Raw genomic sequence first — 121,896 nt, forward strand, 5'->3', positions numbered from 1 at the left:
CTAGCAGAAAGCATCAGATCACATAGCGAAGCACATTATCATACTCCTTCAGAAAAGACAAGGAAAGCTTTTAGATTGTGGTTTCTGCACACATCATAGTAAGAAGCAGCCCAAAAGTTTCACATTGCAGCTACCAGAAAATAGGACACAACTAACAAGATTGTCCTTCCCTCAGTTCACCCCCCCACTCCCAATGCAAGCTATCTGGGTATTGAGAAGGAGCTGGTTTACCAGGGTCCATAAAGATGCTTAATGCATGTAGAGGAGGTGGGGATTGAGATGCGTAAGGGAATGAGTGAATGTATATAATCAAGCAGACTTTAAGATCCTACTGGTCCCTTCTGGTCTGAGAAAAGGAAGCCTGAATAAGGAGATCTGGATTTTATTCCCAACTCTGCCAACCTGTTACTCTCAATCTCCAGCAAGTCACTTACTATCTCCATTTGACAGATGGGAAAAATGTGAGTACAGCGGGGGTGAGTTTTACTCTCTACTGTAAAGAGCTTTGAGATGTACAGGTAAAATGCACTGATTATCCAACTTAAAAAGGGCCATCCCAACATATACATACTTTGGCAGCTAATATTAAACTAAGGAAACCCTGCTTGTTCCCAGTATCAATACCCACACAGCTCTAGTAGTATTCAATTATTTCAAACACAGTGGAAGTAACTTTCTATTAAAAACCCACACATTTTTTGACAAAGCAATAAACTGAAATATTTTCTACCTATACATTTCTCTTCCACTCTAGGAGTCATGGGGGGGGGGGGAGGAAGAACCAAATAGAAATATTCAATCTATTTCTAACATCTGAAATGAGTGAAACAATTCTAAATAGTGTTCACATTCACTGAACCACATTCACACTGGAACTTATTCCAATCACGACCATTTACTAACTGGTTGATTTCATTGCTTTTTACCTCTAAGCTAGTATTTCTCAAAGTGTGGGATTCACAGAACTAGGGGGTGGGGGTACGGACAGACCACCACTGTTCCAGAGTCTCAGTTCTCATTAAAAACAAGAAAAGACCATATTATGAAGATCCGCACTATCAGAGTGACAGCTTGTAGCAGTGCGGCTGCTTATTGCCTCTCCAGTGGCCCCTTATGGACAGAGATTGCTCTACAGCACCCTGCTTCTCTGGTCATCCAGTCTCTTCAGGGGCCCTATAAGAAGTCAGCTCACAAATCACTTCATACAATCCCCAGAAGGGATCCCATTTATTGAGCCTTCTGGTGCATGCTGGTCCTCCAGGTCCCAAACCCAGTTCAGTTGCCCTCTCCTAGTAGTCAAACACTCTCTCTCAAAGGAATGGGTTACCTAGGGAGATGGTGGAATCGCCATCCTTAGAGGTTTTTAAGGACCGATTTGACAAAGCCCTGGCTGGGATGATTTAGTTGGGGTTGGTCCTGCTTTGAGCAGAGGGCTGGACTAGATGACCTCCTGAGGTCTCTTCCAACCCTAATATTCTCTGATTCTCCTATAAACCCCCATCCCCTGCAGCTTCCTTCTGCCTTTTAGCCTGGGATCACTTGATTCCCCTCAGGTGCAGCTCATTATGTAATCAGGATTGTCTTGGCTCCAGGCTCTCTAGCCCAAGGGCAAACAACTCCTGTTACACTCCTGAACAAGACCATACATCCCACCAACCAATCTCAGAGCTCCCTTTGAGATGTTCTATTAAGAAGAAAAGAATATGTTGCCACTTTGCAAGATTAAAATCATTGTTAGGTAACACTATTATGAAACTCTAAAACTAATGTTTTATTTCTGTTTTAAATAATACAAATAACTTGTGCGCAAACATTTTCCAACACCTAATATTGAATATACATCATTTCATACAATAAGAATGTAAGGATGTTGTAGAATACAATTTAAATTCTAAAACATGGGTAGCCTTCTAACAAATGGAGCTACAGTGGGCACCAGTGATTTCATTTTCTCCAAGCGGGGAGGTTCATCTTTTAAACTTTTGGACAACGCCACTCTAAACCATGAGTTACTGTTTCTCCATTGGTTAGACAATGAGGGGAAGCTCAAAGGTAAGTGGCTCATCGTTTTTGTGATGACCAATGGTTTTTCTCTAGGTCAGGATGTGTGGGTCTAAAGCTCCTTTTAAGACAGGATAACCTACCTTGATAAACAGCACAATGCACAAGAGAGAGTCCACTATGGGAAAATGTTTCTTTTCATTTTACTGTCATCTAAGTGTTGTAAAGTGACCCCATTCTCATTTATTCTTGTGCAGATTTTCATTCAGAGAAGCAAAAATCAAAATTGAGAAAATTTTTTCATAGTCCTGAATGCTTTCAATCAGACTCTATGAAGAAGGGTTAACTGGGTTTCAAAATGACAGCATATTCTCTTACAGTGAAGGTATGCTGGTTCCGAGTTTGGCTTTATGCATCTAGAAATGCAGCCAATGGATTCACCATCAAGAATGTGAGGCGATCTGAAGACTGAGACATCTTTGTCACTTTCTGGAGTTGTAGAACTTGATACGGCATTTATCCCTGCATGTCAGCTTTTCCTCCATGTTTAAGAAAGCCATGCATAAATCAATGTACTGATATTGTGGTACATGATACCTTCCTGTATAAAAGTCATGTTGCGTCTTGGATTAGAACGTTCTTATCCCTCTCCACTCAAATTGTAATGTGTAGAGCTATAGCAGGGCTGCTTTAAAGTGACTATACAATAGGTATTGAGGGTTCAATATTCTGTCCTACTAATTTCCATATGAAGTTTGTGCAGTTTGCACGTACAAATGAATTTTTAAATTGCCAACCCTGCAAGTTGGCTCTGGGATCTTTCTGGGATCATACATCCCTTCCAGTGACTGAAGTTTAGAAAGTCAAATGACATCCTCAGGTACACCTGTGCTTCCCCACTATCTCCAGATTATTTCCTCAGCAAGTCCTGAGGTGTCTAGTTGTCGCTGAGAACATAATTTGATCCACGACAACTATTAATGGTGGCGATGCACAAGATAGAAAGAACACAGCCTGACTTGGAAACCAGGATAAGTTTGCTGTGCTGGCAACTAGAGGAAAGCTTTTACTTGAAAATTAATAAAGTCTGATATAGAAATTAGACACACAATGAATATGGAACCCAGTGCAATAAATTGATTAAAAATAGTAACCATATAGGACAAAAGTTAACTGTTCAAAACAAAATCTGTGAAAGGTAGGAGAAATATCAGAAGGATTTAATATATTTCATCAACATGACAATGTCATGATTTTATGCAGAATTTTCCAAAAAAGATAGAATTTTATTTCATTACTAAACTCAAATATAGTCTCAGACTATTACTTCAATTTCATTCTCATCGTGTTTTTTCACATGGAAGGGATCGGTCCAAACAAACGAATTAAAAAAAAAAAATCACACAGCCATCATCTCTCACTATAATAGAGATATAAGCTTTCCCCTATGGACTTGATTTGTGAGTTTTGGGTGCTTTGCGAGGGAGTGCTCCAGGTGAAGGAGGAGCAACTACATGGCCCCTGGGATGAGTTTCTCATTGTTTGTTGTGTGCTTGCTTATTGTGTGTCTGCTTGGTTGAAGTGTACAGTGTGATTTTTTGAGGGGGGGGGGTTGTGTGTTCAGAGCCTAGAGGCCTGCTAGGCAAGACTGAGTGCTTCCTAACAAGAATCTGGCCTGCCATCCTTCAGCCCCTAATCCCTTTAGGATCCCTTGATAAGGGATCGGGGCTAACCCAGGAAGAAGAGGGGGTTTAAAAAGCCAGTTTGTAAGTGACCAGAGGAGGAGCAAGCAGGGGAGTTTTGTGAGGGACTTTAGAGAGGAAGTGCGAGTCTGATACACCTAACGTTCTCTAAACTTAGGCCAATAAACTGCCTCTCACCCCCCAAAAAATCCACAAAACAAAACCCTGCAGGAGTAAAAAGAATGCAAGCAGAAGTTCAGCAGCAGAGTTGGGGCTATCCAGTTTATTGCACTGAACACAGCATGTATGATTACGTGTCTTGTGGGCAGGTAGCATATATGTTCATTCACTGCAAATAGCTCATGGCCCTCAGAGAGTACGGGCTCTTCAGACTAGAGTGGTTGAACTGAAGGAGCTAAGAGAGATAGGAAGATACATAGGTAAGACTCTCAGAGACCCAGTAGAGCAGTCTCATCCTCAGTCTGACAGCCTCTGTGCTGTTGAGAAGGATGAAAGTCTCAGGGAAGGAGAACATCAAGCTGGAGCGAGATTCCATAGTTGGGATCCTCCTTCCAGATGATGTCATGGTATCCTCTCACATTGAGGATACCAAGGGAGCCCGGTTATTAGGAAGAGACAGATAATAGTAAGAGGGATTCAATTATTAGAAATATAGCTAGTTGGTTTGTGATGAGTGGGAGAACTGCACAATGAATTGTCTGCTGGGTGGAAAGATTGCAGACCTCTCAAGACATCTAACCATACTTATGTGCAGTGCTGGGGAGGAGCTGGTGGTCATGGTACATGTAGGTACCAATGACATAGGGAAAGGTAGGAGGGGTCATGGGAGGTCAAATTTAGGTTGCTAGGTAATAGATTAAAGTTCACGACCTCCATGGTAGCATTCTCTGAAATGCTCCCTGTTCCATGTCAGGGCCACCTAGACAGGCAGAACTGCAGGGTCTCAATGTGTGGATGAGAGGATGGTATTCAGAGAAGAGATTTAGGTTTATTAGGAACTAGGGACCTTTTGGGAAGGAAGGAGCCTATACAGGAAGGATGGGCTCCACCTAAACCAAACCAAATTGCTGGCATGGAAAATTAAAAAGGTCATAGAGGATACAAGCCAGCAGGAGAAAGGTGACAAGTGTGGAGGAGCACATGGTTAGGACAGATACATTCCATAGGTGGGGATTTATTAAAGGGGATACTCTATGTCCTAATAAAGAGGAGAGGATAGAAGTTGATAAAGTACAGGTGGGAAGTGAAGAGAAAGTCAAACAAAAAAGAGTCCCATTCAATTACATCACATGAAGGCAGATGCGTAAATATTGACACATTTTAATAAGTGCTTGTATACAAACCCTAGAAGTCTAAATACTAAAATGGGTGAATTAGAGTGCTTGGTAGTAAATAAAGATATTGATATAACAGGCATCACAGAAACTTGGTGAAATGATGATAGTCAATGGGACATAGTAATACTCAGGTACAAAATATACAGGAATGACAGAGTAGGTCGTGCTGGTGGGGGAGTAGCACTGTATGTGAAAGAAAACACAGTCAAACATAGTAACAATCTTAAATGAAACAAGTTGTACCATAGCATTTCTATGGATAGAAATTCCATGCTTGAATAATAGAAGTGTAGCAGTAGAAATGGAGTACCGATCACCTGACCAGGATGGTGATGGTGATTGTGAAGTGAAGTGTTCACAGATTTTAGAGAGGGTACAAAAACAGAAATCCAACAAAAATGGGGGTCGGACCAGTGCTGTTCAACATATTTAGAAGTGAGCTGGGAAAAAGGGGTAAACAGTGAGGTGGCAAAGTTTGCAGATGATACAAAATTATTCAACATAATTAAGTCCAAAGCAGAATGCAAAGAGTTATGAAGATCTCACAAAACTGAATGACTTGGCAAGAAAGAGGCAGATGAAATTCAATGTTGATAAGTGCAAAGTAATGGACATTGGAAAACATAATCCTGACCACACATACAAAATTATGCGTACCATTCAAGAAACAGATTTTGGAATCATTGCAGATAGTTCTCTGAAAACGTCTGCTCAATGGGCAGCAGCAGGCAAAAAAGCTAACAGAATGTTAGGAACCATTAGGAAAGGGATAGATAAGACAAAGTACCATAATGCCACTATACAGCTCCATGGTACACCCACACCTTGAATACTGGGTGCAGTTCTGGTTTCCCCATCTCAAAAAAGTTGTATTAGAATTGGAAAAAGTACCGAGAAGGGCAATACAAATGATTGGGGTATGGTTCAGCTTCCATATGAGAAGAGATTAAAAAGACTGTTCAGCTTGGAAAAGAGAACCGAGGGGGGATATGAATGGTGTGGAAAAAAAGTGTTATTTATCCCTTCCCATATCATATTAACCAGGGGTCACCCAATGAAATTAGTAAACTGCAGGATTAACGCAAACAAAAGGAAGTATTTCTTCACACAACACACAGTCAACCTGTGGAACTTGTTACCAGAGGATGTTGTGAAGGCCAAAAGTATAACTGCGTTCAAAAAAAAAATTTAGTAAGTTCATGGAGGATAGGTCCATCAATGACTATTAACCAAGATGGTCAGGGACGAAACCCTGTGTTCTGGTTATCCCTACATCTCTAACTGCTAGAAACTGGGACTGGATGCCAGGGAATTGATCACTCAATAAATTGCCCTGTTCTGTTCACTCTGAAGCATCTGGCATCAGGCACTGTCAGAAGACATGATACTGGGCTAGATGGCCCATTGGTCTGACCCAGTATGGTCATTCTTATGATTCATGGATAAATTGCATAGATATCTAAATCATTCTTGAAGCAGATTTGTGGTGAACATATGAAGAGATTACTTACAAAAACTGGGATATGGATATAGATGTGTACCAATGATGCAATTCTATAAGATGCAAAGCACCCTGAACCCCCACTGGCACCTTCTAGAAGATGCTCAGCACTTTGATCAGTGGGACCATAAAAATTATGCAGGGATTGATTTTGCGCAACATAGAACATTTTTTTGTAAACCAAAGGAACAAATAAAATACATAACTGCAAGAAGAGACCTCTAGGACTGTTGCATAATAAAAATATCTCCTTGGAATAGGTTTTCATTTTGATTAAGGGCAAACGACAAGCGCTTTAGTACGAGAACTGTTCAAGTAAGTTTTAATAGAGTGCACCAGTGAAAGTGAATCAAGATGACTTGCATCAAAATTTGTTTGAATAAACACCAGGTAAAAAGGGGCTACAGTTGTTTCTTTCCAAACACCACCCTTTTTCTAAGGCAACAATACACGTTCATTTCAGAATATAACTGTTACAGAAAGCTACATCACAGTATAGTACAGCATGTAAAATCCACCTCTGTCAAGAAGCCATTATTGAATGGCATATTAGCTACACTTACAGCCTTCTAATTTAGAGTTACAGTTTACCACAGCTTTAAATTTTTTTTTAAAGTGACAGATTTTGAATTAACTTTCTATTCTCCACAAGAGTGTGCATATGGGGGGGATATTACAGTAATTACGACATTAAATAACATTGCACAACCAACCTCTATGGTTAATTCAGTACAAAAGAACAAGTATTAAAAGGTACCATTACTAGTGGTTTTACATAGTTTATATTACTAATTATGGAAGGAAATTTTTTTTCCATAGGCAAATGCCTAAATTACAAAGCTGCACATTACAGGCATAATGATGTGGTATAAATACAAGAAATCTGGTAAAATATTAAACACAAACAAGTTACATGGGAACAAATTGTACAATCACATAAGATAAATCAACCATTATTGTTTAGTAGTAAAGTATCATAAGGAATTGCATGTTGTCTTTGGGGGCAAATATTCCAAAAGCCATTTAAATTCCTGAGGTGGTATAATTAACTCATACAATTGGTCAACACTTCAAATTATTTTGTGCTATGAAACAGTCCCAACATTAATATATTTCCACACACTAGAATTTGCAATATATTGAAGGCAGCAAACAAGTGATATTTTACATCATATTATTTAAATGAAATAATTTACTCTTCTCCATTTTGATGCTACATTTTCAATGGGCCATGAGAGTAAGCATTATAATTTGCACACAAAACATTACCTAGATGGGATTTCTGTTCCCCAGCAGCTCTCAGCCAGCCCAAGGCAAAATAATCTTTTTAAATCTGTAAGTGCCAACACTGTAAACATGTTTGTATTTTTCAGCTAAATACTGTCCAATACCAAGGATAAGAACCAAACATAAGTAGGAACAGTTTTGTGTACCACAAAAGCCGATTTATCGACTTCTGATTCAAATTCACATATGATTTTTAAATAACTAAAAATGGTCATGCTACAGTTCTGAAAACTATTTTTTGTGCATTTTGACTCTGGACACAGTTTTAAAAAATGCATGATAGAAGAATTATTAAAACCACCAAAAATGTAAATAGTGATAGGGAAGAACTTTTTCAACTCAAAGCATCAAACATACACTTTTGTGCAGAAATCTAGACAACTATACAAGATCTGTATTTAAGCAATCATCTTTTTTATTATACAACTCTATGAACATAAAATGAACAGAATGCTCTATATACTTACCTGTACATGTGAACATAACTTCTTTAGCTACAGTTATTTAGTATAGGTCATACTGAATTTAATTTTACAATTCAGAATAACTATGTATAACCTTATTGCAATAGGGACAATTTCTACATGGGGAGTTTCACAGGCCAATCACACTAGGCGTAACCAGTACATTCAAAACCTAAGTGTAGTTCACATATGAATTTTCCCTGATCCCATATATTTAGTTTCTTGTTACAGCTTAAGCTCATTTGCAATTTTGGATGCAATGTTCTTAAATGCAATAGAAGTCCCAGATATTCTCTTGAAGCGGACTCCATTGAGTGACAATCGTGGCAATTTGCAGACTTCCATCTCCCATTGAACAAGACTATCCTGTCGTGCATCACCATGAACACAGAAGAGCAAAAACCTCTCTTTTTGTTCATAGTCACAGTTATTAGCATCTAACACTTTTCGAATCTCTCTCATCATATCATTTGGGTCCATGGAACTAGTGGTCTTCATACTCCATGTGAATCGCAAAGAACGTGGTTTGGAATCTTTGCTATCCTCCTTTTCTCGGTCTTTTGGTTCCCCAGAAGCACTCCTAGAGAGAGAAACATGTTGCACGCTCAAAAATAAAATCCATACAATAGATAAGTGCTAGAAGGTAATAAAGTTTAAGAAAATCCTAACTATAACACAGTAAAGCTGTGTTATCCGGCACTTTACCAACCAGAAAGCTCTAGAAACTGGCATTTCAGGAGGGGCTTGGGGGCGTGGGCTCAGGGAGAGAGTTTGGATGCGGGAGGGAGCTTAGGGCAGAGGTTTGGGGCACAGGAGGTGTTTTGGGATGCCAGATCCAGACGGCGCTCACCTCAGGCGGCTCCCCGCAGGCAGTGACATGTCCCTGCTGTTCCTAGGCAGAGGATCGGGGCCAATGGGACCATGGCCAATGGGAGCTGTGGGGACAGCGCCTGCAGGTGGAGGCAGCGTGCAGAGCTGCCTGCCTGCACCTCTGCCTAGCAGCAAAAGGGACATATCGCCACTTGCGGGGAGCTGCCAGAGGTGAGTGCCGCCCGGACATAGCACCCCGCAACCCGTCCCATGCCCCAACCCCCTGCCCCAAGCCCCCTCCTGCACCCAAACTCCCTCCCAGAGCCTGCACCCCAACCCCCAGCCTTGAGTTCCCTCCCACACCCAAACTCCCTCCCTTTTAGTTAATCAGAATTTTTGACTTGCCCTCACCCTCCATTCCCCCAACATGCCGGATAACAAAGCTTTTTTTTGCATATGCAATGGAAACTACAGATACACATCCCTCTGCTCTGCTGTAGCAGGAGACAGTGGAATCTACATTTTAAAAAGTATCTTTTGATTTCTATTGAGCTCATCATTTGGAGCATACATCAACAAAAGGTATTAATTTGTGGGACACATGGTCTGGATGTATAAACATGCTGTAAAAGCAGCAAAGGAAGGAAACCCACCCTGCATTCCACACAAAGTTTTTGCTTTCATGCTTGTGCATGAAGAGAAACTCATTTCCTATATTTACAAATTGTGGAGCATTATGCTCACAATTAACCCAATTTGTTTTTACAGATTCTTTAGGGACTTTTGACCCTTCTTTCTCCTCCTTTTTAAAGTGACCTTATATTTTCGCAACATCCTATTTTAACTGATGCAGTAGAATTTTATATTAAATTACTCAACTGGGTGGGCAAACAGCTTCTATGTCTCTCATAACAATACAAAGCCAGAAGACACATAACAGAATAGTGAGAAAGAGAGACAAAAATGTCATTTTAGATGATAAAATGACAGATAAAATCCCAAGTAATTATCTTCTAATGAACACAAACAGTGGGACTATAAAGCTTCTTTACCCATCAGATCACTCAACATAGGTAAGTTTGAAACACAGTTTTGTAAAATAGTACTCATTTTAAATTTAAAAGGAGTTCCAGAGTCTGCTGTTTCTTTTCCCAGATGCCCAAGAGCTGCTGATGCTACCACCCACTATTGAGGAGGGGGTGTTTCCTAGGCAGGATCTGTTAAACGAAGAGCGGAAGTCAATTTCAGACCAGATTTTCCTCACCCTCGTTCTCCCCATTTCCTTTCCTTGCATCCCTACTATTCTCCTTTCATTTCCCACCTCCTGCCCACTTGTACTTCTTGGGCAGGAAACTTCGTTCCCAAAACACTGCCTAACTCAATTACGCTAAGGCCACTACGGCTGGGCAAAGCCCTTTACGACAGCCATTACTGGTATTATTTTTACTTAAAACGTGCCAGTTGTTCTACAAACACAGGAAAACAGTCTCTTCCCCCTATATTTAAAGTGCTATTCTCAACAACGAGGTCCCCCCTCTCCCCCCCCCGAAACAAAGATTACCTGCCACTTCATTTAATAAACTTTTCACTATTCAGAGCAGAACCACTCTAAATAGCTGTAAAAAAAGCATGCTTTTTAAACATTAAAAACTGATGGTTTATTTTCATTGCTGCCACCACAGAACCACATCAGTATTAGAAGACTTGGCACAGCAGCATAGTCGAGGTTTGGACTCAGGTAGCATTTCAGGATGTGGCCTGATGCCCAAAATATACTAGGCTGGAGGATAACCAGGAAGCAGCAGCAGGGACCGTTAGAGACCAGGAATGAGTGGTGAAATCCACTGCCATGCTTAATTAACTTAACAGACTTGACTATACTATAGTGTCAGCAGCACAGCAGCTTAAGGACATAGGAGGAAAAAAAATGCTGAAACAGGTAATTCAAAACCATACACAGTATATTAGTTATACTAAGCAACATATACTGTTTAAAGAGCTGCTGCTCTTTTAAATACAGATGCTTATTAAATGTTTTCTCTTAGAAAATAGCCATTCTTTTTTGTAATTAACCATTTTAGAGTATAACAACTGCAGTGTGTGTTCATTGTTTATTCATTCATTAGATGCTTCATGAATGTACACCTGCTTTACCAAACACATTAAAAAGGCAGAGTCAACATGCTGAGACGTGCTAGAAGAGAACATATACTGAGAGGTGAACACTTGTACAGTATGTTATTGCTTATGTTACAGCTACAGTTTTGTTTGTGTGTGTAGTGATTGCCACACAAAGTCAATATTTACAATTACCACCCAACAATATCTGAATACCACTGTTATTTTTAAAGTGTAAAGAACCATGGATACCTCAGACATTGCAGGGTGATAACTGTTGGCGAACGGTGACTTTTAAATGATGAATACAATATGTGACTATATTAAATATTTTTACACTACATGTACACATTAAGTATTAACCTACATATTTGCTACTTAAATCTAAATTATATTAAATAATATTAAACATAAGAAGATAGGTTTAAAGAAGAGCCTTATGATTTGGTTTAATCTTGTAGCTGGGATTGCTTTCATAGTAGTGTGTTAACTTATCAAGTTTGCTTCTTTACAAAATGTACAATACAAAACACAGTTTTGAACATATATCTACAAGTATTTAAAAATCAAAAAGTGAATTTCTAGGGAATTAAGAGGGATGAGCAGGGGCCCACCGCAAAACAGAACATTTTAAAAATACAAGTTATTTAGGCACTATTCTATTTTAAATCCTGGTTAAAAATCTTTCAGAAATCACTTTAACTTTTAACACAAAGGACCTAGCAGCGAAGTATTAATTGTGGCTCCTCACCTTGAGGTGTCAGTTCTGCCACTGGCTTCGCCTTCACTTGGATCCCTCAAAACAAAGTTAAGGTTGAGATTCAATGATAAAGACGAAAAATAAAAGTCAAGAGAACCCATATCTATAACAGAGTTAAAGTAACTACCGAACAAAGATTCAGCATAAAAATGTTGTATTTACTAATTTTTGTTAAGTACTATTTTTCAGCTGCAAGTTTGACTTCCCTTTATGATGCCTCAATTTATTGCAACCCTGATATGTAATTTTTTTTTAAACTCTTGGTAAGGTTAGCATAAGTTACAGAGTTTTGGCCTAATACAGACTGAAAAATGGCCATATATGATTCCAATAAGTATAGTTATAGCACTTTAGTCAACGAGGACCTGAACCAGAGAGGTGCTATGTGCCCTCAACTACGCCTGAAGCCAAATATAGGCTGCAAGTGCTCAGCTCCTCTCTGGTTCAGGCCCTTGGGCTCTGATCCTGGAAACATTAGGCATCTGCTTAGCTCTAAGCATGGTTACATATTTAGAGCTAAGCATATGCCCATGAGTTTCTTGGATCAACCCGAGACCCTAATTCAAAAGGTTACATATGCATCTGTTTAACTTTAAGCAAACAAATTATCCCATTGAATTCAACAGCACTACTGATGGGCTTTAAGTTAGGCAGGTGCTTAGGTACCTTGCTGAATTGGTGTCATGATTTGTAAAATAATTACTTAACAATATGCTTTAATAGCCTCTGGCTATTTGAAAAAAAAAAAAGATATGTACAATGCATATTATGTAAGCCAAGGTATCAAAATCTGGTAAGTGGGTACATTCCCAGTGCTGCAGTACAAGCATTTTAGTAAATATTTTATAAGATTTATTTTTAATCCAGCACAACACCCTTCAAAATTATTCTATATGAACGCCTAGGTAACTGACTGTCTAGGGAGTATCATTTGGCACAAATTGTTAATACACATTTCAACAAAATGCCTCAATACTCTGTACCCTAAGAAAGCTGCATTTTAAGTAATGTCTAAAAGCATTTACTGCATATAAATACCTTACATGCTTACCAGAAAAACACATACAATTGCCAGAAAATAAAATAAAATAAAAACAATACTTCTGGACACCTTTGTAAACAATATACATATAAAACTATTGCTCACTAGGGTAATGTTTCATGTTATTCAAAGATATTAAGAAATAAATTATCAACATCAAGACTGAGACAATCCAAACACAGTCAAAACAGTTAATTTAAGATTGGTAGAATATAACAAAATATCTTTGAGGCAAGCACCCCCATTAATGATCTGAGAGGCAGGGAATGTCAAGCTTTTGGTTTGATGAAATGATTAACACTACTGAGAAAATTCTAACCACCTGTTTTTGGACTGTGTGTTGTTTTAAAAAAGGGTGAACAGCAAAATGTTTGAGGTTTGAAATTTAGGATTTGTAGTCACTGACAAGAAAACACCAGAAGGTAGCTTTTTCTTAGAATTTTAGCACTATAATTAATAATCAGATCTAAAACAAAAACAAATCCTCCATCATGCATAGAAGTAATTTTTTGTTAAAGTTTGATTTAATTAGGAGACACAACACTGTCAGTGTGTCCTATATAAATCTACTGTTAACTGCATATGATTAAAAAGTCTAAAACTGGCTATTAAAAAAAAATCACCATTCTTCACAACAGCAGCCGTGTTAGTCTGTATTCGCAAAAAGAAAAGGAGTACTTGTGGCACCTTAGAGACTAACAAATTTATTTGAGCATAAGCTTTCGTGAGCTATAGCTCACTTCATCGGATGCATCTGATGAAGTGAGCTGTAGCTCACGAAAGCTTATGCTCAAATAAATTTGTTAGTCTCTAAGGTGCCACAAGTACTCCTTTTCTTCACAACATTACCTGCATACCATTTTATTTAATATAGTCTCAGAATGACATTTATAATGACAAACAAGTAATGTATACTCCTGAAATGATTAATTACTTAGTGGAAAATGCACTTCACCCCATTTGGAATTTTGTTGTCCAGATGGAATGACAGAGCACTTCGAAGTGGGTTGTAATGTTGAGAAAGGGAACAGAAAAGGTTTCTCATATACACACACACACACACACACTATATATACACATATATATACACACACACACACACACACACACACACACACACACACACAGAGCTTATGCCATTAATGTAGGTTCAGATTTCTGCATCCTCAAGTTTGGAAAAAATTCTGGCAAAGGTAGATTATAATACATCTTATTTAGACAATTAACCACACACTGTCAGCACCTTAGATTCATCTTATTTTAAGAGGATCAGACTGATATTTATTTTGAACCTATCATGCTATTTAATTCGATCTCCCCCGTCACATTTTGTTCATGAGATCAGCGTGTACAGTGCAAGAAACTATTCTTGTCATCTTGTAACTATTCTTATATTAAAATGGCAAGTTTCACTTATGAAGTGATTTAAGACTAGAAAGCATATCTGGAATTTAATATAGGATATTATGATTCTTCAAAGAAAGCAAAGATCTGTGGGATTTAATTATGTTGTGAAATTGACAGTTGTGCAGTAGAGTGCTATTTGTAACCTCTGTAACTTGCCTACTACTTCCTGAAAACTGTAGGTTAAATCCCTGCAGGTGTTTCAAACTAAAATCAATTGATCCAGACATAAGTGAAATGTGAAAATTAAATTTTCTTGTAAGAAAGCTTTAAAAGGTAATCAGGTAAATAGTCACTTAGGATAAAATAATTTATCTATATATCTTATGCTTTTCTACAGCATCCATCATGGTTATATGTAAACATTGAAGTGCTTCCTTGACTTTCAGATTCTTTATCAACTGCTTCAAAAATAAATTTAAATGAAAGAAAAAAAGATTACTTAATGTTGACACAAATGAGGATTTCCAGATGCTAGCGGTCAGTGTACACTTTTACATGTCATTTTTACTGTCCTCAATGAGAAACCAAAATTCTCTACAATAACCTGTGAATAGGGAAAACACTGATTTTGTCTGAATAGAGAGGAGTTCTCCAGTGATTAATAATCTTGCTATTGTAGGAATGGTCTTTGTAATTAATTACACCTATATCACTTGATTACAATTCATCATTAAAATGTAAATGTTCTCTTTAATGTTACATGATAATTTGTTTAATCAGAGCATATCAATTTTGCAGATGGAGAGATTTTTCATGTATAAATCAAACTATCCTTTCAGTTGTTCAAACCGAACCCCATTTTTATTATTTTTCTTATAGTGATATAAATAGGAAAACACTGTAGTTACTGCATGAAATATGTGACTATTTTGTTTATGGCTGTCGATTAATCGCAGTTAACTCAGGCGATTACCTCAAAAAATTGAATTGCGATTAAAAATATTAACTGTGATTAATCGCACTTTTAAACAATATAATACCAATTCAAATTTATTAAATATTTTTGGATGTTTTTCTACATTTTCAATATTGATTTCTATTACAACACAGGAACTCAAAGTGTACAGTGCTCACTTTATATTATTTTTGATTACAAATATTTGTACTGTAAAAACGATAAACAAAAATAGTACTTTTCAATTCACCTCATAAAAGTAGGGTAGTGCAATCTCTTTATCATGAAAGTATAACTTACAAATGTAGATTTTTTTTGTTACATAACAGCGCTCAAAAACAAAACCATGTAAAACTTTACAGCCTATAAGTCCATTCAGTCCTACTTCTTGTTCAGCCAATCGCTAAGAAAAACAAGTTTGTTTACATGTATGGGAGATACTGCTGCCTGCTTCTTATTTACAATGTCACCTGAAAGTGAGAACAGGCATTCAGATGGCACTTTTGTAGCCCGTGTTGCAAGGTATTTGTGGGCCAGATATGCTAAACATTCATATTCCCTTTCATGCTTTGGCCCCCATTCCAGAGAACATACTTCCACGCTCGTCAAAAAAAATAATGCGTTAATTAAATTTGTGACTGAACTCCTTGGGGGATAATTGTATGTCTCCTTTTCTGTTTTACCCGCATTCTGCCATATATTTCATGTTATAGCAGTCTTGGATTATGACCTAGCACATGTTCGTTTTAAAAACCACTTTCACAGCAGATTTGACAAAACGCAAAGAAGGTACCAATGTGAGATTTCTAAAAATAGTTAGAGCACTTGACCGAAGGTTTAAGAATCTGAAGTGCATTCCAAAATCTGAGAGGGATGAGGTGTGAAGCATGCTTTGAGAAGTCTTAAAAGAGCAACACTCCAATGCGGAAACTACAGAACACGAACCACCAAAAGAGAAAATCAACCTTCTGCTGGTGGCATCTGACTTGGATGATGAAAATGAACATGCATCAGCACGCACTGTTTTGGATTGTTATCGAGCAGAACCACTCATCGGCATGGACAAATGTCCTCGGGAGTAGTGGTTGAAGCATGAAGGGACATGTAAATCTTTAGTGCATCTGGCATGTAAATACCTTGTGACACCGGCTACAACAGTGCCACATGAACGCCTGTTCTCACTTTCAGGTGACATTGTAAACAAAAAGCGGGCAGTGTTATCTCCTGCAAATTTTAACCAAACTTGTTTGTCTGAGCAATTGGCTGAAGAAGTAGAACTGAGTGGACTTGTAGGCTCTAAAGTTTTACATTGTTTTACTTTTGAATGCAGGGGTTTTTTGTCCAAAATTCTACATTTGTGAGTTCAACTTTCATGATAAAGAGATTGCACTACAGTACTTGTATTAGGTGAACTGAAAAATTTCCATTTCTTTTGTTTGTTTTTTTACAGGGCAAACATTTGTAAATCCAAAATATATATAAAGTGAGTACTGTACACTTTGTATTCTGTGTTGTAATTGAAATCAATGTATTTGAAAATGTAGAAAACATCCAAAAATATTTAAATAAATGGTATTCTATTATTGTTAATCACGAGATTAATTTTTTTAATCGCTTGACAGCCCTAATTTTGTTCTTTTAAGATAAAGAAGCAAGAGAATGGCTAGCCAAATCTGGATGGATATAATACAGAAAAAAGCAAAGCTAAGCGGGTTCTGAAAGGGTAAAACAAAACAAAAAGATAATCCTATTCTAATTAAATTTACATTTATGCTAGATTGTCATACTGGAAATCCTCTAAAAGAATTAAGAATTTGAAAAATAAATTTCATTTATTATCTTAGAGGAAGTGAAAAATATACAGGAAATAAAGAAAACACAAAAATGTTCACAGAAAAGTCTGGTACTAACCTGCGAACAAACTTGGAAGTTATCTTGCTTATAATACCAGTTGAAGTGCCCCTTCTAGCATGTGCAAATGCACCAGTTTCATGTGAAGGTGAGGCAGGTGGTCCATTGTAAGTGGCATTACGCCGCTCCCGCAGCTGCTCACCGTGGAAAGTGCTTCGACTTGAACTCCCACGAGGAAAGCGGGTTCGGTCTGGAGTAGTAGTGCTAATACTATGAGCTGATGGGGAAGCAGCAGGCACTCTCTGAGTTGCACTGCTGGGAAAACAGAAGAATGCTTAACACAGGACAACTTCCCATATATATAAATAACTTCTCTTAACATTTGGTTTCAGAGTAGCAGCTGTTGTTAGTCTGTATTCGCAAAAAGAAAAGCATTTGGGAGACTGTTCACTCCTCCTATGAAAAAAAAAAATGCTGACCGATTCCAAAACTCTAATACACACAAGTCAGGTGGTCAGAGCTGAAATCTTTCCAGCATTCTCCTTGAGGGAACACAGTTGAAAAAAAGCCACATACCACCTCACAAAATATATATATTATGATACCAGTTTTAACCTTGACACTAAAGAGGTCAAGCACTTTTATAGTGCTTTTCCTGACACCAATAGGTGCGAAGTAATCTTCAGTGCTAACAGATTTAAAATTTATAATTCAGTTTAAATATGTCAGCATATCTACTCTATGAATTGAGTCTGTATCAGATAAACATGTAGCTATTGCTGTTTTCCAGGAATTACCTGATGACTGAGATCTAATTCAGAGACATGAATTTATTGTGTGATATGAGCAAAATATGATGCGTCATGGACAAAACTGAACCTAAACAATATGTAGCATTGTTACTCAAATGAATACAATTTTAAAACTATACTGGAGTACTGTATGATGTAATATATTAAGAGTATATACACTATATTAATATATTTATGTTTACAATAGTTGGTACAGAATTTTGAAGATGTAAAACACTATGCAAATGCTAAGTATTACATTACCTCGGTCGATAAGCTTCAGTGCCATCTTTGATGGTTGGCAGCGTCACTTTTATAGGATGACCAGAGGCAGACATAGATTTCTGGTGTCGAGGTCGTGTTGATACAGCAGAAGCAACAGCAGAGCCTGCAGAAGATGTGCTACTCGCAGACATTTCTGTTAGGCTTTTGTCACAAGAAAGGCAGGAGGGCCACAACAATAAGAAAAAACATGTTAGATGTGCTTAAAAGGCAATTCCAACAGAAAAGTTTATGTCAAACCCTGAAACTAGATAAACACTCTTCAATAAAAGTACAAAACAAAACAAAACCAAACTTACAATGGTCAGTCACAAAAACAATGTTATTCTTGGTAAAAATGCATGTTTTTGTAATCACTTTCTATGGAAAAAAAATCTCATTCAAGGATGCTGCAGGATGGCTTTTTATTGCTTACATTCATATAGATAAGACTATTTTCCTTTACATATACAAGAAGCTAAACAATAACTTTTTTCAGTAAGATTACCAGCATATTTTCCTTTATAACTTTCCCTAACTTTAACTGTTTGGGCTTAAATGCTAGGTGTCTAGCCTCAGTCTGATTTTTTTGTATGGGAAAAACTTCAGCCAGAACAGTTTGGTTGTTTCTCAGAATGACACGAGCAAAAAATACCTTTTCCCATTGAGTCTGCCATTTTTTTTTAAATGAAAAAACTCTTGTACCCTCATGCTTTCCAGCAAGCACTTGAAATTGGTCAGAGATGTGCTTTCTACAGTTCTTGTGAAAATCTGCCCAAATTTGGCCAAGTTAACAGCCTTTCAAATATCTCAGTTCACACACACTCATTGGAGACATGTTAGATTTTAGCATCTAAAATTTCCAAAGATAGTATGTGATCATGTAATTAAAGACTGTATCATAATGTATGTGCACAGAGGGGCCAAATTAAGGCCGTTCAGACAACTCTAATTCTTGCATTGCCTAACTTTTCAGTGCTTGATGTTGCATCTTATATGCTCTTTTAATGTAGTCTCTCTCTCATACACACACTAACACACTCACACTTACTTTCACATACCGAGTATTTCCATCAGAAGCTGATCATCCTGAGAACGTGCCTCATGTATCACATTACTGCCTCAACCTTGCACCTCTGGAGCCATAGGCTCAAATAGTTATTGCTTTTTTAGTCACTAGTGGACATTTATTCACCTGTCAAAGTGACCACTCAATTTTTCATAATTCATAGTCTCTGCTTAGTTTGTCACAGGACTGAAATAAGCAAAACCACTGCAAGTCAGGACTAGAGTACAGGGTATTGGGCAGAGGTGTACGGAAAAGATGATCCTATACTGCTTGCAACAGTTACCAAAGATAAAGGACATCAGAATTGACTTACTTTTATGCACCCAGTTGAAACACTAAATACAAACTGAACATCAAATATGTGTAGCTAGTAATTGTAATTTCCCTAAGTCAACCACTTCTTATAAGCAATGACAATCTACATTAACAGTTAGGAAATACTCACTTTTTATATTGCAGATTCCTAAATTAATAGATAGTAACCAACTCATAAAAAAACTCTGATGTTAACAAAAGCACAAGGATTTTAGCTTTTGGATCAGATAGATTATCCTACAAAGAAGCTCATAGGAGCAGACTGCAGTAAGTTAAAAACCTCAATCGAATTCTCCTCGTGAAGTTTTTCAGAAATCTCCCCCTTTAGTCGAAAGAGTTTTGAAGGTCTCAGAGTACATAAAGGCAAGGCCTCCTAACCCTACAGATCCAAGGTATCCACCAGAAGACAGCCAGATAATCATAAGGCAGGGGCCATCACGAATGGATAGCAGTCCCTCTGCATAAATGAGATGGCACTCCTGGCAACGTTGCTCATGTAGCGTGGACCCCTGCAACTATACCCACAGAAGAGACTCCACATAAGCAGCTGGTATTCCACACAAATTCAGGAGTAACCAGGGGACCAGTATTCCCCAAATACTGGCAGGTTCCCCAAAACTCTTTAGAGGAAAGCACCATGGAACATCAGCAGAGGGATTCCTTGGAAGGGCAAAAGGTAATTTCACAAAGGAAGCACCTTTGTGCATAGTTGAAGAGTGGGGATCTTATGAAGCGTGTCTCTATTTGCATAAACCGAGTGGACAGTCCACTAAATAAAACTGAGGAAACTAAATTATAAAATGGGTGGGGGGGAGGGAATTAAACACTTCAGAGGTGGAATATACTGGTGTACAATAACTAATCAAGCATGCTGATTCAAAAACTATTGTTAACGTTTTAAATAAATCCTTCTCCAATTATTTTGAATTGTAGAGAAAAGAGCAATGAGTCACGGTAACCTACAGAAAAATCAACTACAGTCAAACTCAGAGCTTTCACACAGTAAATATTTAGCAAGTGGAGACCTCCCCATTTCTATATTTCCCCCAGATTTAAATTTCTTAATTAAATATTTTAACAATATGGTTTTCCTTCTTGCTGCCTCTCAGTTTGAATGTTTCACACTGATGTAGTGCATATTGTGCAATATAGCAAGCAGAATTATTCCCAAGAAAATGAAATGCCTTCACAGTAATCTATCTTCCAAAAAGAGATCAAATGTTAAAACACAGCTTGGAATTCTGACAGATTTGGAAGAAAGTTGACTACATAAATACTGTGCTTATTCAGAAAAATGTAGTGACAATAATACTTAAAAAGCTACTTAAAACAGATTGCAAGAAGTGCTATTTATGGACCCACTATCTGTCCACATAATTGCATTTCACAGATAACCAAAAGGACTAGTGGACTGAGTTCAGAGTAGTAGAGAAAACTTAGTTCTCTTGTCCCTATTGTACTTTGATAACTACAACCATGTCACCGATACTACTCCACAAGCTTATCATTTAGTAATTGTTGCTATATAAATAGGTTTCTTCCATGTTTCCTGAGATCTAGACCCTATACAAGTTATTCAGGCTCCAACTGCTCAAGAAAGACTTCCAGTCAAAAAGCTGTTTGACAGAAAATTGGGTTTTTAATAAAACAAAGATTTTGGGGAAAGTGTTTGCTTTTTGCAGAAAATTTAGAATTGTCAAAAAAACCCCAAACACCTAAATATTGCCTTGATGGTGATATAGTTAGACCAAGGACTGTGGTTTGTAGAGGAGAAGGGGAATTTAAGGCACCCATATTAAAACTTCAGTGAGGTAATGCAACAGCATTTCAAAATGGAAATGTTTCTGTATTTGGCCAAAATTTGTTGATATTCAAATTTCCACTAAAAGTCAAAATTTTCTACAGTAAGAAGAAACATTTTTGACTACTTCTAATTAAATTTTCCAAATATCAACTAGTTAGCTTTGTTGCCTAAAAAAAAAAAAGTTAAGTCTACCTGAAAGAAGAAATGGAAATTGCAAAACATAAGTAGTCTTATGATGTTTACCATATTTTGGATTTGAATTTTTGAATACTTGGGTATTTCTAAGGCCACTATCACAATGCTGTCTAAGCACCCTGCAAAGTACTTCAACCGTCTTGCTACACAATGCTTTACTGAAACCCTTAAACACCACAAAGTTATATATTAGTTCTTTAAAAAAAGCCCATTTTCACTATGCAAAGCATATGACAAGAGGGAAGAAAGCACTGTAGTTTTAAGAGGCATTCTATTACTTGAAAAATACCACAGCATCAGAACTCCTGGCTGCCATGCTGCATAGACTCCATGAGATGAAGTCCCTGTAGGAAAATTTTACAACTTAAAAAAAAAATTTTTTTTTGATTGAATAAAAGAATTTTCAAATGAGCTTTGAAACTGAAAAAAGCTCTAAGAGCTATAAAAGCAAGCCAGAGCGAATTACTTCTCAGACATAATGAGTCTAATATCGCAGACGGGGTTTCAAAGTCTTCACATGACCTCCACAAGAACTAGGGTCCTTCCCAGGAGGCCACAGTACTTAAAATGATGACACTGTACATTCAACAAGAGAACATTCTTTCTCCAACTTCCTAGAACAGACACAGTGGTGGTTTTGCCCTCAGGACAGCTGGGGCACCACTCCATTCTTTTTTCTTTTTTTTTTAATTAGAGAAATAAAGTTTCCTTTATATCTCTTCCATACATCATTTATAGCTGTTCAGTTAAACACACCCCTTCATGATATATTCATGCATGGGAATCTGTGCTAGTGCTTTAGTGCCTTCTGTACACACTAAGCAGACTGAAGCAGCAGCAGGACTTCACTGAATAGTCTGTCAGCCACATTGAAGGGCACCAGGAGTCACTTATAAAACTCTCCTACATATGTGCATCTAATGTAAATTATAATGTTGCCCCAAAAATTTAGGCTCAGCGGGTGTGTCTGGATGGAGAACTACAGTGTTATGAATTTTGTAAACCAAATTCAAGTTGTCAAAACTGAACTACTACTTTGCGTCCCCTTTTTTAGACCCTTAACATAAAATGTTTAGCTTCACCAAAGCATGAATGAAATCCATCAAAAATTCAGAATAGTCCCAAAGCTAACTTACACCAGATAGAAATTGTTATAATATACTGTGTTGTAGAAAAGCCAAAGAACATAAACACATGAAACTGTAGCTGAACAAGATTTTTTCCTTTCACCTTTCAAAATGCAGTTTCATAAGAAACCAAGCACATGACAAAAAGCCAGCCTTCTCTCAAAAAGAAAAATCACAGAAAATTAATAATAAATTGTAAAAAATTATAAGTTGCCCAGGGTGGTCTGCCTACCAAATGGATTCCCTCTACAGGGAAGTAATGTGGATCCTGGGGAAGCAAACACTCCCAGTGGCTGCATTTGGGGATGGGGAAGCCAAGAGAGAATTGATTCAAGCAGTCTGGGCAGTTGCTTCTGAAATTGTTTCTGCAGCACTACATGGCTTAGAAGGGGTAATGGGTCACCCAGAACCAGGATATTTAACCGAACAGATGGCAGGACAGGAGAGCAACGCAGCTGGCAGGGACAAGTGTGACCATAGCTATGAGAGAAGTTCTATAAATTTTGTGCAATTTCAGGAGCAGGGAGGGTCTGTCACCAATATGGCCCAGTATGGAGGAACAGGTGCTGCAGCATACGGTGCTGTTAGCAACTGGGCTAGTGATATCATCAACAATTTCCACCCGCCTATCAGCCCTTACATTTGTCATTATGCTGAATAGTTACCAAGATCGTTGTAGCCGGTTTTTAGTTTGGAGGTTTCTAGCAGGGTGGTCTCAAAGCACTTGCCTTGGAGGATACATATTGTCCCAACACTGTTAATAAGCTTAGGGATCTGGTGCAGATCCTGGAGCCCATGCATCATTGTGGACAAGAGGCAGCCTCGTTCAGGGCGGCATTTATGGTAGCATTTTCTGCGACTTTTAGGATCAGCGAACTAGTACCTGGGTCCTGCAGGGACTCTTGTAGAAGAGCTCTGGCACTGAGGGATAAACATTGGGAGGGGGAGTCTGGGATATTAACTATGGTCAAAAATGGGTCAAGAAGGCCAACATAAATCCAGTATCTCTTCACAATCGTGGGCAAGAATAAATCGTAAAAAATAATAAGTTGCCTATATACTGTACTATATAGTTAAATAATCTATTTAAAAGAAAACATCAATATTTTGTGCAATCAGAAAATTATGATCTATTAGATATTTTAAACTTAAAACTATTTTACCCTATTTTAAACAACCACTTGTTCTAATATGCAGCAAGGAAGCCCATCAGTAACCAAAATATAATCCTTACCATGGAAAGGATGGATGTCTAGTCCTCTATAGATTCAGATGGAAAAATGGATCAACCGGTTACATTATTATATCCCAAGAGCTTAAAAACTTATTTTTAACCCATCCTTCTGTGCTAATTATATAGTAGTGTTAGAATGTTTTAAGTGTCATCAAAAATAGTTTAAAAAAATCACTTTTCCTCGCCTTTCATATGTTATATGATCCTTTATATATGCAAATTAACAACCCTATCCTTCGAGAATTCAGAGAAAAATACTGCCTGTGCAGTAAAATTGATCAATATGAAACTTCCAACACTAGTGAAACCATAAGAGTGGATAATGGAAACATAGTTTGTTTACTAGCTTTACTTTGATGGGGCTTTTCCACCCTTTCCAACTTTACGGTTTTACATTTAAGTATAGCACTCAGATGCACGTAGGTTAGTGTTTTAAAAATACAAAAGAATTTGTTTGATCCTTCAAATAAATCTCAGTATAAATTTTAGAGAGATACTTTGCACTTAAGTCAGATGCTGTAAAATTACAACTCCTATAGGTATTTTATGAATATAATTTAAGACAAAAGTAATTTTAATGGTCTGTATCCATTAATGTGCAAGATGTTTTGTTAAAAAAATTAAAAATATTTAACACACAGTATTCACCCCAACTACCAGATACAGTAAAAGGGCAGAGTCAATTACAGAAGTATTTTTTCTGACAAATGAGATAAGCAAGACTCACAAAGCTCTTTTATGTCAATTAAATAGTTACATCTTATTCAGCAGTTATTAGGGAACTTTAAAAAACAAAACAAAAAAAACCCCTTTCTTATAGTGTAAGAAAGAGCCATCCTCTAGATCTTCCAGAATATTTTATTTCTGAATTGTTTTGTCTATTTAGATTGCAAACTCTTCAGTCTCTCTCTTGTACTCTTTGTACAGTGATAGAGACAACTCCTGACAATATTATTGCTTGGAGATGATTAAAAGCAGAATCACAATATTTGTCTAACTTTATCATAATCTGTCTACATATGACAAATATTCAGGCACAAACTTTTCTACAAGATAAAACAAACGTGTAAAGTTTAACTTGCTCCACACCACAGCATATTTCATAAGTATATTGGCTAAATGTTTGTTTTAACTCCTGTGACATACCTCAGCACAAACTCTCAGATTTTTGGCTAAGTCAACTGAGTACCTGTTATCTTTCCCATTCTGTATCGCAGAATAGCGATCTGAAGACCGCTCACAAACATATGTGTTCCTTCTGGTCATTCCACCAACAGGAAAAACATTGTTCTAGAAGGAGAATAAAAATGAGTAAAGACAGATACAGTTAATTAATATTTACACAATTTAAATTAAGCTATCCAGAAAAAACAAATCAGCATATTAGAATATATTTGATTTAAAAATGTGGCATCTAAATTCCAGACCAGTGGTTTTCGACCTTTTTTCATTCGCAGATCTCTAAAAGATTTCGAATGGAGGTGTGGTTCCCTTTGGAAATCTTAGACAGTCTGTGGACCCCCACAGGTCCACAGATCACAGGTTGAAAACCACTGCTCTATGGTAACAATCTTTCATGGACCCCTTAGACATAGTCTGCGGACCCCCAGGGACTTTGGACCACAAGTTGAAAACCACTGTTCTAGCCTGTGTGAGAGAAGACATTAAATGTATAGAACAACTTAATTAAATCTGTTGACACGAAGTACTTATTTGATCATCTATCCATTTCTAATGCTCCCATCACCATACTGTGTAGGCTCCACTGGAATTCACCGAATAAAAGCAAGGAAAAGTGTAATTAAGGGGAAAACTTGCTTTATTAACATCCAATTCCTGCACACAATAAAGAAGTCCTATAGGCCTTGATAATCCAATGCGACTGGGACAGCCACACAGAAGTCACACTGAAGTCAACAGAACTCCATGCAAGTTTAAGGGCTTGCCTGTGTAGATTTAGTTGCCCTCAGAGCTTCAATCCTACAATTTGTTGCCCTTTGTTGAGAATGACAAAAATCTTTCAATATGCACTGCAGTATTCAATGTCAGTATTCAGCTGAAGTCAGGAATTAACAAGAACTGAGGAGGATTTTGTCCTTAGCCACCACAGTGACGGGTGCCAAATAAATATGTGTAATATTAATAGTAAGAAAAAAATTCTCATTTTTTTGCTAGTTAAATGTGCTCTCCTACCTAAAACCTATTTTTAAAATGTTTCTGGCAGCTAATTATCTCTTAAAGAGCTATTTATAGTATAAAAATTTCAAGTAAAATTTTCAATTTTTAGATAGGATTAATAGAATTTCGATTTTTCAAAATGTTTGTGTAGTCAGACAGGTTAACATGAATTCATAATTACATGTTAAAATAATTAGTGTACTATAAGATAGAATGAAGTTCGTAAACATGCAGTACATCTTGTAAAGTGTTCTAGAAAATATACTACACTAATACAGATTATATTTCAGCATGGCTGATTAAAACACCCCACAATCTATGTAAACGCAGGAAAGCATGAAGAATAGACTGTTATTAACTCATAAGACAGTTACTTCAGCAAGGACAAGGCACACGAACACTTAGATCCATACTTTCATCCATTCTAAAATTATAAAAAAAAAAAATCTCATACACAATGGGAAATCTGGGATAGCTGCTATGAATTTTAAATATTGTGTGTAGTAGAATCATAAAATCGTATGACTGGAAGGGACCTTGAGAGGTCTTCTAGCCCAGTCCCCTGCACTCAAGGCAGGGCTAAGTATTATCTAGACCATCCATGACAGGTGTTTGTCCAACCTGCTCTTAAAAATCTCCAAGTACTACTGTTATGCCTATCGACAGGTTTCAGAGTAGCAGCCGTGTTAGTCTGTATTCGCAAAAAGAAAAGGAGTACTTGTGGCACCTTAGAGACTAACAAATTTATTAGAGCATAAGCTTTCGTGAGCTACAGCTCACTTCATCGGATGCATTTGGTGGAAAAAAGTGAGCTGTAGCTCACGAAAGCTTATGCTCTAATAAATTTGTTAGTCTCTAAGGTGCCCCAAGTACTCCTTTTCTTTTTGTTATACGTATGTATCAATGTTAAAGGCCCAAAAACAGGCATATTTATTTGTACAGTGCCATGGCATGCATAGTTCTTTACAGCCAAGAAGAGAGCAGGTTCTTCTCTCTTGAAAGTTTCATAGGTTTTGTTGTATTCTTTTAAACATGCTTTCCGACTTACGTATTTTTTACTCTTTTAATGATATATTTGAAATGTGCTTTTTTTTTTTAAATTTACAAACAAGGGGGCCTTTGGACCCAGATAATCTTGAAGTATGAATTGTTGCACAGGAGTTTGCATTTTCAAGTCAATCTACTGCATTTTTTGATGCTCTTTTAAAAGTAAGCTGAAGCTGCTCTTGAAAGAAACTGAAGTTATGCTGTTTTGAATACAGTACAACTGTCTCCTTTATCCCCCCTCACACCATAGGCAAAAACAGCAAAGAACTATTGAGTAATCTTTACCATTTCCTCATATAATGCTATTCTATAATATAGGTTAACCAACCACAAGACTTGGTTTTAAACTAAACTGTTACATACTAGGAGTCAGGTTTCAGAGTAGCAGCCGCGTTAGTCTGTGTTCGCAAAAAGAAAAGGAGTACTTGTGGCACCTTAGAGACTAACAAATTTATTAGAGCATAAGCTTTCGTGAGCTACAGCTCAATTCATCGGATGCATAGGAGTCAAAGTGTGTGTTAGGGACGATAAACATTTTCTAACAAATTTAGTCTTTCCCACCACCACGTTAGTCTTAAAATGATTCAGAAATGGGTGAATTTTTTTCAACCCATCCCTCTTTGGCAAATTACAGTTAAAAATTAATTTTTTACAAACAAGTTATATAGAAAGAGGGAATTTATAAAGGAAATGGTTGTTCAACCTTAACTACAGCTGTAATATCAGATGTCACTACAACTTAATCTCACTCATCATGAAATCTCTTTCACAAGTGCTCTAAAATAGTAACAGATTTACAATGAACAATCACTGTAGTGATTAGCAGCAAGTAAATCAATTTCTCACTCTATCACTAGGATACTTTATTTAATTAGTTCACTGTAAGCAAAGAAATGCTTTTGACATATCAGTTTACAACACACATCAGCATAATCAGTTTTTGGGAGATACAGTTTTGGGAAAGCATGGAAGATTTAAAATCCAATGAAATCTAATCTCACAGGACAAAAAGTTCCAGTACATGTTCCACACAGCCACCACTTTGAGTCCCCCCCAGGGATAGATTTTTAAAAATAAAACAAAAGGTTTAAAAGCAGCTATGTGACGTATTGCAGACACTGTCTGTGAGAGGAACGAATCCTTATAATTTAGCAGATTTAAAAGCTGATTTTGTCTGAAGAGAGAATTTCTTCAGCAGTGGCATGGATTCCATCCTTGGAATCCAACATGGAGGTCACAGTGTACTAAATCCCAATGGAAAAAGCAAATTCTTACAATCTATCACATGGATACTTTTTGCCTGACCGCACTGTACAAGCACTTCTATCTTGATACTTAACCAGTTTTTGTCTTCTCTTGAAAAAAACAGCACAGGTTTGATTCGTATTACAAAATCTGAGACTTTTGTACTACAAGTAATTTTCTTATTCTGAGTTCATGTTTTTAAATGAGGTATTAGGAATTCCTGTAAAGGTAACAAGCAAAAAAATTTTGACTGTATGCCCTGAAGATCCATTATACTGCACAAGCCTGCCAAACATTTTAGGTTAGAATATTAAAGAATAAGAAAATATGCTTCCAATAACTAGTCCAACGGCTGTCTGGAAGCTTTTATTTTGTTTATTTTATTCACCCCAAAAGGAGATTCATCATTCCCGGAGACATCGCAACAACAGGTCAATGCCTGGGGTGAACAGAGCAAGCTCCTATTCCAGCGCCCTGTTTGAAAAATCAATTTAATATACCATCCTCAAATAAAGGACATATCAGATATTAAACTGAAAAGAACAGATATAACTTAGAAGATCAATTATTTTATTTTTAAAAAGCATATACAGCATAGCTTCTTATTAGTATACAGGAATGAGCTACCAAAATACACAGTTAACAGAATATTCACTAACTAATATAAGGCTAATGCCTATATAAGATGCCAAGTATACAGCAGATATTGCCCCAGCTGATTTAAAAAACACACTCACACTTGGAATTGCAGGCGCTTTCTTTCTTTCTGGACCTACAAGTGGACTTGCCGCCATTTCTCCTTTGGATCCAACTGTAGTGCTGCTAAGTTTACGCGACACATCTTTGTCCCATTCCTCTTTCTGTTCACTTTCCACACTATTTGCCTGAGCTCTTTTTGTGTATGATACAGCAGGAGGAATTGATGGACCAACTGTCAAATAAAAACAAAATTATACTATCTAAAAACAATCATTGCTTCTCCCTCAGTCATATGTTCTCTGAAGTATGATTCTCTACACGTGGGGAAAAAAAACCTTTGGAATGATTGTAAGACTGCAAGATTGGTGTATATGCTACCTCCCAGAATACTGGACAATCCAACACATTTGGGAATGGTGTGGGCCCATTCCCACCTGTATGACCCCATCTCCATCAGTGTGACCTTGCAATCACCATCTGTGCGAGGTCATGTTCAGGATCCCCGTACGCATTAGGGCAAAAGGGGCGGAGTCACACAGACAAGACCAGAGCAGCACACTCTTCAAAATGGTGTCCTCCATGCGCGATACTAGATAACGCCACATCTGGTTTTACATTAGTGTCAGATGGGACAAACTGGACAAAAGCAAGACTGCTTAGCTTAAAACTGGACATATGGCCTGCCTATCCTATCCTCACTCTCCTCAGCCCATGAGCAAAGCTTTTGTCCACAGAATAAATTAAAACTATTTTAATTTACTTTATGCTTATGTTGGGGGAATCCAAGGTCCCCCCCAGTTCTTTCTGGGCAGATCCTCAGCTGGTATAAAACAGAAAACTCCCTTTATTTCAATGGAGTTTGACAGTTTGCACTAGCTGAGGATCTGCCCCAATGTATTATTTACTTCTGTGAAAACCCCCAAGATTGACCTGTACAGGAAGAACAGGATTGGCGAGAGGCGGAAGTCAAAATAATAGGAGGAGGAAAGGGTCAAGAGTTTCTCAATAAAAAAGTTTTAGCATTTGACTGCCTGGTTTTTTTTTTTTTAAAAAAACCTTTTCATATTTAAAATGTGAATATTTACTCCATTTTGTATACTTACTACCACCTGAAGATGCTTCCCAATAACTTTGTAAAATGATGATCCCTGGCTAACCTGACAATTTGGCCTTCAGTCTCAGAATGTATTTACTATAAAACATAATAGCCTGCAGTCTTGGAGTTTATTCAGATCAGGAGTTAACGATCTCTCCCACAAACTGATGAACTGTGAATTTGCAATATACTGTTTTAGATTCAAAACTATAAGTTTTTTTTAAAACAGAAAAATTAGAACTGGTATTTAAATTCCATACAGAATTTAGAAGAAGGTGATAGCTACACCAAAGTAACAAACCCCAAAGGATCAGTTCTATTAAGCTGGCCCACATTTACCACAGAAGCGCTCGTACAGATAAGAAGCATCATGGTGTGGTGTGATGAGGCACACAGGAAATGCACAGAGAGGTGGAGTGCCAGGCTCACAAAACACTGCACGCTCAGATTTAAATTGCGTATGTTACTTTACTTGTTTGAACGTCATCCCCACCATGATCACTGAACCGTCGTTGTTTCTGATTGGTCGATATACTCCGCTGGACTTTCAGGTGAGCAGGAGACTGCATAGAGCTGTTGTTGAGGTCACTGCTGGGTCGAGACCTTTGACTCAGGTTACTACTGGACAGGGATTCACTTCCTTCAAACTACAAGCATAAGAAAGCATTTTAAATATTTTTGAAATGTAGACAAATTAACATTATCAGCACTACCATATCATCATATAGTGAAGGATTTCTATATAAAAAGCCCTTGATTTGGTCGTTAAGGCTTTTAAATTAAATAACCTAAAATAAAAAATTGCCTATTTTAAAATTTAATTTTCTTCAAGACTGGACACTCAACTTCTGCTATCCTGCCCAAGCTTATCCTGCCCATGCTGAATTGTGAAAATCAATAATACCCCTACAAATATGCTCAAGTTACATCTGCCTAAACATGAATGAACTTGTTTTAAAATGTACAATTAGAGCTCAGAACGATGAGCGTTATTTAAAAGAAGAAAAACCAGGAGAACCTCAATATTTTATCTAGTTTTAAGGCTTTTTTTTTGTGTTGATAACATTTTTAATATCAGAACAAATTCAAAACATTTCAAACAAACTTGGAATAAAAGTTTAAGTCCAGAAATTAGGTTAGGAAAGCAAGTAGTAATGACTGAAGGATGTTTCAGTGCCTTTAACACATTTTTTGGGCCTAGGTAATTCCGGCCTTTGGCTTCACAGACTCTAACAAGCACTATAAAGAAAACTGTTACTAATAGCAGTGTGATTGTCTAAATTTAAATGCTGACATTTCTTAGATGGAAAGAGTTGTCAGATTCCTACTCTGTACCAAAGTACAAGAGTTCTGGAGTGGGCAATGGCTAGTGAGGGAATGCACTGGAGGATGAGTTTATTAAAGCCATGCTGTCAAAGAGATGAAGAAGTGCTAGGAGGCAGTGTGGAAACAAAGTTCCTCCATGAGCAAGGTCCCAGCCTGTGGCTGGATCTATTGAGATCACTGAAGATCTCAAGTTATCATCAGATTTCTGCTAGTTCCACAAGAGTTGGAGAGTATTTCCAGTCCCAGTACAGGATTAACTCACGAAAGGATGAAATGGCTCATAATTCTTTAAGAATACAATAAGATAAATACACACTTGTTCAGTTAAAATATTTAACAAAATAGTGTACCCAAACTCAGTATTTTGTAAGAATTACTGCTATCGTGAAATATTACATTTTCTGTTTTTCTATTTGTATTTCACAGTTAATATATATTGCACTTAAGTTTAAATGTAACATTTTTTCCTGTCACTTAACACCATTTGTGCATAATAAAAGCTAGTAGTTTATAAACAATATATTTACAGAAACCAATTCAAACCTCAGACCATCTAGACTTGCATGTGTCAATGAATGAGATAACCGTAATAATTTAATCCTTAGAACAGAGTACTCATCTCAAAGTACTTGTCACTTAGAATTCTACACTAAGGGACAACAGCAGACTGTGCAGGAAGATTAATTGCGATTAAGTCCCTCCTAAAATTTCCAAGTCAAATTGCACACCCAGTAACTAGAAACACTTCCTGCTCCCTGGCTTAGCACTCTTCAGTGGCATCGCAAACTGCTAAGAAACTGGCCAGGTCCCAGTGCATTTATCACATAGGATTAGCCAACCTCTCAAGGTCTGAATAGTCATCTCCTGCTCATTAATTCTTGGTGTGGCTGAGGCAGTACTGCAGAAGAGTGTTATTCAGTCTCTTTCATCCTAAATTGCCTTTAGGAGGCCAAGAGAAGCCAAGGGGAGATGACGCCGATTTACAATTAACCAGACTGCACAGGATTCATCACTTTGCCCAGTGAATATTTCATAAACAATTTTATTTGTAATGATTTTTTTTTTTAACTGATGTCTGTTATTTCCATAAGACACTTAGGACCAGATCCAAAACCCACTGAAGTCTATAGAAAGATGCTTGGGAACTTAACAGGTTTTGGATCAGGACCTCAGTAAGTCCCTTCACTTTGAGTAGTGGATTTCTCACCTCTCTCCAATTCCATAATTTTAAGGGACCCAACGGACAACAATGAATAGAGCTAAATTTCCAAGTGTTGTGTAATTTTCCATATAAACCACCACCACTGCCAAAGAAACTCAATCCTGATCATTAATGCCATGGTTGTTATGTTCTTAGACCTCTCCTGAATATCATCAAATCACGTACAATGACTAACTGTCTTGAAACGTAAAATATGGGGACAATTACATTTTATTTGTTTGTTAAAACACACTTAATCCAAGTCTGCGAAGCAAAGTCAGAGCATAAATGAACTGTCACCCAACCCAAGCTAAACTAGCTTCTGAAAGTCTTATACAAGGTGATTATAAAATGAAAACAACAAATAGGGCATGTTCAGTACAACTAGATTTAAAACTCAAACTGGCAGATGTAAGTTAGATAAAACTTACTTCAGGTGGTTTTCTGCCTAGAAGCAGGTAAGTAGCCATGACTTCATCATACTTTTGCTTTACTAAAGACTCATGGATCTCCTCTCTTGAAAAACCCATAGTGACCATTATGTCTATAAATAAAATAAAATAAATAAATAAATAGCCAGCCAGCCAGCCAGCCATTCTTAGCAGGACAAGTGCCCTAGAGATTCTTGACAATGTATCTACACCGAAAATGGAAAACATAACATTAGATAACTGATGATTCTATAATTCAAATGCATCTACATTGTATTTATTGTTCAGGAATGAAAAGACTAAAGCTCCATTGGGACAGGTTTCAGAGTAGCAGCCATGTTATTCTGTATTTGCAAAAAGAAAAGGAGTACTTGTGGCACTTTAGAGATTAACAAATTTATTTGAGCATAAGCTTTGGTGAGCTGAACGAAAGCTTATGCTCAAATAAATTTGTTAGTCTCTAAGATGCCACAAGTACCCCTTTTCTTATAGCTCCATTGTTTTCAATGTTACTACTTTCTTGAAAACTTTGTACCTATGCTACTTAAATGAATAAACTAAACTATACCTAATCTGGCAAAAGCACAAAGTAGCTCTAGAAAGAGCACTGAGACTAAGTTGAAGTTTCTCATTTAAATAAATAGCAAATACATTTTACTTTTGTAATAAACCAATTCCTTTTGTGGCACTTGCTATCAAATTGTTTTACTTGCAATAAAACATTTATCTATTTCCACATAAAATGAAAATCCTTACCTATTCTTTTGGTGTCATTAAAATCTGGTTCTGGCTCAGTATATGGCTTTAATTCTTCCTCTTCATGGCCAACATTCATCCACCGATCCTTCATAATTTGCTAGGAAATTGAACAAATCTCAGCTAAAGCATTACACTGTTTATTCAATTAGGGCTTAAAAGTAAACTGAAAGTCTCCCATTGATTTTAATAGGAATTGAATCAACCCCTGTAAGCTCTGGTTTAGAAAACAAGACGTTTCTTAGTTCCAGCATCAACAAATATATACCTATGTGAATGACAACAAAACTGCTTGGCCAATTAACTAACCACGAATAGAACCTTTATAAACGGAGATCTTGTATCATAGCAGTGCTCAAAAGCTACCATTATCTGCATGATGAAAAGACGGACATAAGTTGCCCTTTTATATAGCTACCATAATAATAAACCAGTGATTGCTATTAGGACAGACGTTTAAGGGAATTTTTAGGGAATTATCTGCAACTTATACCTTGAGATGGAGCCCTGCTAGCTTAATAGGCTCTTTCTATCGCTATAATTTTCTACAAGGATTTTCAAAGAAAAAAATGAAATTACAGTATTATGCTCTGTTATTATCTCATAAGAATATTCTATTACTGTACATCTTTACACGCACAGGTTACAGTCTGACATGCATGTCATATTTGTCTAAGGCAAAAAGGGTCAAGCAGCAGCATCTAATGAAGGCTCAGTGGCTGCAATTACCCTGCTCAGGAGCAAAGAAGGACTCCCTTCAGTGTGCACAGCTGGAGCTGCATTAGTGTATCTCTGGTGATGCTGGACTGATGCTTCCAGTTTATACTCTGGGCATTATGTTGTTTTCTGATGAGCTGTTTATTCTGACCTCCTCTCACACTCTTCTTAACTGTCCCTCCACTCCTTGTACCCTCAATACTCTTCTATTTCCTTTGCTCCCCCATCTCTTCTTCCATGTCCTTGTCTTCTACACTCCTTTGTTCCAATACATTCATCCCCCCCTTACTTTCTCCCTTACCCCTTAAAATATTTAACATGTATTAAAACAAATAAATAACCCTCCCAATCAGATTATAAAAAAAAAAAATCGTATAACAGTACATTTACTAATCATCATTATGATTGGATGTTGAATCCCTGTCTCTGCCTCCCGTATCTGTCTCTCTCATATTCTCTGCTTGGACATTACCTAGTACAACGGGACCCTGAGTTTGGTTGAGACTTCTATGTGCTACTGCAAAACAAAAATTGTTTTGAAATAAATTATAACTACAATTTCTTCAAATAATTTAAGAGCCTTTGTAGAAATGCCACTATGTTCCCAAGTGACTGTTGTCCTTTGCCAGAAAGGGCAATAAACATTGGCTATGACCATTCATCTTTTCCTGCGGATTGTCTCGTTTCAAAACATATTCACAGTTCATCTCAAGAACAAACTTTTCATTTAACTATTTCCATGCCATGCAACCATCTTTAATTTTATTAGACTATATCTATGCATTTTTGGGAGATTTCTTCCTGATACACCTTGCCATTCCTGAAGAATTATTCAGAGGGAATCCCAAAGCTCCACCAAATTTGCTCCTTCAACATACCTACCTCCTGCTGAATAGCTAGAAACAATGCTTTTCCTTCAGCTACAATGACAGGTAGCAAAGCCTCTTTAAAGATCGACACAAAATGCCGCTCTCCAGATTGCCAAAAAAGATGTGACCACCAATCTACCCTCCCCCCCTCCAAAAATGTCACCTCCACAAAACACATCAGTTGAATCCCACTAAGAGAAAGGCTCAATTTTCCTAGGATGTAACATGGTGTCTTGCACTACTACATGGCTGCCAAACTAAAGTCCCATATTTGTCTTACTACTATTAATAGTACAAAGAACAAAATCTTAAAAACAGCTATTCAGATATTAGCTTATTGTTATTATTATTCACTTATTAGCCAACTGATGTTTTGCTGACTGTAAGATCACCAGATATATGATTAAAATTCTGCCTCAGAAATAAATTTTCATAATAATTTTTGCTAATGGACACAAACTGCTGCTGTCTTCCGGCCACAGAGTCAAATGATTATTTACAAGGAGTCTTATCACATGGTTGTCGCCAGAACTATTACTATCTGACTGCAAAGTTCACAACAGACAGAAGATGTTGGAATCCTTCAGTTTTTTAGTAGTATCCTCAGCAAATGGAGCAGGAATGCAAATCCTCACTGTTTCTACAATGATATTTTTGGCCAAGAGGAACCACCCTTCTGAGAAGTATCCCATTCCTCCCCTCCATCCCCACTAGACCTTCCAGCAACATGACTGAACCAATACCATTTCTGATGCAGTGCCCTTAGTTTTGTCCCTCTCCTTGCTATTCAGATCTTTGGTTCAAAGCTTCTCTAATCTAGTCCTCCATCTTTTAAAGATGGGTATGTTTTTAAGCTAAAATTCACTAATTTTTGTCAATTAAGTATATTACTTTAGAGGTATTATCTAGTTACTGTTCAATATCCAAAAAAGCCCACTTGCAATAAAGCACTTTTAAAGCGTGTGGAGATGATCTAGCCTCAAAAGGATCAATATTACATTTTTAGGGAGTTCAGTCTGGCTTTTGGTCAGCTAATTGTACAGCAACGGCCTTAGTCAGGATATTTTAAAATCGGATTACCAACCCAAACTGTATTTCAACTGACTAGATGCTGTGCAGTGCACTTTGCCTGAAGTCTTAGGGAACACGATCTAGTAATGTTCTGGCTTGGTTTGAGATTTGCTAGTCTCAGAAACATTCATTTTGTTATTCTTTGTAACTGTAAATCTGCCCTGTGGCAATTTCCCTACCTCTTTTTTTCTTTTAGAGAAATTGGAATCTTGTCAATTTAAAAAAGTTCCAAGTACTTTCTGGTATTGTACCCGCCCCTAAATCAGGGGTTCTCAGAGTGCGGCGTGCTCTCACACTTTTTCCTAAAATACTTGATTAGCTTTAGGAAAACCAAATAAATATGAACATATACATGTCCAAATCATTGTAATTTATTTATTGCTAGCTAATATGTCTGTTGTGAAAAGTGATATTTACAAACTACAAGCATCACTTTTCACAGCAGACTTACTCAGCCCTGGCAAGCCTGGGGACAAATTAAGCCCTGGATAGAGGGTTGGGGGAGGCAGTGGGGGCCGGGGGAGATGGGGAGGCAGTGGGGGGTGGGGGCGGGCTAGAGCCTGAAGCCCTGCGGCAAGAGCCCGAAGGCCCCCAACTGGAGCCCAGGGCCTGCCACTGCATAGCTAGAGCCCAGGGCTGGAGCCCAAAGCCCCGTCGTAGCCAGAGCCTGCTGCCCCGCCACCTCAGGGCTGAAGCCCAAATCCTGAGCCCCACCACAAATGGGAAGGTGGGGAACTCACTGGCTGTCTGCTCCTCCAGCGTTGGGCCCCAGGTGTCTCCAGAGGGGGGCAGGACCCAACCCCTGCTGCTGAACCCAGCGTCCAGGAGCAACAGAGAGAGGGAGGGGACTCTACTTTGCCTTCCCCCCCACCACAGCCTAGGAGGCTATGGCTGCAAGACAAGCCCCTGGTGGCCACATTTGAGAAATGCTGCCCTAAATATCCCATCAACATTTGTGATCGTAAAACAACATTTTCCTACTTTTAAAATATGCTTCCCTGTTCGTATGGAAAAGGCCTACACAAACAAGGTTTATAATATTTACATAGCACATACCAGCCCAACGGCTAAGCCTACTACTTGGGGCGCTGTTTCTTCCGTTCCAATTTTACGGCTGCTGTTAATGGTAAACACCCTCTTGGGGAAAAAACACACACCAGATCTCTTACCAGAGCACTATGAGAGTGTAATGCTAGTGCATGGCTCAGAAACAACAAATGACATTAACAAAAGAGTAACGCTGACTAAACAAAATACTGTCAAAACACACAAACTAAAAAGAGAAAAATATTCTCATATCTTTTCCAGTTCCAATAACCATATATATTAATTGTAACAGTAATAAGTGCAGCATTTTCTGATGGAAATGTGAGCCGATTTTGTCCCTATAAGTAACATGCTGAAGAGGACTAGAAGCAGCACTCAGGCAGATATATAAATTTCTTTCCAAGCCATGTACCCTAAACTTTTCACCCCAAATAATACTTCATATCTCATTAATAAAATGCATTTTTGTGATGGTGCTCTCCTTCAAATTAAAGGATGGATTCTTGCCCAATGTTTCATTTCAAGAATGCCTCAGATAGTTTATTCACTCCCTTTTCGCAGATATTTGGCAGTAACCCATTTTCTACCCCAAAAAAGCAGGCTCCTGTATGGCTGCCATCAGCAGCACTCTACAGGGACAATGATGGGTTTCAAAGAATAGGAGTATATGACTGTCATACTCAAACACTGAGGAGCCAAGTTATGCCTACAGGGTTTCCAAGAATCTTTAGTCTCAAGTGCTAGACCTGAATCTCTTTACAAGAAGAAACTTATAAATGGATGGCTGGAAGAAGCCAATCATTCTGAAGTCAGCCTTTCAGTTTCTTGCAGTGACTAAGCTCTTATCAATGTATTCTCTAGGCAGGAATATAATGTAATTTATGACAATCCGCCAATCAGAAGATGCCATTACCCAACTTCCATCCAACTGCTGAACACAGCAGTTATTCTGAAATGAAAAATGCTTGTGACAAATCACAAAGTAAGCCCAGCTTGAAAGAAAAAGCAGTATACAAGCATAGCTCACTATGAATATGCTTCCTAGACAGGCATGCAAGAAAGCTCAAATCACTACACTGGAAAGAAAAAACTACTTAAATGGGATGAATTCTCTGGAACATCATCCTCTGCTAGGAAAGCAAATACGTGAAGATGAAATAAAGGTCACTAGTGACTAATGCACATTGTACCTCAAAACATTTTATCATTTGTTGTACTTTTTATTTCTGATACTGGATGGGCATCATCAAATAATAAATCTTTCTTTGCCACAGATCTCCAAAAGCAATATAAAACAGCAATTAGATTTGTGGTCTGAATCTATACACAAATAAAATATTTGGCTTCAGAGATGATGTAGGATATTACACCAATCAGCAAATATATGCTGTCACAGGAAACAGCATTTTAATTGAACTACCTGACTAAATTGTACATTTTGAAGCACCTTACAAAACTGTTAAATAACTGCTTAAAACCAGATTCCCTCACTCCTGGTAAATCTGGCATACATTTTTACAGACCAAACAGCATGACTCAGTTCAGTGTGGATTCTCATGAAATAGATTTGTAGCTGAAGGACAGGACAGAACCAATAGTATTATTTCTTTGTTACCAGGAAATAAAATTATTAATGCCCAGGAAATTAGGAGAGGAAACAAGATTAAGCAAAACTAGCTAACAACTATCAAGTTTACCATTGTAATGGCTTTTAATATTTGTGTTTTTGATACCAAACAAATGAAAACTCATTTCCCATTCTAGTCAGAGCTATTCAACTTGCCTCTACCCTCCAGGCAGTAGGCTAGCAATTTTAAGTCATGGCAAGAAGTTTTGGGGCATTGCTTCGTATTGCTTTTTGTTTTTCCTCAACCAAAAAATGTTCCCCAAACCAGGCATCTACAACTCCATTCTCCTTTCCACATTTTTTTGAACTAGGTCCATGTTTGATCATTTGCAAGAAGCAAATGGAAGCAGTTTGCACTTTGTAATGCTCTTAAAGTGACAGTCCTTTGATCAGCCAAAAGTTAAGAAAGGGAAAAGACTCCACGGCCTCGCCTCATATTCAAACTGCGCTGCCCTCTGCAATGCTTCCTGACAATCCTAGGCAATGCAGACCTCTACAACAGAAATAAAGTGGGCTCTCGCTTTCAAAAACAATGTCCTATCTGGTTATTGGAGTAAGTAGTTCATTCTTGCTGTGAAGATAATTTCAGAAAGAAATTACTTACTTCTAAGCTCCCTCGTTTTATTGGATTCAGTACCAATAGTTTTTTCAGTAGATTTTCACAGTCTGTGGACATATAGAATGGAATACGGTACTTCCCCCGCAATACTCGCTCCCTCAGTTCCTAGACAGAAAAGAAAATATATTCTTGACACTGAAAAGTTAGCAAATTGAAATTGAGATGTCAAATTTCAACTGTACCTTTAAATTCTGACCATCGAATGGCAAGGAGCCACTGACTAGTGTGTAAAGAATAACTCCAAGACTCCATACATCTACCTCTGGGCCATCATATTTCTTTCCTTGAAAAAGTTCAGGAGCAGCATAGGGTGGGCTTCCACAAAAAGTGTCTAGTTTGTTACCAATTGTAAATTCATTACTAAAACCAAAATCTGCAATTTTAATGTTCATGTCTGCATCAAGTAGAAGGTTTTCTGCCTAAGAGAAAAATATTGAAAGAAAAAGACCAAATTTATACATCACAATGAAGATCAACATATAAATGTGCATCATTTGTTGATAAGAAAAGTTACATTTTCCAAAATATATAGTTTGACTGTTTGACATTAGAGAACAAAGGAAACAAACCCTGTGAATGCACTACTTAGAGTATTGCTATTTAAAATATTCGGAGTCCAATTTTGAGGTGCAGATAAAGTTAAATTCAAAGGATTTATTGTTCAGACAATAATTTTCAGTGCATAAAGCTAGATAGCAGTTAAAACTAGTTGACTGTGAATTCAAAAGCAATCTAGTGGTTCTAAATTGAAAGCTTTGGCCTAGAAGGCTTAACCGGTTTGCTTCCAAAGGATATAAATGGAGTCCCAGGCATGTTGCCATGAGTATGGATAGGGTGTGGAAAGAAAAGGGGTTGATTCTCATTGATTAGTAAAGCATGTTGATTTGCAATTAAGTATAGCTTTTACACTAAACTTGGTACATTTTGCTAACTCGGAGGATACACTACATCTATATCCATTTATTTAAGCAGTTACGTAGATTAAGATATTTATTCTTATTTTTTACATTTTTTATTGTGTTAGAAAATAGTGAATGATGCATTTCTTATTTACTAGATGATTAATTATTTACTTGTGATTTATGTCACGCTGCATTTGGATGAAACTGGAATTCAAGTAACTGCACGAAAATAGCATTATAATATTGTTTTTATCAGTTAAATAGAACTACCTTAAACATGCTGCATACGTAAGAAGAAAAGTTGATCAAAACAAGTTTTGCATGCAAAACTAACTGATTTATTAGACAAAGGAGGTATCTTTAGTTAGTAAATTTAACTGATTGTTTCTGGTCACCATGTCCTTCTAGATTTTTAGATCTAGCTGATCATCCTCTCATACCTCATTTTTATTTAAAGACTGGAAGAGGAAAACAAGTTTTCCTTGTTTTTTCAACTCTCAGTCAGATTAGTCTTTGAACTATATTACTTGGATAAACTGAAATGAAGAAAATATTCTCTGCACTAGGAGAAGAGGTTACTGCTATCAAAAGCTGATTTGGCACTTCAACAAATGGTTCCGGGTGCCTAGCCAGTGACTTCCATAGTTCAGTGGTTTGACTTTCTTTAAAAACTTCTGCAACAAATATGTATTGCTTAAATTACTTAAATTTAATTATAGTAAGTTTAAGCCTTACTTAATTTTTAAACAGGTTTATTTTTTAAAAGAAAAATAATTTAAATAATGTTTTATTTTAAATAAATAAATCCATCTTAAATTTTAAAAACTTCCATTTTTTTCTACCCTCATTTAGGACTTTAAAACACAAGTGTCTGCTTGGACAATAGATATTTCATTGTACTTTTTGTATTTTATTTCAGCATCCTTCACCTTTCCCCTCCTCCATCATTACTCAGCATGTTTTAATAGCAGCAGCAGCAGCCAGGCAAATCTCGGAAACATTTGCACTTCAGTAATGTGCTGTGTGTATTTACAAAGGTGGACTATAGGATAGTTACTATAAAAGTTTTGTCAGCTTGAGTTTGTGGCAGTCACATTACTCAGGAGTAGTGAAGCCACAATGAGTTATGCAGGTCAACACAAACAAGTGCTAAAGAAAATCTTCATACCACAGCATTCCCTCATCATTTGGATACGCCATGTATTAAGGAGAAAACTGTTTTAAAAACCTGTAAAATGTTCCTAAGCAGTTTGATTTTGATTATTTCTAGTATCCCACTCCCTGCAAAGCCAGGAACCTTAGTTACCATGAGTACAACTGTATATGCCTCAGAGGGAGAGAAATTCAGAATTAATATAAAACACACCTCTATAAATAATCAAAAATAGAAAACATCCAATGTCTCATGACTTTATGGAATTAAAGTAAGTGCTGGGTCCCATTGGGAAGCCAGGAACCTCCCGTTTCCAAATGGCATAAAGTTCTCAAGTCTAACCCTGGAATAGCTCAAGACATTAGACTTTAAGGCTGTCACATTTTAATATCTACAGCCACTGTTAGTATCCCAGCATTGAATCCTGCCATACCTGGTCACACACAGGTGCAACTTTGGAGGAAATGGCACAGCTGAGTGGAGGAGGAAATACTTTTCTGCAAGGTTGATTATTTAAATCATCTCAGGGATTTGGAATGTTAGATTAGGCCCGGGCTTATTAGAGAGCAGAGGACAGGGAAATTTATCAAAAATGTATAAGTACAATTAACATGTCTCTAATTTCTCACAAGGCAATCCTGTATGTGTGTATTATACAGTATAGATATAGATGCAGATAAAATATTTTGTCACATTCAAATTTAGCAAAGATAAACTGCTAAAACAACAAATGGGTGAGATATTATGGTGAAGATAGCTATAGAAATGCTAATAATTTTTTGGTGAAATGGAATGTCTCAGCCACAATGCAGGGTTACTCTTCAGTTAACTGAAACAGCACTAATTTTGATAGTTGTATAGTTTCTTGTAATATGCCAGTTCTGGAAGTGTGATTTGCCTAATTACTATATTGTTATTTCTCAGTATCTGCACAGTGTGAAAATGCCTGTATTCCAATCAAATGATCGCCATAAGCAGACTAAAGGATTTGCATAATTGCTGAACAGCAAGTTCTCAATAATTTTACAGTGATTATGCAAGTTACTCTGATTGGATAGAATCCCTTTACGACGACTGGCTGTACTCAGAATTGAACCTGTATGTCCACGAAGACACCACTAAACCTTCTCTCCCACTCCAGATGAAACTGAAAAAAATATTTACTCAGAAAACAAGAATATGTGGCTAACAAACTGCTAAAAGGTGAACCGGTTATTGGGGGTTTTTTCATGTTAATCCCACCCCTTTGACTCATTTTGTTCTCCAGATCCTCAGTATTCCTTGCACTGAACCCCATGGAGTTCTTTTAAAATCAAAGTGAACCAAAAATGGCCTTCCTCAACATTCCTTCCATCTACAGTCCAGCAAAGCTCTTGGCACACAATCGGTGTCTATTTGCCTTTACATTATTCACAGTGAGAGAATCCCTGACTCTCCCTTCTAATTTGTTTTGAAACCATTTAAAAATAATACCGAGTTATTTTGGAGAGAATCATAGAATATCAGGGTTGGAAGGGACCTCAGGAGATCATCTAGTCCAACCCCCTGCTCAGAGCAGGACCAATCCCCAATTTTTGCCCCAGATCCCTAAACGGCCCCCTCAAGGATTGAACTCAGAAGAACCTTTGCTAACCTGTGGGAAGTAATTAGGTGGATTGAAGAAAGATAATGAAAAGCAGGAGCGGGGGGGAAGGAAATACACAAGGAGAGAAGAAATTCTTGCTTATGTTAGTTTTTAAAAACTATCTTTAAACAATTTGATAGACCATTTTTGTAGCCTTAAACCTGGACTTTTCAAACAATTTCATTACAACTTGAGGATGCTTCCTGTTAACTTTAACCAACATATCCTCAGCTATACAGAATCTTTGTTCTCTGAGTTTGTTCACCTCAGGCTATGACCATTATATGTTAAAAGACAATATCCTCAAGTTATCTTTCTCTTTATTAGTTAATCCTTTACTGCTGATTCTTTTAGTTTTTTTGTTTTTGTTTGTTTGTTTTTTGCGCATGCAAAAAACACCCCTAAAACCAATGACAGACACATTGCGGTCCTATATGGCAGCACACTGCCATCATGACTATCCATGTTCACATATGTGGAGATGATGTGCAGCAGATTTATTACCTAGCTCAAGGCTTCTCTTTCTTCCCCCTTCAATAGCTCTTGGTAAATACAGAAACAACAAGAGGAGGGCATGTCTCCGGATGATTTTTCTCTGGCTCGTAAAGTTTCAATTCCCATGTCATAGAAGTACAGTACAATTTGCAACAGGAGTCAAGTTTCAGAAACACACATTCAAACTACAAATTTGTCATAAATTGTAGTCTAATATTACATCCAAGAGAAAGAATGATTCTGCTCTTTCTTAACAGAGAGTTACCATCTGAAAAGTGTGGCTGATTTACTCATACTGTAGCTGGATGCACCCTGAGGGACCTGTTTTGTAACAAAGGGCTGCTATAGTCTGTTTTCCATTCCTCAGACTTTTTATATTTCAGCAGAATCAGGTACTCCTAATAAAAAGCCAATATACTGCTATTTGCTTTACTCTGCTTAGTTCCACTATGCAAAGCAATAACATACTTTATGTAGCAGTTCAAAGCAAAGAAAAATTTCCGGAAATGCTTCAGGAAACCACAATATAGCAATACACTTTGATATTTGCTGTCCTCCTACTAGGCCAAAAACTGTAGTTTGTTGATCAACAATCAGAAAGAAAACGGGTATAAGAGTAGCAAAAGACAAGGAGGGACATTAGAGAGAGATCAGATGCTTAGAGACCCTTGATCAAGACGACCTCTCAAGCAGAATTTTTGACATTTCTTGTGTGACATCACTAACAGATCTGTAGGCTGCTGATTCCAATTGACAAATAGTTTTGAATGTGAAGTTCTTCACAGATTATTCAAGATTGCTTGCAGGTTTTCTCCTAAGGCAATTGGAGAGCACATTCTGTAGGCCGAGAAGGTGGAGCGCCACTAAAATTATGTTGCAAGTATAAATTCCCAAAGGCCTGAGCAGTGCATGAGAATATTTTCAAAGACGAAGGCCTCATCAGTCTTTGTATTTAACTCTCATCCTTCAAAAGGCCATTCTTCTCTGGTAACCTGTACCTCCCTAGGAACACCAGACACTTGCAGCTAGGATGGACTGTCTCATGCCAGCTGAGGTTGCCATAGACCTAGCTGCCACATCCAAAGCATCAAGCTCTGCTTGGAGGGCAAGCCATGTAACATGCTGTCCTTCAGTAATCAACTCTTTAAATTCCTCTCTACAGTCTTGCGGGATTTTGCCAGTGAATGCTGCAATGTTTTCATAATTCAGAAAGTTATTTTGCCAACAGTTGATGATTCTCATCTGCAAGCTTGCCGATGAGTACTTTTTCCATCCAAAAAGATTAATTTTCTGGACTCCTGTCCCAGGGGATAACTTTCTAAGGGCCCTCATGTCCACCTTTTGTAGACTGCAGATACCATCAGGGCTCCTAGACTAGAATGTGAATAAAGCAGCTCAAATCCAGAAGACAGGACCTGGTATCAATGCTCTGCACTTTTTCATGTAGGAACTCTCAAGGCTGGTGTTTGCCAGAGCAGTTTAACAGGATCCAAAAGGCCTTCAATTAAAGGCATTCATTAGACAACTTGGCAAAAGGATGTGCAGCATGTCCAGGAGCCTGTGAGACCTCTCCTGGACCACTTCTATCAGTACCTCCGGCATGTTTGTCTCCATTCTGAACAGTTCTTGGAAGGATTTGTACTCATCAAATTTGGGGCTGATTATGGCAGAACCACCTCATCAGGAGATGGTACATTAAGATCCTCAGTCTGAAGCTCTACATCAGAGCCATGATGCAGATGCTCACCAGTAATGAAGGTTCTTGAATAGTTTTGGGTGCTACTCTCTGTAACAGCAGAGATGGAGCTTTAGATCTGGCCATGACGCAAATGCTGCTCCCCTTGTAGACTGAAAATCCCATGTGTCCAGTACTATCAAAGGTGCTGGTAAGCATAAAGACGAGGGGGAGCCATGGTGGAGGACACCAGGAATTAGGATCCCTATGTCTTTTGGAGATAAGGTAACAATAATAAACCCTGGATTCCTTTTCAAAGATATAAGTCATTGATCATGACCCTAGTGAACAAGAAAGCTCTTTACTGTCATCAGAAGCCGAGGGCTACTACTCCTGAAGTAGTGGAGCTGAAGCAAGATTCGTAGTAGGCAACTCTCGTCACTTGTTCTAGTCAGTACCAGTCTGTGAAGTACTTGGTACCAGAGGAGGAAAACCCAGTATTAGCTAACAGTGGTGAGTTGGTACAGAGAAGACAAATCTCCTAGTACCACAAAATTCCTCGGTACTGAGAACTCAGGAGCCAAGAGGAGGAATCGACAACACTGGTACCAGGGTGGCTGGTACCAAAGATGCCAATACTGTGTGCTTCAGTGCTGCACAAGTAGTACCTGGTGAAGTTTTTCAGTCTGAGGAGACCAGTACTGGGGCTCAGTGACCGGAGTTCAAATGGGTCACAAAGGGACCTGGCAGACAAATGCAAAAGACTTATGCTTCTTAGAGCTAGCTTCCATTATAGGAGAACTAGATCTCCTTCCTTTAACATCAGAATGCCTCTCTGCCCCCTTGTCATTAGAGGTGAGAAAGAATACTGTTCACATCAAAGGAGCAGGCTGATGAGGAAGTGACAGCACCACTTTCAGATGACAACTGATCAAGATTTTCTGCCCCAGGAATCCTGGGGTCTTAGGATGGATACATGCATTTTTCCATTAAGAACATTTTTAGATATGTATCACTAGCTTTCTGCATCCTCACCGAGAATGATTTACAAATTGATCACCTGTCAATAACATGCCCTTCCCCAAACATGAAACACATTTGGTGTGTCCAAAGTTAAGATGCATTACTGCCTCGCTGGAAGGGCAATTCTGAAACCGCGGCAATTTCTGCTTCACCATAGCAAGCAAGATGCTGTGCTGGGTAGATCCAGAGAAAAACAAAGTTCCCTACAGCAGGTACAGAAAATAAAGAGGGAGGACAAAAAGAGGAAACACTACTCTAATCACTAACGTAACTATCCTCGCTGACAATAACAATTTACAAAGAGCAATAAAGGCTGCACAGTGAGCGAAAGCCATCAGACACTGCAGTACTCCAACTCTGAACCACCAGATACTTATAGAGTGGAGAAGAACAGATGAAAAAACCCACATTTCTTACAGATTTTTAAAAGACGTGATCAGTTTAAGTATTTTACTATAAATTGTCTTAATCTTGAAACCATGATAGCTGGCAGCATTTATGAATATAATAAATATGCATTAAAATGAGCTTTTTCATTTTCAATTTGCGGATATTTATATATCATTAGTATGGGTCATGATTCTGTCACAGGTATTTTGAGTAAAAATCCCTGACTTTTACTAAAAATACCTGGGGGGAAGGGAGAGGGGGAGAAGAGAGGAAGGGGAGGACAAGCAGAGCAATCAGCTGCTACTTTGGCAGTCATGGGGCTGCTCCGGCCATGCCCCAGAAGTTACAGAGGTCCCAGAAAAGTCCTCCATGACAGAATCCTATCCTTAATCATTAGCTATAATTTTTGGTCTTCTGGTTAAGGCACTAAACAGGGACTCTGGAGACTTAGGTTCTTTTCGTGTCTCTGTCACAGGCCTCCTTGTGATGTTGGGCAAGCCACTTAATATCTATATACCTCGATTCGCCAAGTATGGAATGAAAGCAATAGTACTTCCTACCTCCGAGGGGGTGTTGTAAAGCTAAATTCATTAATGTTTGAAGTTTGAAACACTCATACTACAGCAATGGCAGCTATGTGGAAGGAGAGATAGGTGAACTTGCTCTAATACTGTCAATTAGTTACGTTAAAAAAAAAAAAAAAAAAGCAGAAACCTACCTTGAGATCACGATGAACAATGCACTTTTGATGACAGTATTGCACAGCAGACACAATCTGAAACACCAACATTTTCAATAAGAATTCATTTGAATCCCTATATAATTAGGGTTTTTCATAGCGTATACTTAATTTTGCCTCCTACTATGCATTAGTGGAGAATTAAGTATTTTTACATACAGGGAGTGTAAAAATCCTTACAGTAACTGATGTTCTCTTGTTTATACATCCCCAATGCCAGAGATCGGGATTTTTTTTTTTTTTTTTTTTTTTTTGACTATCAGTGCTTACCAGCCTGAGCCTGTTCTCCAGCGCCCTTGTGCCCCCTTCAGGGGTATAAAAAGAGTTATAATGATGGAGTCTTCTACCCCCTCTGACGTTTTTGGAGCTACAGCCTTTGCCAAAGGCATAGGAGAGACAGAACTTTAACACCCTGAGCTCTTTTTAGTAGAGAAGGAGGTCTGCTCACAAAGAGAAGGATCCTGGGAGCCCAGATCTGAGACAGGCCTCAAGCATTTATGGAGAAAATACATTTTCAGCCTGGCCTCTCTGAACTTCTGTATTCACTTTCAAAACGCACAGCAAATTGAGCATTTGCTAAATATACGCCCTTCCCCTAAGCAAAATAAAACAAAACATTCAGTAGTGGGATGGCAATACCACATAAAGGGCAATATTTAAAACCGGGCTATTTTGGCTTAGCAATGAAGACTGAGAACCCAGTATTAGGCAACCAAGAAATTAAGAACAAAGTTACCCAAATGAAACCTATACTAAATATAATTCCTAAATTATACATAAATATTTACTAACTAATCCTATGCAAGACACACAGAAAAAATGGACAGGCACTAGTCATTTCATCTCAGCCTACACCACAGTTAGAAGTTACTGAGAGGTGGCTAGCCCACACTGACTCTTTTCTACCCTTGGGCGGGGGTTGTACAAGGGCTCTGAGCTGCAAGCACAAGCGAACAAGTACTGCTAGTCCAAAAAGATCCAAATCTCCTGTATTGGGAGTGCACAAACACCCTAAAATGGAATACTTATAGACAATCACTCAAAGAAGAAACGTATATTTAAAAACTTGTCCACTGTGTTCTTATTTTAGTGAACGATATGTCATAACTTTTATATCCTATGCTATTCAGCTACCTATGCTATTCAGCAAATCCGCCGTTCACTCAAATTACTAATTTGTTGATATTAATCTTTTAACCCAGAGGACACACTCCATAAACAGTAAAAGGTATTTTTATGTTACTTAACCTTCTAGGGTTAAGCATCCAAAACTTCAGGGTAAAAGATTTCATTACATAAAACAGTCCCAAAGTAACAGATATTTGCAACATATGAAGGGAATCACTTTAAATTAATTTAGCCCATTGAATGTGGCATCATTCTAGTCAAATTACTTTATTCAATACAGTACTAGCAAATGCTGTTAGAATGACTATATCTCACAAACTGATGTAATGAAGATTTTCAAAATTTTAATAAATAGAGAAATTCCCTCTTTCAGATTCTCTCCTCATACACTCTCCTGTTACTCAAAATGACTGAATGGACTTTGATCAGTTTCCAAAAAATATCACTTCTAAGAAGAGAAAAAGCATGTAGTTTCAGACCAAATGGAGAATTTTAGAGGAAGTTGTGAACATGTGACAAAAAATAAGGCTAAAACATAACTAAGTTTAATTTTCTCTATTACAGAAACTATAATGAAATGAAGAGATTGGTATGAGGAGACTTCAGCAAATAAGTTAATTTGATATTAAATTAGTTTCTTTATATGGTTATTTTGCATCTTAAGTTTGAAAAAATGAAACACCAAGTTATATAAATAGCTTATTATATCTAAATAAACGAAAGTGCACAAGTAAAACCTGCCCCTAATCCTCTTGGCAGTAACCATACGTGAAGATTAGTACTCAGGAAAGAAGTGATGATGTCAGAATATTTTAAAGAGTACCCCTAATAAAATACATGATATATTATAAATGAGTAAATTAAATGTTTATATCACCATATAACAACCTCACTGAAGAACATACGATTATTTCAGGATACTCAGAGTTAATAAAATCTGAAATGAGTCATAACAAAAGAAATTTGGTTTCTCAAGAATATCTATTAACAAGAGCTTAAACAGTCTTACTATTTTTAAATTATGCTCAGGAAATAGGTATTTGCCTCTTGAGGGATTTTTCCATTCTAGCTTTAGAATCACTACAATTATGAACTTTCACTTTTTTTAAAAAAATGTGCAAATACTTTTGAGTTCAAGTTCATTAAAAATACTGTAAACAGAAACAATTTCATACCTGCCTAAATTTTGCACGGGCCTCCTTTTCTTTCATTCTTCCATGTGCAACTAAGTAGTCAAACACCTCTCCTGAACCAGAGAAAGATGAAGCATAAGTTATACTGCTCAGATTTTATTATTTATACCAGACTATCAAGAAGAAAAATACCCACATACCATGAATTTGGGCCAGATGCTCAGCTAGTGTTAACAGTTGTAGCTCCATCAACTTCAATAGAGGATATGACCCTCTATGTACAAAAAACCTCAACATATATATTGTGACAAAGTTCCTCCTCTGCCTTGGTGGGTCCTGCGCTTATTGGCGGATTTTCTCACCTCAGAGGTTCACGGCAGCCCTCGGTTTGGCCACTTTCGTGGCTCAAATCCGCCGTCCACTCAGTTAGCCTCATCACTGGCCAGCATGGGGAAAAGGAAGAAGAAGAATCCCCGCAGTCTCTACTGATCCACCTAGTGGATCGGGGAACAGGCCAGAGACCTTCTCCTCTGGTGTAACCCACAGTGCAGTTCAACTCCTCCGATATCAAGTAAGGAGTTGGGGGGATAGAGGAATGGGGGGAACCTGGGCCTGCCCTCTACTCCGGGTTCCAGTCCAGGGCCCTGTGGATTGCAGCCGTCTACAGTGGCTCCTGTAACTCCCTGGGCTACTTCCCCATGGCCTCCTCCCAACACCTTCTTTATTCTCACCACAGGACCTTCCTCCTGATGTCTGATAATGCTTGTACTTCTCAGTCTTCCAGTAGTACGCCTTCTCACTCTCAGCTTCTTGCGCCTCTGGCTCCCAGCTCCACGTGCGCACGCACACCATAAACTGAAGTGAGCTCCTTTTTAAACCCAGGTGCCCTGATTAGCTTGCCTGTCTTAATTGATTCTGGAAGCTTCTTGATTGGCTGCAGGTGTTCTAATCAGCCTGTCTGCTTTAATTGTTTCCAGAAAGTTCCTGATTGTTCTGGAACCTTCCCTGTTACCTTACCCAGGGAAAAGGGACCTACTTAACCTGGGGCTAATATATCTGCCTTCTATCACTCTCCTGTAGCCATCTGGCCTGACCCTGTCACAATGTGTGTAAAAATCCACCCATGCATGTTACCGACTGGTCTTATCAAGGAAAAAAAACACTGTCTGCAGGTTTCAGAAAACTAACCAGTCTGTTTATTAAAACCATTTCAAACATGCCCACAGTCCTGAGGAGGAGAGAGCAGGAAGCAGTCAGGAAAGATTCCTTTTTACTGCTTGTATTTGTTTTCACCGTTCAGCAACATAGTTACTGCAGACCTATAAGAACAGATTCCTTCCTAGTAAAACTTCAGTTTTTTAAAATTCTTATATTAAAATGGGCATTAAAGACCAATTTAAAATGCAGTTAGAGTAATAAAGAATAACACTGTAAAAGGGATAAGGTTCTAGGTGTAAGGGGTGGCACCTTATACACAAGACTTGCACTGCATGTCTTCACATCAGTTTTATTTTGTGAGAAGTTTAAGGCCAAAAAGCTCTTCACAAATGGCTCTCAGATTCTCATTACTAGTGGTCCCTCTCCCCGATGGTATATGACAAACAGCCATCTCCAGTTGGTAGAAGCTCTACACCGTTTCTAAACAGCCATTTCCCCATCAAAATGATTACCAATTGTGTTCCCAAAATCCACCTGGCTTTCTTTTCAATCTGCCTGACCAGCTGTCTCATGTTCTTATCCCCAACTCCCAGACCTTCTTGCCTCTGTTACACTGCTCTGACACAAGGTCAAGACGAGAGGCAGGTGCTCTCTCTATTGGTGATCTAAGTATAAGGATGGGAGAGACACAAGGCCTGAGCCTCTGCTAGAATGAAAGTCAGATTATCTCCTGGTATATCAAAAACAACAACTACACAAACATCTGTAAAATAAAGTAATCTATTGTGCATAACACTGTTAATTGACAGCAGAACTGTATCTTAAACTTCTGGTTAGGGACTCTGTCATAAAGGGTAGCATAAAATCCCTCCGGGGCAGTTGTACTGAATCGCTTTACCAGTAAGGGGTTAAGAAGCTCAATAACCTAGTTGGCACTTGACCAGAAGGACCAATGAGAAAAGAAGATACTTTCAAATCTGGTGGGGGGAGGATTTATTTGTGGCTCTTTTGTTTTGTTCCCTCTCCGGATGGAGACAGGGACCAGGCAGGTACATCATCTCCTGAAAACATACCTGAAATGAACCATCTAAAATTACAAAAATTGTAAGTAAGGCAAGAAAATGCATTAGGTTATCCTTTGTTTTGGCTTGTGAATTTTCCCTATGCTAAAGAGGTAGTTTAATTCCTGTTTTGTAACTGAGAAGCTGAGTCAGAGGGGAATCCTTTGTGTTTTAAATCTTTTTCATTTACCCTGTAAAGTTACCTTCCATCCTGATTTTGCAGGTGTGATTCTTTTACTTTTTTTAAAAAAATAAATAAATAAATAACATTCTTCTTTTAAGAACCTGATTGATTTTCAGTGTCCTAAAAACCAAAGGGTTTGGTCTGTGCTCACATTGTTAACCAATTGGTTGGTATATTATTCTCAAACCTCCCCAGGAAGGGAGGTGAAGGGGTTTGGGGGGGATAGAGACTCCAAGTTACCCTTTCCTGAATTTTTGTGTAAATCACTTGGTGGTGGCAGCAATACCATTCAAGGACAAGGAAAGGAATTTTTGCCTTGGGGAAGTTTTTAACCTAAGCTGGTAGAATATAAGCTTAGGGGGTCTTTCATGCGGGTCCCCACATCTGTACCCCAGAGTTCAGAGTGGGGAAGTAACACTGACAAACTCCAGGAGGCAGACAGACAACATGCAATACACAAGACATAACACAACCTCAGATGTCAAGATTGGTTTCAGTTGGGTATCTGTGCATGAAAATTTACTTTCCACTTTTCAGTTTACCCACAAAACTGGAGTTCAACAACTACTTACCGCCACTGGCATATTCCATTACCAAATACAGTGTCTTTTCTGTTTCAATAACTTCAAATAATTTTACTGAAATAAAAAGGAATGAAAGCTTGCATCAAGCAGCAAAAAATTCATCAACATTTTTAAAACACAGCCCAAACACTTATTCTTTAAATTAATAAAATTTATTAACCAGTGACACCACCAAGCCAGAAGATTTAAACAGTTTTGAAAAAAGGAGAATTAAGTTGTAAGAACATCATGAATATATAAATTCTACAACTTTCTCAGGAGTATTTCACAAACACTATACAAAAATGAAATTCATGCTGAAATTAGTGTTTAGTTCCACACAGGAATTCTTACCAAAAAGACACACAAAAATCCCAAGTAAATTACTTCTCTATTACAACCGCTCCAGGTTAGAGAAGTTGTGGAGTTTTGATCAACTTAAAAAGACACAAAGTTTAGGTGCCAAACTGAGCAGATATTCTAACTGAAAGACTTTCCCAATCAGAATATAATACTAATAAAACTACCACTGTCACAGGTGGGACGGAGGGGGACCAGTAGGAGCTTAAAATGCTGGAAATGCAGCACACTCAGCTCTAAGAATGGAGACAAGGGAGTACCTAGTATGTAATAACTTGTATACCTTGTCCATACCTTGTATGCAACAAGCCCTCTGGCCGATTCAGGAACATTAACTGTCTCTGGAACAAGACTGTCCAGCCCTCCTCAGCCAGAAGAATTGTCATCACAAAGTAGGGCTCTGAAGGTGGGGGGGAACTAAAGCAGAAAGGGAAAATTACATACTTTGTAACTTGGTTTCTCTGAAGATAGCACTTAGCAGGTTTCTTGGTCCTAGGTCCTAGTTTCTTAGTGAGAGTGGCAGAACACATTAGCTCTAAGGCTTTTTAGCCCATCTGAACAACAGTAAGAGTACAAGCCAGATCCCTTACTGGCCATCAGACACCACCTCCTTGCTGAGTGTTAGCCCTTTCCTCTGATTGAGCAAGTTATCCTTTACGAGACAAATTTCTGCTTGCCTTACTCATATAAGTAGTCCACTGAAGTAAACAGGACAAGAGCAGGATTTGGCCCTGAGTATACATAGTTCATCCATCTTAAAGATTTAATGGATAAATAAAAACAAATATCTAACATATATTCAAACAACATAGATAAGAGTATAATATTAAAGTCACCAGAAAAACAAATCCAATTCCTACCTATACTGGGATGATTCAATATCTTCATTATTCGTACTTCTCGAAACAACTGTTAAGAAAACAAAGCAGCTTTATTCAAACTATGTTTACTGGGGAAGAGCTACTTCAGACATGCTACTTTATACGGGGAATGGAAGGTGAAAGGCAATTTAAGTAGATATTAACAGCCTTTTATGTTATAATCCAGTACTAGACACAATTACATTATTCACTGTACTAGACATCAGACTCATTTTGTGGACAACACTGTATTACATTTTTATTATAACATTTGGCTGGGTCTAAAATCTAGGGCCATATACTACCTTCAATGCACAACAAAACTGCACTTGTTTCAAAACAAGGTATGCAAAAAGATATGTAGGCCTGAGCAGAAATACAAGAAAGCCTCACACAGCTTTGGCAAACTGTCCGACTGTCTCAGCGACTATGAATGCTACATACTGTCCCTTCTTTGACAAAAGCTGGCTAAATCCACAAGTGAGGTTCAAGAGCAAAGACAGCAGTAACCCCTGGACACCTCTGGGGACTTGGGACTGAGGGAAATTTCCAAAAGAATGAGTATTGCTAACCGAGAGGAATACTGCTAACCCTCCCAAAAAGATTAACTGCCCTTTTTGTATTCTGCAAATAGCACAATCTAAAAATAGCAACAATCACAATTATTTTCCTTAGACTAGATTGAACATTTTGTACTCAGTGCACATCCTTTAGTTTCTTAAGTCTTATTAAAGATAATGGCATTTGCACAAGTAGTATAACTCCATAATTCTGCTTTCATTTGGTGCTCCCTTCTTCTTAACTACAATTGATATGATTTTGAAAATTAAGCTTTTGATCAAACAGAAGTCTCACAAGTAGATATTTACACTAGTTAAATGTTTCTAGTAGGACACTATCCTTTCTCCTTATATAACTGTTCAACAACTGCCTTCAAAGAAGTAAAAAAGAATGCATGCGTGAGTCTGTCTGGAGGATGGGGGGGGGGAAAAAAACCAAATGAAAGGCAACATCCTACAGTTTGCATTAGTTAATCTGGATCTAAAAATAGGGCTGTCTGGTAAATAATATTGTGCTAGTATGTGTGTTACAAAGTGTTTTTGCTTTTCCATTAACTCAATTATTCCATTACAAATATGTCAGATAGACTCTGTTTTGTATTTTGGTATTTTGATTTTGTACATTACATCTTAATTGTTCACAATTTTTAAAAGCAATCTAATTAAACAAATTTGTCTGAAATGAGCAGATGCAAGATAACAAATCTAAAGCATCAACCTGTAGAGCATGAAAATTTCTGAAGAACTTCTAGGCAGATATCTAAAAAAACTGCAATATTCATTCACAGGAAGACAACAAAGACAGGCTGCACTACATAATAGTATTAATGTCTAAATATAAGTTACTTTTAATGAACTCATGTCTGCCAAAGCAGGATTAAAACATTACACTTCTATAAATAAAAGGATTTAGAATCTGGAAGAAAAATCCTCAAGAAATACAATTTTACACATAATCTGAAGTATGTAGTAATGGCCAATATTATGCACATTATTCTGTTAAAAAATTGCAAAGGGATTAAAAGTTTACTAATTAGTTTAAGACTCAAATTGATTTCACAGTGACTGATAATTTACATCATATGCAAATATACAACACGAAAAAGGCAAATTAAAAAGCAGACCAAAAAATCTGCTTTCCGAAAGCCAGGTCATGAGGGACTAGAGCCATAAATGGATTTAGGCACCTCACTGCTGCTTTAGAAACATAAATCCAAAACTGAACTTCTCAAAAACCCTGCAGGCACTTATATTCTCTAGGTGCCTAAATTTCAGCCAGAGGTCATGCACAAAATTGCCTCAATCCTGATGCCTGGCCCTTAGCTCATACCTAAGCCCCAAAAGGATCCTCAAACTATGCATTTCTCTGCCTCTCTCACCTGTGAGGTTGAGCTGGTAGGCACGTTATGACGAGTACACACCAGCAGCAGGTGATAGGATTGGGCCAAAAGAAATCCGATGAGGTTCAACAAGGACAAGTGCAGAGTCCTGCACTTAGGACGGAAGAATCCCATGCTCCACTACAGACTAGGGACCGAATGGATAGGCAGCAGTTCTGCAGAAAAGGACCTAGGGGTTACAGTGGACGAGAAGCTGAATATGAGTCAACAGTGTGCCCTTTTTGCCAAGAAGGACAATGGCATTTCGGGATGTATAAGTAGGGGTATTGGCAGTAGATCGAGGGACGTGATTGTTCCCCTCTATTCGACATTGGTGAGGCCTCATCTGGAGTACTGTGTCCAGTTTTGGGCCCCACACGACAAGAAGGATGTGGAAAAATTGGAAAACATCCAAATGAGGGCAACAAAAATGATTAGGGGACTGGAACACATGACTTATGAGGAGAGGCTGAGGGAACTGGGATTGTTTAGTCTGTAGAAGAGAAGAATGAGGGGGGGATGTGATAGCTGCTTTCAACTACCTGAAAGAGGGTTCCAAAGAGGATGCATCTAGACTGTTCTCAGTGGTAGCAGATGACAGAACAAGAAGTAACGGTCTCAAGTTGCAGTGGATCGAGGGACGTGATTGTTCCCCTCTATTCGACATTGGTGAGGCCTCATCTGGAGTACTGTGTCCAGTTTTGGGCCCCACACGACAAGAAGGATGTGGAAAAATTGGAAAACATCCAAATGAGGGCAACAAAAATGATTAGGGGACTGGAACACATGACTTATGAGGAGAGGCTGAGGGAACTGGGATTGTTTAGTCTGTAGAAGAGAAGAATGAGGGGGGGATATGATAGCTGCTTTCAACTACCTGAAAGAGGGTTCCAAAGAGGATGCATCTAGACTGTTCTCAGTGGTAGCAGATGACAGAACAAGAAGTAACGGTCTCAAGTTGCAGTGGGGTAGGTTTAGGTTGGATATTAGGAAAATCTTTTTCACTAGGAGGGTTGTGAAGCACTGGAATGCGTTACCTAGGGAGGTGGTGGAATCTCCTTCCTTAGAAGTTTTTAAGGTCAGGCTTGATAGAGCCCTGGCTGGGATGATTTAGTTGGGAATTGGTCCTGCTTTGAGCAGGGGGTTGGACCAGATGACCTCCTGAGGTCCCTTCCAACTCTGATATTCTATGATTTTATGATAGTGATACTTCCCCTTTTTACCCTATAGCCTAGTGGTCAGGGGACTCACCCAGAATGTGGGACACTTGGATTCAAATCCCTGTTCAGCCTAACGTGGGGCAGGAATTTGAAGCCATGCCTTCCAGATCCCAGTTGAGTTCCTTATCCACTGGGCTATAGGGTATTCCGGGATGGGTCTCTCTCAATCTCTCCTGCTGAAGCTGTTCTACTTCCTATGAAATACTCAGAGTCATTGGAGCAGGGACTGGAACCTAGGTCTTCCGAGTGCATGCCCCAACCAGAGAACTATAGCCATTTTCATTCTCTCAGACCCACTAAGTATTTTATACAAAGTGGAACAGCTTCAACAGAAGCAATTGAGAGATCCACTCCACAATATCCTAGAACCCAGTGGTTAGGGGATTCACCTGGGATATAGGATACCTGGGTTCAAATCCCCTGCTCTGCCTGATTTGGAGCAGGGAACAGAAACCAGGTATTAGACTCTCCTATACTCCAATGTTAATCAGGTGTGATGTGGTGGTACACTGCATACAGTGAACATCTGAAGCTGCATACCACTTTTTATTACAGAAACTTTTCAAACACCAAGTTCCAAACTCTAAAATCTGGAGCTACACATTAAGGTGTCTTGGCCTTGGCAACATGGTTATTCAGTCTCTTCCCTAAAAAACTCCTCTCCTTACAACTGCCTGTTCATTACTGAAACTACCCAGTATAGGACCAACCTGTTATAGAAACTGTCCCAGGCATACTTTTCTGACAGCTTGTAAGCCTGCAGTTGCTTGTCTCTGCCACATTTCAAGTGGCCTTTTAGCTGGTACCTTGCTCCGTCCCAGCCTGTAGGCATTCCTAGTATGTTTTCTCTTACTATGGAAATTCAGTTTCAAACCTAACTATCAACAGTTAAGTTATATAGACACACCAGGCATATGTACCAAAATATTGTTATGATGGGGACTGGGCAATCACATCACCTCATTGACACTATTGGGCTTGACCATTTGCCTTCCATTTTGGCTAAATAAGGGAACAATTAAATGCCCTTTTGTTTAATGATAGCTGAAACAATGGAAAGTCACTGCCCAAGGAATAGATAGCATGCAAAAGTGGGCATGGCTGGGCCATGCGGTCCTAGGAGGTTGTCAGGGGTTTGATAACAAATGCAGGGGATTGATTTGATTGCACTGTGTGTTCACAAGAGAAAAAGAAACACAAAGGCCAAAGCAGCACACAAGAAATGCAGCAAGGAAGACCAGCAGACCACCAGAGAAACACTTGTAGACCCTGAGAAAAAGCTAAGAGAGCTTTTGGGTAGCACTTTGGCTCGAAAGAGGCTTGGAACTGTGAGCAAACAAGCTATCTCCTGCTGTTTGACTCTACTGCGTTCAGGGAAACACCACTATGTCCATTCTTTATAAATACACAGGTTTGCATCAAATAATTTGATCATTATTTCATCATTAATGTCTCTCCCCATCCGAAGCAATCCATATGACCCCGAATATTGGCTAACAATATTAAGACATGGTGAACAAGTTGAAAAAAGGAATTCAAGATGCATTTTTTATTCTGTAGAACAATTCAATAATACAGACAATGCAACAGAGAGAGAGAGACTATGTCTATACTACAAGCTAAGGGTGTGGATTCCAATGCTTGTGTGCACATCCACATGCAAATACAAATAGCAAATGTAGCCACAGTAGCAGCAGTGGAGGCACTGCGGAGTTGTGTTGAGTACATGCCCACCGGTTTCAGGCAGGTTTGTATTCTGCAAGGCTTAGTCCTGCTGTGCTATTGCAGCTACGCTGCTACTTACACTAACTCGAGCTCAATGAGAGGGAGCAGGACTATGTGAACACAAGCAGGGGAATCGCATCCCTCATTCATAGCATAGACCCAGCCTGAGAGAGGGATGGAGAACATATTTAGGGTTAATGGCCAAGACGACCACTACGTAATTGTATAATTTATGCCGCAGGTATCAATATCAAAAAGGTGTATGTAAGCTATAGCCACTTGAGTCTATCATGTAACTCTTAGGCACACCACCATATATATATTTTTAAGAAGCATATTTAATCAACAGATCATATTTAGTTTTTTTCAAAAAGCAAATTAACCACATTGAAATTTGGCCAGAATATTGGGGCTAATACCCCTTTTCTTGTAAGAAAGGCTATAAAATCTCTAAGAATTACTAGTTCAGAATCCGAGTTTTCAATTTTGTCTGTCCCCCCCAAAATGACACCTTCACCATCACAGTATCACCATATCGTTCTCAGATATTTGGTTCACCACTGATCCAAAGAGAAAAGTGCTCTCTACTAAATCACCAACACTATTTCCTGCAGTGCTCAACCTTGCTTACTGTAGCTTGTGAGACCTGATGAGATCACAAGATAGTAGGTTTGCAAGCTACTGGCAGCACATGGAGACCACTGATACATTAAAGGCTATACAAAACCAGTAATTAAAGCAAATTTTATTCAATACTAATTACATGAATATTAATAATGGCATTTACAGCAGAATAAAGGTTCTCTAATTATGGGAAGATTCCATGGTGTGCTTAAAAGCACACCGGAAGTGGGGAAAGAATGTGATCAGCTACCCAAAAATCAGGTCTCTAAGCCTAATGATTTCAAGCATTCAGATCAAATCACACCAATTAGTTCTGGCCAAGAGTTCCAGTAAAGGTAAAACTACTGAGACACGGGTGAGTTTCTAACTAAATTCCCAAGCCAATACAGTTTAAACATAAGAGAAAAATATTTTAAGTATGAACATTACTAACCTAATTCATAAATTCTATTTAGGAAAATTGACTTAAACTACAGGTTGTCATAACCAAAACGCATGGTGTATTTCTCTCTTCTCTTTTGGCATAAACACAAAACAGAAGGTTAATGTCTTCTTGAAGATAAACAGCATTCACTTAAATTTAAACTATGAGTAGTCACTTTTGATGACCTAATTCAAAACAATCTGAGCTAACAAACAAAATAATTATTTTAACAGTCTCTCTGCCTTCCACGTTGCCCTCTCCAGTCTACCCAAAAAATGTGCTGCCAAGGTCATCCTTCTCAAACATCAGTATGACAGTATCATTCATCCTTAAATCCTACCTTGGAACCCCCTCCTCTACCACACCAAATTCAAGCTTCTTGTCATTTGTTCAAGGCCCTGCATAAAACATAGACCACCCTTATTATCTGCCCTTATCTGTTTTCACACTGTCCCTTCTTCCAGCACTTCTACTCCAAAAATCAGGCTATTATTGCCTGCTTGTTTATCAGATTCTCACAAACATCTTCTTCCATACCAACCCTAATGAGTCGTACGTCCTTCCTTAGCTTATTTGGTAAGTCACTGCTCCCTCTGCATTTAAATACCCCTCCCCGGAATACTCACTTGTGTTGTGACTTCACTAAGAAGCTAGCAGATTACACTAAGGAAGATACAGATACTCGGAGATATTTTAGGCAGAGCTGGTAGTGCTAGTATACTTAAGGTTGGCCCAGACACTTGCCAATAAAAAGCCCTGGTTAGCTGTTTTTAAGAATGAGAGAGATTTAAAAATCAGTAGTAAAAAATATATGAGCAAAACAATGCCGTTCTCCTTTGTTCTTGGAAACACTGGAACTGATTTAGCCAAAATTATTATTATTTTGTAAAAACATCGCACACCCTGAGGCAGCTACACGGCATGGAAAATTTCCATCCCAACAGTCTGGCAAAGTTACAAGCATCCAATAATAGAACTGTATAATGGATAGCATTTGGCAGTCCAACTATAGACTTCACTACCAGCTCCACTGCTGCTAATAATAAAAAATGGAACGCCACCTACTTAAAAGTAAAACATTGCAATGAACCATCTTTATCATTTCCCATTTGTCTGTTTCTCTAACAGCTTTTAAGCGTTTTTGCTCTGTCCACACTGGAGAAAATGTTCCCTACAATTCAGTTTTAAAATCAGTTGGGAGCCACAATGTGGAGAAACCTCAAGTAGCCAGAACCATTTGTATATCCTGTCTAGCTACACTTATTGTCAGAAGCCTTAACTTCACCTATCTTCAGAGGCCTTAACTACACTGGTTATAAAGACAGCTTCAGCTGCTAGAATCTGGTTTTTACTCGGGCTCCAATTGGTTTTAAAAGCAGCTTGAATTTTTGGGTAAATTTCTCCATTGCAGGTAAAGGGGGGTGTGTGTGTGTGTGTGTGTGTGTGTGTGTGTGTGTGTGTGTGTGTGTGTGTGTGTGTGTGTGTGTGTGTGTGTGTGTGTGTGTGTGTGTGTGTGTGTGTGTGTGTGTGTGTGTGTGTGGAAAGCACATAATACACTGTGGGCATAACCTAAAAACAGGAACAACAACATATTGAAAGTTTCTTACATTTTGAATAGGTTTGAAAAGTTCTAGAGAAAACATTCTATCAATTGTCAGACCACCTAACAGGAAACACACATGCAGAAATATATAAGTATGCCAATATGAAAGAGTGAAATATGTAGGTTAGTCCAAATTATTTTTTAAAAGCACAAAATATATGGGGTCCTAATTTGCATACAAGTTTAAAATATGTAGCTTTCAATGAGGTATTTTCGCCATTTACTCCAAAAACAAAAAAGTAGATTGAAAAATGAGATTCTCTCAGGTGTAATCATCCTAAACTTCTGATGTTCAGAAAGTAGTAAAACAATCCTAAAGCACATCACAAAAAGTCAAGCATTCTTCCACAAACACCAGCAGCTTCATAGCTGCTTGACTGAAAAAGTCATTGCAATTCAGGAATATTATGTCCATATTTTCAACTTCTTGAAACCTGCATTGAGCATAAGGATGACTGATTAAAACACAGTACACATTTTACTACACAGGACTCTAGAGGGAGCTTACAAAAGAAATTGTAAATAGTTTTGGAGGTTCTTGAGATAATATAGGTTACTACTGTTGGAAGCTCAGTTGAAATCTTCCTTCATCTAATTAACACAGAGTTGGAAGCACACAAGAAAAAAACTGAAAAGTGGTTTGGAGAAGTTATGGAACCTTTCCATTACTTAGCTAATAATATGACACAGTTTTTTCTCTCTCACAATTAATACTGAAAATTCAAATTTCTAACACAATTATTTTTTTACATCAAAATGCTGAAAATTTGTGGATGTAAAATTACAGAAGATGGGACAGCTGAATTCAGAAATCTGTCAATTTTTTAAAAACATACACTCCTGTCCATCCAGCTCAGTTCTGATCGAGCCATAGCTCCACCACATTCAGACTGGGTATATCCAAAGCTCTGAAATAGTGCAAGTGCTGAAAAAATAAATAAGCTGCCAAACCTGTATTGATATCTCAGGGCGGACAGAAATGCTAACTAAGGGTACGTCTACACTGCAATTAAAAATCTGCGGCTGGCCTGGGCCAGCTGACTTGGGCTCACGAGGCTCAGCTAAGGAGCCTTTTAATTGGGTGTAGACATTTGGGCTCGGGTTGGAGACCAGGCTCTAGGACCCTGCGAGGTAGGATGGTTCCAAAGCCCGGGTTCCAGACAGAGCCCGAACTTCTACACCACAATTAAGCGGCCCCTTAGTCTATGAGTCAGAGTCAGCTAGCACGGGCCAGCTGCGGGAATCTAATTGCAGTGTAGACATACCCTCAATTAGTCAAGAGACTAATGTTGTGTTAGTGTGTTTTCCCTACAGAACTACAAGTTTTTCATTTTGGACAACATGTCTTTATGTCTGAAGAATAAATATGCTTGTGAAGTTAATCTCTCAGTATGTATTTTATGTTTCATTTTATAAAAATTGGAGTTTGTTCCTCCCCACCTCCGAGCACCAAAAAAAAGTAATGTTTTGTTTTGTTTTTTACAAGGAGGGTAAACACAACCCATGAACTAAGATCTGAGCCACAGGAAGTTTATTAGCTTCCAGTGCTGACACTTAAATACTGAGTATGACTGGTCAAACAGGATTTTAAAGAGTAATTGCATTCAAGTAGGTCAGCAGCTAATACACTTCTGGGAGAGACAATTTTCCCCAAGCAAAATAATCAAGTTTGTTAGTCATCTGCAAACAAGTCAGATAAACAGTTCTCACATTTGAAGCATAGGAATTAAGAATAAAAAAAAAACAAAAAAAAAAAACAAGTTCTCTCAGACATCCTAATTTTTTGTACCAGGATTTCCTATGTACACCTACTGTATGTTAATACGTAATTCTTAAGAAAGCCATTTCGCAACACTATCATAAATCCAGAATCCCCCAGTACCAAATCTGAATGTCAGAATAATTTTTATTAATCAAACCGCTTTCCTAATCTTCCTCAGGACATAGTAAGAGTTTTATTGGGAAACAGGCATTGGTAAATATCTGAAGTTTGACCTTTAGACCTTCTTTTAACTTCTCCATCAGGTCTTACTGTACCAGTTGGCCTTACTAAGCGAAAAAGCAACAGAAGTGAAACCTTCTAAGGGCTTGATTCTGCAAAGTGCTGAGCACCCTCAACTCCCACAGATTTCAATGGGACCCAGAGTAAGTAAGTAAGTAAATAATATTTGGGGGAGCAAACAGCTGTGCATCTCTATCAGTGTTATAGAGGACGGACAATTTATGAGTTTACCCTGTATAAGCTTTATACAGGGTAAAACAGTTTTATTTGGCATTTGGATCCAATTGGGAGTTGGGTGTCTGGGCGCTGGAGACAGGAGCACTTCTTAAGCTGGTTTCAGTTAAGTCTGCAGCTTTGGGGTTCAGACCCTGGGTCTGTGCGTGGTTCAGACCCTGGGTCTGTGCGTGGTTCAGACCCTGGGTCTGTGCGTGGTTCAGACCCTGGGTCTGTGCGTGGTTCAGACTGGTGTGTCTGGCTCAACAAGCCAGTGTTCTGGAAGCCCAAACTGGCATGAAAAACAGGCTCAGAGGTAGTCTCAGCACATCAGGTGACAGTCCCAAGGGGGTCTCTGTGACCTAACCTGTCACACTGGGCTCTCAGCTCCACGTAGTTCCCCGTCACCGAGAGCCCAACTGGGCTCTGGAGTCCCCGCCACCTGGAATGGGAAGCCTCTGGGTAGCAGCCGGGCTGGGAGTGGGGTAGGAGCCAGGAGGGCTGGGAACCGTGCAGGACCAGTCAGACTGGGTTCAGGGAGCCCAGAAGCCCCACCAGCCCCAGTGACAGCGCAGCTTTCTTGTCAATTTCATGGCTCCAGCACAGAGACATGAAATTGACAAGAATGACAGCAACAACGGATGTAAACGTGACGCAGTGTCTATATAGATACAGCGTCACATTAACTACACCGACATAAGCCCTACGTCTCTTGTGGAGGTGGAGTTATAATGTCAGTGTAGTATGGCACTTATATCAGTGGCAGCAAGGCTATAGTGTGTATGCTACCATAATGAGGTGGACCTAAGATGCCTTATCACAACCTAACATTGTAGTGTAGACCAAATTTTAAGCCTCTTCCATCCCAAAAAATACCACTCTTGATCCCACATGGACCACTTCACCCCCCTTTCATCTTGAATTTCATTGAACATGCTGTCTAAAACCGCCATCTGAAGTTTCTCCAAGACAATTTCATTTTAGACGCTCTCCAAACCATCTTCCACCCCTTGCGCTCTAGCTATCGAAGTATTTAACAACTTCTTCCCAGCCAAAATCCAGAACAAGTACTCTATCTGCATCTTTCTTGACCTCTTGCTTGCATCTGATGTCAACCACTATATTGTTCTTTTTAACATCTTGTCCTCCCTCTGCTTTAGTTACAGTCCTCTCCTGCCAGCATACATCACTTAAAACTTTAGTGTGGCATTCGGAGAGGGTCTTGCTCATTACCCCCTTCAACTTTGTGGGGCTCTCACAGGGCTCCTTCCCTAGTCTCCTCTTCTTCTTCTACACATTATCTCTGGGCAATCTCATCCACAAACACAAATTCAGCTTTCATGTCTATACTGACTGGTAAATTAACTCTCCACTCCGGACCTGTCTCTGCCAGCCCCAACTAAAAAAATCAGCCTTCCTGCCACCTCCTCATGGATGTCCTGCTGTCAGTTTAAAGTAATCATGACTAAAACAGAGTTCTTAAATTCTTAATCTTTTCTCCATAAGCCCTTCCCCATTCTTCCTTTCTCACTCACTGTGGACAACACCAACTTCTCTGTCACTCGGACGTATAAACTAGGTTTCCCTCAACTCAGCCCTTTCTAGTTCTTCACATTCAGGTACTGTATAAATCATATCACTTTGTCCTGCATAATATCTTGAAGACTGAGTATTTTCTCTGTCCACACAGCTAAAATCCACAAACTACAGTCTAACCCCCATTTTCCAACAAGCACCTTTGCATATTCTCTGATGCTGCCCCAATGAATATCCACGCAGCCACCTCACTGTTCTCCTTCAAATCCTTCCTTTAAACTCTTCTTGATGTGATGACTTTAAAAAAAAAAAAGTCTCAAAAATGTACAGGCAGCTGGTTTGTTGAGACCACTGTTTCATGCTGACCAGTATCATTTCATTGTTTCCTTGTGCTTCTCTGGTCTATTTTATCTACCTGCTGTCTGCAGTCTTACACTTAGATTGTGATTTCTTCAGGGCATGGACTATCTGTTATATGGTTTTACAATGACTAGCAAAATGGGGCCCTAGCCTCTAGGCACTAGCATAATGGAAAAACAACTGTGGCAACAACCAACAGTTTCAAATTAAAACATCACCTTGTCACTCAAACCAGTTAGAGGTCAACCTCACATAAACAAACTGCATAGATTTTCATTATTTGTGTGCATGTCTCATCTATGTTAATATTAACATTAGACAGATTATTTACAGCTCTTCACTATCTCTAGAAACCAAATAGCAGTTCCTGGAGTCTTTCGGCTATAGCGTTAGATAAATTATTTGTTTACCAAGTATCTAGCAGGTCAAGAGCTGCTAAGCAGCCTTGTCTGATGATGGAATTATGGAGGCAAGGGTTACCACCCTGATCTTGAGGAAACTAAATGCCTTCATTCATCGCTTCAAGTCCAGGTGCCATCCCCCTTTTTTCCCTTTTGTCTGAAAATTTTTGGCTATATATGAATAGAAAAGTGCAATCTTGAAAAGTAGAACTAAGGTGAAGAACACAAATATTTCCTGCAAAATGACTGTTCAACAATTAGTTAGTCAAAAAGGGTACCCTGTGCAAATGCTGTCATTTCAGAATGTAACAACAAACAAGCCATTGGGAAAATTTTCACATGCCTCAGCCACAAATTCTATTTAAAATGACAGAAACTAGAAAAAATTTTGAATAGGCTGGCATTTTTACAAAACACTAGCTAATCAGCATAAGTGTTTTCAGAGTGCATCTCTTGCTTTCTACTAATTTTTTATCCCTTCTTCTCACTAAATTCATCCATCCCAACACAAAGGCTAAATAACTAAGCTTTATATAAGGAACTGAACAAGGATGAGAGAGCTGAATTCAGCCCAGCAACAGGCAGTGAGGTGCACCCCAAATGGTCCCTTCTTAGCTAGCCTAAGTGGCATTAGCATGAAGAGTACCTTTGTGGGGTATAGAAGCTCCCCATATGGTTGTTTCAATCTACTATGGAACTTAATTAGGAAGGATAGAGGGCTTTTGTATGGATTTTCCATATTTGGATGAACTTAAACCTTTAAGAAACACTGGAAAACGGTCAACATTTATGACAAATGATCTCTCATGCACATACTTTAAAAAAAAAAAAAATCAACTCTTCACTGAAAATCAGAAGCTCTGAGTTGGCCCATCATGGGCAAATACAGTTAACAATATGGATGACCTGTCTATAAGGGGTTTATGAATAGTTTGTACTAACCAGAGAAATAGGAAGCCAGACAAACAAACCAGCAGTTTCTGTAACCACTTAAGGAATTTCTGTGAGATTGTATATAAGCAAAGTAATTGACAAGAATCCCTTGAGTAACAAATATTTTTAATAAAATTGAAATATACACAAACAGAACTTCATGTCAATTAAGCCTTACTAACTTTGACTCTTCAAAATGTGTTTCATTATTATGGAAAATCTAACAGGACAAGTTAAATTAGGGAAAACTACTGCTCCCTAGATTTTAAGTGAGGAGATAGACATTTTTATATAGAATTATCCTATGTTTGATTGGTAGCAAAAACTTTAAATGACAGTTTTCAGACCCAGCAAAACAAAACCCACCGGGGAGGGAAGGGGAGGGGAAGAGGGAGATGAGGGGAGAAGAGAAAAACATTCAACTAAGAACCATGTACAAAACTATTGTCAGCACAATTAGGACTCCAGATACAGCTAGGTATGTGAGGTAGCAGGATACCACTTTATGCCTGAGCAGCATACACGCAATACGTGCAACAGCACAACCAAAGATTTCTGATTTTTGATATAAAGGGTCAAAAAATCATCTTTACTTTCCTTGGCAGCATAGTTTAATTGTTTACAAAATTACGAAGGTTCAATACTTACCTTTTGTAGACTGGTAGGATTTAGCTGGGTTTTATCTATTATTTTCACAGCAACCTAGGGGAAAAACAAGTATTACTAAACTTGTGAAAAGCTCTGACAACAATGTGCATGTTAGTAGCTAAACACACTGTGTATCTAATGTGCATACACATAGCTATAAAAGTGTGCGTACAATGAGCACATTTGCCAATCTATCTTCCACATCATCCAGCAGAATTTCTTAATAAGAATCCAACTGTGCTTTATCACTTTCCATTGCAGCTTCAGTAGCATACAGTCAGTTTTACACTCCTTCCAGAACTGTGGAAAATGCAACATTGCACAGAAACACTGGTGAGATCCCAACAACAAGATATTTTTGCTTTCTTTTGGAGGTGCTTGAATTTTTTTCAACCGGGGGGGGGGGGGGGGGGGAGGAAGGGGAAGGGAGAGGGAGAGGCTGGGAGCGAGGAGGGAAGAGAAAAGGACAGAAAGAAAAATTTTTCCTGAAAGGAACAAATAATAATCAAAAACAACCTAACACCTGACTTAAAACTATACGGCCTCTCCAAAAAAAAAAAAAAAAAAAAAAAAAAAGTTTTCAGAAAAGAGTTTTCAGTACAGAAATGAAAATTCTATCTTCACACATACAGCGACTGGTTCTATTTTCTTTGCATTACATTTTGCAATATTAAACAAGTCTTTCAATAATCAAGGATGCAGCTGGAAACAATATTAGGAACATTTATTAGAAGACTACACATGAAGGCAATACAAAATACTTCACTAGCCATACTCAAAAAGCTTACTTCTCTTCCAGTAAGAACATGTCTTGCCAGCTTCACTTTGGCAAAATTTCCCTTTCCTATTGTTTTTAGTAAGCGATAATTTCCTATGTGAGGGTGTTCTTCATTTGTAGATGTAATTGAGTTTCTACATCTGGGGATGTTTTGTCTGCTACTCGATTTGGTGGGCTGAACATGTGGTTCAGCGTATCCTTCCACAGAGGTATGCTATAAGGAAACAAAACAAAATCACACAGGTTTTAAACAGTTACAAAATATTTAAGAGTAAAAATCTGAGTCTGCAATTTTTAAAAAACTTGATCAATAATTTTCAACTGTAGCTTAAGCAGATTTGTTGCCACTAGTGAAGTTTGATTTATGCATCAAGAAAGAAATTCAGAGGCGCACTAGAGCTGCTTCTAAAGGTAAGCAAGAGTGATATTTAGACTCATCAAAAACCATTAAAGCATATATAGTTTTTTCTTCAAATATGAAAGTGTGCTATTAAACCAGAACAAATTGTGATATAGTGTGTATTTGTTAATGATCAAATCTAGATGTAAGCATCTTTGAGCCCTTAAAAAATACAAAAGAACTTTCATCTTTAAACAGTCACCCTTATTTTCCTGGAAGTTATGAATAAAAAGTATATTTTTGCAAATTGCAAGAAAGATGGATTTATCATTTGTCTGAAAATGTTTCCATTAAATAGTACTTGAGATGAAGGAGAATAAAATCTTAAAAGACAGCTTTGCTCCAAGAATATTTTTACTTTCATAACTTGTACTTCCACACTTTCTCAAAAAAAAAATTCTGAAGCTATTAGCACCCTAGTTTTAATAAAATGGACTGTTTTCTATCAAAAAATATTCCCACATCTATTAAGTCCATTGCTAATAAGTCACCAAAACAAAGACATAAAAAGGCTGTGCTGACCACCAGTAACAGTATCACAGTTCTACTGTGAAAGTCAGTAGCGTGATCCTACAGTGCCTCCATATCTCAGCCTTCAGATGGCTACCTCGTCTTCCTGGGATTGCACATACGACATCACTTCCTCCCTCCTCAAAGCGCAACAACCTGTCCCCCCCCAAAAACAAACAAGCAAACAAGCAAACAAGCAAACAAACGTTTATATCTGCACGAATTACATCTGGTCTGAGGGGACCCCAGCTTGAAAATATGGTCCCTTATGCCTTTTGTATTCCCTTCTTGTGTTTAAGCCCGAGTGCTAGCAAGCAGTGAACTGGCACTTTACATAGAGGTATATAAAATGCATAGTACACCGGACCTTCGCTAGAACACACATCTATAGAGCATTAATTTGCATATAACACGGTCGTGGCCATAAATCCCAAATTTAATTGCTTTAATTGGAATTCATTTTAAAGCGGTCCCCACATTAACGCGGTACCGCGCATGGATCCCAAATCCCGTGTTCTAGCAAGGGTCTGGTGTACTTGTATCATTTTACTTTCCTTCCTTCCTAGTCATTGTTAAACTCTTCCCACCTCCACCCGCACACAAATTGTCCAACACCGATGGCAGCTGTACATATGTACTGGAAAGCAGAACTGGAAGACCTTTAGTCCTTTCCTTCACATTGTAGGGAAGCACCTGCTTCCTTCAAGAGCATCCAAATTTACATTTGTACATTTAAGATGAGGACAAAGCTGAATGCAGTGTTCGAGGTAAGGAACACCATTACATTATTTCTATAGTCTCTGCCCGTGTAGTAAGTTTCACCCAGAACGTGGGCCTGGATTCTGTAAAGCAGAGATTGAAGAGGACCTACAGGTCACGGTGGAACCAACTGAAATGAGCTCACACTGTGATAGGTGAGTAACAGGGACAACAAGATCCTTGGATGTATGTGGGACAGATGTGAGACCTTGGAAGCATGGAAACTTCAAAAGACAGTTATGCACAAGACAATATGGTCTGTAGGCTTATTCATCAACTTGTGCATCTGTAAATATTACATATGTTTACATTTGTAATACTAGGGATTATATTCTAGCTGTATGGGGGAGGATTACCAAGCTCCCTCCCAAGCTAAAATCAGTGGGAACAGTAAACAACTGCAGAGAAGTACCACCTCCTGGGCAGAATTGCATATAATGGTTTCGACCAGGTTCAAGAGGCCCAACAGACAAAAAAAGGCTTTTGGTAAAAAGAGTCAATGTAAACGGATGCAGATTCTGTGTTATGAACCAAAAACGGACATGAAATTGTAACCAAAAGGGCAAAATCTGCTGGAAGGATCTGAACGACCGGAAACTGCCAGGATCTCCATGTGGAAGATGGGTGACACTTGGTAAGTTTAACTGGCAGGCAGACTGTTTTATTATGTTTTCTCTGTAACCATTTTGTCCTCAAAATGTACTATGTTTTGTGAAAGCTGGCTGGTCAACAGTAAAAACACTATCAATTGTCCTTCGAGAGAGCACAAGCTGCAGATGCTGGACTAAGGTCAGATCTGCTGGGAGAGTCAAAAAGAACTGAAGGGGGACTTCAAGACTACATCCATCAGTGTGGAGGGAGAGGGATGTGGGTCTCTGCTCTAACTCTGGTAGTGAAGACAAACCCTAAGTCAACCTAAGTTACACTATGTAGCTTAGTTCGACTTACCCCAGTGTCTTTACTACGCTGCATCAACAGGTGACGTTCTCCAGTCAACTTGCCTTAATCTTCTCAGAGAGCTGGAGTACTGGAGTTGACCGGAGATTGCTCTGCTGTCTATTTAGCAAGTCTTCACTAGAGCTGCTAAATCGACACCTGCGGCATAGATTGTAGTGGCATCCATCTCCCAGGTAATGCAGACAAGCCCTTACAAAGGTGACAACTGGAGACCTCAGACCTAACTGGGCGCTCTTGGGGAAACTAACAGAGGGGGCAGAGGTGCTGTTAATCCCAGAGAGGACAAGTCTGAACAAGGGAACACTAAGTGAAAGTAGGAAGTTGGTATTACTTCTGTATACTGCATTAGAGAGACTACTAGTGGAAACCTGTGTCCAGTTCTGCCGTCCACACTTTAAAACGGACTTTGAAAAATCTGAAATGACTAAAAAAAGACCTAAAAAAAGATCATTCAAATTCCGGAAAAGATGCCTTACAACAAGGGACTTTAAGAAGCTCAATCTGTGATTTGATCACAGTCCAAGTCCCTACACAGGAAGAAAGGTATCTGATAGCAATGGGCTCTTTAATCTAGCAAACAAAAGCATAACAAAAACCAATGGCTGGAAGTTGACAAATTCAAAGTGAAAATAATGTGCACATTTTTAACAGTAAGAATAACTAACCATGGAGCAATTTACCAAGGAAAGCAGCAGATTATCCATCATTAAATCTAAATCCTAGTTTCAACCAGAAGTTACTGTGCTTGATGGAAAAATTAAAGCAAGACCTTCTAAGGTGTATGTTATGGAAGAGAACAAAGCAGATCATAACATTCCCTTCTGGCCTTAAAATCTATGAAGGGTGAAAGTGCTGCATAATTTGCATTATTTAAAATCTGCTTTTTGCGTAGTACTTCAAGACCTTCATTAGTATAAGTAAACTGCAAGGAGCCTAATTGTGTGTGCTCCTCAGTCCCCTTGAAAAAGGAAAAGGACGCTGCCAGATCAATCAGTTAAAAGAAAAATAACTTTTGTCACTACCACCACCATAAATTAGTAAAAATGATTGTGGATGTAGCTTTAGAAGTACATCATTTAATTTTTGCACTGACCTGCATAGTGAAAATACACTAATTTCTTTCACTTTGTTTAGTTCAAAGTCAATATTACTTTCAAATTCTTATACGTCAACACAATTCTGTAATGTTTAGGTTGCATATACAACACAGAAGATGTTCATTTGTCTAATAAAATGATAGGATGGTATGTGTATTTTAAGAACATGTAATTAAATAAAAATGTTTCCATTAGACTTGGAAATAGACTCTCACATTAGGCCAAAAACTTCAAAACGTTTCTTCTAGCACAGGAAGGTAAGCAGGTCTTTCTTCATGTTTTTACATACAGTTAAAAAAGAGCCTAAGTAAAAATTATGCACACATCATGAAAAGGCTGCAGAAAGAGCATTTTAAGATTCTTCCTTATTATATTACAGTTGTATCCAAGTGCTAGATGCTGTACAAGCAATTTTTCAACTTTTCTGGGCTGGAATCATCTCTTAGTAGATGCAAGTATAAACAGAGACTGGGGGAGAAATGAAGAGCGTTAACAACGATTTTAATGTACGGTTACATTCTACATTTACCATCTACAACTAGATGTTGTCAGATAAAAGTTTGTTATAGCTGTAATGTATAAACAGCCGTCAGAAATATGGAGAGGCCATCTAACTAGACATTACGAGTTAATTTCCTAGGCATCATGGGATAAGTGCACCTTGAGTAGGGATTTAAAGACACCTGCTGGAGTAGTAGATGAACAGACAATATGCAGAGTGGAGAGATCTTCATGGGACATGTCATTTCATCCACATTTTGCAGGGAAAACAGTTATTAATCTTACATCAGCATCATACAAATGATGTAGGACCACAGTCTAAAACAGACAACACACCTCCCAAGAAGGGTAATTCTAGGAACTTTCAAGGTGTGAAAGATAGATAGTGGGGTTTTTTTTGGTTGTTTAATCCGGTTATTAGGGTTTCCATATTTAAATAAAATCAGACTACCTTCCCGGATTACAGCTGTTTTAGTCTCTCTTTTGCTTTCCTTTGTGGGAGACTTTGCAACAAAGTTTGAACACGAAACCTGAAGTGTTCACTAACCTCCTCTAAATGAACAGTATTTAAACAAGTACAGATAAGAAAATCAGGATATGCCTAAAAAGTTAGTCAGTCAAGTTAGATCCAAGTAAACGCTTAGACAGTGTAAGCATTACATATGCATTACTTGGAATTGCTGCATCTGAATCTGAATTTGGCATTCTGCAGGAGTTTGTCGTCTCTGTGCTTGTTATTTATGGTTCATTGTACATCAACTAGTTGTGTGATAATTAAAAAGTGTCATTTCAGGGGCACTAAATACATTTGCAAGCTCTAAATTCTAAAAGCTTGGTCAACCAACCAGGAAGGAAAGAGAAAAAAAGGCCAAGAAGTTACTTTCTGAGGACATTTCAAAACCTTCAGCAGTTTAACAGCACAATTTCTTGATTTTTAGAAGCCACATGATTCCTTCCCTGCACCCCTGTCAAGGCATCACTACAGGCCAGAGTTAAGCTCGTCAGGTGCCTTATTTGCATTTTTTACCTTAATATGTTTGGATTTCTTTTGAAATGTAACTTTAGCTCCAAACCAGCATTCTAAAATTCAGGAAACTTAAGAGTTAATTACAAACAGCCTTTGGAATTATTTTAAACCTTTAACGTTACTGATATATACTCCCACTCTTTACTGCATTTTAATGTTGCTTTGTTTCTGGGAATTTCCTTACTTTTTAAAAAGTGTGTAAAATGTCATACACAAATACTAAAGACACCCAAAGAGAATCCTACTATGCAATATTCCTAATTATTTGAAGATAGGCATTGTATTAACATTTATGCTAGTCAGATCTTATGAAAAGAAAGATTTGATATGCAAAACTCTTTAAAAGATTCAGCAGGCAATGCACATTACGGGCACCATAAGGGAAAGCTGATGGCAGAAGAACAAGAAGCAGAAAAAGGAGGAGATCTTGGATGAATACAATACAATACCTTGGGTGGATCAGAAGGATTGTTTATTCACAAAGTGATTAGCAGGGGATTGTACAAAATGGGCTACCATGGTTGCAAACCTCCAGTAATGGAAATGCCACATAAGAAGAATGTGCCGAGTTTTTAAAATGAATTAAGGTTAAGGGCAGACAGAAAGGTTACTTACATTACGGTAACTGGAGTTCTTTGAGATGTGTGGGCCCTATATTTGTTCCACCATGTGCCCGGAACTGGAAATTTTTTACTAGCAGTGTCTGTCTGTCCATGACTGCTCCTCGTGCCTCCTCATGCACTCAACCAAGGGCATAAGTGGAAGCGCAGATCAACCACCTCTGCAGTTTATTCTCTACCACAAATCACCTTAAGAAATTATCTGAAGCACAGCAAGTAGTGAAATACATATCCGGACTGCATATCTCAAAGAACTCCAATTAAGTAACCTTTCTTTCTTTTCCAAGTGATGGTCCCTATGCATATTTCCACTGTAGTCCTAATCAGTATTCATTGAGGAAGTGGGTGCAGTGAACCAAGCTGCACCACCAACTGCAGGATCGCTGTGCCAATGGATGCTTCTGCTAAAGAAGCTTGTACCAGGATATAATGCCTAGTAAAGATATGCATAGAGCCCCAATGTTGCCGCTCTACAGAGCTCCAGCAGGTGGAATACCCTGAAAAGAAGCCATTCAGTCAGGCTGGGTTCTGGTCAAGTGGGTCCTCATACTTTGAAGTGAAAGAGTCTCCAAGATCTCACAGCAAAGCATAATGCAACCTGAAATCCATTCAGAAAGTCTGTGGGGAGACTGCTTGCTTCCCCTTTCCTCCATTCAGCAACAGAAACTAAGTCTCAGAGAGCTCCTGAAGGGTCTCATCCTTTTCAGATAGAAAGCTACGGCCTGACAGACATTCATAGAATGGAGGCTCCTGTCTTCTCTGGTGGCATGAGGCTTTGGGTAGGTGTATGATCTGATTTAGGAGGAATTCAAAGGGAACCGCTGGAATTCATTTGGAGTACAGTATAACCTCAAAGAAACCTTCTCCTTATGGAAGGCCAGGTAGGGAGGGTCCAGCAAAAGGGCCCCGAATTCAATTAGTCTTCTGGCAAAGGTGACTACAACCAGGAAAATCACCTTCAGGACGAATGAGAAGGAAGCAGGGGGGCCAAGAGTTCAAAGGAGGATTCATGAGCTCTGACAAAACTAAATTTGAGTCCCAAGTTGGTGTCTATTTCCATTCCAAGGAAAAGGTTCTGGTAGGGCCTTTCAGAAACCTTACAATCTCAGGGTGAGTGAAGACTGAACAGTTCTCTGCTGGGGGAAGGAAGGTGCTGGTCACTGCCAAATGCACACACTGTGAACTGAGAAGTGGCTTGAATTCTTTAGGGAGAGAAGTTAGTCAAAGATGGTAGGGCTCTCCGAATCCTCTGGTAGGTACGAGACGATGTTGACACTACCTAGGAAAATCTCAGATTTTCCTAAATGGAAAAGATTTTCTAATATTATTGAGGATGGATTTTCCCTTCTCTGAACATGACCTCTCTAAGCTCATCATCCATCCAAATACCAGAATGTCAGATGGCAGAGTGCTGAGTTGGGATGTTTGGTCTTACCTTAGTCCCATGTCAACGGGTTCAGAAATGGCAGGATTTGTATGCATGGTTGTGCTAACATCTGTAAGAAGCTGGGAACCAAAACTACCTTGACCAGCAGGGCACCATTAGAACAACAGACACACTGTCTTGCTTGATTTTTGTCAGGATTTTGGGTAAAAGATGGATGGGTGGGAAGTGATACATTACCAGCTCCTGCCACTGAACTAGGACCGCATCCCCATTGGAATCATGACTCCAAGGTGCTCGGAACAGTAGACTTAATTTGTCATCTTAGGACACAAAGAAGTCCCACAATGGGAAACCGCTAGAGAATCTTCTATACCACTGAGTTACACAGTTCCACTTGTGGTCTCTGTCAAAGTCCCTTCTGAAGCTGTCTGACAAGGTGTTCATTATTCCCAGGCAGTGCAATGCCAAGAGGGGGAATCTGGTGACAGATGCACCAATTCCAGAGCTTAATAGGTCTCCCTCCTCTTTGTGCAGAAGCTAACTGTGACACAGAGACCCCTTGGCAAGGAGTTCTCACCTTGGATCAGACAAACTCATCACACCAAATACACATCTTACAGGGTATTTATCCATGGGTGAGGTCCCAGAGGACTGAAGAAGGGCAGACATAGTACCTATCTTCAAAAAGGGGAACAAAGAGTACCCAGGAAATTATAAATCAGTCAGCCTAACTTCAATTCCTGGAAAGATACTGGTACAAATTATTTAAGAAGCAATTCATAAAGCACCTAGAGGATAATAGGATTATAAGGACTAGCCAGCACAGATTTGTCATGAACAAATCATGTCAAACCAACCCAATTTCTTTCTTCGACAAGGTTACCGGATCAGTGGATAGGGAGAACGTGCAGACATTGTCAAAAGTCTTACTAAAAAATGTACACATGACATTCTCTAAGAAAACTAATGAAATGCAATGTAGATGAATTTACTAGAAGGCCAGTGCAAAACTAGTTGAGAGAGTAGTTATCAATAGTTCATTGTCAAACGGGGAGGGTGTATCTACTGAGGTCCTTCAGGGGTCAGTCCTGGGTCCAATGCTATTCCGTATCTTCATTAAATGATCTGGATAATGGAGTCAAGAGTATATTTATAAAATTTGTAGATGACACCAAGCTGGGATGGGCTGCAAAAACTTTGGAGGACAAGATTAGAATTCAAAAGGACCTTGACAAATTAGAGAACTGGTCTGAATTCAACAAGATGTATTTCAATAAAGACAAATACAAAGTACTTCACTTATGAAGGAAAAATCAAATGCACAGCTACAATATGGGGGATAATTGGTAGCAGTACTGCTGAAAAGAATGTGGTGGTATTCTTGAATCACAAATTGAATACGAGTCAACAATGTGATGCAGCTGTGAAAATGGCTATCATCATTCTGGGGTGTACTAATAGGAGTGTTACGTGCAAGACAAACGGGGCAATTGTTCCACTCTACTTGGCACTGGTGAAGCCTCAGCTGTAGTACTGTGTCCAATTCTGGGCACCACACTTTAGGGATGATGTGGACAAATTGGAGAGAATCCAGAGGAAATCAACAAAAATGAAATATGGTTTAGAAAACCTGACCTATGATGAAATGTTGGGGGCAAAAAACTGGGCATGTTTAGTCTTCAGAAAGACGACTGAACGGGGACCTGATAACAGTCTTCAAATATGTCAAAGGCTGTTTTAAAAAGGACTGTGATCAACTGTTCTCCATGTTCACTGGTGGCAGGACAAGTAGTAATGAATTAATCTGCAGCAAGGGATGTTTAGGTTATTTATTTGGAAAAGCTTTCTAACTATAAGGATAGTTAAGCTCTGGAATAGACTTCCAAGGGAGTTGTGGAACTCGCAACACTAGCGGTTTTTAATAAAAGGTTGGTCTGCGATGGTCTAGGTTTACCTGGTCCCCCTCAGTATGGGGGGAGTGGATTGGACTTTGTGAGGTCCTTTCCAATCGTACATTTCTATGATTCTATAAAGGTGTCATGTAAAGTTTCCACAGAGAGCGTGTAACTTGTCAAGACTCAATCACTGCAACATGTATGGGTAACATTTAAGGATTAATATATTTATATTTAAAGTAAGCTTTATGGACTTGGAATAAAAAGTAAATGATTAGTTACCAGGATATTTTAGTAATGGCCCACTAGGGTATGAGGAAGTTGCCACCACACCTCTTCTAGCCAGTGACGCAATGCAAGGTTAAATTGCTTAGCCTTGCACACTAGTAAGACTTAGAACAATAACAAGCAGAGGCCATGACAGAGTTGAAACCACTTAAACATAAAAAGGAAACTCTAAAACATGACAAGGTTTCACCCTGTCTGTGAATAGAAACAGACTGTTTTTAGTATGATCGAGTGTGTGGAAAGACACTCTGCAACTGTTCACTGAGGAAACTCCTTAAGAAGCAGGCTGGGCATTCCATGAACCCTTGGATTCTGGTTTGTCTGCAACCAGCCAGTTCTGCAAAAAATTGAACTTGTGGGGGAAATCAATCACTTTATAATATAGCAAAGGTAACTATTAATAAATGTAGACCCATGTTTTATGCTTTTTTTATTGTAACCACTTGTTTCCACCATGGTCTTATCTCCAGTTATATCTTTATTACTACTTCTACTTTATCATAAGTGCTCAAAAGTGCTATGTGATTTCCAGGAGCAGCAGTTTAAGGTAAAACTGATAAGATTTCCTTTGGGTGCAGAAGATTTGGAAATTCTGTGAGTAGCCAGTGTCAGGGGCTAGATATCATAAGAGAGCAATTCAAGTATGATTGGGGTGCACCAACTGGCATAGTGAGAGAAGAGTACCTGAGTGGTTGAAAGGCTGGTGGTGCTAAGGAGCTGACACCCAACTACCAGAAGAAAGACTCCCTCTCGCTGATGCAGGGAGCTAACAGGGTGACTCAGAGTTCGGGGGACCCAAGAACCATCATACTCACTCTTCCCTGTTTATGTAAAGAAGTGTGGTCATACTGTTGAACATGACCAGAACATTCTGAGTATGAATGAAGGTCAGAATTATTTTGCAATTTTGTGAACTGCGGTTTGAGGAGGTTGGTGCGCAGCTTGGACTCATGTTAGCACCGTGAGGCTTGATCCACATGATCATCTAGGTGTGCTTCTCAACCCAGTAGGGAGGCATACCTGTGAGGCCAGGGCAGCCCAATATTTCCTCACCTCACCTCTTCATGGGTGGGTGGATAGGTGGAAGAATGAAGGGAACCCCTATACATGGGAGTCTTTGTTCTTCCATCAGATGTATGAAGCCAGGAAACTGGGCAGGAACAAGATTCATTTGTCCAGTTTGTTTCTGCTCAGAGTATAGACTGTCCATAACCATGCCTGGAGGCACCTGAAATGAAGTTTTGAAAAATGTACTGCATAGGTGCATGGGGCCATGTGGCCTAGAAAGACCATGTTGGATCGACCAGTCATTTGAGGGCTCATTTTAAAACGGAGGTCCCTCAGAGCATGGAATCTGTCTTCGGGTAGATATGTACTAATTGAAATCAAGTTTGGAGTCACTCCAAAAAAGTCTGTAATTCGCATTGGTACTAAAGTGCATTTTTCTAGGTTCACTTAAGTCCTAGGGCTTGGAGGAGGCTGTGAATTATATCGTGAGCAGCCCATCATAAAGGTAAGGAAATACTGGGCTGCCCTGGCAACACAGGTATGCTGATACCAGGGACAGCACCTTTGTGAAAGCTCTGGAGGCCACGGATAGACCAAAGGGAATTACTCTGTACTGATAATGATCTAGGTCCACCATAAAGCACAGGAGTCTCCTGTGCGCTGGATGAATGTCTATATGGAAAACAGGCATCCAATCAAGAGCTACAACCAGTCACCTTCATTTCGGAGGAAATCATGAAGACCAGGGTGGTCGTCCTGAATCTCAAATGCTGTGTGAAGACTTTTAGTTGTCTGAGATCCAAGATGGGTCTTTCAAGACCTCCTTCTTTTTGGGAATGAGGAAATACCTTGAGTAAAAACCCTTCTCCTGTGTTGGTGGCATAGCATTGGTTTAGAGCATGAGGTGGCACACGTGCAGACCAACAGATACCACTAGTAGAAATTCTCCATGCTCAGGTGCTTGGGGCACATGTTCACCCATCCTGGAAGAAACATGAACCACTGATGCCCCAAAGTATCAGCCCAAGCACACGATCTAGATCAGTTAGCAACTGTCTTGTATCACCAGAGTAGCACAAAACAAGTCAAGTGTGCTGGTGAATCTGGACTTTAATTTGCAATTGACCTATTAAGTTTAGAGGCCCAAGTTAGTTACTATGATTACGAGAAAGGGAGAGGAGAAAGCAGAGTCTCTGAGTCTCAATTTATTTGTGCTTTAAGGGCTTCCCTGCACTCCTACTTCAATTCTATTGACAATGCTGCCATGGGGAGCCTTTCAAGCACCGATGCCAAAGCCAGCATGCAGCCACTTAATATGTAATTAGCAGTGACAATTGAGCCAAGTAATTTACCAATGAGAATTTGACATGTGTCTAGTCTCCGGTACGCTATTGAATCATTACAACCAACAGAAGTGATGCATGCAAATTAGCTGTAGAGAGAAGATGGTGATTGGTTGATTTATTTCTGATGTCACAGGAACCCCACTTGTGATTTACTGAGCTGATGATCTGAGCCTTGAAAAACCTAAATCATAACAATTAAATATAAAAGAATTATTAATAACTGATTCATTGCAATCTACTTACTTTAATTATAGCCTACACATAAGATTTCAATTTTAACTATATGTAAAGTTTAAAGTGTCTGTTATTCCATTAAGACAATTCATGACAAGGAAAAGTTCTAAATTTCTTAAAGGAAAGAATTTAATTAATTTTAACTCAAATTAACTGGTTTAATTGTGAATTCTTAGAAAATTTATTCTGTATTCAAAAGAGTAAGTGTTGTAAGTTTGGGGAGGATAAACTGTATAGTTCCATAAAAAAAAAAAAAAAGGTTGAAATCTTGTTTTAAATTCAAAAGGTTGAGTTCTGTTACAGAGTCTCAACCAGTGCCTCCATAACAAAGAAAACAGCAGCTGACACTGTTCTAATGCAGGGGACCTAAATTCTGGAATATGTTTTTTATCCCCGATACACCAGAGCCCATATTTGTTAACCTTCCATGAACGCTGCAAAGACTGCCTTTTCTCATGCATTCAGAGAGACCAAAGTTCATAGGAAGAGAGGCTGAAGGAGGACAAAAACACTGGCAGGTGGGAAGAGGAGAAGAATTCTGTTTAGGTTTATTATTATTATTATTATTATTTGAATGTACAAATTATTAACCAACCTACTGGAAATATTGATGATGAACTAACATTTTGTATTGAAGAGTTTGAGTTTGTGTTTGTAATTGGGTATTTAAAATTTTAGGCGGTGTGTAGTCTACTGGATATGTGCCAGAGTTTTTCAAATATTAAACTGGGTTGATATGGCAGGTGGGATAAAGAGGATGACTATACATATACAACTATCCTCCTGATTTGCTGAAACAATCACACATTTGGGAAGGTTTCTCAAGCTGAATGGTTACAATTCCCCCTACACCAGCCACCTTCATGCTACCCTAAGCTTTGGTCACCTTGAAGGTGTGTCCTGATCCGAACCCTTTTTGGATGCAAGAGTGAGTCACAAGCAACTGGTACTTCTGACTAAAACATTCACTGACTTATTCAGTGGTGGAATTTCCCTTTTCTTCTTCAGAACACAGAACAATGTGACCAACCTTGAAGAAACCTACACTAGATGCATGGACTGCAGCCAGTTCCTGCTCAGTTTCAAACCGTTCATTTCTGACCTAGCTTACAGAAGCTAGCCAAAGGATACCTACAAGCTCATTTAGTCAAAGCCAATAATCCTAGATTCAGCACAGTTTGGTTTTAAGCCAAAACATGTAATAGAAACAGCATTAGTAGTCCTATTGGATCATCACCCCACTATTATTTGATGGGGGAGACATCCATTCTCACTCCGCTGGTCTTCTCTACATCATTTGACAGTCTATCATGAGATTCAGTGTCTTGCTTGAGGGAGATAATGATTTAAAATTGTCTGAGTCCTTGCTGAAGGTACACAGAATGGTGATGAGAAACTACACTTCTGCTACCAAACTCCTCATGAAGCCACTTGGAGAACTGGTGAGATATGGACTTAGTGCCAACAGTATGTAATGACATACAGCACCACATACGAGAATACTGTGATGCTGGCAGACCATTTGCCAGCTCATGCCAAGGTCCCCCATGTCTCAGCTGGACACTGACAGACCCATAGCTGGAATCTGTCTGGCTCACTTGTGGGTTAATATTGATAAAATAGGTATGACAATTATAAGTGTTTACTCTACTGAATTCTTGAAAGTTGCTGCATGCGTTAATCTTAATTGTAATATCTATGTTCCATATTACAATGTAATATTGGAGTGATTATTATTGTGAGCCTCTGTGACTGAATGAATTGCCATTCTGGACAAGGATGTTAATTAGTGCGAACAGATCCCGAAGAGGAGACCCACCGATATCAGACAGGCTACGGGTTGATCATATAGCTGGACACTCTACATCTGGACTGAGGAAATGTCAACAAAAGGGTTAAAGACTTATTGTTGTTCTGCTCTCCTCCCCATGAAGTTGAATCATGCGAGTGGACTGCTCCCATCAGCTGAGTTTGCAGATCAGAGCACATGGCAGGAGGGGAATAAAAACCCCAAACAGAAGGAACGAGCTATCTCTATGCTGTCTGGACTCTGGGAGAGCAAGGTGGCACAAACAAGAGATCTTCAGCTGCTTAGCCTGGGGAGCCCTAAAGGACAAATCGGGCTTGCTGATTATATCACCTTTTGAAACCAAAAACTAACTCATTCATCTGCGTCTATGTTTGCTTGCTTTAATCTGGTAAATAACTTTCTAATTTCCTTTTCCTTTTCAAGAAATCTTCATATAGTTTACTGTAGCATTGGTTACAAGTGTTGTTTTTGGTATGAAGCCTGAAGTGCAACTGACCTGGGGTAAGTGACTGGTCCTTTGCGGAATACTGCTGGGATTCTTGGTGTAAGGGCCCAACTATCACAGAGATACACTCACCTGGATAACAAGACAAAATGGAGTACCCAAGGGAACTGTCTATGACAGCGTTAAGGCTGTTAAAGTGCCTGAGGAGTTTGCACTTGGTGCAGTTGGAGTTTGTGCTTTTTCTGGGGGGTGGGGGGTTGTTTTGTTTTTTAAACAGAGGTTCATACACACAGTCTTGAGTCACCGTTGGGAGCATTACAAATACCACAATCACCAAGCTTCCCCAAAGGCTTGGACGAAATCAGCTCACAGATGTAGAGTAACTGGTTGAAACTGAACCCAGGCAAGAGGGAGGTTATGCTAGCCAATGGAGAAAAAACACTTGGAGACTATGCAGTCACTCTGAAGTCTTCTTCCACCCATAAGTGATCATACCGATTTGTAGTTTAGAATTGCTCCTGGAATATTCACTAGCGATAAACTGTCACATAGCAATGTCTGCAAACAATGTATTCTATCACAGCTGATTAGGAGACAATACCCAATCCTGACAACTCGAGCCTGAGTTATACATGCCTTTTTGCACTTCTTGGCTGGAATACAGCAATATTATCTACCTGTGCATGAAGCCATCAGCTTCCACCAACTCCAACTAGCACAGAACATGGCTGCACATCCCCTCAGCAACATGGGCTATCGTGAGCGCATTGAACCTATCCTCCATTCATTATGCTGGCTTTCCATATATTATTTAAAAATTCTTGGTCATAGTCCTTATCTTCAAGACGCTCAATAGTCTCAAAGATGTCTCTCAGAGGCTACATCTACACCACACTTCTTGTGGCAGTGTGAAGAGTCTGTGTAGCTACACACTGCAGTGTCCACACAACAGCGTATAGTCACACATGTCAGTGAAAGACTCTTGCAGAGGGGAGGGGAGGGCAGCAGGGAAAGGTTCCAGCAGAGCTGGACAGTAGGAAACTACACTGCTAAAAGTAGCAGTGTAGACAGGGGAGGTGCTGGTTGGGTGTGTAGAGAGATGTATAGGTAGAGCTCTATCAATTTCAGGGCCGTGAAAAATGTGTCACAGACCTTGAAATAAGCCCTTCCCCGTGAAATCTGATCTCCCCTTTGCTGCTGGGAGCGCCCCAGCCAGGGGGCTCCTCTAATGGCATATTAACGCCTAGGCCAACGAATCTGCAGGGGGTGGCAAATTTATAATAGCAGCCAGAGGCCGCTTCCCCCGGCGCCAGTTCGTGCCCTCTGCCCCAATTCCACCCCTTCCCCACCCCCATTCTCCGCCCCCTCCTTGCCCCTATTGGTCCCCTTCCCCAAATCCCTGCCCCGGCCCCACCTCCTCTCTTGAGCACACCACGTTCCCCCCCTTTGCAAAGCTGTTTCAAGCACAAACACTGGCAGGGAGCGGGGAGAAGACGGAACCGGCAGCGCGCTCAGGGGAGGAGGCGGAGGTGAGCTGGGGCGGGGGCGGAGGCGCCAATTATTTCAGGGCCTAGGGGCGGCAAAATCTTTAATCCACCACTGGGCTCCTAGCTGCAAGTCCCCACTGGGCTGGTAAGGGAAAGGACTTGTCCTTCCCTTGCATGGCCACTCTTACTCTCAGGCAGAGATCAGACCCACCTCTGAGTGCCTCCCCCTGCTGCAGGAAACACTGGGAGGTTCCTGCATCTGAAGGAGACGTGTGGAGGTGGGTCCAATCTCCCCCGGCTCCTGGAAGTGCTCCAGTCAGGGGGCTCCTAACTGCAAGTCTCTGCTGGGCTGGGGAGGGACAGGACTTATTCTTCCCTCGAATAGCAACTTTGGGGGGAGATGAGACCCACTTCAGACACCTTTTGGGTTGGGACCCCCCCAGTTACAATACTGTGAAATTTCAGATGTAAACAACTGAAAACGTGAAACTGACCAATTTTAAAACCCTCTGGCCATGAAACTGATCAAAATGGACTGTGAATTTGGTAGGACCCTATGTATAGAGTACATTCCCACAGGGTTCAGGCATATCCTTACTCACCATCTACTACACTGTTATTTATACCCGTTCTAGGGAGGCCTGTGATGTATATATTCTACACAACACCAAGAGAGGCATGCAACGTAGCTGTATGTGGAGAAAGAATGAACCCACATGCAACAGAAATTAAATCATGTAGTTTAATGCACTTCTGGGAAGCGCTCTGATAACAGTAAAGGGGGTAGTACAAGCTGAACAGAATTTAAAGTATTGAAATCAATCATAATATTACAGAAAGGCTAAGAAGATACAACAACAAAAGAACAGGTGAATGTGTATATAACCATTCCTAGTTTCTCTGCTTTGATGTGACTAAAACATTGCAAATTTGTTAATTTTGCTTTGGTCTTCCTTTCATCTTTAACCCTTATATTGTGACAGTTAATTAAGAAATTTGATTCCACAGTACATATATTTATGTATAGCTTGCACAAAGCACTATCTTGAAACGTTAACAGGTTCGGTTTGTCTGATGAGCTATATGGACAATAGTTAACGTGGTCCACTTACGGCTATTATAATATCATCTTATGTAAACTATGCCTTGAGCCAAAAAAGCGGGTTTTGACCAAAACATTCTACAAGAATACGTATAATTTATTCTATTTAAAGATGAAACATTTCTGATAAACCACGTACTTCTCCCTGAACACATTCCTGGAAACATAGAAATTATTTTGCCTACTGCTTATTTCTTTCCTATATTGTATTTTCAAATAGAGTTGTCTTTATTTTCCAGTTCCTTCAGCAAGAAAAGAATGGGTTAAAAGATCAAGAAAAAAATTCTGTTATCCTGGGGTTTCATTCCATAAATTGTCCTCAGGTGTGACTCACGAACTCTAATACCCTTTGTCAACAGCTACAATGAAAGAGATTTAATTGAGTATTACTTGTCTCTTATACGACAAATGTCAGTATGCATATTTATATATACTTTGACACAAAATAAGCAGCAAAGCAGATTTAGTATTAGGTGTTTTATAACAAGAGAAAGAAAATAGGTTACATCTGTCATAAAGGATTGTGGTTTGTTTTTATCATCACTGGTAGCCTCCCGAGTGTCTTGTTCTTTGTTCTCCTATTTTAGTATATTTTGTATAACTGTTTCTTTGGTGCTAGTGAAGTTACTGTCAGCCATACAAACAAAGATTTTTCTTTCACCAAGCTAAAAATAAAACTGAAGCTAGCAGAGCAAAAGTTTAGAAGGGTCTTCATGATGCTCAGTCTAGAAATCAACAGCTGTGCCAATGCAACTCCATGAATCATCCACCTGGAGATGCTTGGGGCTCAAAGCCATCATGTGCTTCAAATGTCAGTACACCTCCATGTCACCAAACCCCAGTCCTTTCTTACTAAATGGATATTGTAGAATACTGTACCATTTACATGGGACCACAACAGACTTCAGTGAAAGCAAAGCAAAGCAATAGTCGTTTCCCCCCTCCTTCCCACTATTTTTCACATTCACACTTGCACTTTTATTTGTAGGACTTTTTAATACAGTACTTTTGAGGCTGATATTTTAAAAATGTCTGGTGCCTGATTCTTTTCATAAGTCTTTGGCTACAACTAACTGTATATGGGGAACAGAACCTCAAGACTATTAGAGACTCAATAAATATTAAATGAAATGTTTCCTTATTCAGAACAACCAGCTCACTCAACTAAATTTGATCGAAATACTGAACTCAGTCCTCAAAAGCAGCAAAAGGACTAGCACATCTTAAATATGACACCACACTGCTTGGGTCTAGGGTATCCTCAAATACTGAAGATTTTCATTTCTAGTTTGACTACAGACTTAGGATTGTTCAAGTAACTGTTTTCTATAAGTCAGTCAGTCATATAGGCACAAGCTTTATGTTGACATAATAGGTAAGCGCTTCAAGCTCCATCAAAAGATCATGACTTGAATTATCAGCAACAAAAATTATTCTGAGAACAGCAAATCTGATGCATGACTGAAAATACAAGGAGAGACTATATCATTAACTGAGGCTTAAGCATTTAAACAGCATAATTTATTAACTACAGAAGGATGAAGGAAAATTTAAATAAATATTGAGTCCATATGTATTGGCCAGTTGGAGATTAACAAATAACCCTTCTACCTAACCTCTTTTGTACAGCCTTCTTTCCGTGTCATGACGGGTATGAGATTTTATTATAAATGATGTTTCTGAAGAAAAAAAAACACATTTCTGCTTCTAGACACAGTACAATCCATATTTTATATATTATACAATACAATTATACAATAATTCTTCCCCAGAAGAATTCATATATGTTGGAGATAAGTCATTGCTCAAACACTCAATGATAAGTTTTTATCCTGCACTTGTTAATATGGTATCTAAGCTCCTCAAATTTCTAACATTTTTCATACTTTTCACAGGGCAATGCCCAGCATTTCCAGATCCCTGCAATTAACAGAATTGCTTTTCTAATCACAAGCTATTCAAGACAAAAGACATGTTTACAACTCAGTCCTAGGCACTCTGAGACAGAAGGCTGAATGTATCTTGTACACATCAATTATATTATAATATCAGGTCATCTGAACTGCATTAAAGCATTTATACATTTGAAACATAAAAACAAAAGTTATTTAGGACTGTGATTTTAATTTAAAGATATTAACTTAATACAGAATGAGAGCCTTTTAATTTACATTTTAAGTTATGCTCAATTTCTTTTATCTTGACTGAATGGGATAACACACGACCGTGCCGTTCCACACTCTGACTTCCCATTGATTCAAAAGGAATTGTGACACAGACTACAGGATCAGTGCCTACAAGATTTTGGCTTTGCAGCATCATAACCACATGACAGAAACCCAGAATGGATTAGTCCTGTTAAAAAACAGTGTCTCTCTTTCTTAGAGCTGGAAAAAAAAGAATAAAACTGCTCTTACTACAGCATCACTGAAACATTTCAAAAATCCTTCCTCTGCAGAGCTGTGGGTGGGTTGGTTGGTTGGTGTTTTTTAAATACTCCATACCAACAATTGATCATCTCTTCTCTGTCAGTTAGCAATTTAACCCAGTGAGTTTTGTCTGAATTAGTTTAATTCAAGAGAACTTTAAACATGTAGATAAAGAGTACCAAGTTGAACACTAAGAGATAAACACAGTAAGAATACCGGAGCTGCTGAGTTCTTGAAAACATGATTTGCAACTGCTATGCAATCAAAATTTGCAAAGAGAAAGAATTAAAAATAAATTCCTCTTAAACCAAAAATGTGTGTTAAGAGCAAGCTGAACCAGACAAAAGTAGGGAAGGCTGAAACTCAGGAAAAACATACCACACAAAGGAAATCAGCAGTAATTATTACTACCAGAGATAGCTACAGAAAAATAAATGTTTTTCACCTCAAACTGCATTTAAAAATAAATTAAAGCGTTTCCAAAAATTCATTGGTAAGATTCGGGCAGATGAAGAGTCCCTGAGAGCTGACATTGGAAAGCCAATTCCAACAGGAAACACAGCCTGATGATGCCATCATAACAGGCAGATCAGAGGGCTAGCAGACATATGAAACAGCTGGCATTTCCTACACTTTTTAGAAAAGTTCACTATCTCTGTGCATGTATGTGTGTTGTGTATATTTTATTCTCACTATGCAGTATATTTCTTTTCATGTCTACTACTACTAGAAGAGCATAGATTGCCTCCAAAATCTGGGCCCCCTCTAGTTCTGCAAGCCAGTGACAAAAAGCATGTTTGGGACTAGAAACAAGCAGCTGTACAGTAATTGCCACCGTCACCTCCTCTCAAATGGAGAAACACTTCCCTTTGGGTTTTAGAGATAGACAACGACACAACCAACCTTTGATCAAAAGGTCATCTTCCCACAGTATACACATCCTGACAATACCTCTGGGTTTTCCCAGACTTCTTCCAAGGTGCTGGCCTCCTACATCCGCCCTTGACAGCTCTCCACCACCCTAAACTCTCTGGTTTCCCCACAATCCTCATCTCTCCCCTCACAAACACTGACCTTCCGTGGCTTCACCCCAATTTACACTACTCAACTACTTGCTCCTTCAGCTGGGTTGCAAATAAAAGGACTTCAAAATAGTCAAGCAACATTCAATATAACTTTCACGACAATTGAACTGCCTGAGCTCGTGATGGCAGAGTTCCTTGCCTCTAATTTTGTAAGTAGCTATTGTTTAAAAATTAGCATAGTTTTGAATGAAACCAACATTTCAGGATGGGCAGTGGTGTGATGGCTCCATTACTGAAGGTGAAAAGGGATTCTGGACAGCTCACTTCTCCTCTGGTCTGATGAAAAGGTGGAGGGTGGGAGAGACAAAAAGGAATTAAGAAATAGCCTTTGCAAACTACTGAAAAGATCCATACATCTGACATAATCCTGAACCAGGAGTGCAAAACTCAGAAATTCTAATTCTCAGACTTCAACGAGGGGGGGGGGGGGGGAAAAGGTAAGAACTTTACCTTTACTGTAAGGTAAGACTTAAAGTTTGTATTTTAAAAAGGACTGCTGTTATAACTTGACTGGAGACCAACATATGGAAAAAGTTAGGCTTGCCCCTATGGAATAAAGATGGTAATGAAGATGACTACTTACTCACAGGAGTGCCTTGCTGGTGAAAGGACTTCATTCTAATCTTAAGATTTTGGAGAGAAAGAATATCCCCATACAGTCTCAGGTTCCCGAAAGGACAGGATAAGGAGCATGAGAAGTTTTGATTATCTGTAGGACCCTACCAAATTCACGGTCCATGTTGGTCAATTTCACAGTCATAGGATTTTTAAAACTGTCAAATTTCATGATTTCAGCTATTTGCATCTGAAATTTCACAGTGTTATAATTATGGGGGTCCTGACCCAAATGAGGGTTATGTGTGTATGGGGGGGAGGAAAGAGACATAGTGTCAGAAGGTTATTGTAGGAGGTTGTGATATTGCCACCTGTATTTCTGCACTGCTGTGACAACGGCACTGCCTTCAGAGCTGGGGAGCCAGATAGTAGCGGGCAGCACAAACATGAAGCTCAGATGATATGGGGGGGGAGGGAGGGTGGGAAGAGTCATCACTTTTTGGGAGGGAAGGGCCAGTCTTACAGGTAGGCGACCACCCAGGGCCCTGTGGTTCCCCCACACACATACACAGCCAGCCCAAGGCGCCTTTAGTTCCCGAGTGCCAGGCCCGGAGCCAGGGAGGGGTAGAGCTGAAGGCCAAGGGCACAGGAACCTTCGTAGAAGTGGGGAGCCACTGGTGCCAGAACCAGGGGTGCTGGGGGCCATGCCCCCCCACTTTTTAACATGGGCATAGTTTGGGAATGGGGCAGTGTTGACCTCCCCCCCCCCCCAACTGCAAGTCTCTGCAGCTACTCCTTGTGTACTGACCCGTCCCCACAAGCTGGAAGGAATGGGGGCAGGAAGTAGGCAGGAGTGTGGCACTTCCTGCAGCCGAAGGAGGTTCCCAGTGGTGGGACTGACCCCGTCCTGGGAGTGGCCTCTCCCCAGCCCTCCCAAGACTAGCAGCTGGAACCGGGCGAATAGTAGGAGCCCCGGCTGGGGCACCCCCAGCCCTGCCCCTCTTTGGCAGATTTCATAGTCCAGGATGCATTTCTCATGGTGAATTTGGTAGGGCCCTAATTATGTGTCTTCTCCCACAAGAATGAAGACAAAAGGCATGGTGACTAGAACGAAAAAGTGACCTGAACTTTGGCTTCTAGACAAAATGGATCCTAATTTATATCATTTATGCTGTGCACTTCCAGGAGACTTCTGGAAAGACACACACATACCAGTTTTAGGAATCTGGCACAGAGAGTCCTGTCTAAGCTTCAGTTAGCCTTAGTGTGGCTACTCTAAAAGAATATGTGTAGATGGCTATAGCTGAATATTCATTAGTTGAAATATCCACATTACCGAACCCTCCATCTTCCAGTCAATGGGTCCCTGCATAGCGACAGCATTTCAGGAAAGGCCAGATTGTTTCTGGTGACCTATTTAATGTACTTTGGATTGTCACAGTTACAGATCTTGGAAAGCTACAATGAGTTTTTACACAGAAATCTGTACAGAATCTAATGTAGAAGATGTGTACGGAAAAGAGCAGATCACCTGCAGCTTCCGAGAGACAGATGATAGGAATAAACACCAAGGAGTCCCCTTGCATTAAAAAAAAAAAAGAGGCTTTATATCCTCTTCTTGGGCTCCTGCTAAATTATAATCTTAAGGGTCCCAGATATGAGACCAAATGGGCCCAGCTTTTCAGGAGCAATTTTCTAGGGTTTTCTACATAGCACATATGTACTAGGGAAGGAGAACATATGGTTGATATCAGAGAGGACTAAGAATCCATTCCCTCTTCCTTGTGTATCTGTGAAGTAGAACTTTCTTTTTGCATGCCAGAGACCCAAACAAAACAACACAGATGACAATGGACCCTGTGCTTAGACGACTTTTTGGAGAATTCAGAGGCAAAGGGAGCAAACAGCAAAACCTCAACCACCAGACTCTTGCTCCCTTCCTGTAAGAAGACAGGAAATAACCGTGGAGCAAAGCCAGGAGGACTGGGCTCCAAAATTCTACCTTATCTGGACTGGCTCCCTGGCTGAATGACAAAAGGAGAAGGAACATGCAATGTATGTACAGGAAGAAGCTACAGCTCAGAAATGTATTACGTGACTAGATAATTGTCTTAGCCATTAGCATTAGCCCTGCACAAAGGATACTTCAGTTGTTCAACAGGCAAACTAGAAAGTTTGCTGAAAGTCTTTTCAAGACTAAGGGATGAATCACCATTTAAGTTTGCATATACAGTAACTCCTCGCTTAACATTGTAGTTATGTTCCTGAAAAATGTGACTTTAAGCAAAACGATGTCAAGCGAATCCCATTTCCCGGTAAGAATTAATGTAAATGGGGGGGATTAGGTTCCAGGGAAATGTTTTTCACCAGACAAAAGACTATATTATACACACACACGCGCACACACACACACAATAAGTTTTAAACAAACCATTTAATACTGTACACAACGATGATGATTGTGAAGCCTGGCTGAGGTGGTGAAGTCAGAGGGTGGGATATTTCCCAGGGAATGTCTTACTGCGAAATGATGAACTAGCAATCAGCTGAGCCCTCAAGGATTAACCCATTGTTGTTAATGAAGCCTCACACTCTACAAGGCAGCACGAATGGAGGGAGGAGAGCAAGCATGGCAGACAGAGAGAGAGAGAGAGATGTGCATTGCCCCTTTAAGTACGCTGACCCCACTCTAAGTACACTGCCTTTTAAAGTAGATCAGCAAGCTGAGACAAGCTGCTGCCAGGAAGATCCCTCCATCCTGAGCCCTGTCGTATGTCGCCCCCCTCCCCCTCGCTCTATGGAAATGGGGTAAGCAGGGTGCAGGAGCAGGGGGACACCCTGACACTAGTCCCCCCACCTTCCTCCTCCTCCCCTGCACAGCAAGCAGGAGGCTCCAGGGAGCAGCTCCAAGGCAGAGGGCAGGAGCAGCACATGGCAGTGGGGGAAGGGACAGCTGAACTGCTGGCAATTGATAGCCTGCATGGCAGCTGCCGCACAGGAACTTAGGGGGGCTGCCGGTCCACCCTCGTTCCAAGGCCCCACCAGCTAGCTCCAACAGGCTACTCTTTCTGCAAGCAGTGAACAAAGCAAGCGGCTGCCAAACGACGTTATAAGGGAGCATTGCACAACTTTAAACGAGCATGTTCTCTAACTGATCAGCAATGTAATAATGAAACAATGTTAACCAGGACGACTTTAAGTGAGGAGTTACTGTATTACTGTGCATCAAGATTTGATTACACTCTGAAATAGATTCATAGATACTAAGGTCAGAAGGGACCATTCTGATATTCAACATATGAAAAAACACTGTGCAAAAAACCCTGAAACATATTAAATGAGACTATAGAGTAAGAGGCCTACATAGTGTATATCTACTTTAACTCAAACATGCACTTTAATTACTAAGAAATAGTTTATTTCTTAGCAGGTCAAATATTTCAATTGCTGAACATTATACAACAGAGCAGCAGTAGGGGTTAACTGAAGAATATTGTCTAGCAACAGCCTGCAGAGGACAGCGTTCCCTTTACTGGAGACAAACTAAAGGCCAAGAACTGGTTAGTCTCATATGTCAGGACAGGTCTTTACTATTTTGTCTCTATCTTCTCATTGGGAAAAACTATAATGCAAACATCTGGATTGGTATAGATCTATTTGCACAATCAGGTCTTTTAATCTTAACACTGAATTAGTGTAAGATGCATGTGTCACGGAAAAAAGGATCAATAAAAAACAGCAGTATTCCCTCATTTAAGAGTCGTTCTGTCCTTTTGACATGTACAAAGTTAATATAAATTAAATTCAAAAGATCATTACAAGGTACTGAATATTAAGATTAAGTCATTTTGATCTAATTTCTCATTTTTAGTGCCCAAAATAAAATGAAGTTATTTAAGACAAAGTTAAATTCTCTCTCCATTATTTTCAAAACTCAATTTATATCAAACCTTCAATAGCATCTACAGTACTTTGATGGGTTACGGTATCCTGACCCAGCAATAAAAAAAAAATGTATTTCATAATCATAACCACCATTGTGAAACTGCATGACGTGCAAGGCTTATAGGCTAAAACTTGTCTCTAATATTGCCCCAAGTATGACTATGAGGAAACCCCACACTGACACTATTCCACCACAATGGACCATTGCAGCAGAACAATCAAAAGGATTTAAAAGCATTTTAACTTGTGCTCAAAGTTATTACAATCAGATTATAAATTATCCAAACTTCCCATAAATTTCAGTGTCTACGTGTAAGTGAAATACAGTACTATGAATTTAAAAGAAACAAGACAGCTGAGAAACATAATTAGCACTTAAGAACATAATAAAACAGATCATTCACCATGGCAATGAACAACTCTAAATCTTAGAATTCCTTATTTTATTCTCCTATTCTCTCATCCACAACAAAAAATCACTTAGAATTTCCGAATTTGGTAAACCTATGACTCAGAAGTTTTCAGTGTATAAACTTCAATTGCTATTGCCAATTCCCATCACACTAATACAGGACGAAATGTTTTTACTGCTTTCTTTATTTATAGAAAAAGTTCCACATATTAAAGGGGCGTGGGGGGCGGAGGGGGAAGGAGTTTTAAATGGGATCTCCCATTCACCAAGGGTAAAATACCAAAATTATGGGAGAATTATGTCATCTGAAGAAAACACATATATTTGTATTCATTTTCATATTAAAGTTCACTGTTTGTGTATTGAGTAACTGCTACACTGAAATCATAATAGGTAGAAAACAGGAACAGAAGCAGTCAGCAGGAGATCTCATCAAGGTTTTAAAAGACTGAGGTTTCCTTGTTTCTTACTTAAAGACTTAATGCTTATTAAATTTTATTTCTCTCTCCAACCAGGACCCACATGAAAAACTTTAGTCTTAAACTGATGCTTGACTTTGCAGGATTTAAATAGTCTTTAACTAAAACACAAAAACTGTTTATATTTCATGAGATAAACGAATGCTTTGGCTGACTATTTTATCTAGCATACTTTTATCTATTACTAATTTATTTTTGCTGTGCCTGTTAGACTACTCTCTAAAGGCTTCAAAGTGCATACAAACATTGTGTCTGACAAGTTGAGCAAGTACTATAAAACAACAACAGTTTATACTGTCAAATTTTAGTACTGACCTACAGTAATTCATAGCTATAAACCTGGAGTTACACAGGATGCATGATAGAGCAAGTTTCTTGTAGCTCTAGCTCCAGCTCCAATTATCCCTCCCACATAATCTGTTTTTGCTTGGCATTAGAGTGCACAATTTGCTCTCTTTAAACCTTTTGCTGGTGAAGTAACTGGTCAGTGCCCAATATTTGGGCCAACAGTAGTAGTACAATGCAGAAGACTCCAAAATAAATGAAATAAGGTTTAATAAATAAATTGTGCCAAAAGGCCTAGACGCTGCTGGAGATTAACTGCTTAATTTACAGATGGCCAGGGGAACTATAGCAGAAGTTCTTAATCTTACAAAATTTATCAAAAGGTGGAGAGAGAGTGGGAAGAGGAGTACATGTTCCAGACCCAGAACAAAATTACAGAGATACCAGGCCCTATAGTGCCCTTCCAGAGACACACTAGTTGAGAGAAGTAAAGCAGCAGATCTTAAGGGAATAGGAGTGCACCCTCAGAGCCCCCTGGACAATGATGATATCAGACTGACTTCTTCAATTCTAACTCTGGACATTACTTTCTGCTTGCTGATGCTCATTTGCACCAAGCTCTCTCTTGCTTATTAGCAAGTGCACCTGTCTTGAGATGCAACAGAACATTTATAGGACACCTTCTATCAAGCAGAGTAGTACTGAGATCTAAACAAAATAAGGATTTATAGGATCCAGGGACTCACAGACTTATCTCTAATAAATATAGATATTAAGATTCTGACTTAAATACAGTACAGACATCCAGATAAGAGACAGTAATGCCTAAATTGGTGCCCTAAAACCAAATGGGCCTTATGAAAAGGAAGAAGCCCTTACGTAAAATGAGAAAACCTCCACACATCATACAACACTCAGCTCTCTAGATGCAGAAAAGGCTTTTGATTTGGCAGAATGCCAATTTTTATCTATATGTGGTTTGGGGGGATACTTTTAGAAGTCGATTAAAATAATCCATAAAAATTCTGCATGATGCATCTAGGGAACAAATCAGACTAGTTTCTGGAATGAGTCTCTATTGGAAAGAGTCCATCATGCATACAGACAGAACCGAGACAGTCAAGACAGTCACATTACAAAATTGTGTGCTAGACACATATTCCAAAATTCTGGCATCCATAAAACATCCTGTTACTTAAACGTGCTCTAACTGAACATATGTGAGGCACCTGATCAAGCCAAAAGAGCAGATTTTGGTGATATATGAAATAAATAATGGTGCTTTCACATTCTGGCTGAAGAAGAATATATTCACATGTCGAGGGAAATATAACTGGAAAAAAAGAGTTGTTCATCCCTGAAATTAAAACAAATTCATGTAGACAAGAGAAAAAAGCACAATATGAGTTATACAGATTGAGTCTTTTCTTTTATGGAAGTTTTTTTTTTTTTTTAATAAAAGCAAAGCAAAGTATCTGAATTAGAAATTTTTATACAAGGGGTTGAAGTTTCAGCAATCAAGCTTGTCTAGAATAGTTTCATTACTATGATTTAAAAAGACAAACTAGATTAAGCTATTAAGTTATGGAGTACAGACTGTAAATATTAAGCAACAGCAAAAGAACAGAATAATACAGACAATAATTATTGGGTTGTAATGCTAATCAGATAGTACTACACCTGCATTGTGTGGTTCACAGAATGTATGTTTCTCCACCTCTATCTATAATATGTAATATTGTCCCACATGACAGTATAAAATGTAAGACAGCCAGATCCTCTTTCATACACATGATATGAAAATGCTGGATAGTAAAAATATTTTGGAAGTCTATCCTGAAATAAAAAAGAAAAAAAAAATACTTGAGCTAGAACTCAAACAGGACTTAATGACATGTATTGGGAGCTGGTCTATAAAAAGGATTTAAAGAGGGAACAAGGAAACCACTCTTTTTCTTGCCCTTTAGATCAAAAGAAGAAACCCTCTACCCATGGACCCAAGGCAACAGGAATAAACTATTAGTAGAATATCTACTAATGAAAAATTTATGAGAACAGGGAGAGACAAGCTCACAAAAGATGGATAAAAGTAATATTACAACTTTCACAAAAAACAATAGAGAAATTGAAATCATTGGGACACTTAAATATGGACACAATCTTGTACTTACAGTACAGATAGTCAAGAAGAGCCTACGTAGACAACAATCAAATTACATCCTTTTTTCCTTTAACTTTCTCTACTTATCTTCCGAGACTTTCTCTCCCACCCCTAGAAAACCGTCAGCTTCCCAATAAAAGACTAGTTTAAAAGTTGATATATGTATATTAAACTATTAATATTAAGGTATGGTTGTGTTTAAATAATTTTTAAAAAGGAAAAGGCTAATGAAATAACAAATGTACAATTAAATACCGTTAATTTTGTAACAAAATAGGTACTCGTGTCATGGCACCAACTGAAATGTTTTATTGTAAACTACCTGAAACATCAATAAAATGTTCTTCGCTTAGGTTTTTTATTATCTTCTGCCCCTCTCCGTCTCAGGCCCCGCACTGTGTTTCAAGCCTTGTACTCCCTTATTCTGCTTGCTCCTGTCTATCCTTTCTTTTCTCTCTTCACTCATTTTCCCATTTTTCTTTTTTTTTTTCTTCTCCCCATCCTTCCAACTTGGCAGAAAAAGCAAGAATACAAGGGGTCAGAAGACTGGCCATACTGGGTCAGACCAAAGGTCCATCCAGCCCAGTATCCTGTCTACCGACAGTGGCCAATGCCAGGTGCCCCAGAGGGAGTGAACCTAACAGGTAATGATCAAGTGATCTCTCTCCTGCCATCCATCTCCACCCTCTGACAAACAGAGGCCAGGGACACCATTCCTTACCCATCCTGGCTAATAGCCATTAATCGACTTAACCTCCATGAATTTATCCAGTTCTCTTTTAAACTCTGTTATAGTCCTAGCCTTCACACCCTCCTCAGGCAAGGAGTTCCACAGGTTGACTGTGCGCTGAGTGAAGAAGAACTTCCTTTTATTTGCTTTAAACCTGCTGCCCATTAATTTCATTTGAGACTCCTAGGTCTTATATTATGGGAACAAAAATAATTTTTCCTTATTCACTTTCTCCACACCACTCATGATTTTATATACCTCTATCATATCTCCCCTTAGTCTCCTCTTTTCAAAGCTGAGAAGTCCTAGCCTCTCTAATCTCTCCTCATATGGGACCCGTTCCAAATCCCTAATCATTTTAGTTGCCCTTTTCTGAACCTTTTCTAATGCCAGTATATCTTTTTTGAGATGGGGGGACCACATCTGTACACAGTATTCAAGATGCGGGCGTACTATGGATTTATATAAGGGCAATAAGATATTCTCCATCTTATTCTCTATCCCATTTTAAATGATTTCTAACATCCCATTTGCTTTTTTGACTGCTGCTGTACACTGCGTGGACATCTTCAGAGAACTATCCACGATGACTCCAAACTGGATAGCCTCTTTCTCCTCTTCATCTCATCCCCACAGAGGAAAAAAGTGAAACAGACATTGTCCGGGGAATACCATCTGACAATATAGGGGAACACCACTCTACCATGTCTCCCCACTCCCAACCAATGAACACACAGGGCTGCAGCCAGTGCCCTGAGTGCGTGGGGGGACTAAACCAGTAAAAGGAGGCAAGAGGTAGCAACAGTGGGAATGCATACATGGAGTGCCTCGGGAACCCAATAACATCACCAACCACTAACTGCATGTCTTTTTTCTGGGCTTGACAATTAACTTCAGATGAAATGTTATCAACATTATCAAGGAAAAAAAAGTGATTGGGGTAACTACAGGCCAGTTAGTTTGACATCTGTAGTATGCAAGGTCCTGGAAAAAATTTTGAAGGAGAAATTAGTTAAGGACATTGAAGTCAATGGTAAATGGGACAAAATACAACATGGTTTTACAAAAGGTAGATCGTGCCAAACAAACCTAATCTCCTTTTTTGAAAAAGTAACAGATTTTTTAGATAAAGGAAATGCAGTGGATCTAATTTACCTAGATTTCAGTAAGGCATTTAATACCATGCCACCTGGGGAATTATTAGTTAAATTGGAGAAGATGGGGATCAATATGAACATCAAAAGGTGGATAAGGAATTGGTTAAAGGGGAGACTGCAACGGGTCCTACTGAAAGGCGAACTGTCAGGTTGGAGGGAGGTTACCAGTGGAGTTCCTCAGGGATCGGTTTTGGGACCAATCTTATTTAATCTTTTTATTACTGACCTTGGCACAAAAAGTGGGAGTGTGCTAATAAAGTTTGCAGATGATACAAAGCTGGGAGGTATTGCCAATTCGGAGAAGGATCGGGATATTATACAGGAGGATCTGGATGATCTTGTAAACTGGAGTAATAGGATGAAATTTAATAGTGAGAAGTGTAAGGTTATGCATTTAGGGATTAATAACAAGAATTTTAGTTATAAGTTGGGGACGCATCAATTAGAAGTAACGGAAGAGGAGAAGGACCTTGGAGTATTGGTTGATCATAGGATGACTATGAGCTGCCAATGTGATATGGCTGTGAAAAAAGCTAATGCGGTTTTGGGATGCATCAGGAGAGGCATTTCCAGTAGGGATAAGGAGGTTTTAGTACCGTTATACAAGGCACTGGTGAGACCTCACCTAGAATACTGTGTGCAGTTCTGGTCTCCCATGTTTAAAAAAGGATGAATTCAAACTGGAGCAGGTACAGAGAAGGGCTACTAGGATGATCCGAGGAATGGAAAACTTGTCTTATGAAAGGAGACTTAAGGAGCTTGGCTTGTTTAGCCTAACTAAAAGAAGGTTGAGGGGAGATATGATTGCTCTCTATAAATATATCAGAGGGATAAATACAGGGAGAGGAATTATTTCAGCTCAGCATCAATGTGGACGCAAGAACAAATGGGTATAAACTGGCCACCAGGAAGTTTAGACTTGAAATTAGATGAAGGTTTCTAACCATCAGAGGAGTGAAGTTTTGGAATAGCCTTCCAAGGGAAGCAGTGGGGGCAAAAGATCTATCTGGTTTTAAGATTCTACTCGATAAGTTTATGGAGGAGATGGTATGATGGGATTTTGGTAAGTAATTGATCTTTAAATATTCAGGGTAAATAGGCCAAATCCCCTGAGATGGGATATTAGATGGATGGGATCTGAGTTACTATAGAAAATGCTTTCCTGGGTATCTGGCTGGTGAATCTTGCCCACATGCTCAGGGTTTAGCTGATCGCCATATTTGGGGTCGGGAAGGAATTTTCCTCCAGGGCAGATTGGAGAGGCCCTGGAGGTTTTTCGCCTTCCTCTGTAGCATGGGGCATGGGCGACTGGAGGGAGGCTTCTCTGCTCCTTGAAGTCTTTAAACCATGATTTAAGGACTTCAATAGCTCAGACATAGGTGAGGTTTTTGTAGGAGTGGGTGGGTGAGATTCTGTGGCCTGCGCTGTGCAGGAGGTCAGACTAGATGATCAGAATGGTCCCTTCTGACCTTAGTATCTATGAAACTGGGCATGGGCAGAGTCATATTGTTATTTCAATTGCAGGTTTTTGTTTAATTTGAAAACTATAAAAACTCCTCTTTCCTTATTATGTTTTGTACAGATTATATGAAATCTCTCTTATTTCTATTTTAACCCAGGATAACTAGAAATTTGGAGAAGCAGAGAGTTTAAACACCGGCAGAGAATAACTATTTAAAATATTTTTATAGAAATAAAATTAAACTTGTCTTAAAATTAAGATTGTAAACTCTTTGGGGTAAGGTCCATGTCTTACTATATATCTGTAAAATACTTAGCACAAGGGGGCTGCAATCCTCACAGAGCATTTAGACTTTATTGTACTGTAATGTAACCACCAACAACATAGATGAGATGAGCATTACAATAGCTCTTTCAGAAATGGAAGGACAAAGCTCTAAGTGGACAGTGAATTAATACCTATGGAAGAAATAGAGCTAATAAAGCAATTGGTTGACAAATTGGAAAACATTGAGACAAAATTAATGCAGAAAGTAACGTCTAAGAACGTGTTTACTTCCACAAGGCATTGAAGAAACAATTTTGAACAATTTGAACAATTGATTCCTTGTGGGCAGAGACAAACAGATCACCATCTCTGGAAAGAACAAATGACAGAGAACACGAGACACCATATTACCACCAAAGAATCCAACGCTACCCACACACAAAAAAACCTACCAAAGATTTAAAGAGAAGGAAACAATAGCTAACATTCCATCTGTGTTCAGTGAAAGTAGGAGGAATTCATGGAAGTCAGGAACATATTAAAACAATTAAGTTTGGTTTCTCATATGTAGTAGCTAAAAATGTTACACAACTTCTATATGTCCATCTTCACATCCCCAGAAGCAGCAAAGCATTTTCTCAGCAGACTCTTCAGATTCAGAATCAATTTGAACTTTGCAGTTAATCTAAAATAAAAATTATATACTACTCACACTGTACATTACAGCTTTCCTGTACAGAACATTTGAACCAGCTACCTTCACAATAGGGATTTGAATATCACAAACATCAGTTTTAACAAATGAGAACTTGACTCAAAGTAAGTAAATGGATCCAAAGGTATCTATTCTCAGCCTACCAACACTCATCAAATCACTGTTAGTAAATTCCCCCCCACATCAATAATCAGCAGTTAAGTTATGATAATCATAAAACAGAATTAATTGTTCTAGGACAGTAAGAGAGAGAAGTATTTTTTAAAGTCATATTTATAGGCAATAAGCCCTTATTCCAGAAAAACTAACCTTATAATGAAATGCTGGTCAATATACTACTATATTTGATGCTAGCATGTCATAGCTTGAAATTTTAAAACTGAAGAAAACCAAGATATTTTTGAAGTAGAATTACTAGAATCTCCAGAAGTTACACTGTTATCTTAAAATCTGAATTATACACAATCTGTCAAACAACTGTGCTATGACTAAAACATGACACACACTGAAAACCCTTTTTAAAAAGTTTTTTTGGAGAAAGAGGTACAGCCAGAGACAGGGCTGCTCTTAAACTGTAGTTAGCTCAATGTAAGCACGAGATGTATTTTTCTACTGAATTCACTTTTCCAAAAGGTGGTTGGTTGTAGAGTGGGGCAGACAACTGGGTGAATGATGTGGTAGAAAATTTAACTTTGGTAGTAACCAACTGAACTCTCCACATGAAGGCAGTCTGAGGGTGGGGCAGAGAGAACACTGGTGAATTCTATTCAACACACAAACCACCAGCTGTAAGCATTAGATCTTAATACATACCATTGGGCCATCTTAGCTCTGAAATGTCACCAATGAGTTATGTGGATATTATCAAGATTGGCAAGTTCAAAATGACCTCTTTTCTCTTACCTATTTGTAAAATTATTAATATTTCCCCTCCAAAGTACCCACACAAACTAAACCCTAACTTTTCATTAAAAAAAATGCAAAAAAAAAAATCTCAATTCTCATGAATATGATAGTAACAACATTTTCACACATGATTAAGAAACTACATTCACACTGCCCTGAAAATAAGAACTTATTTTTTAAAGTTCTTACTATACCTGTCTATATCCCTCAAAGATGAAAAAAAGGTTAACAGGCAACAAAACATGATAAAGACGTGAAAAAATTTAGGTTCTTAATACTGAGCACCCAAATTAAGAGTTCTACAAGGCTCTGTCTGTTCTTACAGAATATCACAGCAGAACCTTCCCCAGCCAACCTTCTCTACCAAGCAGCAGAAAGACCCTAGGCTCTCTGAAGAAATCCAAAAATGAAACACAAAAACTGTACCACCTCTTCACCAGGGTGCTTGTGCCCAGCCCAGATAGCCACAGTAGAGGTATGCTGGGGAGAACATGGAAGTGGGGTGGGGAAAGTCACTGAAGAGAGAGCATAAGAGACCAACTGGGATGTGAAGGAGGTATAATTGAAAGGCAAAAAATCAACAGAAAGCAAAAATGATAAAGAAAAAAATTCTGAACAAAAATCAAAGACTTAAAGGAAAAGGAGCAAGAAATAAGATAAGAAGATAATGGGCTGTGAGAGTGGAAGAGACATGGGTAACATAGCTAAGACGAGAAAAAAAATCAATAAAGGAATGTGGAAAGAAGCATTTAACAACCATCCAGTCTTATTATTTAGCTGTTGTTTACAGTGCCACTGGGCAAGTGTGGCACTTCAGAGAACAAAAATGCAGTCGTTGCCCCAAGCAGCTTGCAATCTAGGTCAGATATGACATGACACGACAAACCCTTACTTCTCAGTTGCCAAGCCTTCCTGTTTCTCATCCAGGTAACAGATGACAGATTTTCACTTGGAAAATCTGGTCACCCTATGCATCCCCCAGGTCTTCAGGGTTAGGAAGTAAATCTCTGTGGTAATTAACAAGAAACACTACCAGAAAGCTGTGCTTTAGCAACCAGCAGCAGAGGCAGAAATCACCCTTAGACTTTGCTGGGAGAGGTTTTACACCCTGTAAGGCTGAAGTGTTAGGACCATTTGGAAGCTGAAGCTACTGCAGAGAGCTGCAGCCCACCTAAATGGAGTTGCAAACAGAGTACTTTAGACCACTTCTCTATGATCTGCACTCATGTCCAGTAAGCTTCCAGGTGGAAAGCAAGATGCTAGTTTTAACCTATAAAGCCCTAAATGGATGGTTACCTGAGAGATCATCGCTTTTCCCATGATATCTCATTACAGTTGTGATTAAAGACCAATATGTGGGATAGGCACTCATAGTAATAGATGGGCACCTAATGCTGTATTGCAATAAGCAAAAATTATATATAATCCCAAGAACAAAGAGGAACTCAAGTGGTTTTGTTGTTGCATCATTGTTCTCAATGTGCCCTGAATGTTGGAGGCAGTCACTTGAAATGAAGCAGGCAATTGGGGGTTGGATTATTATGCATGAAGGATCTGAAGTGGGCAATTAAGGGTAACAACCATTGTTGTGGGTGACAAAACGAGTGTCCCTGTTAAGTGCATGGTTCTTGGTATCTAGCAGAATTATGAATTTTAGTTCCCAGGTTTGTCAATTTTTTTCCTGATGCAATCAACGTAATGATCTACTGTATGGTTTTGTCCTCTGAGGGGTGTCCAGTCAGATTATTCTTTCTTACGACAGTCAGTGGGGACATTGGGGTTGGTGTAGTCTTTGTTGTGAAAGAATTCATTAATGCAGAGTCAGAAGAATTCTTCTAGTTCATGTTAGTATGTTATCATATTCTAAGGTGGGGCAGAAGTTCACTCCATTGGAGAGTACAGAAACCTCCATTCTGATTAGAAGTAGTCTTTAATGATATTGGGATGTCGTGTAGTGTCCATATGGTGGGTCACTTGTCTTGGTTTCTCCTGTAGGTTGTGTTCCATTGGCTGTGAAATGGTTATACTTGGTACCATGTTTTGTTTTTGCGTTGGATGGCTATCAAGCTTTTTTTTTGGTTTGGGTTTCCTGCTTGATCTTCTAAGTAGGTTTCCTGATGCGTTTCCGGAAACAACTAGTTAAAATTTGACAATTTTTATGTTGAAGTTTTCCAGTTCTAAATATTTTTATAAGTTCCTTATGAACATTATTAGCAGCATGAACCTTTTAATAAGTCATGTAAAACATAGGTTTTCTTAAACAAACATAATTTATAAAATTACACAGAGTACTCTATGAAAAGCGTTTATGCCGGTTGGTTAGAATTTCTGTATCCTAATGGAATATTTTATGTCACAAAATTGGTTAATAATTAAACACAGGCACATCTCTCTCAAACAGTCATTTGGCTGACAGTCTGGAGAATGCAGTTTTGTTGAGAATGCCACTTGTAATTATTTTGGATAAAAATGTATATAGGCTAAAAATGAATTTTAAATACCAAATAAGAACAATCAATAGGAAGTGTGTGAAAAACCACTTGATGGTTCTTAATTTGGGCTCAGGATTTACATTACAGAGACTGTAGTCTTGCCACAGTAAGAGTGGAGCTAGCTTTTTGTTATAAGCCTATATGTGGCAACTTTTTCCTGTCCAACATTTTATAAGTAAGGGTAAGTGTAAGATACAGTCACCAATGAAACCACCAACATAGTTGGGGACTCAGTTACAACACAATAATTCCCTGATATTGTTTAAAAGTTTGGTCTTACCATAGGAATAAACTGCATTTAACTGTGCAACTTGCTGAAGTAAAAGGGTATTGCACTGAAGTAAAAGGGTATTGCATTCTTGTCAGCAAGTTAAGGAAGTATGGGCTGGATGAATGCACTATAAGGTGGGTAGAAAGCTGGCTAGATTGTCGGGCTCAACGGGTAGTGATCAATGGCTCCATGTCTAGTTGGCAGCCGGTGTCAAGTGGAGTGCCCCAGGGGTCGGTCCTGGGGCCCGTTTTGTTCAATATCTTCATAAATGACCTGGAGGATGGTGTGGATTGCACTCTCAGCAAATTTGCGGATGATACTAAACTGGGAGGAGTGGTAGATACGCTGGAGGGGAGGGATAGGATACAGAAGGACCTAGACAAATTGGAGGATTGGGCCAAAAGAAATCTAATGAGGTTCAATAAGGATAAATGCAGGGTCCTGCACTTAGGATGGAAGAATCCAATGCACCGCTACAGACTAGGGACCGAATGGCTCGGCAGCAGTTCTGCGGAAAAGGACCTAGGGGTGACAGTGGACGAGAAGCTGGATATGAGTCAGCAGTGTGCCCTTGTTGCCAAGAAGGCCAATGGCATTTTGGGATGTATAAGTAGGGGCATAGCGAGCAGATCGAGGGACGTGATCGTTCCCCTCTATTCGACACTGGTGAGGCCTCATCTGGAGTACTGTGTCCAGTTTTGGGCCCCACACTACAGGAAGGATGTGGATAAATTGGAAAGAGTACAGCGAAGGGCAACAAAAATGATTAGGGGTCTAGAGCACATGACTTATGAGGAGAGGCTGAGGGAGCTGGGATTGTTTAGTCTGCAGAAGAGAAGAATGAGGGGGGATTTGATAGCTGCTTTCAACTACCTGAAAGGGGGTTTCAAAGAGGATGGCTCTAGACTGTTCTCAATGGTAGCAGATGACAGAACGAGGAGTAATGGTCTCAAGTTGCAATGGGGGAGGTTTAGATTGGATATTAGGAAAAACTTTTTCACTAAGAGGGTGGTGAAACACTGGAATGCGTTACCTAGGGAGGTGGTAGAATCTCCTTCCTTAGAGGTTTTTAAGGTCAGGCTTGACAAAGCCCTGGCTGGGATGATTTAACTGGGACTTGGTCCTGCTTTGAGCAGGGGGTTGGACTAGATGACCTTCTGGGGTCCCTTCCAACCCTGATATTCTATGATTCTATGATTCTATGTTCAGGAACACTGTTACAATGCAGTCTGGTCCTTTTTATCTTGCAAGAGAAAACTGTGTTTTAACTGAAATAGGATAACTATGTTGTATCCAACTGTCAGATATAGCAGTACTTACAGTGTAGATTTGACCTAAAAGAAAAGGCATCTTCAGATAATATGGAAAACAATCTTTCCTTCTTCCAATAGGAGTGCACTCTGTCCCTATTTTAATACAGTTTTAAATAAGTGATTAAGTAACATGCAAACAGTTGAGACTACCCTAACTCCTTAGGAACAATTCACCTATGTGTCAAAAATGTTACATTGCCCTAGGATTTCGCAAACATGGCCCCAATCCCACAAAGATTTATGGATGTCCTTAACTTTATGCCCTCTGAGCACTTACAGGGCACATGCTTAACTTGGTGCCAAGTCTTTTCAAGATCAGAGCTTAAGTTACAAATACCCCATGGTATTGCATTCCTGAGTTGATGTTCTCACCTAATTTAATCTTTGAGCTTTAATTTTCTCGCAATCCATGAGCTCAGACCATCTTAAGTTTAACACTAAAATAATTGAGACTGAAAGTTAAATCTTTCTAAGACCATATTTTCAGTCAAAAGCAACGTTCAGCAACCGAGAAATACATAATACACATCAAAAGTCTTTAAACAGTCAGAGTGAACTCATTCATTGATAACAGCAGCTTTTTTGGATACTGTCATTCATATCGAAGTATATTGCACAAAGTTTCACAGCCATTTAAAGTCAAACTATGTACAGTAAGCTATGTCAACTATACTCTTGTGACAGAGTATAAGGTGAAGAGAAGTGCCAAAGCCAAGGAATAAGAACAGAAGAATCAAAATCAGAACTGGATAATTTTATTAGCAAGAGAAGATCAGAAAGAAAGTCTCAGGGCCATAGGAAAAAAAATTACAGATAGTGACACGGGGAATAGGACCTACTGTCCAAGAAAGTGAGACAGGAGGGTTGGGGGGAATCTCTTGAGAAAATTGAAGATGAAATTGAGGTTGAAAGGGAGAAATAGAGTAGTAAAGAAATTACAGTTACAGATGTGGAGAGGTCAAACAAAATAAAACACTTATTCAAAGATATAAAAATTGCCATTAATTACTCTCTCTCTAGTTCTTGGAGGGCTGGGATAAACACAACTTCTAAGTAGCAGCCTTCTAACAACAGTCCCATCCAGAAAATCATCAAGGTGGCTCACTGGATGAGACTCTCAGTATTACAAAATACAGATGTTTCACTGAATCCAAACTTATGGGGGACAATGAGGGCATGAGGGGGAAGCATTTTTGGAGCACTACAGGGGGAGGCTATTATCAAGTCACAGATCATTCCCCTGACTTTCCCTGTGTTCTTGAGGACATTTGGGGCGGGGGGAGGGGGGAAAAGGAAGAAGGAGAAAATGGACAAGATAAGACAATATTGATACAAAGGGCAGAAATGTGCCTCTTTCCCCTTCCCCTCACCATATCAACTAAACTCAGAAGTAGAAGCAGGGCCCTGGATGATAGATTGCCAACTCCATGGCTAAGTCTCCCCACTGACAAAGAGCAGGATCTTGGCAAAGGGAGGAATAGGCTCAGCATCTGAGCTTGTAGCTTCACACTAACTCTACATCAACAGATCCACCTCTTTGTTCATGTCTGCATCAGTGCATGCTTGACAACTAAACACGTCATAATGCTTCCTTTGCAATATGCTTCTACTAATTCCATATCTAATTAAAAATGAAGTTAGATATTAGATAGATAAGTGAAATTTCAGTGTTTTCATGTGAAACTGGTATTTTCTTTCATATCTGTTTAGAGTCTTCATATCCTATACTCCTTAATTTATTGAGTGTTGTAAAAAAGATGAGACTATTCTCTCAAAGATAAAATAGAAAAGATGTACCCTATAATGTATATTTCCATATATTCTTCAACTTCTGAAACTACAATTATTTTTCTAATATGCCTTCACTTTTAGGAAGTAAACTTCCCAGATTTTTTTTGAGCGTCCATTTCCCCCAAATTGTTAGAATCCACTTACGCTTCTTAAAGGTGATGGTTAAGTGAATCTGCCAATCATGAACTGTTCCTGAATAAGTGATTATTTTAAATAGAATTGAGGAAATTCAAAGGATGAATTTTCATCTTCTTGTGCAGAATATCTTCTAGAGTACATGGAGAATTGCTCATTATGAAAGGAATACATGAACTGTAAAATTTGTAACCATTTTTAAATTGAACAGCTCTATGTTCTCTTAGGGCGATGCCTGATTTATTCAGTAATTCAGTGAAAAGTTTTTATCCTGAAATTTCTGCTGAGACCTAAACTGCACATTTATTATCCATGGACATAGGTGGCAAATGTGGTTTCCAGAAAGTACCTGTCTTGTAGCAAGTCTCAGAACTCATAGGTGAGAAACAACTGAAGATGCTAAAGTGTATATCCTTTATAGATGAGTTTTTGAAAAACTCACTAGTTCATGTATTTTTTTCCTAGAACCATGCATGTTGCTGTAATAGATACTCTAAAATCTTCCGTTGCTTCATAATTCTTCCTCAAGATATTACTCACCTATCAGATAACTCTTTATATCAGAAGTTCCCTCTATGAAGATACTTTTAGCTAAGAAAGTTACAATTAATATACTGCCTTATAGTAACAAAACAATATGCTCTCTCTCAACAGATGACTTCTGAAAATGTTTAATCTCAGTTCATATAGAGGCATTCTCATTATGTATTTATTATATCACCCAGTACAGAACAAAATGTGATAACTTACTTGGGGGAAAAAACACTGATTAAGGAAAACATTCTCATCATCTGGCTGAGCATTTAAAATTGTAATAGTCTACAGTCTAATAGTCCCTTTTCACCAATAGGTTCAAAACATTCTGCAAAATGTTTCTTTGGTCTCTTCATCAGAACTTTCTGAGTCAGATTATTTCCCTATTAAAACGCTATTCAGGATGCGCACACATACAGCTATCACTTGCCTGACAAGAAAAGATAACTATGCAACCCTGGTAAAGACAAAGACACCAAGTATAGTGTACAATTTGGTTCACATCATTAATGAACAAAAAAACTAGAGATAGTACAGGGAAGAGTGGGAAACATAAGGAAGTTAGAATAGATGACCAAACAGGAGACAATAAAGGAGTTTAGAAAGTACAGTTTGAAGAGAGAGACAGACAAAGTAGAGTATTACTTAACGGTTTGCAGGACTAGCATTTGGAAGAGGGCATAGGTGCTTACCTAGGCCTGGAGCACCCACAGGGAAAAATTAGTGGGTGCTCTGCATCCATTGGCAGCCAAGCTCCCCCACCCCACCCCACCCCGGTGCCCAACCTCTGCTTCCTCCCCCGAGCATGCCACGTCCCCACTCCTCCACCTACCTTCCAGCACTTCCCGCTGCCAAACAGCTGTTTGGTGGCGTGCTTGGAGGGAGGGGGAGAAGCGGGAACGTGGCGCGCTCAGGGCAGAAGGCGGAAAGAGGCGGGGCTGGGATTTGGGGAAGGAGTCGGAATAGGGGCAGGGACTTTGGGGAAGGGGTTGAGTCAGGGCAGGGCTGGGGACGGGGGGGGGGGGGTCGAGCACCCACCATCAAAAGCAGAAGTCAGAGCCTATGGAAGAGGGTAACTTACAGTAGCACCATAACGAGCAGAAGTAATGAGTGTCACAAGATGATAGATATTAGAAAGCATGTAATAATAAATCTATTCAAATGAATCAGCTGAGGTGGTAGTTGAGATCCTATCACCATGTTTCAAATAGCTTATATAAGCAAGGCCTGCTTAGTTTACCATTCAATAAAACCACAGTTGCCTTATTTCCACTCTTTTTACAATGGAATAAAGTGTTTTTTCTCTCACCTGTCTCTCACCTATAATCAGCCATCTTTAGCAGAGGCACAATGCTAACCCCACAGTAAATATTACAAATGACGTTTTTTAGGATTTTACAGTGAGATAATCCTAATGTGCAAATTATCTCACTGTAAGAGAGATTTTGTTAACATTGTTTACTGAACAAACAACAGAAAGCAGAGAGAAGACCTTAGTATGAAGATTTGCACACACATGCTTCTGGCACCACAAATAGGTGGTTCTAAGAGCACTACATCTCCCTCTATCATCCATCCAAGAAGAAGAAAAGATCAAAGAGCAGAGCAGAGCACCTGAGCCTCACGTAGAGAGCGCTTCCCAAAGAGACTACTGCCAAACAGACCAAAGCATGCATAATCACATTTTGAACATCTACACAATCTATTGTGAATGCTGGTTTATTTTAGCTTTTCAACTGGTCAGATTTGACATGAACGCACAGCAGACTGATTTAAATCAAAGCAATATTCTCTCTCTGTCTGCAGAAGAGGCTACTGCTGTCAAAACCTGGCTTAGCACTTCAACGAACTCTGGTTCCAAGTACTCAGTCAACAGTGTAATGGCTTGACTTTCTTTAAAACTTCGCAGCAAACATATACTGCTTAATATTAATGTTTTTAATTTAAATGTAAATTTAAATACATTACAGTAAGTTTAGCCTTAACATAAGTTGTCATCCTTTTCAAATTTATTTTTAAATAGATTTTTTAAAACAAAAAAAAATTAAGAAAATCAATTTACATACAAAAAGACCATTTTTTGTTTTTAAAATATCATTGATTTTTATCCACTCTGCTTGGGAATACTACATTTTTTGTTTTATTTATTTGTTTTCCCCCTTTCCTAATTCAACCTCTGAAGTTACATGATGAATATTGAACCCTAGACAGTTGACAGTTTAAAGCTCAATACCTCAGGACCCTGCAAGGCTAGAAACAGGAGACTGTTATTTTTGGACTGGATACTGCTCTTGCCCTTAATAGGTTCAGAGATATTGGATCTTACAAGTCCAACCTTAAATATGGAAAAAATATTCTGAATTATTAAAATTCTAAAATTAGTTACAATCTTTTCTGCCACTAAGCCTTGAAAAGTGGACTCCCTGGAACTAAGGCAGCATCATTTTACATGTGGGAAACTTAACATGCTGTAATACCAACAGAAGTGTTTAAAAAGACAAGAACATTTTTAAAACTGTTTCTCTATATGACATATAGCGAATACACAATGGTGTTGTGTGGTATAAAGTTTTTATTGGTGCTGGTATCGGCACTCATGAGTAACAATGTCATCCAACCTCAAGTCAATAAAACCACAATATTCGCTGCCATGCAGTCATCTCATATTCTGTATGCACAAATATGTACATATTTGTGTGTGTTTTTCAGAAACAGTCCATTTCATTCATTACTGGCATGCAATCACTGTTGTGGGAGGAACAATGGAAGCTGTTCAAACAATGCAAGGACATACGAAGTAACAGTTTAAGTCACAAAATTAAGAACATGAGATAATTCAAACAGAAATGTAGGTTTACAGAATGAAATTACTCAACAGTATATTTAATGTATTCACTGGAATTACAAAAAGAAGTAATTAAAATACATCTGTTTCTTCAAATCCTTTGACATTTCTTACTTTCAAGTTTTAAGTTATTTTCTTCAATGATGGGTTTTTTTTTTGTAGTTAAAATATTGGATGGGAACTCAGAAGATCTGGGTTTAATTTCCAGCTCTGCCACAGACTTCTTGTGTAACCTTGAGCAAGTCACAACCCTTCTATGCATGTGTTCCCTCTCAGTTGCTTGTATGTTGTATCCCTTTTTCACCCTTTATCTGCCTGCTCTGTTTACATCTTGATCCTATAAGCACTTGTGCATGATCTTAGCTCTATGCATGAGTAGCCCCAATTAATTAAATGGGACTTGCTCATGTGCTTAGAGTTCAGCTGTGTTAAGTGTTTGCAGGACTGGTGCTTAAACTGTAAGTTCTTCAGGACAGGGGCATTATTGCTATGTTTTTGTATGGTGCCTCATATAATGGCCCAGTCTCTGTTGGGCCTCTAGGCTTTACTGTAATAATAAATAAGAATTTGTCACCATTAACAACGTCTCTTACTCTTGCAAAACAGAGCTACAAGATCTTAGGTGGTCACAGATGTCCCACTATACGTACTGCATAAATGCTTAGTACCAGAGTTGAACTAAGGTCTTTTCTTATAACAATAGTTTCATATCTACAGTCTTATTACTTTAAAAGACCAGAGTAGAATGAAATATTATTTTAGGTTCATTTCTATTGATTAACTGGAACATATTAAATTATTGTAATATGTTATTTTAAGTTTGAATGCTACTTTCTCTTTTCATTAACATCCTTCATTTTGTAACTCTCACATATACTATACAAAGCACATATAAAACAGAAATGGATTCTGCACTATCACTCAACCACCTAAGCAGAAAATGCTGTTGACAGTTCTGTATTGATCAGTGTTGGTATTTGTCTGCACTTATGAATAAATTAAATATGCTTGCGTAATAAGCTTTCCATAGTATTTCAATCAACATTATCAATCTTCTTAAGATTTCCCATATGAAGTACTATGAAATCATTTATTATTCATTCATTTAGTGGGTTAAACAGATACTTGAAGATTTTTAGAGAGACTTCCCATACTATTCAGGCAGTTTTTTTTTATTCAAATTATATCTCATAACTTATACTACATGCTTTTTGAAGAAGTTTTTTTAGGTTTTGTATTCATCTTTACTGAAGACAGTGAAATTAACTAGAAATTTACCACAACAAAAGTGAAACTTTTTGGTCCTCACACATTAACACAGCACTTCAAAGCTGGAGTTCTAAACAGTGCAGTGAACACTTGGATGTAAACATAAATGTTTCCACTTTCAAAATTAATATTCAATATCAATATTAAGTGTTTAAGTATTTATAAAATAACTCAAAAATCTAAACCATTCTGCACACAAAGCATTTTGTTCCTGATTAGTACTGAAGAATTACAAAGCCTGTTGACTTCAGTAGGAGTTTCAAGTGGTCAACACTCTGGAACAGGGTGAAAGTTTTCGAAATGAACAAGAGCAAGCCATGACACTTGAAAGCTGGTAAAGAAAATGTATTTACTTCAACAAAAATATTAATCTGTTCTACTATTATCTCCTGCTTCTCACAATCACAATGATACAAGTGCACATCAAAGTGAAGGCAAATCATCTGTCTTGGTAGGACAAATAATTTTAGAACAATGCATATCACTGTAGGATTTACAAGCTGATGCACAGAAAATCTACTCAATATTTTACGTGTAAACAGCCTTCTATTGATTTGCCACTATAGTATGAACCATGCCATTCCTACTTAATTGTGTGGTGGTTCATTGCCTTAAAGGTTAATTGTAGCCCAGCTGAATTTAACTGGGAAGAAGCCTATTACAATGAATGTGAACATATGTCCTTTGACAAAATTAAACATTTTCTTTTAAAGTTTGCACACAAAAAACCCTAAGACTCATCTAAAAGAAAAAAAAATTCCTCAATTGTCCTCTAAGCTTCACACGGATGCAAAATTAACCTACATATGACAAATACCTTTCAATGAAGCAACCTCAGAATTATTTTACAGCTATAATTACTGCACACGTTTGGTCATATTTATGTAAATTAAGTTGAAAATAGCAGGACAGGAAACCTGCCTTGCAAAAAGTACTATTTTAACAATTTGTAGTTTCTTACCTTGGTTTCCCTGGGATACCTGCCAAAATTCTGCCTAATGTGCAATATCTTATCCGGTTACAAAACTGAAAATTAACCTTGAGACAGCCTCAGTATTTAGAAGACCTTTTTGCTAATTATCTAGCCTGAGAAGACATCACACAGTATTATTCTTCATAGCATTTAATCATGGAAAAACCACCTACAGTTAAAATTGGAAGTTTTACTTTAATACTGGACTGAGAGACTACCAAAAAAGTTCATTTATGAACTGGGGAAGTGAAAACCATGCTATAAATTAACTGTATATGGCAGTAAACTTTTTTGGGGAGAAGGAAGATATGGAGAAAAGAATCAAAACTGATTCTGTAGTTAAAATCGAAGAAAAACTATTAAACAGCATGTACCTCAAACTTCCACTATAGTGAAGGTTATAAAATAGTTTCCATTTTAACTTCTTGTTTTCACATGCCCATAACATTCCAAAACATTCACCTTTTGCTCTGAATCTTTTCACGCTTTACCACTGCCCAAAGGGGTATATTATATAGGGCAGAAGACACCAGACCAAATTTAAGAGAGTTTTAGCAAAATCCCTCCAGTGATTCTGAAATCATGGAGAGAGGAAAAACAAAAAAATCTGTATTGTTAAATTATAGCCACATATTTAAAAAATAAAAATAAAAACAATGGCTAAAGGATAAGGGCCAGAGTTTGAAACTTGGCACTGACTGCATTGAGCAGTGTTTTTTGGTGAAGGGAGCTGGAGGAAATACATACTATGCAACTGAAAGATCACTTCTGAACACTGCCAATGAAACCACAGTCTTTCTGGGACATCATGGCACATTCTACCAGCTTGCCCTGATCACCGAACTGATACTCTTAAATTACTGCTGGGACAATTTGCATGAAGGATATTTTGGGGCTTTGTTTGCACTTGGAAAATTGGTGGGAAGAGAGAGAAGTTGTGCTTGCACTAGTGAAGCTCCCTCATTATTACCAGTGGTGGAAACTGTAGCGAAGACGAGGCTTACACATTTTCACTCTCATTGAACAGCTCTCAGAGGTCAGTAGTAAAATCGCTTTTGCCCTGTCTACACAATAGCTTCTGCTTGCAGACATCACCTAGTGCAAAACACAAAAACAAAACCAAAAAAACACGTCTAACTTATTACAGCATAAAACATTCCCTTAAGTTTTACTGAAACTTCAAACTCTTCAAAAAGACTCAACTTCCTTAACTTCAGGGTCAGAAAAATATCATAAATGCAAATACAAACAACAGATCAGTCTAATTTTGCCAGATTTTACAATATTTTACAAATGCTGTATTTTCATTTAAAGGGAAAGTTAAAGCTCAATCTTTTCTGTTGTTCCATCACCATCAAAAACGTATAGAAAACTGACTCCATACAAACAGCAGCAGCACAGGGAGGAACTTAACCCATTCACAACAAAGTGTTAACTTCTAATAGTTTTACCATTTTAAGGCTCCCAATTTATTCTTTGACAAGACAAATTAGTTTTTAAAACTTTTTAAAAAAGACAAAAGATATTAAATTAAAAAAGCTGCATTAATGCAAATTAGGTCTGCACAATTAAAATTACAATGTAAAAAAAAGTGAAGGTCTCAACAGCAATGATAATTTGGCAACATTGCACATATTTAGTATTTTCCTTGTTTTCTGTAACCAATTAGTATTGGTTGTAAAATTACAATTTTCAGGATGTGGAACACAAGCAAATTCATGTTACTATTACATATGAACCGTAAAACCCACAGAGTCAGGAAATAAAGTTAACGTCATGTGTGGAGATTTTTTTCACTTGCTTTACCGAAAACATTTTCTTCTACTTAATAAGAAATCAAAATATCATTTGACACAAGAATTGCCTGAAAAAGATATGAACTCAAGAACAGAATTATGAGATGAATTCCTTTAACAGAGAGTCAGAAATTAAATGTTTATTCCATATGTCCCATTAGTACCATATACATTTTAAATGAAAAGTTAAATTCAAACTGGTTGACGTAGTTTTGTAAAAAACAAAGATGCTGACCTACAATTAAAAAGGTATCAGACATTCCATCTATATTCTTCTTCCACAACACTGTGTCTCGACAACTGGTTTTTCCCCACAGCATGGAAACCCACTCTGTGGATGCAACAATACTGTACAACTTTGACAGAAGCAAAATAATCTCCAACAGAAGGATATGACAACATTTTATGTTCCTACCACCTAAGCCATATGTAGTGGCACACTTGCATACAGAGAAAAATAATCTGACATGGCGATGATATGGCCAATATTCACACCACTCCATCAAATTGTGGAGAAAAAAAGATGCAGCGTACTTTTGAACCTGCAAGGCTCAGAAACCAGGCCATGCTGTTGCTTAAGGCACTGGAAAAAACAATTCTTGTCAGGATATTTTCTCCCACGCCCCCTCTCCCCAAATCAAAACCATATGTTCTTATCATGTAAAGCAAATCCAGGCAATAAAAATATTCTAACTATAGCGAAGTTAATATACCCAATTAACCCATCCCATGCTGTCCCCTTATCTTCCTCACCCTCACTTTCAGAGTTTTATCCTTCTCCTCAGGACAATTTCAGTTCCTTGGTGCAAAATAGCCAGACTTCGTATCAGTACTTTTGTCCGGGTTGCTGCATTTAATTGACTAATCTGCTTATTCCCTGCTAGCCATTTGTACGAGGCTGTACAATTAACCCCCAAAGAGAAATTAAAACTCATGGCATTATTGGTATCTAATAGGTTAATATCCTTATCTTCATGAACCAGAAAATAGTAAATCATTGGGGGGGGGGGGAGAGGGGGCCGAGGTTCATAAGATTGTCACATTGCACACACACTGTTGTACAGGTGATCTTTGAGTATACTATTCCTGCCGCACAATTTTTTCCAATCCAATAATACAAATAATTTTTCCTATCATAGTATACTTCAAGCTACACACACCATTCCTGAGGGCATTCTGCGCCAAAAAAATTAAAATTCTGCATACAATATTTTAAAATGCTGCAAACTGTATTTGTCAAATGAACGTTGAGGCTCCAGCATGGCACTGGGGAGTACAGGCCACTGGCTGCACAAAGGTTGGAGATCACTGTGCAGCTTCCGACACCCCGCAGCCCCAGGACACAGACTCAGCAGTGAGGCTGCACCCAACCCTCACACAGCGCAAGGACCAGGCCTGCCCCAGAAACACCCCAGGGTCCCGCCACTCTGCGTGGGCAGGCATGCTCAGCAAGGCAGGATCCAACAGCAGAGGGGCTTAATGTTGGGGGATCCAGGTGTGGGTTGAGAAGGTTCTGTGTGAGGCAATCTGGGTGTAGGTGGCTCAGTGGGGGATCCAGGTATGGGCGGAAATCTGGATGCACAGGTGGTTCTGGGTGCCACAGTAATGGAATGTTGCAGGGGGGTCCAAAGGGAAGGTGGTTTGGACTCAGCAGCAGGGCAGGGGGATTGGGTGTGGGGGGGAGAGAGCTTGGAAGGGGGGTCTGGTTGTGGGGAGCTCAGTGGGGGAGGGTTCAGATGCTGGGGAGTGGGGCTCAGTGGGGTGGGGATCCAGTGCAGCTGGCTGGGGCTTGGTGGGATGGGGATCCGGGTGCACAAGGCTCATCAGGATGGTCCATGTGCAGGGGGAGTGGGGTTCATCGGGGGGGGGTGAGACTCAGCGGGAGGGTCTGGATGCATGTGGGTTGGGCGAATGGGGAAGCAGCTCCCTGTACAGCAATCCCTCCCCCCTGCAGCTGAGGAGCAATGGGTGCAGGAAGTGGGGGTGGGCTAGTTTGCAGAGCTTCCTGCAGCAGGGAGAGAAATCTTGGGGTGGATCTGACCTGGCCCTGGATGCTGTGCAGAGGAAGAGGAAGTCCCATCCTCCCCAGCCCAGTCAGGACCAGCAACTAAGCCCGACACAGGGAAGGAGCCAGCAGCCTGGTCTTCCTCAGTCCTGCCTCTTGACCCACAGTAATTTACTTCTCTGCCATCTACCCTGGGAACCCAAAACATACTGCTGGGGAGGGTCACATGACTGTTCTTATGGCTTCCCTTTGCTTCCCTGCCAGAAAGTCATTTTTCTACAGGTTTCAGAATAGCAGCCGTGTTAGTCTGCATTCGCAAAAAGAAAAGGAGTACTTATGGCACCTTAGAGACTAACAAAGTATTTGAGCATAAGCTTTCGTGAGCCATTTTTCTACAGGAAAGCAAAGAAATATGCGGGGGACATAAATTCTGTGCACATGCAGTGGAGCAGCATTCCCCCAGGAGTAATACTCAAGCCTTCACTGTCATCAAAAAGGCATCCCACCTGCCTCTCCAACTACTGTGTTCTCTCATTCAACCTCCAAGCTTTAGGGGAAATCCATCAAAATTCATAAAGCCACCTTCTTATTCTCCTCTCTATCCTTTTTAAAATACCTCTCTGCAATCCATCTACCATTAGGTCTAGAATTTTTTCCACATGGCATTAGACATGGGGCAAGCTGCAACTTCTATTTTTCTTCTCAACTCTGTTCATTTTGTTATCTCATCCTTCCACTCCACCCAATCCCCACACTATTTTATGCATTTGTTACATGCTGCATGACACCTACAGTGCAAGCTCTCTGGGGCAGCGACTGATATCTTTGTTATTTGTCTGTTTAATACACTACACAATGGGGCCCTGATCCTTGGTTGCATTTCCTACGTGCTACCATAACACAACCAACACTAAAAATATCCAAAATAGTTCAGCTGAAGTTGACTATGGAATTCCAAAGAGTTCCCAGACTGGGAGGCTAAATGGTCTTTATGTCAGGAAGATGACTAAAGCCATTACTAGCTTTACCAAAGCAAGCAAGAAAAGGCCAACCTCTACCATCACCCAACATTTTATCTTCTGCAGGACAAAAAGAACCAAACAGACCTGGAATTTTACAATAAATAAGGAATGGTATTCATAATTACAAAAACTTATTTGTCTTCTTTTACCTTTACCTCAACTAAATCATTTTCAACTATACCACATGATGTGACATGACATGAAGGGCTCTCTTCTCTTTGACATTTGTTACAGATCGATTGTTCAACAGTAAGGGATAGATTAATTATATTCATGTATATTTTTTACACATGGGCTATGGCTAGTATGGCTTGTTATGCCAGTTAAGTTTCACTAAATTATGTACATTAAAAAATTCAGATACAGAACAATTAAGTTATGCTAATTAATGTAACCACATGATCTTATTTCTGTTACCTTTGTTCTCCCTTCCCTACCGCCTGTCTCTTATTTCATATTAGCCTGTGAACTCTTTGGAATAGGCACTATATCTGCCTGTGTGTTTATAAAATGCAAGTCACAATGAGGCCCAAATCTTAGTTAGGGTCTTTGTGTACTACTGCAATATAAATAAAAATGTATTTTTCCCCCCCACTCACTTCCCCCTTCAGTTTCCTAATAATCATATCTGCCCACTAGAAACAGTATGTGTAGACATAAGGCCAGATCTTGCATGTTGTCTCCATTCTTCCTCCTACCCCTTCCATTACTATCCTAATAGCTATTAATGATAGGCACTTTCTGGACATATTTGTTTTAGGTGTCCGTCTCTGTATTCTGTCCCCCCCCCCACAAAAAGAGTTTCATATCTCGTATACCACCACTGTGTACATCTATAAAATATAAGGAAAGGAAAGGAACATAAAAGATATTTACGTACATAAAGGAAAGGAACATAAAAGATATTTATATATATAAAGTCAAATCGTTTAAAACTTTTCATTTACCCTGCCCTCCCACATAACAAGCTTAACATTAGAAATATCCACCCAGTTTATGGTGGCCAGTATTATTTTAGGCCTCTACTCCGTAAGTAGGACCCTACCAAATTCACAGTCCATTATGGTCAATTTCACAGCCATAGGATTTGAAAATTGGTAAATTTCACATTTTCAGATGTTTAAATCTGAAATTTTAGGGTGTTGTAACCGTAGGGGTCCTGACCCAAAAGGGGATTGTGAAGAGGGTTGCAAACCTGTTTTATGTGTGTGTGCAGGGTGTTCATGGGATTGGCACCCTCACTTCTCCTCTGCCTTCAGAGCTGGGCTCTGAAGGCAGCAACTGCATAACTTCCTGCAGCCACAGGAGGCTCGCGGAGGTGGGTCTGAGCTCCCCACAAGATCAGCTGTGCAGGGGATGGACAAGTCCTGTCCCTCCCCAGCCCAGCTGGATCTAGGAGCCCCCCGACAGGGGCGCTCCTAGCAGCAGGAGGAAATCGGACTTCACGGGGAAGGGCTTATTTCACAGTCTGATGCATTTTTCAGAGTCATGAAATTGGAAGGGCCCTATTTATAAGGCACCACTTCAGTTGCGGAGCAAGGAGGCAGGGGTCAAAGGACGTTTAAGAAGAGCACAAATGGAGACACAGCTAAGTAGCCCAATGGAGTACTAGTCAAGGGAGTACTGCCTCTTTCAGAGGAACAAGATGCATCAGAGGAAGTACCATAAGGGGAATGCCAAGGTCAACCCATCCCCAAACAGCTACAAAGTGAGAGCAGCTCAACCCAGGGAACGTAAGATGGGGTAGCGTGCCCAGCCCAGGCAGAAAGAGCATAAAAGGTTTCCTACCTCTGGTGTATGGAGAGATTGGAGAATACAGAAAGGGCGCAAACCAGCCTCTTGAGAGGAAACATGTGCAGCTAGCCCAAGCCTGAGGAGAGGTCTACACTAGAAACCCTACATCAAAGCAGCTGTGCCGACGTAGTGCGTCTGGTGAAGACGCTCTAGGCCAACAGGAAAGCGCTCTTCCATCAGCATAATTCCTCCACCTCCCCGAGAGGCAGAAGCTGCGTTGGCCTGACGGCATCTCCCACCAACATAACGGCAGCGTGGACCTGATTGCTGGTGTGGGGAGGTGCAGACTCGACCAGACTATCCTGATGCCCAAGGATAGTCCTAACCAGCCTGAACAGACAACGCATAGGAGTCTCTGTCCAGCTTGGGTACGTCAGAGGTGGCTGCCTAGCCGAGGGGCTGGGGGTGTCTGTGGGAGAGAGGAGCTCAGTCTGGCTCAGACGAGTGGGCCGGGGCGGAGGAAGGGGGCACACGGGGGTGCCTGGCTCACGCGGAGAATGCAGGAGGGAGGAGCCCAGGCAGAGAGGGGTGACCGGCCTAGGGGACAAGGCGCTGGGGGCGCTTGCCCAGAAGGAGGGGAGCCGGAGGACTAGGCGATCGGGGCCAGCACGGAAAGGAAGGGCTGAAGAAGGGTGCCCGGCCCGCGCGGCCGGGGGGAGCGGCCCAGCTGGGCTTGGGGGAGGCGGCGGCGGCGGCCTAACCGGGCGCTGGCTACCTGGGCCGGGGCGAGCCCGGAGAAGGAGGCCGGGGCGGGGGGCAGCGCGGGAGCGGGGCCCGGACTCACGTTCTCGGTGTCCCGCTCGTTCACGGTGGGCAGCGGCGTCCGCGTGGACATCTTGCGGGCGGCGGGCGGGCCCCGCGCCGGGGACGGGCCGCCCGGGAGTCCTAGGCCGCGGCGGTGCGGGGAGACCGGCTTCCCCAGCGGGAGGGGACCCGGGGACGTGCCGCGGCGCCGGCCCCGCTAGGTTCCCGGGGCCATGGCCGCCGCCGCCGCCGCCGCCTCCTCCGCGCCCGGGCCGGGATCGGGGCAGCCCGACCGGCTGCGCCTCCTCCTGCTGCCGCTGCCCGCCCAGGTGAGTGGCCGGCAGCGCGGGGAAGCCGGAGCTGCCTCCTCACAGCATCCGGCGGCGGCGGCGGCGGCGGCGGCTCCTCCCCACGCGGCTCGGCCCCTCCCAGCCCAAGGCACCGGCTCGCTCGATCCGGCCGCCGCCGCTTGTCGCGGGGGGGGGGGGGGAGGAGGAGAAGCCAGCGGCTGCTTCCAGCGCGGGCGGGCGCAGCAAACAGGGGCGCCTCAACAGCGCCGGGTGGGCGGGCACAGAGCGGCGCTGACGGCAGGGGGGGGCCGCGCCCCCTCGTTCTTTGCCGGCCCCCTGCCCGCGCCGGCTGCCGGGGGTCCCGCTTGGGCCGAGCCGTGGCAGCGCTTCGGCGGACGGGCCTGGC

The 121,896-nt window shown here is 39.4% G+C and overlaps 1 protein-coding gene and 1 pseudogene across 8 annotated transcripts; both read right to left on the reverse strand.

Annotated features, from left to right (window-relative positions):
- Nucleotides 1-6,836: 6,836 nt before the first annotated feature.
- MARK1 (microtubule affinity regulating kinase 1) lies at nucleotides 6,837-121,364 on the reverse strand. Of its 8 annotated transcripts, none has more exons than XM_038393902.2 (18): nucleotides 121,241-121,364; nucleotides 68,766-68,969; nucleotides 67,978-68,031; nucleotides 54,350-54,398; nucleotides 53,139-53,204; nucleotides 50,206-50,276; nucleotides 47,882-47,938; nucleotides 40,084-40,320; nucleotides 39,887-40,006; nucleotides 33,952-34,051; nucleotides 33,196-33,308; nucleotides 30,731-30,884; nucleotides 29,180-29,373; nucleotides 25,162-25,262; nucleotides 18,232-18,393; nucleotides 17,237-17,488; nucleotides 11,973-12,017; nucleotides 6,837-8,873 (listed from the first exon to the last, which is right to left on the reverse strand). In XM_038393902.2, the coding sequence occupies exons 1-18, from the start codon at nucleotides 121,289-121,291 to the stop codon at nucleotides 8,519-8,521; spliced, it is 2,385 nt and encodes a 794-aa protein (XP_038249830.1). In that variant the 5' UTR covers nucleotides 121,292-121,364; the 3' UTR covers nucleotides 6,837-8,518. The 8 variants fall into 8 exon arrangements, with proteins under 8 accessions (XP_038249830.1, XP_038249829.1, XP_038249828.1 ...); XM_038393901.2 differs by having other exon boundaries at nucleotides 17,237-17,491; XM_038393900.2 differs by having other exon boundaries at nucleotides 30,710-30,884.
- On the reverse strand, nucleotides 28,837-29,011 carry LOC119854107 (annotated as a pseudogene).
- Nucleotides 121,365-121,896: the final 532 nt, after the last annotated feature.

Source organism: Dermochelys coriacea, chromosome 3, assembly GCF_009764565.3.
Source record: "Dermochelys coriacea isolate rDerCor1 chromosome 3, rDerCor1.pri.v4, whole genome shotgun sequence".
Taxonomy (NCBI): Eukaryota; Metazoa; Chordata; order Testudines; family Dermochelyidae; genus Dermochelys; species Dermochelys coriacea.

Excerpts from the sequence above, each read along its gene's own strand:
- MARK1 (XM_038393899.2), bottom strand. The coding sequence starts at position 121,291 with ATGTCCACGCGGACGCCGCTGCCCACCGTGAACGAGCGGGACACCGAG. Across the intron at positions 40,321-47,881 it reads TTGTTCATCGTGATCTCAAG|GCAGAAAACCTTCTACTTGA; the intron begins GTAGGTTTCTGC and ends TTTTTCTCTTAG. Across the intron at positions 12,018-17,236 it reads ACTTCCAAGTTTGTTCGCAG|GGATCCAAGTGAAGGCGAAG; the intron begins GTTAGTACCAGA and ends CTTTGTTTTGAG.